Source organism: Chlorocebus sabaeus, chromosome 10 (assembly GCF_047675955.1).
Source record: "Chlorocebus sabaeus isolate Y175 chromosome 10, mChlSab1.0.hap1, whole genome shotgun sequence".
Taxonomy (NCBI): domain Eukaryota; kingdom Metazoa; phylum Chordata; class Mammalia; order Primates; family Cercopithecidae; genus Chlorocebus; species Chlorocebus sabaeus.
The window spans coordinates 20,642,569-20,786,747 of record NC_132913.1 but is presented as its reverse complement, the minus strand read 5'-3'; the positions used below and the strand labels follow the sequence as shown (position 1 = coordinate 20,786,747).

Genomic DNA, 144,179 nt, shown 5'->3' with positions numbered 1-144,179 from the left:
TTAGGAGTTCAAGACCAGCCCAACAAGCTTAGAGAAACCCTGTCTCTACTAAAAATACAAAATTAGCTGGGCATGGTGGTGCATGCTTGTAAATCCCAGCTACTCGGGAGGCTGAGGCAGAAGAATCACTTGAACCCAGGAGGTGGAGGTTCCGGTGAGTGAAGATCGCGCCATTGCACTCCAGCCTGGGCAACAAGAGCAAACCTCCATCTCAAAAAAAAAAAAAAAAAGAAAAAGAAAAAAGAAAAAGAAATACCCAAGGCTGGGTAATTTATAAAGAAAATATGTTTGATTGGATCACAGTTCTGCAGACTATACCAGCATGGCTCCAGCCTCTCCTGGTGAGGGCCTCAGGAACCTTACACTCACAGCAGAAGGCAAAGGAGGAGCCAGTGTTTCATATGGCGAGAGCAGGAAGAGGTACCACATATTTTTAAACCACCAGATCTCACAAGAACTCATTGTCACGAGGACAGCATCAAGCCATGAGGGGTTTGCCCTCATGACCCAATACTTGCCTCCACACCGCACCTCCAACATTGGGATTACATTTCAACATGAGATTTGGAGGGGACAAATATCCACACCGTATCAATAAACAATGCATTGAGTCTGTAGATCACTTTGAGTAGTATTGACACATTAACTATATTAAGTGTTCCAATCCATGAACATGGAATGTGTTTTCATTTATTTATTTATATCTTCTATAATTTCTTTCAGCAATGTTTGTAGTTTTTAGTTTATAGGTCTTTCCCTTTCACGGTTAATTCCTACATATTTTATTCTTTTTGATGCTAGTATAAATATAATTGTTTTTTAAATTTCCTTTTCAATTGGTTCATTTTTAATGTATAGAAATGAAACTTATTTTTGCATGTTTTATATTCTGCATCTTTGCTAAATTCATTTATTAGTTTTTACAGAGTTTTTAAAATGTGGAATCTCTAGGGGTTTCTGTATTAAGATCATGTTGTCTGCAAACAGATAATTTTACTTCATCCTTTCCAATTTCGGTGCCTTTTCTTTTCTTTTTTTTTTTTTTTCTTGCCTAATTGCTCTGGCTAGAACTTCCGTTAGTGCTGAATGGAAATGGTGAAAGCAGGCATGTCTTGTTCCTGATCTTGAAAGAAAGGCTTTTAGTCTGTAATCATTCAGTATGGTGTTAATTATGTTTTTTTAAAATATATTGCCTTTATTATGTTGAGGTAGTTTCCATTCCTAGTCTGTTGATTTCTTATCGTAAAAAAGTGTTGAATTTTGTCAAATTCTTTTTCTGCAGCAAATGAGATGATCATGTGGTTTTTGTCCTTTATTCTTTTAATGCAGTGTATTACAATGATCCGTTTTTATATGTTGAATCATGCTTGTATTACAGGAATAAATCCAACTTTGTCATAGTGCATAATCCTTTAATATGCTGCTGAATTCAGTGTGCTGGTATTTTGTCAAGCATTTTTGCATCCATGTTCATAAGGGATACTGGTTTGTATTTTTCTTCTCTTGTGGTGTCCTTGTCTGGCTTTGGTATTAGGACAATGTTGGCTTCATAGAATTAGTTAAAAATTGTTTCCTCGACCAGCCCGGCCAACATGGTGAAACCTTGTCTCTGCTAAAAATAAAAAACTTAGCCAGGTGTGGTAGTACATACTTAAAATCCCAACTCCTCAGGAGGTGAGGTAGGAGAATCGCTTGAAACTGGGAGGCAAAGATTGCAGTGAGCTGAGATCACACCACTGCACTCCAGCCTGGGCAACAGAGCGAGACTCTGTCTCAAAAAAATAAAAAAAGAAAAAAAAATGTTTCCTCCTCTTCAGTTTCTTAGAAGAATTTGAGAAGGATTTACACTAGCTTAACTTTAGTAGCATATAGAAACTCTACTTCTAGGCCAGGCGCGGTGGCTCACACCTGTAATCCCAGCACTTTGGGAGGCCATGGTATGTGAATCACCTGAAGTCAGGAGTTCAAGACCAACCTGGCCAACGTGGCGAAACCCCGTCTCTACTAAAAATACAAAAATGAGCTAGGTGTCATCGTGCACACCTGTAATCCCAGCTACTTGGGAGGCTGAGGCACGAGAATCGCTTGAACCTAAGAGGCAGAGGTCGCAGTGAGCCAAGATGTGCCACTGCACTCCAGCCTGGGTGACAGTGAGATTCTGTCTCAAAAATAAATAAATGAATAAATAAAATAAAGAAACTCTACTTCTATACAGCTTCGTCTCAACCCCTTTAATTTATTAATTGCTACAAGATTCTAGTTTTATGTAGTGTGTGTCCAAAAACATAGACTAATAATTGTTTTTTTAAGCATTATTCTCTTAAGGCATGTGAAAACAAAAACTGGAGTTACAAACCAAAGTTATAATAATAGTAGCTTTTATAATTTCAAGACCAACCTGGCCAACATGGCGAAACCACATTTTTAAAATGTGGAATCTCTAGGGGGTTCTGTATTAAGATCATGTTGTCTGCAAACAGATAATTTTACTTCATCCTTTCCGATTTCAGTGCCTTTTCTTTTTTTTTTTTTTTTTTTTTTTTTTTGAGACGGAGTCTTGCTCTGTAGCCCGGGCTGGACTGCAGTGGCCGGATCTCAGCTCACTGCAAGCTCCGCCTCCCGGGTTTACGCCATTCTCCTGCCTCAGCCTCCGGAGTAGCTGGGAGTACAGGTGCCGGCCACCTCGCCCGGCTAGTTTTTTGTATTTTTAGTAGAGACGGGGTTTCACCGTGTTAGCCAGGATGGTCTCGATCTCCTGACCTCGTGATCCGCCTGTCTCGGCCTCCCAAAGTGCTGGGATTACAGGCTTGAGCCACCGCGCCCGGCCCTTTTTTTTTTTTTTTTTTTTTTTTTTTTTTCCTTGCCTAATTGCTCTGGCTAGAACTTCCGTTAGTGCCGAATGGAAATGGTGAAAGCAGGCATGTCTTGTTCCTGATCTTAGAAGAAAGGCTTTATCCTTGCTGGAGATATTTCTTCACATGGTTTTGATCTACTATCTCACATCCTTTCATTTCAATCTATAGGACTCCCTTTAGCATTTCTTGCAGAGTTAGTCTAGTGGTAATAAGCTCTCTCAGCTTTTATTTATTCTGAAATATTTTAATTGCTCCCTCATTTTTGATGGACAGTTTTGCCAGATATAGGAATCTTGGTTGGCCATTTTATTTCTTGCAGCACTTTGAATATATCAGCCCACTGCCTTCTGGCCTCCAAGACTTCTGATGAGAAATATGCTGATAATTTTTTTGAGCACCCTTTAGTGTGATGAATGACTTCTGTTTTGCTGATTTTAAGATTCTCTCTGTGTTTGGTGTTTGACAAATTCTTTTATTTTTTTTTATTTTATTTAGGAGAATGTGTCTCAGTGTGGGTTTGCTTGTCTCTCTCTTCTTCTGTAACTCACAAACTGCGTATGTTTGTCTGCTTTATGGTGTCTTACAGATCTCACAGGCTCTGTTCACTTTTCTTTAATATTTTTTCTTTCTTGTTCCTCAGGCGATAATTTCTTTTTTTTAAATTATTATTATACTTTAAGTTCTAGGGTACATGTGCATAACGTGCAGGTTTGTTACATATGTATACTTGTGCCATGTTGGTGTGCTGCACCCATCAACTCGTCAGCACCCATCAACTCATCATTTACATCAGGTATAACTCCCAATGCCATCCCTCCCCCCTCCCCCATCCCCATAATAGGCCCCAGTGTGTGATGTTCCCCTTCCCGAGACCAAGCGATCTCATTGTTCAGTTCCCACCTAGGAGTGAGAACATGCGGTGTTTGGTTTTCTGTTCTTGCGATAGTTCGCTGAGAATGATGGTTTCCAGCTGCATCCATGTCCCTACAAAGGACACAAACTCATCCTTTTTTATGGCTGCATGGTATTCCATGGTGTATATGTGCCACATTTTCTTAATCCAGTCTGTCACTGATGGACATTTGGGTTGATTCCAAGTCTTTGCTATTGTGAATAGTGCCACAATAAACATATGTGTGCATGTGTCTTTATAGCAGCATGATTTATAATCCTTTGGGTATATACCCAGTAATGGGATGGCTGGGTCATATGGTATTTCTAGTTCCAGATCCTTGAGGAATTGCCATACTGTTTTCCACAATGGTTGAACGAGTTTACAATTCCACCAACAGTGTAAAAGTGTTCCTATTTCTCCACATCCTCTCCAGCACCTGTTGTTTCCTGACTTTTTAATGATTGCCGTTCTAACTGGTGTGAGATGGTATCTCATTGTGGTTTTGATTTGCATTTCTCGGATGGTGAGTGATGATGAGCATTTTTTCATGTATCTGTTGGCTGTATTAATGTCTTCTTTTGAGAAGTGTCTGTTCATATCCTTTGCCCACTTTTTGATGGGGTTGTTGCTTTTTTCTTGTAAATTTGATTGAGTTCTTTGTAGGTTCTGGATATTAGCCCATTGTCAGATAAGTAGATTGCAAAAATTTTCTCCCATTCTGTAGGTTGCCTGTTCACTCTGATGGTAGTTTCTTTTGCTGTGCAGAAGCTCTTTAGTTTAATTAGATCCCATTTGTCAATTTTGGCTTTTGTTGCCATTGCTTTTGGTGTTTTAGACATGAAGTTCTTGCCCATGTCAGGCAATAATTTCAATTGTACTTTTCTTCACATTCACTGATTTTCTCTTCTGCCTGTTCGAATATGCTTTTGAATCCCTCTAATAAAATTTTCATTTCAGTTATTGCACTTCTCAGCTCCAAAAAAAAAAAAAAAATTGTTTTTTCTGAGAGAGTCTCCCTCTATGCCCAGGCTAGAATGCAGTGGCTCAATCTCAGCTCACTGTAACCTCTACCTCCCAGGTTCAAGCAGTTCTTGGGCCTCAGCCTCCCAAATAGATGGGACTACAGGGCTGCACCACCACACCCAGATAATTTTTATATTTTTAGTAGAGACAGGGTTTCCCCGTGTTGGCCAGGTTGGTCTCAAACTCCTAACCTCAGGTGATCTGCCCACCTCAGCCTCCCAAAGTGCTGGGATTACAGGCATGAGCCACCACGCCTGGCTCAAAATTTCTTTTTTGTTCCTTTTATGTTTTCTATTTCTTTATTGATAATTCCATATTGTTCACACATCATTTTCTTGACTTTGTCCACCTCTTCCTTTAGGTCTTTGAACATCTTTAAGACAGTTGTCTTTGTCTAGGAAAAAGTTTTCTACTGTTTGGTCTTTCTCAGAGACTATGTCTGGTGAGTTAATTTTTTCCTTTGAATTAGCTATACTTTCCTGTTTCTTTTTATGCCTTGTAATTTTTGTTGAAAACTGGACATTTGAATTTTATATTTTGGCTAGTTCTGGAAATCAGATTCTCCTCTTCCCCAAGGTTTGTGGCTTATTGGGTTTTGTTATTGCTGTTGTTTTTTGTTTTTGTTTTGTTTTGTTTTTCGTTTTTTGTTTCTGAGACAGAGTCTCGCTCTGTCGCCCAGGCTGGAGTGCAGTGGCACGATCTCAGCTCACTGCAACCTCCACCTCCTGGGTTCAAGCGATTCTTCTGCCTCAGCCTCTTGAGTAGCTGGGACTACAGGTGTGCACCACCATGCCTGGCTAATTTTTTTGTATTTTTAGTAAAGACAGGGCTTCACCATATTGGCCAGACGGGTCTCAAACTCCTGACCTCATGACCTGCCCACCTTGGCCTCCCAAAGTGTTGGGATTACAGGCGTGAGCCACCGCGCCCGGCCTGTTGTTGCTGTTCTTACTGTAGTAGGGTGACTTTGTGCCAAGCATTCACCCAAGGTGTAAATTTAATCTCTTCTTGGGTATTTTCTGAGCCTAAATCTTTCCCTGGACATATGTAGTGACTTTCTGAATTCCCTATATATGCAGCTGCTTTTTGATGTTCCATTGTTCAAATGTGGCTTCCAAAAGGGAAAAGAAGGAATAACGAAGCGGGCAGGAGATAACAGGCTCTGGGTCTTTAAATATTCTGAAACCTACTTCAGATGGTGAGGTTGCAACAGTGGAATCTGCCTCTCTGTCTTCACCTCCATGATCAGAAGCAGCATTCAGAATATAGATCCCTGATATCTGGAAGACAAGGTCCTTATTCCCTTCTCTAACTTCCACAAGCTGTGTGCAAGCTGCACCAGGTACACATGCATGACTGACTCCCATGGAGCTGGGAAAAGCGGATGGTTAGCCACTACCATGCAAAGAGCTGAAATTGACCAAAATTAATTGCAATGTACTGTCCAAGCATTCCTTTGGCAGCTGCAAGCCTTTGAATAGACTCTAGAGTTCCAAAATAGTTACATCAAACAGATTCTGCCAGTGTAATTATCTAGATAGGGAGACAGAGTCCTATATTTCCCACGCTACCATCTTGCCTGATGTCATCCACATATATAGTTTTAAATTTTTTAGTAGCTTCTTTAAAAAGTGAAAAGGAACAGATAAATATTTTAACAATATATTTCACTTAAACCATTGTATTCAAAATATTATTTTAACATGTAACAATATAAAAATTGGTGATTTTTATACTAAATATTTCAAAATACATTTTGTATACCTAGAGAACATATCAAAGACGCTAAATTTTCAATGATGAAAGTGAAATGTATCACTACCAAAACAATAATGTTGTGCTTCGCAGAAAAATATTTTGTTCTGCTTTAGTTTCTAAATTAAAATTTAACAAAATTTAAAATTCAGTTCCTCAGTCTCAGTAGCCACCTGTGGCAGTGGCTGCTGTACTGGCAGCACGGCTATAAGCACCCACTTCCAAACCACAGGTAAGGTTTGATTTGGTTCTCTTGTTTGTTGTTGTTGTTATTGTTGTCGTCGTTGTTCTTGTTGTTGTGGGGGCTGTGGGCGACGGAGTCTTTCTGTGTCCCGCAGGCTGGAGTACAGTTGCGTGATCTTGGCTCACTGCAACCTCTGCCTCCTAGGTTCAAGCAATTCTCCTGCCTCAGCCTCCCTAGTAGTTGGGATTACAGGCACCCGCCACCATGCCCAGCTAATTTTTTTGTGTATTTAGTAGAGACCAGGTTTCGCCATGTTGGCCAGACTGGTCTCCAACTCCTGACCTCAAGTGATCCGCCCGCCTTGGCCTCCCAGAGTGCTGGGATCACAGGCGTGAGCCACTGTGCCCGGCCAGGTTTACTGAAGGGCATTCTGTTCCTTCCTTTTTCAAAACGCACACTGGATTAGGTGAGACGATTCCTATGCAAAGAAGGCTTCAATCTGTAGAAGGCTGGGAAGTCGCTGTTAAAACAGAAGCCTCCACAGGGAATCCCTCCATCCCTCCTAAGACTAACCCTCAACATGTGGGTGAGTGGTTCTATCTTCTAGGCCGTAAGCTTCCAGCAGGGAGAGATGGGAGTGTGCACAGCCATTTTGTGCTCGTCTTCTGTTCTGGAAGCAGCAACACTTTCATCCTCAGTCCAGCATAGAGCCTGCCACTTCTGATAACAGCAGTGCTGGCAGCAGCTTCGGCTTCATTTTACAACCCTGAGAAGTTCTGCCCTGTTTGTGGGGATTCGTGCTGTGAGCATCCATGCAGTAGAATTCCTGCTGCTTGCGGGAAGTTTTTAATAGAGCTGATTGAGCAAGACAAAGAGGACTTCTGAATTTTTTTAGGTTTTTAATTTTTCAAATTTAGTACAAGATGGTAAGCCTCAGGAAATGCAGATTAAAACCGTAATAAGAGGCCAGGCACAGTGGCTCATACCTGTAATCCCAGCATTTTAGGAGGCTGAGGCAGGCAGATTGCCTGAGCTCAAGAGTTTGAGAGCAGCCTGGCCAACATGGTGAAACCCCATCGCTACTAAAAAATACAAAAAATTAGCCAGGCGTAGTGGCACGCGTCTGTAGTCCCAGCTACTGGGGAGGCTGAGGCAGGGGTTGCAGTGAGCCGAGATCTCACCACTGCACTCCAGCTGGGCAACAGAGTGAGGTTCTGTCTCCAAAACAAAACCATAAAATGATACTATTTTACAACTGTCAAATTGGTAAAAGAAAAAAAAAACTTGTCTTTGTCAACAGCCATCCAAGAGCCTATAAGGATATGGACTAAAGCGAACCCTCATCCAGAACTAGTTGGACTGTAAATTAGTTCAGCCACTTGGGAAAACAACTGGACATTATCAAATGAAGTGAAAGGTGCAGATCCTTCACTGAATGTACACACTGGAGAAACTGCATGTGATGGAGGAGTCACTCCCCAGGTTGCTCAGAGAGCACTGTTTGTAACAGCAAAAAGTTGGTTATGAACCCAAATGTTCATAACAGAAGAATGGATACATTGGATATATTCACATAATAAAATACTATACAGCTGTGAAAATCAATGAAGTTATGTCTATCAACATGGTGATGTCACATATACAAAGTACCACACAAATCAGGATGAATACATACACTGTGATTTCACTTACAAGATCAAAAAGAAGCTAAACTGGATAGCAGGCCAGGCGCGGTGGCTCACGCCTGTAATCCCAACACTTTGGGAGGCCGAGGTGGGCAGACAGCTTGAGGCCAGGAGTTCAAGACCAGCCTGGCCAACATGGTGAAATACTATCTCTAGAAAAAATTTTAAAATTAGCTGGGCATGGTGGTGTGCACCTGTAGTCACAGGCGTTTGGAGGCTGAGTGAGGTAGGAGGATGACTTGAGCCCAGCAGGTCAAGGCTGCAGTGAGCCGTGACTCAGTCACTACACTCCAGCCTGGGCAACAGAGCGAAATCTCTGTCTCAAAAAAAACAAAAACAAAAAAACCTCAACTTGATAGTGTATTGTTTGGGAATACATTCCTATGTGGTGAAACTATAAAGAGAAGCAAGGCAGCCTGCTTGTGGTGGCTCAAACCTGTAATCCCAACACTTTGGGAGGCAGAGGTGGGAGGATTGCTTGAGGCCAGGAGTTCAAGACCAACCTGGGCAACAGAGCAAGACTCCTTGTCTACAAAAAAATGTTAAACATTAGCTGGGTATGGTGGTGCACACCTGTAGTCCCAGCTACTCAGGAAGCTGAGGTGGAAGGACCTCTTGAGGCCAAGACTTAGAGGTTATGGTGAGCCATGATCACTTCACTGCACTCCAGCCTGGGCAACAGAGTGAGACCCTGTCTGTTAAAAAAAAAAAAAAAAAAAAAAAAGAGGCTGGGTGCAGTGGCTCATGCCTATAATCCCAGCACTTTGGAGGCCAAGGCAGGCGGATCACGAGGTTGGGAGATGGAGACCATCCTGGCTAACACAGTGAAACCCTGTCGCTACTAAAAATACAAAACAAACAAAAAAAAACAGCTGGGCATGGTGGCGGGTGCCTGTAGTCCCAGCTACTCGGGAGGCTGAGGCAGGAGAATGACGTGAACCCAGGAGGTGGAGCTTGCAGTGAGCAGAGATCATGACACTGCACTCCAGCCTGGGCAACACAGCAAGACTCCATCTCAAAGAAAAAAAAAAGAGAGAAGTGAAGCACTGGTTAAGAGAAAACCCTTAGAGTGGTTACCTGTTTTCATGCTGTGAAGGTTGGTTGAAGTCACAGTGATCATTGCCATTCTGTATACCTTCCAACATACACAAATTTGGAAATCTGAACTATTTCATAACAGAAATGCCACCTAGCTTAGCTAAAAGGAATTATAGGAAATATACTTCTCTATAGACTCATGTGCATGCTCAATTAATTAGTCATATATTGTATATCGTTTAGGTGGTTAAAGAGCAATGTAAATAAAACATGGTCCCTGCCCCTCAAGAACGTGCCATCTAGCAGACTGAGAGGCTTGCCCATCTGTGGCACGAAGTATCCCGACAGTCACAGCTGGCCTCTGTGCAGGCCTGAGGTATTCATTAGATTAGCTAGCATGAAGGCTCTGCTGTATTAAGTAAGTGTAATGGGGGGTGGCTTATAAGTGGGGGTGTCTGAGGAGTGGGCCTGACCAATTAGTAAACTGGATGATTAGTTTGAAATGGCAGGATTTCAAATACATGCTTCACCCATTGTGTAGTTTTGCTGAAATCAGTCTTGAATCTTAGGAGTTCTGTGGCAAATAAAAGGCAGATATCATATCCTCGTTTTGCCACTGGAAGAATTGAGACATTTTCTGGCTTACTCTGGTCAGAAATCTTGGTGCATGGAAATAGCCCAAAGGAACCCCGGTGGGTTTATACTTCGTTCTGTGTGTCCTGGTGTTTAACAAGCTGAGCGTGCTCAACCTCGGGAAGTGTAGGTCTCCTAGGGTGGCACTGGCTTCCAGGCCTGCGGGGGGCATCATTTTGGAGCCCATGCCAGTATTTGATGGGTAAATTCTTCATCCAGCATCCTACTCCCACCTCCCCCAAACCCTCTTGATTCTGAGCAGCCATGGGCCAGGCCTTTGCACCTAACAGGTAACATTTTGATAGGTGTATTGCTGGACGGCTCAAGAGCACATGGATCTTTAAAAGGAAGCAAATCAGGGTAGCTGAGAAAAAAACACCAATTCCAGTGCTCAGTGGGAATTTATAGAATTCCTACTAAGGCATCTGCTCTATGGACTATTTTATCAGTCTGACTAACGGAGGGACCAAATACATCCTCACAGTTACTTGACATGATCTCTGCCCTTACTTGTTATTATTCTATTTTTATGGTTATTTTTATTAACAAGAAAACTATTGTTTCTAGTGAACTTAAGATGGCTAAATATCAAACCTAACAATTTAGGATGTTTTCCCAGAGTCTTCCAATCATTCCTCCGAAAAATGAGGGAGCATTTGATTCCTAACTTCCTCTTCTCCCTTCCCACGACAAGCCATAGAATTCTAAGCGCAGGCATAAATATCTTCCAGCTGATTAAATGGTGTCCTGCCAAAAGAAGATTTGTTTTGAGTGTAATTTTTTGGATGCTCTTCTAAAGGAGAATGATCTTTCTTTAGAGGCCTCCATGGAAACGCAGTATTACATTTTCCATTCTTTTAGAGAAGGGGAACAAAAGAACTATCTTCCTGCTGAAATCAAGAAATCGAGGGTCGGAGGATCCTAAGCTGTCCAGAACCCTATGACTGAGTCAGCTGATAATTCCTGGTAAGCACTTGGCGTTTTCGAAGCCGCCCAGGCCGGATAAGTCCGGAGGTCCAAAGCAGCCTTCCAGATCAAGTCCTGCAGTGGAAGCACCTCCTCCCATCCTCCCTCCAAATCAGGAAATGTGCTCAGAGCTAGGTTTGGGGATAATTGAAACAGACAGTCCTTGTTCCCTGCCCAGCACATTCCCGCCTGGTGGGAGCTGAAAGCCGCAGCAGGGAAGGGTCTGTCCCTCTGAGGGTCAGGAACATAACGGGGCTGCTGCAGCGTTCGGTCCCTTTTGCTCTTTTGGGTGCCCTGCTTCTCCTGACCCTGGAACCCAGCCCTGTGCTCCTGGAACTTATGTACCATTCTCTTCCTGTCAAATGTGAGCCTTCTGTGAAAAACAGTGCCTGGTTGAAGTTTCCCTGCGAAGCCTGCTTGTTTCAGACACTGAGATCTGCTAAGGGCCCAGATGGCAGGATCCCTGACCAGCCTCCTGTCGTTGAAAAAGGCTGTCTTTTGTTGAGAGGATGCATTAAATCCTTCTCGGTGGGGTCAGCCCCAGTCCCTGCATAAATACCTCCTGTGGATTCGGTCTTGAAGGATGGGTGGATCCCAAAAGGAGGGCACCCTTCCTGAGTTCCAGAAGACTTGCAGCTCTTTCCCGTACTATACGCAGCTGTGGCTGCATAGAGGAAATTTATCCTTTCCACTACTGCAGGCCAGCAGGCCCTGTGAGAAACGAGTGATGAACACGATCGTGTTTCTGCAGCACTTGCCTACCTGTGACTCCCAGAAACAGTAGCATCCATGTACCTGGAGAGCAGCAGCCCCAGGGGGCATCTTCCCACGGCCACACCTCCAGCCTGGCCTTCCCTAAACCCCCTTCACACAGCCGCCAGAGCGGTGGGTTTGATCACTGAGAGGCTAAATCTCTGTCATGTGACTGAATGACCTACTGACCATCTGTCATTATTTTAGGGAAATATTTGTTAAAAGGATTTTTTTATAAAGACAGGTGACTTTCCTAAATGCTCATGTAAATGAAATAAAGAGTTTTAAAAAATTACCACTCACAACCATAAATATCCTTTTTTTGTTGTGTGTGTGTACCCACACATACGTATAAAGATACACACAAGACATACACAATAAAACTGCAGTGTTATAAAGGTTCTCATACATTGGAAATTGGCTTCTGTCCTCCACTCAGGCCCTGGCTAAAGCTCTTATCCTACTGGGAGGAGAGGAGACACAGAGGGGCCGGCGAGGTCAGGTGGCAAAAGGGAAGGCCCCACTGAGGCCCGGGTTGGAGAGGCACAAGTGGGACTCCGCATTCCCTCATCCTCCCGAACTCATGCCTTCAAACCCGGCTGTAAGATCCAGAATTGTCCCCATCACTATGCAAGCTGCTGCCAGTCTGCATAAGCCAGACCAGCTGGGGGCTCCCAGATGGACGCGCAGACTCAGGCCTCAGGCTTGACAGGCTGCCTGCAGCCTTTGCGTTGACCACTCGATAATGCAATCCTGCGTCTTCTGTGATGGAAACTTTTAGTCCCACACTAGGATAGAAATATATACTATTTTTATTTTATTTATTTATTTTTGAGACAGAGTCTCACTCTGTCACCCAGGCTGGAGTGCAGTGGCACCATGTCGGCTCACTACAAGCTCTGCCTCCCAGGCTCAAGTGATTCTCCTGCCTCAGCCTCCTGAGTAGCTGGGACTACAGGCACGCGCCACCATGCCTGGCTAATTTTTGTATTTTTAGTAGAGACAGGGTTTCACCATGTTGGCCAGGCTGGTCTCAAACTCCTGACCTCAAATGATCCACCAGCCTCGGCCTCCCGAAGTGCTAGGATTACAGGCGTGAGCCACTGCGCCTGGCCTGAACTATTTTTTTAAATAGTAAAATGAACAGCAGTGTACCTCCCACCTATCTTAAAAAATGAAGTAATGCCTCTGCCTTTAAACCTGGTCCCCTGCCGCCCAAGTACATTCCCTTTCCCTCCCCGTAAACACTCAGTCTCCTGAGTTGTGTGGAAAGCAGCCCCTTGCTTTTCTTTACGGGAGTGCCACATACGTGCATGTTCCTAAACAGGTTATTGTTGAGTTACTTGTTTTTGACCTTTAGATAATGAAATTGTACTGCATATATGCCCCGTGACATGCTTCTGCCACTCGATTTTACGTTTGTGATACATACTCACCATGCCAATAAGTGTAACAATAGTAGTTCATTTCTTTTCACTATTCTCTGATAAAAAATAATTATCCTTTCCACTGTTGAAGGACATCAGTTTCCAGTCTGTGATTTCTCTAAAGTGCTGCCGTGAACATGGCTGTTCATGTCTCCTGGTGTCCATGTGTGCAAACATTTCTCACACTTGGATGTGCATCAGTCACCTGAAGGGCTTGCTGAAACCCAGGTTGCTGGGCCCTAGCCCTAGAGTTTCTGGCTCAGGAAGTCTAGCGGCTGGAGAATTTGCATTTCTAACAAGTTCCCATGATACTGACGCTGCTGGTCTAGGGACCACTGCCCTAAAGTACATCCCAGGAGCAGAGTTACTGCGCTGTAGGGTGTGTATTTGTTCAAACCTTTTAGGTAATGCAAAATTATTTTCCAAAGTTGAACCAATTTGCAGTCTTGCCAGCAATGAAAATGAGTTCCTGTTGCTCAGAATCCTTGTCAACATTTGAATATTGTCTAACTTCAGAATGTGTGCCCATCTGGTATGTGTGAAATAGTGTCTCGTGATTTTGATTTGCATTTTTCTAAATACTAATGAGGTTGAAATTTATCCTATGTGTTTTGCTCACTCCTCTTTCCTCTTCTATGACAGACTTGTTCCTATCTTTGTGTGTGTATGTGTAGTTTGCTATTAAGTTTTTAGTCTTTTCTTACTGATTCAAGGGAGGGATTGTAAAGTCTGTTCTGCACAATAATCCATATTGGTTGTCTAGGTGCAAATTTATTTTCCTAGTCTGTAGCTTGTCTTTTCTCACTCTGTATTTTCTTTTCTTTTTTTTTTTTTTGAGATGGACTCTTGCTCTGTCGCCCAGGCTGGAGTGCTGTGGCACGATCTTGGCTCACTGCAAGCTCCGCCTCCTGGGTTCACACCATTCTCCTGCCTCAGCCTCCTGCGAAGTTTGGACTACAGGTGCCAACCACCACGCCTGGCTAATTTTTTTCTATTTTTTTTTAGTAAAGACGGTGTTTCACTGTGTCAGCCAGAATGGTCTCACTCTCCTGACCTCATGATCCACCACCTTGGCCTCCCAAAGTGCTGGGATTACAGGCGTGAGCCACTGCGCCTGGCCTCATTCTGTATTTTCTTTCTTTGTTAAACAGAAGTCCTTAATATTAATGGAGTCAAATGTATCCATCTTTTCCTTTGTGGTTCATATTCTTTGTGTTTCCTTTACGGTTCATAATTCTTTTGTATTTATTTAAGAAGACCTCCCTACTTTGGAATTTTAAAGCTACTTTCCTACATAATATTCTAAATGTTTTATGTATTTGTGTTTTACAGAACAGTATTTAGTCTACCAGAAATTGATTTTTGAGTAGGGAGTGATACTGGGATCCAATTTTATTTTTCCTCTTGGGATACAAGGATAACTTCTCATCCTTGTATGAGAGGTTTATTAACTATCCCGTCTTTTCCCACTGATCTGCCTTGCTGTCTCTATCAAAACTCAAGTTTCCTTATATGGACAGGTCTGCTTCTGAACTCTCTATCTGTTCTATTGGACTACTTTAAGTCAGTGCCACGCTCTTTTTTTTTTTTTTTTTAACTTCTGTTTTTTGAGACAGGGTCTACCTCTGTCACTGAGGCTGGAGTGCAGTGCAATCTCAGCTCACTGCAACCTCAGCCTCTCAAGTAGCTGAGATGGCAGGCACATGCCACCAAGCCTGGCTAATCTTTCCTTTTTTTTTTAGACAGGTGTCACTCTGTCACCCCAGCTGGAGTGCAGTGGCACGATCACATCTCACTGAGCCTTGACCTCCTGGGCTCAGCCTCCCAAGTAGCTGGGACCATAAGCATGCATCACCACATCCAGCTAATTGTTATTTTTTGTAGAGACAGGGTTTTGCCATGTTACCTAGACTGGACTCAAACTCCAGGGCTCAAGAAATCCACCTGCTTCGGCCTCCCAAAGTGCTAGGGTTACAGACTTGAGCCACTGTACCCAGCCATTTTTACTATTTTCTTTTTATAGAGATGGGTTCTCACTATGTTGCCCAGGCTGGCCTTGAACTCCTGGGCTCAAGTGATTCTCCTACCTCAGCCTTCCAAAGTGCTGAGATTATAGGTGTGAGCCACCATGTGCAGCCTGAACTTTTGCTTTTAATTGACCATAAGAATTGTACATATTTATGGGGTACAGTGTAATGTTTTCATACAAGTATATATTGTGTACTAATCAAATCAGGGTAATGAGCATATCCATCACCTCAAACACTGTGCAGGAAGTCAGGGACCCTGAATGGAGGGACTGGCTGGAGCCACAGTAGAGGAACATAAATTGTGAAGATTTCATGGACATTTATCAGTTCCCAAATAATACTTTTATAATTTCTTATGCCTGTCTTTACTTTAATCTCTTAATCCTGTTATCTTCATAAGCTGAGGATGTACGTCACCTCAGGACCACTGTGATAATTAACTGTACAAATTGATTGTAAAATGTGTGTATGAACAATATGAAATCAGTGCACCTTGAAAAAGAACAGAATAACAGCGATTTTTAGGGAACAAGGGAAGACAACCATAAGGTCTGACTGCCTGCGGGGTTGGGCAAAAAGAGCCACATTTTTCTTTTTGCAGAGAGCCTATAAACGGATGTGCAAGTACGAGAGATATCACTACATTATTTTCCTAGCAAGGAATATTAATACCCTGGGAAAGGAATGCATTCCTGCGGGGAGGTTTATCAACAGCAGCTCTGGGAATGTCTGTCTTATGTGGTTGAGATAAGGACTGAGATATGCCCTGGTCTCCTGCAGTACCCTCAGGCTTACTAGGGTGGGGAAAAACTCCGCCCTGGTAAATTTGTAGTCAGACTGGTTCTCTGCTCTCGAACCCTGTTTTCTGTTAGTTAAGATGTTTATCAAGACAATACGTGCACTGCTGAACATCGACCTTTATCAGTAGTTCTGCTTTTGCCCTCTGCCTTGTGATCTTTGTTAGACCCTTATTAGTAGTTCTGCTTTTTGCCCTTGGAAGCATGTGATCTTTGTATCTACTCCCTGTTCTTACACCCCCTCCCCTTTTGAAACCCTTAATAAAAACTTGCTGGTCTGAGACTCAGGTGGGCATCTCGGTCCTACCGATATGTGATGTCACCCCTGGTGGCCCAGCTGTGAAATTCCTCTCTCTGTACTGTCTCTCTTTATTTCTCAGCTGGCCGACACTTATGGAAAATAGAAAGAACCTATGTTGAAATATTGGGGGCAGGTTCCCCCAATAAAACACTTGACATTTCTTTGTGGTAAGAATATTCAAAATCCTCTCTTCTAGCTATTTTGAAATAAACAATACAGTATTGTTAACTATAGTCACTCTACTGTGCAATAAAACAGCAGAACTTATTTCTTGTATTTAACTGTAACTTTGTACCCATTAACCGACTTCTCCCCATTTCCCCCTGTCCCCCACCACCTCCCCAGCCTCTGGTAACTACTATTCTACTCTCCACTTCTATGATATCAACTTCTTCAGATACCTGATATGAGAGCATGTGGTATTCGTTCTTCTGTGCCTGGCTTATTCACTTAACATTATATCCTGTCTGTTCATCTATGTTGTCCCAAATCACAGGATTTCATTCTTTTTTTAAAATCACTGAATAGTATTCCATTGTGTATGTGCACCATGTTTTTTTTTTTTTTTTTTTTGAGACAGAGTCTGCCTCTGTCACCCAGGCATGGAGTGCTGTGGTGCAATCTCAGCTCACTGCAACCTCTGTCTCCTGGGTTCAAGGGATTCTCATACCTCAGCCTCCCGAGTAGCTGGGATAACAGGCATGTGCCAACATGCTGAGTTAATTTTTGTATTTTTAGTAGACGTGAGGTTTTACTATGTTGTCCAAGATGGTCTCGAACTTTTGACCTCAAGCGATCCACCCACCTTGGCCTCCAAAAGTGCTGGGATAACAGGTATGAGCCACCACGCCAGGCCATGCATCGCATTTTTTTTTTTTTTTTTGAGACGGAGTCTCGCTCTGTCGCTCAGGCTGGAGTGCAGTGGCCGGATCTCTGCTCACTGCAAGCTCTGCCTCCCGGGTTCGCGCCATTCTCCTGCCTCAGCCTCCAGAGCAGCTGGGACTACAGGCGCCCGCCACCTCACCCGGCTTATTTTTTTGTATTTTTAGTAGAGACGGGGTTTCACCGTGTTAGCCAGGATGGTCTCGATCTCCTGACCTCGTGATCTGCATCGCATTTTTTTTAATCCATTCATCTGCTGATGGACACTTTGGTTGATTCCACATCTTAGCTGTTGTGAACACTGCTGCAATAAACATGGGAGTGCAGATATCTCTTTAATATGCTGATTTCCTTTCCTTTGGTTAGACACCCTGTAGGGGGATTGTTGGATCATAGGGTAGTACCATACTCTTTTATAGTACAGCATTACTAAGTCTAACTATCTTATAGAGCAATATCTATGACCCTATTCTTCAAGAATTGCTTGGTTGTTCATGGCCTTTTGCACTTCTATATACAATTCAGATTCAACTATTCTAATTCCACCAAAAAACAAACACCAAAAAAAAAATATTTTGGTGATTTTGTTTGGAATTATATGTCATTGTGGGGAGAATGGACATCTTTAGGGTACCTTATCTTTCTGTACAAGAACAAGGGTATGTCACCAAAATAATATAACAATGGCAATACTGACATTCTCAACTTAATGTCTTTTAATTCTTTTTCAGTAAAGATTCATGATTTTCTCTCTGGAAACCTTGCATATCTTTTGCCAAATTTATCAGTAGCTCTCTACCATGTCTGACAGAGTTCAAATTTGAAAAACTAGAATTCATATTTGAAAACCTATCTCCTAATTGAAAATGTATCCCCTAAATGTGCTCTATGGCCATTTTGTCAAGTTCTGTCCTAAGAAGTGACCCAACATAGCTTTTGTCTTTTCTCTCCATCAGAACACACAGAAGAAAGGAAAAGTTAAGTGGGTAGCAGGGGAATGGGCCACTCATAATTTCTACTTAACACAGATTTCTTTTACCTGTGAGAAAAATGATCTGCTCTAAGAACATATACAATTTGGATATTTGCAGAGGTCTTAGATGGAATCTTCAGTGACAAGGCCACATCTATCCCAGCTCACTCAAGCATTTTTGGTTGCATTGTTTCTATTACAACCCAGGTGGATCCTTGCTGGGCTCCTGCCAGCAGCTTCCACACACCTGGAGTGGGTCAGCTTTTCCTGCAGTTTTGCTTCTATGCCAGCTCCTGGGAGCAGCTGTCTACCAGGACACAGCTGGGGAGCTGATAAACACACAAAAAAAGCATGTTTGGCTCCCCAGCCAGATGGCAAGGCCTGAAACCCCTGACCGTTTTTGGAAAGGTTTGCTTTACTGATGGGATAACATTAACCCTGCTAGCACCTGTGTCAGGGAAGCCTTCTCACCACGTCCCTCGGTGGCAGGGAGAGAGCCTACACACGTATTCAGGGTAGTTTGCTCGCCTGGACTAACCCCCAGTGGGAATTTCAGCCTCTTACTTGAGTCTCTAAGAGGACAGCCATTGCTTGCATTTTTTCCCCCAAAGTAAAACAGGAGTCAAGAAAATCAATGAAGAGTATTCCTAGGCTCCGGAGTCCCCCGCTGTCAGTGGAAAGCCCTGTGCAGAGACAGTCACCTGCCACTGGGACAGGGCAGGATATGGCATGTCCCCACCCAGGCTCAGTGGCAACGGAAGCCCTTGGGTGGGACTCAGCCACAGCCACAGAGAAGGCTGGGCCTCCCACCGTCACACTCCCTTCACTCCCAGAAGAGTTGAGGATGTTTGGGAAATTCACACTCTAAAAATAATTCATTTTTTCATATAGGCAAGATAACACAGCAGAGCGACAGTGCGTTACTAAGAATGCGGTTCCCTTGTTATGTAACATGGGCAAAAATAGTGTTTGGGGCCAAAATAGGGCTGAGAAAGAGGAATGTGAACAAACAGCATGGACAAGTCATTATTTACTCAAATCGTCCTGTGGCTGGGGGGCTTTGGAAGAGCTTTGATGGTGTCCCATCACTGATTACCCAGGTCAGACTCGCCTCTGTCCACAGCCGAGGCCACCTTTCTGAAGCAAAGTTTAATGGAAGCAAAGGTGTCTGTAGAGGAGGCTGTTTAAGGCAAGGCCCTGGCCCAGCAAACAGGCAGGCGGGGAGACTCCTGGATGAGTGAGGGACGGGGACCACCTCCTGGGACACCATCCCATTTTGGGGCACGTGCTGAAGAGGAGGGGCCATCCCAGAGCACAGGTCGCGCAGCTCTCCTGTCATGGTGCTTGGGGGTGGGCTGGTGGCAGGGCCCCAACCCTGAGGGGCTGGGCCACGTCCCCACCCTCTCTGGATGCGGTCCCAAGTTGGGGGTCTTCCGGTTCAGCTGCATCCTTGGCTGCTAAGCTAAGGCCAAGAACGCTCCCTGCAGGAGGAGGCACTGTTCACTTTGGAGGGATCCATCTATGACAGCCTGTCAGACATCACAAGCTGCCAGGGGAAGAGTTCAGTCTCTGCCCATAGAGTTGGCAGAGAAGCTGTGCTTAGATGAAGTAGCTTGAGTTTGTGCTACAAGAACTAGCCAAGTCCCACTTTTGAGAACCAGAGAAATGCCAGCGGCAGAGTCCTTGGGCTTCCGGGAGCTAATATTCTCAAGCGTAGTCTCATGATGCCCGATGGCCGTATATTAGAGGCCAGAAGATTTAAACACAAGAGTGGGGCCCCTTTTGCCAGAGAGGCATCGAGGCGTCCATCCATCCATCCATCCACCCACCCCTATCCGTTACAGTGTGCCCAGAAGAAAGGAGCTGGCAGTAGGGGCCAGGGCAGTAGACAGGGCCACCTGTTGGACTAAGGCAAACTGGTGGCTGCTTCATGACCTTCGTCCCTTCCACATCCTGCCCACCAATGCCTGGCAAGGAGCAGTGCAAGAAAACCAAACCGCAACTGGCTTGGGGCAGAAGTTTTAAGGGCACCCACCCTGCTAGCAAAGGGGTACTGACCTTCCCAGACTGCCCTCGAGGCAGCCCCTTCTCTATTCTTTCCCAGTAAGAAGTATTTGCCTCTCTCTGAATGCATTTGCTCCTCTGCATAGACAGACACAACAGTCGCCTCTTAGTCCTCATCTTACTTGTCATCTCAGTGGCATTTGACACAGTTGATCAATTCCTGCCCTCTTGAAGTATGTTTTCTCTTAGCTTCTAAGACATCACGTTTGGTTTTCCTTCTGCCTCAGTAACTATTTCTTCTTCATCTTTTCTGCCGGTCCTTGTCCTCCTCTTCCTCTCTGGCTCAATCCCCAGACCTCTTCTGCTTGGGTGACCTCATACTGTCCCTGGCTTAAGTATTATCTAAGTTTCCCAATTTATTATATTATAAGCCCTAACCCCTTCCTTAAGCTCCAAACTTAACACAGCCAACCACTTGGGTATTAGTTATCTATGGCTGCCGAATTACCCCCAAATTTAGCAGTTTAAAATACACATCTTACACAGTTTCTGAGAGTTAGTCATCTGGGAGTGGCTTAGCTGGTAGTCCAGGCCCAAGGTCCCTCCTGAGGCTGCAGTTACCTGCAGGCCGGGAGGATCCACTTCCAAGTTCACTCACGTGGCTGTTGGCAGGGACCTTCCATTCCGCACCATGTGGGCCTCTCTTCAGGAACCAAAATAGAAGTTGCAATGGCTCCTATAACCTAACCTTGGGAGTGACATTCCAACACTTCCTCCATGTTCTGTTGGTCAGAAACTAACCCGGGTACAATGGGTGTGGGGTTGGGGGGCTCCACAGGGTGTGAGCTGGAGGCAGGAGGCTGGCCACCACAGCCATCTAATAAACCTCTCAAAATTAACATGCCCTCAACTCGAGTTCAGCACTCGCAGCAGCCCCACTACGTGCTCTTCCCTGTCTTCCCCATCGTAGTCAATGACAGCATCATTCACTCAGGTCCCAAACCTTCCAGTCATCCCTGACTCTCAGACCCTCGCGGAATCCACTGGTAAATTCTGCGCATTCCGCCTTCAAGATCTGTATCATCTCTGATCCCCTTTATGCTCCGTGGCTACCACACCAGTCCAGAGTGCTCTCCCCTCCCCTCTTCCCACTCGTTTCACTACTTCCACCCCAGCCTCTGCAGTGTATTCACCACACAGTGGCCAAAGGGATTTTTTTTTTTCTTTCTTTTTCTTTTTTTGAGACAGAGTCTTACTCTGTTGCCCAGGCTGGAGTGCAGTGGCATGATCTCGGCTCACTGCAACCTCCGCCTTCCGGGTTCAAGCAATTCTCCTGCCTCAGCCTCTAGAGTAGCTGGGACTACAGGTGGGCATCACCACGCCCAGCTAATTTTTAAATTTTTAGTAGAGATGGGGGGTTTCACCATGTTGGCCAGGATGGTCTCAATCTCCTGACAGGTGATCTGCCCACCTCAGCCTCCCAAAGTGCTGGGATTATAGGCACGAGCCACTGCACCCGGCCCCAAAGAGATTTTTAAATGTCACATCATGACACTCCTTGATTCAAACTCTCCAATGACTTCCCTTCTTAGTCATGAAAACAAATCTCAACTCGTACGGCTGTACGCATCTGGCCCTTGCACGTCTGCAACTCTTTCCTGCCCCTCTTCCCCTCACTCCCCTCCAGCCACACTGGCCTTCCTTCTGTGCTTCCCATGTGCTGGGTACACCCCTGCCTCAGGCTTTTCATTGTCCAGTCCCTGTCTGCAATCTTCTCCTAGTCATCTATGCTTCCTCACTTCAGTCTCTGCCCCAATGTCACCACCAAATGTCGTAAGCCCTCTCTTATCACCTCCTAGAAGGCAGACTCCCTCCCTAGACCAGCTGTTGACACTTGGTGTCCCATACTGTGAACTTCCTGAGCACCAGGTCTTCCACGTTCCAGTCACTGCTGTCTCCCTGATGCCTAGAACAGTACCTGGTGCACAGCAGGTACTGAATACACATTTGCTGGACTAATGAATGAAATATAAACATAAATGCGTAGGGTTTTAAAATACTCCAACTTGAAGAGAAATCTGAATTATTCCAGTGGTACAGGAATGCATGGGGGTGGGAGGGCCCCAGAGAGGCCATTTCACAAGCATGTGCACCTCCTAGGAGCACAGTCTCAGGCACACAGATTAAAAAACACTATAATTGCCACCTTCCTTCCAAGGAGCAGACAGTTTCGCTCAAGACCTAGGACAGCTGTGTACTTTCTTACCTCTCCTCTCCTGCCAGAGTGCGGCCTTTCTAAAACCCACCATGTCACTCCCCTGCACAAAACCCTTCAGTGACTCACTACCGCCCCAAAGGCAAAGCCCTAACTAACTTATAGGTGCGGCTTCCCCCGAACTTCTTGGTTTTGCCTTAGTTCACCTCACCATCTTCATTTCTTGCCCCTTCCCACTCTAGATACCATACTTCAGCCAAATAGAAAGGTTCGCTGCTCCCCTTATTTTCCCTTATTTCTGGGATTTTGCCCATTCCGTTCCTCTGCTTGTAATATGCTTTCCGTCCCCTCCTGTCAGTTACCTTTTGCCCCAACTCTCACCCTAGAGCGAGCTTCTTCACAGTGGCCTCCAGGCTCCTGGCAAGAAGGGAGGGCAAGCCCCAGTGTGCAAGGACTTGTTAAGTCTCTGTCTGTTGACCAAAGAAAGACACAGCCGAGACCAGATTGAAGAGGTGGAGAAATAAAGCACTTCACAATGAAAATCGTGATTTCACTGCACACAGGGCTAGAGGAACGCCTGGTTCTCTGCAAGCCATTTCCCACCCGCCCCCCTCATGCTTTCCTAAGCGCCTGCTCAGCTTCTGGTCTCAATCCCGAAATCACATCCTCTGGGGTAATTTTCCTGATCCCCAAAGCCTGGGTGAAGAACATTTCCTACAACACTTTATGATACTGCTGCATTTATTACTCCGTACTGCCAATGAATACACGAAGGTAGGATTACATTCAATTATTTGCAGGATAAGTGCAGGCGCTCCGATCCACACGGCGGAGGTGACTATACTCCACATTTTGTGGCACCGTGGCATCAGTTCCCCCTATAAGGGAGTGTGTTTTGGTTTCTGTTTTATCTTCATTGCTTGTACTGTACCTGACACAAAGTGGGGACTTAAAAATATCTGTGAAATATATAACTATAATAAAAATAAAATGGAGTACTTTAAAAAGGCACAAAGAATGTTCTTGAGACCACTGCCTTGTTAGGCTCAGCAGGCTGCAAACATTAGAGCTGAGACAGCACAAAACTATGTGAAATGAGAATGAAATGCCTCAGCAGGAGAAAATGAGAGAAACGCCACAGAAAGCAACACTTTCCTTTTATTAGATTCACAATGCCTTTGTAACGCCCAACCTCTCCTTTGTAGAATTTTTCTTTGTTAGAAAACAGACAAACTCTGTCCTTAGGAACCATCTTCTACTTGGTCCAGCGCTGGCCTCAGGCCGCCTGCATCTGCGTGGACCAGTAAGAATGAAGTCCAGCGGCATAGAGAAAAGCATCATAAAGGCTGGGAGGTCATCCCCCAGGGCCTCCCCGACTTCACATACACAGAGACGTGTGCGTGTGGCACACACATTATATATAGAGATATGTATTTTTTTTTTTTACAAAAAATAAAATAATTTGCACAGCTCTATTAATTCTTTAAAATTACACAGGCAAGGTTTATGCTTCAGTATAACCATTTTTACTTTGGATTGAAGTGAGAATTTTAGGCCTAAAAATAACTTAAGATTACCAAGCAGAGGCCATCTAGCAACACAGACACAAGACATCTTGAGCTCCATGAAACTAGAAATGTGGTGATGTCATCCTCACACAGGGGGCTACACATCCCCATCGATTATTTTAACTAAAATACAAAAGCAAAATAGTGTGTTAAAATAATCCTCTACTCAGTGCATTAGCACATATACCAAATTATACTATCTGCATGACAGTCTCTAGGTACCAAGACTGTATTTTTCCAAGTGCTATTCTCTACTTCATTAAACAGAGTACCCAGCCAGCAACCACAAAAAAGGAACGCATGCTGTACAGCAAGAGAAGGGGAGGGAGACGATTTTCAGGGTGATAACTTACATGGCAACCAAAAGGAAAATAAGTAAGACAAACCTCACAAGATAGATATAAAACTAATTTGCAGTGACATTTGATATGTAGTTTTATCAGAAGTAATACATTTAGGTTACAGTTATGTGAAAAAGAGAAACTATATGAAATTATAGGCTTTCTCCTAGAATATCCAAAATGCTTATCAACAGTTAATTAGTACGAGAAAGACAACCACCAGGTGACTGAATAGACAGAACGTCATGTAGTATTTTAAAAACACAGATTCTGGGACTAGAAGCTACCATCAAAATATCCAGAAATCTGAGTTAACAGGTCCTTTACTTTGCACACGTGCTGCTGATATATAGAACCACGAAGTGTTTGCACAGACCACAAATGCAGCCGCTGGCCTAGAGGCCTGTCACCGAAGAGAAGGCGATGAACACCACCCCGCCAGGGTGAGGACAGGGAGTGTCGGATGCGTTTGTGTTCCCCCCCATATACAAAGGCCATCTCTAGCGCGGAAATCTCTCAACAGCCCAAGCCCATTCTCACTGCCTCCTCCATGAAACAACAGAGCTCAAGCTTGGTGCTGGGAAGTCTTTCTGATGCTGGTTTGATTCCTGATCACCCAACTGGACAGGGCCCTCTCCAGGACCTCCCAGGTTCTCCCTGGTACCTTCCCTCCCGCAGGAGGAGGCAGCACTGTCACTGAAGCCACCAACGAGTAATGCTCAAAGAATCAGAAGAAGGAGGTATCTGATGAAAAGGCACCTGCAAGTCTAAAGTCCTCTTTGGTGAGAACACTGTACATCCGCTGAGGCAGAGCTTTGGAGTAGGGAGCAGGGCGCGGCACAGTGGTGCGCAAAATGAATTCCCGGCCAGCAGGGGGTGGGAAGTCTGACACGGAGTTCTGCCTTCTTTCCTCTGGGGAGCCCATTCTCTTCAATTCCTCCTCTGGTGGAGTCATGGCTGCAGCCTGGAAAAGAATCAAATGCTAAAATCAAAAGCAGGTCAAATGCCAAACTCAGATGCTTTTGAAGGACAGGTGATTTAATATGATTTAATATGAAAATGTCCCAAGTTACTCAGTAATGCAGTCAGCTATATGTTAAGATTACTCAAAAACCACATAACACAGCAAATGCAAGAAGCTGGAGACACTGCATGAGCAGCCGGGCTGGAGACAGACAGGAGGGATGATGACTGCCAGGCAATCTGCTCTGAGGAGAGAAAGCCATATTCAGACATCTGATGAAAAAGGACCTTGGAGCTGTGCTGCTTTCTACGTTTCTTCCAGCGATGACCCAAGTCTACATCTGATAGCCTTAGTCCAGTAAGGAGCTGTTTTTCTCCAGAGTGAAAAGATGATTTTCATCTTGACTCTGGATAAGAATTTTTAATCGATTCTTTTTAAGGTTCACTTGCCAAATTAAAAGTAGGGGCACTGGTCTTGCTTGCTGGGCAGCTAATGTGATGCCGAAGTGATAGAGCCCCATATGGCAACCACACAAGAGAAGTTCTCAGTATTAAAGGCATCTATTTTTTCACTGAAATCACATAAAATGCATATTCATTTACAGCCTACAATTTTAATTATTACTATACTTTTTTTAATACCATCAATTTGGAAAAAAAATTGTTTTGGCAATGAAAACATGAAATCATGTTGCGCTAAGTATCAGCAAGAAAGGTAAGCCAAATCCAGACTGTGAGAGAGGTGGTTAGTGTTAATGACCTTATGAAGTTAGAGGAATGGGAAGGAACAAGGAACTATGAGGGGCAAAGGCTATTTTGTTACCTCATCAGAAGATTCAGTCAGCTTGAGAAGGGGTGAGAAAAGAAACAGTGATGAAAGGGAAACAAGCAAGATGGTTTAAATAGGGCTAGACAAGGGAGTTCAGGATTATTTCAAAGACAGCATGCACTACATTAAGGAACACGATCCTATCAAAAGAATATTCAAGACAAAGTCACACCACACACAGCACACCTAGCTGTCAACTACAGCAAACATCTACTACTACTCATGCATCCATGGCTCAACAGGTGACATATGATGTAGTTTAATGGGAGAAATGACCAACAAAAACCTAGCTCTTTTACTGGGAATTACAATGCTTAAAAAAAAAAAAAGTGTTCATGGCTTGAAAAATAGATATTCCAGTGAATTTAGGAAGAGGTGCCTAAAAGTTATTCAATCTAGCAAGTCTGAAGCAAAATCCAGTTAGTCATTTATTTGCTGAATTCCATTTAAGTATGTACATACCAGGGACACCTGTAATCATAAGGCTCATTACTATTTATAATTTTAAGGAAAAGTTATAAATATATAAAATTACTATAAGTTATACAAATGCCAAGTGAAATTACATCACAACTTCTTTTAAAAAATGTGTTAAAATCTTGACTAATTAGTAAAATTGATACAAAATATCAGCTAATGAAAATAAGTTACATGAATAAATTCTAACAGTTTACTTCAGCCAGACATTTAAGTACTGAGTTTAAAAATGAACCAATCAGATGCTTGTTATATTGATTAGACAGTCAATCAATTCCCTAAAAACACTGACTACAAGGTCTGAAAACTTTTAAAATTTTTTCTTCAATGACATAATGTAGATGAATGTACAATTTCAGTAGCCATTAAGGGAGTTAGCTATACAATGAGGCTACTACAAGATGACATACTATGTTCCTGTATTTAGTGATTTTGAAAGGTAAGTATATTAAGTGGAAAACAAGAATAACAAAGTAATTATATAATATAACCGTTTTAAAATTTATACATATGTATCTACTAGATGTTAAATCATCAATGGGTAGTGAGATTATGTGATTAATATTTTCTTATAATTTTCTAGGCCAGGTGTGGTGGGTCACACACACCTATAATCTCAGCACTTTGGGAGGCTGAGGAAGGAGGATTGCGTGAAACCAGGAGTTCTAGATCAGCCTGAGACCCCGTCCCTACAAAAAATACAAAAATTAGCTGGGCATGGTGGTGCATGCCAGTGGTTCCAGCCTCTTGGGAGGTTGAAGAAAGAGGATTGCTTAAACCTAGAAGTTCAAGGCTGCAGTGAGCTATGATCGTGCCACCGCACTCCAGCCTGGACTACAGAGTGAGACCCTCTATTTTAAAAAATGAATAAATAAATATAAAATTTCCTATACTGTCAAAGTTTTACTTGCAGTCAGTAGAGGGGGTAAGGAGGTTATTTCTATTTTGGGGAAAATAATTTTGTTCAGTTATCTAAAATAAGTAACAGTCTCAGGACTAAAGATATAAATACTTCAGATTTTAAATCCTCTTAACACATAACTTTTTTTTTTTTTTGAGACGGAGTTTTATCGCCTAGGACAGAGTGCAGTGGCACGATCTCAGCTCACTGCAACCTCTGCCTCTTGTGATTCTCCTGCCTCAGCCTCCCAATAGCTGAGATTACAGGTGCTCGCCACCATGCCCAGCTAATTTTTGTATTTTTAGTAGAGACAGGGTTTCACCATGTTGGCCAGGCTGGTCCTGAACTCCTGACCTCAGGTGATCCACCCACCTCGGCCTCCAAAAGTGCTGGGAATACAGGTGTGAGCCACCATGCCCAGCCAACACATCACTTTTTAAAAATGATCAAAGAGGAAGGAATTTTTGCAGTACGAGGAACATTCATATGGGTGGCTAACAAGGAAATGTGCTTGTAAGCTTCTGGGTAGTGAACTGGATAGATATTATCAGATGTGGAACCAAACTCAGTTCTTGTTTTCATGCCAGAGACAAAAACAAAATAAATCAGAGCAAGTATCTATTATTCATTTGAAATTCTGAAGTTTAAGGAGCTGCCCCAAAAACAAACTGAGATTTGAGCTCTTGCTAAGAATTCCTATCGGTGTATCTGGCTATGAATTTGAATATATTAACTAGCTGTATTCCAGACCAACTCTATGGGGATTAGCCAGTTGTTATTCCCTGTGTCGACCTACAGAAATTCTTTTTCTTATTTGTTTCTGAAAATTACACTCTCACAACTGGGTCATTCTAGTGTAATCACAGTGCCATAGAAGGGGAAGTGTGTAATTAGTGCACATCATAATACCTTTATCAGAATTCCTAATATTAATGAGCACTGAACTGAGAATTATCTGTGGGATGCCAGAGCCCTTAACCAGTAACCAAGATACTATATAATTTTAAAACCTTTACTTTCACTACTAGAGTAATGGTTATGATAATTTTTCAAACTGGGCTTTCTTTCTGTGCTGAAATCTGTTTCCATAGCCCTAAAAATCTGAAGTTTTTCTTCCTCTTTTCTAGGAAACCTCAAAGGTAGATCTCCTCACCATTACAAGCACAATTATATTTACAATTCAAGCTGAGTTGTGAATCCACTTTGCCCCACATGGGGTTTAAAGATGGTAAAACTGAACTCCATTCTAATTTGAAAGTTCCTATTTTTTTCCCACAGCACAACTCTGGCCATTGCTAACTGAGTCCCTGCCAACTTCTATAACAATGGATTTTGGACTCTACTAATTTTTAAAATTTAGGTCCTAGAATATACTTATCATTTTAATTCAACATGTAGGAAATCAAATGGATTTCAAAGACTCAGAAGTCATTGTTTCTTCAGTGTTCAAACCCAATGCCCAGGCTTACACTCAGGTGACATGAGTGTGATCAGCCATGTGTGGGAACTAAGACAGCCTCTTCTCGAGTAGAGGTTTGGCGAGATCATGATGGAGTCAATAATGATTCTCACATACCCTCTGAGCATTCACAAACAGCTTGTGAATGATCCTGCCAGCATGTCCTCTTCCTGCACCGGTGACTAACACTTCAGGCTGCTCCAGCAGGCAACTCACAAACCTAGGGGAGAGAGACAGGCAACGAAAGGCTGGAAAGTGAGCCGTCCAGGCCACTGGGTATCCATCCTCCCACAGGAGTTTTGTGGACAAATCCTCAAGCTGATACTGGTTAAACCCAATAAAGCTGGAGTGAAATTTTACAGCAAGATAGATTGACATTTGCAATTATTATTGACTTAACTGACAATCTTCCTACTTTTTCGCCTGTGTTAATAAAAAATTTTTAAAGCCCATCTCTGTCAAACTGTAAGAAAAAAGTCTATTTTTTTCAGACTAGCTTAGAAAATGCTACAGTTAATAAAAGATGAAAAAAATTTTGTATGATATAAACTAAGTTACATTTATCCAATAAAAGCAATGATCCATATTTGTTTTTGTTTTTTTTTTAAGGGGTATGTGTCTGTGTGTGCATGCACACGTGCACATATGCTTAAAATACTTGTGTTGGGCAAAGTCGCAATTGTAAACTGTTCCATTAGATGCTGGAAACACTGAACTTCCAAGTATGTCACAGATAACATATGGTGGAACTAACAGAGTTGAAGGCACAAAGCCACCAAGCCTGCACCACCTGCTCTTAATTCATACTACTATTTTAGAAACAAGTCCCTTGATTAGAGCTTATTCTTCTCATTTAAAAGGAAGAAATTTTCAAGAGCAAAGTAGTCTGGGAGAAAACTTCACTCAACAAAAGACATAAAATGTAAGCATGAACTTGTTAAAAGACAGCAAATGCCTTGCCATACAATATTAATTATTTAGCATCAATAATGCCATTTCTTATGGAAAGGCTCATGAAAAATTTTAAATGACAAATTTAAGCCACTGAACAAGCTAATTTGTAAACACTTTATCACACATTAAAACAATATTGCCCTTCCAAATAACATGGGCAAAAAATGAACAGGACCTCACACTGATCTAAGCTCCACTGCTAATGGTGTTGAATCTCATAAAGAGAATGCCCCAATCATTTGCTTCATCTAAGAAAAGCCATCTGGTCACTCTTTCAAAACATAATTGCAAGGCGCATAGGATGTGTACCTTTGCTATCACAAATCTTGTTTAAAATAAACAACTAGGAACAGTAAGCAGAAATAGTTTCAGCACCTGCACCCTGTGGTCAAGGAATAGTAACAGCTGCAAACAAAGTTTTGGGGCAGGGTGAGCAACACAGTTAACAGCTCCTCCACAAGAAATTACAGACACCACATCTCCAAGAGCAAACCAAGGAATCCCTAAAAAAGGAGGCTCTAGGAGACTGTTTCTAAAAGTGGGAAGAATGGAAACACCTGGTAGAGACTCAGAAATACAGGAGAGGTCAAATGTTATGATAATTATTTCTGTCTCTAGACAATGCTTGTTTCAAATAATATATGAGTACCACAAAAGAGTCTTAATATCCTATTACAATTTTTCTTAAGAGAGTGGTGGCTTTTCCTACTGCAGACAAAACCGAATTAGCCAAATAGCAATTACCTTTCAAGATCTTCCTTTTCCTCCTCCTGTTCACATTTCTCAGTTCCAAACTTGGCTTTTAGTGACCGAGCTCTTGCAATGAGAGCTTCCACATTAGTAATCTGGTGAATGATTTCCTGGCGGTGGAAAAGGAAGAGGCATACGTTGGGAGATGGCAAAAAAGCAACGCCCTTTGAAAATGCATCTTAAAAATTATTTTTGCCAACTGAGGAGAACACTTGGCAAGATTCTGACACTACATCAAACTTACTTCCAATTTCTTGTCTTCTGGATTGGGGAAGTGCAAAACTTTACTGGAATGGGATATTATCTGCTTTATGATCTTCTTAACTGAAGAAATGTTTTCCAGACTTTCTATTTTAAAGAAGATTAAAGCCAGCATTAAATAAATTAAGCAAAATATACTTTCACTTTGGAAATGACTAATGACTAGTTAAATATGACATTTACCTTCTTCCTTTACCTTGAGTACAGCTGCATGAATCACACAAGGTAACAGGTGCCGAGCAAGGTCTGCAGGTTTCTGGATTGCCAGATAGTGCAGCACCTGAAGGAGGCGCAGGGCACACAAATGATCAGCACAGGTGTCAAAGGATGAAGCAGCCACTTACAGAAGTGCAAATCCTCAACTACTTGTCTTAATCCTTAACAAGACAGCACTCCTCCAGGCAGGCAGCCACGACCCCAAAGGTGAGGATAATGTTACTGAAAGCACCTGAGAACTTCAATCTTTAATAATGACAAATACTCTATTTTTTTTCTGCTTTCATATGTAATACATGCAAATAAGGAAAACACAAAGAAAATTAAAACTATCGACAAATTATAATACCGAGAGATAATAATCATTAACAGTGGAGCGTTTCATTTTAAGACACAGAATACACATAGTAAGGGCACTAATATTGTATATGTAAAATACTGCCTTTTAACCTGCTTTTCTCATTTAACAGTTCTAAACAGTGTTAGTGACTTTCCACACATTTTTTGGTTTTAGTTGTTTTGTTTTTTTTTTCCAATTCTTATTATAAGAATACAGAGAAGTATGTACAAAACACAGACCCTACCTTTAGGCTACTTATTCAATAGTAGTAAAGATAAAAGAAGTATAACCCTATAAATATGTGTAATTCTTTTACATCAATAAACAAAATTTTAAGAAGTATAATCTCATAATGTGAGTCTGACTGATAAATGCTCATGGACTTCAAAATTTAAAAAAATACAGGTGATGCAGAAATTTTCCTGAAATCCTAATTCCCCAAAACCACATTTTCATGTTTATCCTCGCAAACTACTTGTATATCCATTTAAACACAGAGATGTAGATGCATATGTAATTTCTTAACAAAAATTAATAACTTACATACTGTTTTATTATTTGCTTTGTTTATTTAATGACTTGTGGTAGACTTTTTTTTTTTTTTTTTTGGCTTGGAGAGTTTTGTCTGATTTGAAACTTTTTTAAATTAAGAAATATACATACTAGAGTATTAGAAATAGTTTAAAGAAAACACCAGCTTAGGAAACAGAATGTTACCAGGCTTTTCCAAGTCCTCCTGTGTACCCTCCATCCCCAGAATTAACTACAAATCATTCTTTTGCTTTTCTTTATAGTTTTTTTTCTTTCACATATGTAGCCTTAAATAATATACTGTTTACTTTTGTCTACTTTTGACCTTTATATTAATGGAATGTTTCTGTTTATACCCTTCAGTGAGTTGCTTTTTTTATTCAGTATTGTTTTTGATATTCGTATACCATTCCAATATGCCACAGTTTACTCATTTTCACTGCTGTATTAAAATGTTCCTACACTAATAGTGGATAGCTCCTCAGTTTTTGGCTATAACAAATAATGCTCCTAATACATTATCACACATATTTCCTGGTGCAAATGGCACATGTACAACAATTACTTTAGGATATATACCTAAAAATTGAAGTAGGAAATGTACAAGATAATTACCCTACAAAGTCTTTCAATAGATTTACATTCTTATCTAGAGTAATGAGTTCCCTCTGTTGTACCTCCTTGCTAACACCTGCCTTTCTGAATTTTATTTTCCTTAATTCACAGGAAAACAAATTTGCAGGAATAACACGAAATATGTTATTACCCTTTACCTGGATTCACATATGAACTGTCTCCCTCCTGTTCTGGACCCCTGGCTCTTTCTCTGCTCTCGTGTGTGTACACACTATAGACATAAACTTGTTTCAAATAATTTCAGAATAAGTCGCATACTCATGTCCCTTATCCCAAAATATGTGTATTTCCTAAAATTAAAAATATTTTATTACATAATCAAAATGCAAATGATTCTGATTATATACAATAAATTTAACACTGATAAAATAATTGTAATCTAATCTACTATCTTCATTGCAGTTTTGTCAACTGACCCCATATGTGTCTTTTTTTTTTTTTTTTTGAGACAGAGTCTTTCTCTGTTGCCCAGACTGGAATGCAGTGGTGCGATCTTGGCTCCCCGCAACCTCCGCCTCCCAGGCTCAAGTGATTCTCCTGCCTCAGCCTCCCAAGTAGCGAGGACTACAGGCATGCAGCCACTACTGTCCAGCTAATTTTTGTATTTTTAGTAAAGAAGGAGTTTCACCATATTGGCCAGGCTGGTCTCGAACTCCCGACCTCAAATTATCCACCTACCTCAACCTTCCAAAGTACTGAGATTACAGGCGTGAGCCACCGCACCCGGCCGCATAATGTGTCTTTTATGACCCTTTCTCTCAACCACTACACGTCTTGGTAACGATCATCCATTGCCTTTAGTTGTCATAGCTCTTTAATCTCAAGTAATCTGGAACAGCTTTTCACTGTTTTTTACAACATTGACATTTTGAGTATAGTTTCCTCTGCCTCCGAACTTTTTGGCTAACTAAATTCCATACTGTATTCAGATTTCCTTAGTTTCTAAAAACTGAGCTATAACTCACATAGCATAAAATTCACCACTTTAAAATGGGTAACTTCAGTGGTTTTTAGCATATTTGCAAGGTTATGTTACCATCACCATTATCTAATTCCAGGACATTTTCTTTCATCTCCCCCAAAAGAAACACAGTACCCCAAAGCAACCACTCCTGATTTCCCCCCTTCCCAATCTCCATTGCTGCCAACTACTAATCTAACTTACTGTCTCTATGGACTTGCCTATTCTAGACCTTTCGTATAAATGGAACAATGCAATATGCGGCCCATTGTTTTCTGGCTTTCACTTAGCATAATATTTTCAAGGTTCATCCATGTTGTAACACGTATCAGTGGTTCATTCCTTTTTATGGCTGAATAATACATGGACAGACCACATTTGGCTTATCCATTCATCACTGATAGACATTTGGGTTTACTGTATTTTGTGGCTGTCATGAACAATGCTGTCAGCATGTATGTACGTACACGGTTTCCTTAGTTTTTATCTAACGTCATTTTCCTGCTCCAGGATCCCCTTCAAGATACCACATTATGTTTAGCTGTCATATTTCTAGGCTCCTCTTGGCTGTGACAGTTCTCAGATGTTCCTTGTTTTTACTGACCTTGACAGTTTTGAGTTCTGGTCAAGTATTTCATAAAAATTCCCTCAATTATGGTTTATCTGATGTTTTTTGCTCATGATGAAGCTGGGTTATGTATTTCTGGGAGGAAGACCAGACAGGTAAAGTGCCACTGTCATCACATCATGTCAAGAGTACATACTGCCAGTATGGCTTAGCCTGTGGATGTCAACCTTCATCACCTGGCTGAGACAGTGTCAGTCGGGTTGCTGCCCTGTAACGCCACTCCTTTTCCCCTCTCTGTGCACTGTACTCTCTGGGAGGAATGCACTATGTGCAGCACACACTTGCGGAGTGGGAATTAGCTTCACCTCCTTGAGGGTGGAGTATCTACATACATTTAGAATTCTGCACAGGAGATTTGTCTCTTCTGTCCCATTAATTTATATATCCAATCAATTATTTTTATCAGTATGAACTCAAGGATATTTATTTTGTACTCTGAGTTACAATCCAATATTATTTTATTTTGTTGTTCAAACTCCTTCAGTCTTGGCCAGTTGGGAACTCTGATTTCAGTTGGCTCATGTGTCTTTAATATGCTCCCAAAATTGTGCAAATTTTTCTTTTTTCAAACTCTTTTAAAAATAGAATGTTCCTCATTTTGGGTTCATCTAATGTTCCCTCACAATTAGACTCAGATTTTACATGCCTAGACCAAATAGCATATAAGTGGTATTGGGTACGTCAGAGTATCACAGCCCAATGTGTACTATCTCCATTTACTCCTCATTTGTGATGTTAATTTGGAGACACTGTCCTATTTCTCCACTTTCCTTGCAATGCAGATGCATTCTATAGAGAAACACTTAAAAATCATGCAAGATGATGCTCTTCAAATTTCCACCTAGACTTAATATCTATTCATGATTCTTGCTGAACCAATCTTTACTATGAACATGGTTACAAAATGAAGACTTCCAAGTCCAACATATCCTCTACATTTACCAATCATCTTTGTTCTGTAGGAAATGACCTCCCCTTTCCTCTAGTTCTTTGTTTATCCATTAATTATCAATATGGTTCCAATAATTCCTATTTTTTCCAACGGTTTATAATCATTCCTGTCCTTAAATATTTAGAACTCAAATTGTCCCAGATTTGGCCAATGTGAGTCCCTTCAAGTTAGCTCTCTATGAAATGCCCCCATCTTTTTTAAAAGCACTTCCCTTACTGTCTAGCAATCCAGGATGTTCCAGGTTCATCTTGTACCTTTCTTGCCTCAACCTTGAAATCAGTCATTTTTCTGAGGAAAGCATGGTTACTAAAAGTAACCACAAGGAATGTGTAAAAAAAATCAAGCTATGTGTGCTCACTGCTATGAGGGTGTCAGTGCTTCTAGACTCTTTCAGAAGAAAGCCGGGGAATGTTTGCTTGTATATATGCGTACACACAAATACTTACTATGTCCATACCCACACACCTGTCCATATATTAAAAACCCGTAAGTCCACACCGATACCTCCAATTCCAATTCCTTGCCACTGGGTTCTTCATTGCCTTCCTTCATTTCATATTTGCATCTCACTTCCGCAGTAAGAAATTCTGACTTCCAACAACACCGACACATTTAGTTACTCACTTCGCCCAACCAATAATGCATTTCTGAAAGAGTTTCAGAATTGCTCTATCCATATCACTACAAAAAACAAGCTTAGATAACAGGGTTCAAGATTTTTTTTTTGTTTTTGCGATGGAGTCTCACTCTGTCACCCAGGCTGTAGTGCAGTGACGCGATCTTGCCTCACTGCAACCTCCGCCTCCCAGGTTCAAGCGATTCTCCTGCCTCAGCCTCTTGAGTAGCTGGGGTTACAGACGTGTGCTACCACCCCCAGCTAATTTTTATATTTTCAGTGGAGATGGGGTTTCACCATGTTGGGCAGGCTGGTCTCAAACTCCTGACCTCAGGTGATCCACTCGCCTCGGCCTCCCAAAGTGCTAAGATTACAGGCGTGAGCCACCGCACCTGACCTCAAGATATTTTTTTAGTCCCATCCTCCACCACAACTGAGAGTATAGAGTCAAACACATTTGATGTGTCCATAAATCACTTGGATTAGATTTTCCATCCTCCCTTCACCAATCCCTGTCGGTGTGGTTATGTTACTCATTTAAAATACAGCTGGATTAATGTGTCTCAACTTGCTTTCAGGTTTAGGTTATTTTTCCTCTTTCCATCCTTGTTGATTTATTTTTTAGAATAAGTAAAGCACAGGTTATAGCACAGTGGCTCACACCTGTAATCCCAGCACGTTGGGAAGCTGAGGCAGGAGAATTGCTTCAGGCCAGGAGTTTGAGATTAGCCGGGGCAAACACAGTGAGATCTATTCGCTATAAAAAATTAAGAAAAATAATTAGTCGGGCATCATGGTGTTCACCTGTAGTCCTAGCTACTAGGGAAACTGGGCCAGGAGAATCACTTGAGCCTAGGAGTCTGAGGGCTATCTTTTTATTGTTCAAGTGTGTTTTTGAGAAGCGTTTTATTTTCTTCATTAAGATTTCAAACATTTTCTGTTAAGCATTTTACCTTTTTTCCCCTTACAATGAAAATTATACTTAGATCTTCTAAATGGTAATTAGTGTATATGAATGCTACTGATTACTGTATGTTAACTATATATCCTGCTCCCTTGCAGGATTCTTCTGTTTTCATTAGTTTTAACATTGACTTTTTGAATTTTTCCAATTATACAGTCCTATCACTGCAAACAGAGTTCTTCTTTCAACTCCCATAACTCCGCTTTCTCTTGCTAATTACACTAGCTAATAACTGCGGAACAATTTTGATTGGCAGTAGAGATGGCAGGCATCCTTACTTTGTTCCTGACCTTAGTGACCCCCTATGGTTTCCCCAATTAAGATGCTGTGTTTAGGACTAAAGTTTCTATATGTTTTCTTATTTTAAGGAAGTAGCCATCTATTCCACTCTTTTCCCAAGAGTTTTAAGTTAAATGTATCAAAAGCTTTTTCAGCACAAATGGAGATAATGATATAATTTCCTGCTTAGACCTATTAATGAAGCAAATTATATAAACAGACTTCCAAATAATCATCTCCTCATATTTGATCAACATGTATTATGTTCTTAAAATGATATTAGAGTCTGTTTACTTCAGATTTTGCATTAAATTTCTTAAGTATTATTGATCTGCTATTTTTAAAGATATGCTATCTTTATCAGGTTTAGGTGCCAATGTTATAGTTGCTTCATAGAAGTTGGAAAATTTCCTCCAATTATCGTGTGTTGAAATAATTTATGTAGCATTGAGACTATATGGTTTCTTGATATTTAGTTGAATTTCCCTGTGAAACTATCTGGGCCTGGTTCTTTTTAATGTGGCAGTTTCTTGATAATTGTCTCTATGAAAATTTGTCTGTTTATACTTTCTGTTTTTACTGGGGTTAGTTTTGATATAAATTCTATTTTTGGTAGGAATTTCCCTAGGAAATTGTCTAATTCAACTTGGTTTTCAAATTTACATACACAGAGATGTGCAAAGCAGTATTTTTAACACATTTCCTCTGTATCAGTAGTTATTAATATGTACCCTTTTTGTCATTTATTTTATTTTATATATGTGCTTTCCCCTTTTTTCTTGATTAAATTAGCTAACGGCTTCTCTATTTTGTTGATTTTAAAAGAACTAGATTGAACTCATTCATTTCATCTGTTTTCACCACCCTCTCCTTTTCATTTGCTTCCTTTTGTTTTCTTTTGATTTGACTTTTTTTTTCTAGGGTTTTTAGTTAGGAATTTAATTCATTTATTTTCATTCTTTTGTTTTTACTGATATAGGTGTTAGGGCTATGAAAGTTCCTTTCATCAATTTCTTTTTTTTTTTTTTTTTTTTTTTTTTTTTTTTTTTTTTTTGAGACGGAGTCTTTGCTCTGTCGCCCAGGCTGGAGTGCAGTGGCACGAACTCGGCTCACTACAAGCTCCGCCTCCCGGGTTTACGCCATTCTCCTGCCTCAGCCTCCCGAGTAGCTGGGACTACAGGCGCCCGCCACCTCGCCCGGCTAGTTTTTTGTATTTTTTAGTAGAGACGGGGTTTCACCGTGTTCGCCAGGATGGTCTCGATCTCCTGACCTTGTGATCCGCCCGTCTCGCCCTCCCAAAGTGCTGGGATTACAGGCGTGAGCCACCGCGCCCGGCCCATCAATTTCTTAAGTATAGCCTATAGGTTCTCATATGTAGTGTTTTCATTCTCATTGTTTTGCAAAAATTCTGTACTTTCAATTTGTATTTTCCCCTTTCACCCATATTGTTTAATAGAAAGTTTGTATTCCATTAATTTTCTAGCCTAAGTGAGTGGTAGGCTATACCATCTGGGTCTGCATGAGTACACGCTGTGATGTTCCCATGACGACAAAACTGCCTAACGAGGAGCTTCTCAAAATGTATCCTCTTTGTTAAGCCATAGGGACTGTATTAGTTCTGTCTTAGTGTTCTGATTTTTCTCCTTAAAGGAAACTAATGAATTGAATATTCCTACTTTTCTTGTCTTTCATTTATACTACTTTCTCTTCAATTTATTTACTGCTACATCTCATTTTCATCCTCTTGGTTGTTTCCCACTTTTCTTCAATGCCTTTTATAAATTTTAAATATAAATCTATTCTCTTTTGGGCCTCCTGTAATTTAGTCTTCATTTTTTATATGGTTGTCTTTTTTTCTTTTACTTCTATCCTGAGCTAAATCAGTTGCGGTTTCATTTCTTTGTGGGTTTTTTTGGTCCATCTCTGTTCTTGATTTTAGTATTTCTTATTAAACATGGTTTTTTCATATCCTCCTTAACTGTTTGAGGATATCTGATTCAGTTTGGAATGTTATGTTACAATTTTCTTCTGTTTTGTGACTGATTTTCTGGGAAATATTTTCATTAGCTGAAATGATCTGATTTTCATTTTCTGTTTTGTAAAGTAGTTTTATATGGATATGGTCTGTTCTATTCCATTCCTAGCAATATCACAAATAGCTTCAAAGTGCCCTCTTCTGAATTTCTTTAATGGATAGAGGGGGGTGAGGGAGGCTGGTTGTCCTGTTTTCCTTTCATTTCTGCAAGATCCTTAATTTTCCCCTCTTATTTCCTTTTTTCCCATCATTCCCATCCACTGCTTCTTTGTGTATCTGATCTTCTCCAAGGCTCCATTTCTAGTCCTGTTTACATTCAAGACCCTTCCCTGTGGCAAGTGCTATGAACTAGCAAACCCTACCTGTGTTCAGTGTTTCGGCATGTAGTGTTAGGCTCTCTCTTTCTGGGGTGACTTTGTGTTTCATCTAAGTCTTCTGTATCTCTTGGCTCTTTGTCTTTTCCTGCCCCCTACTCACTATATATACATAGACTTATAGCAGTGGGAGCTCCACTGGAATTTGGTTTATTTCTATTTACTGTTAATTTGAAGGTCATTGAAATTTCTGTCTCTTAGTAATGCTGAATGCATGGATTTATTTACTTATTGATTTCATGGGATTTTTTTGGGGTGGCTGGAGGAGGTAGGAAGGTGTGCAGGGCAATTCAATATCAGGCAGGTGCCACTATATTCTCCATAAGTCCAAATGTTTTTTAATAGCTGCTGCAAAGCTGGCCACTAATGTATATACCATAATTTATTGAACCAAGTCCCCGTTGTTGGAAACTTTGGTTGTTTCTACTTTTTCACTTAAGAACTTTGTTGAACATCATTCATATACATAGGTCTTTGTATACAATTTCTCATTATTTCCTTAATAAATGTTGTGGTAATAATGGAAACTGCTAGCTTAAAGGACATACCCATTTTTAACACTTTTAACATATACTGTGAGACAGTTCAATGGTAAGCAGTCTGTTTAAAGCATGTCTGTTATTTGCCCTATTTGCAACTAGTTCTAGAATCTTAAATGTGAAAGTAGATATATAAAAGGCTCATTGAATTTCAATGCATTGCACTCAAGTGTGTCCAGAGCTCTCATGTCTATGACAGTGAGTTCCTAAATTGCAAGAACAGTAATTTGCATTTTAGTATTAGAGACTCAAATCTCAATTACCTTTTCTGCTTCCCGTGTATCATCAAAGAGTCTCCTTTGCCTTCTAGCAGGAACTGGCTTAGCTGTTTCCCAGGCTTCTACCCACATATTGCTTGGAATCTTCATCCGGGCACTCAGTTCTCCTTTCAGCACCACGTTGCCCTTTTCATCGATCACCTCCTCTTCGACATAATCCCGAGGTGAATACCACCTCACAAAATCTTCCAGGGAGCAACCTGGATTAGCTGCCTAAAATAAGACCAAAAAATTCAGCAGAATCAAACGAAAATCAACAGTTACTGATAAGCCTGTTTGCAAAATTGTATTTTCAAAAAAAAGCCTATCTAATCTTTACAATCTAATATGTAAAATGAATTTGGATGTCACCTTTAAAACAGGTCAGGTGTTAAAGTACCAAAATAATTTTATTTTTATTTTCTCAGCTTTATAGAAAAATAAAACACTTTCATTCAATGAATTTGGATATAAAAACTCAATGTAAAGAGAAAATAATTTTCTTAAACATATTATGTGCTATATAACTTAGTAAATGAAAACATTTTCATTCAATGAATTTGGATACAAAAACTCGATGTAAAGAGAAAATCATTTCCTTAAACACATTATGTGTTACACAACTTAGTTTAATATTACAATATAATGACTACTCAATACTAAGAAAAGTAAAAATTAAATAATACACCACATGATCAGAATAACAGTGATGGAAAAGCTCTGTTCTTCTTTTCCTCAATAAATCAACACTGGTTCTGCAATAAATATCAGCTAACCTCAAAACTGTTCTATTCTGCCATCAAATTCTTATACTTTATATAACAAATTACCATCAAATTAATCGGTTTTGTGCTGTTAAGCAGCTGGAATTCAAACTACTGTTTTTCACGCTTCTGGAACCAAACTGATTAAAGTTTACTCAGTGGATAGTTCTATAGGACTAATGATGATGTATGCCAAAAACTTTTCAGTGATTCTAACTTCAAGCCTGGAAAAAAAGACGAGGCTTCCCAGTGTTTGTCGTAAGGCACAGAGGTCTTTCTGCAAGTGTTCCAGTGATGTACTAGTAGAGTCCTAAGGATGGGCATGAAAACTACCATGATGAGAATGTTCTGTCTTAAATATGAAGAGTAAAACTACCAGTTTCTCCTCACTGGGCTCAAGGGCTACCAGCATGACTATCCCTACCATCTTAGGATATACCCCTGAGGGCATATCCCCTAGAAGATCCTTCACGGACTGTCAACAACACAAACATAAAAGGGTTATGATACAGTCCATGGCAAAAGCAGTGGGTCAAGATTATTTCATGATACTGGGTGACTCAGGATTCATGTACAAAGATCTAGATCTTAGTCAGTCAACATCATACCCACATGAAAACATCCTAGGAAACCAGAGACCTGGAGTAAAGAGCATAAACTTCAAAAGAAAATAATATTCACTCACACACTATAGATTATATTAAAGAAAGGCATTTCATACCAAAATTCTTCCTTCTGGTTGTCCTTACTATACCAGGCTGAACACAGCTACCAACAGAAAGCCAAGGCTCACTTGAGCTTATCTTCTCTTTATTGTTAAAGGTACGTATCACAAAGGGCATGCTCCAGAATCCACCCTCTCCTTCTGGAATTCTGAGGTATAGGTGTAGGTGCCCAGGCCCATATTAGTATGTTTCCAATACTCTGGGAACTCTCAAGAGCCCCTAATACTAACTCATCCCTATACAAAAAGTAAAGGCAACCATATCTGTTTTAGAATAACTACATATTTCCTTAAATGTATTATCTGATTTCGACATATGGGCATGTATGTAAGTTGACTATTTAAATTACTGTCTATTTTCTGGTTAAAACAATGTCAAGAAAGATTTGTAGGTACCCAGGTTAGCCCAAAATAGTCTAATGAATCACAGTTTTGCTGAAGGGCAGTGTTAGAGGAACTATATAGAACCTTACCAAGAGGGACTAGTATGTTTCCACGGGGAAAAACTTTCACAGTTCCTATTTGGAATGTCCTCCCATGCGTGCCTCTGCAAAGACACTGCAGCAGGATAGGGACAGATGACTCTGAAGGCAGCTAGAGGTCATATGGAAAATTACTGCTGTGGAGGCTGGTATTTCCTGCTGTGCATACACACCTTAAGCCAATTCCCTTCTCTACCTTTTGGTCTGACATGTGCCCCAAGAGCCAACTGGCTTCTCTTTATCCACTGTACCAACTAATTGTTTTAAAGCAACTTATCTCTTTCTTGTCACATGGCGGTGTAGAACTTGCAGACTTTCTGTATCATTTTAGTCTCCAAGGAAAACATACAGCTCTTAAGAGGTTCACTGAAGAGTTTTTCATTTAGTAAAGATGGGTAAAATAAGCAAGAAATAAAAGGCTCCCTTTACTGTCACTTAAAAAGGATGAAAGTGGCATAGGTGTTTGTGGAGTGTTTATGTTTAAAAATAATACAGAAGTGTTTCAGAGAAAAATCAAACTCACACTGGCCTAAATAGTACAGAAGCAAGACTGAGTAGGGGCAATGGATTGGGAAGGTGGAGGCCACCACAGGTTAAAGAGGGAAGTTTGGGCCTGAGGATAGTTCAGACTACCAGCAGTAGGAAAGGAAGCCCTGTAGCCCATGGGGCTACCCACTTGGGGTTTTAAAATATACATGGACTTGCCTTTGCTTTCAAAAATAAAAGTCCTTTCTTCATTCCTAGTTTTTAAGCTAATAAGCCAAATGTCACCATTCCCTGAATCCTGTATGTTCGAAATACTGACCTATATCCAACCCTAAAATATTCTTCAGATAGCAAATGCCTACTCATCTGAAATAGTGACTCTTCTGAGAAACCTATCATGACCTACTCAGCAGAGTCAGTCTTTTTGACCCTGTCTTCATAAGAGAACTCATGACAATTCCTTACATATTTCCTCCCACAACCTCAATCGACTGTAATTGAGGGTAAGCACTGTATTTCTTAACTCATCTAATCACAGTGCAAGGCACACAATAGGTACTCAAAAGTTCGTTGAGTGAACTGACCCATGTTAAATCTTAAGTTTCCTAAAAGTCTTCATTAAATTGGCTGAACACAAAGAAACCACTGCAATTCACATATAGAATGATTCTATTCTCAACCTTCAACTATTAATAACACTGGATCTTTGCTTTTTTAAAACTTCAGAAACAAGTATGACTATGTCCTCTGGGGGGATGGTGGCAGAGTGCTGAACTACTAATGAAATCCAAACACTTAACAAAAAGACATTCACCTTTATACCACTTTACAGAGTGACTTTCACAGTTTCATCCCAGAATAGCTCAAAATAGACCCCAGAGCTCTGTAAGCGTGACCCACCTTAAAAGACTCCATATCTGAGAGCAGACAGGCACTCTGCATGCGTGCTCGGAGGTGAGCCCCTTCTGCCGACGTACCTAATTTAGCTAAAACCTCAGACTGCTCTTCTAGCAGATCTTCTGTCATAGGTGCTGGTTCCTGTGAAGCACAAAAGGACAAAGCTCACAAACAGTCCTTTTTAGAAAAAGAAGTACCATAAAAATAGAATAAAGACAACAATAATTTCAGCTCTAGCAGTCACAAGATGAGTATTTTTAAAAATTCAGAGAAATGCCTAAGTTTTTTAGAACTTACATTAAAAAAAGGAACAAATTAAGAAAAATAAATATCACTTTCAGGCTTTCTCCCCATCACAGGTAAGATTACCATGTTTCCCTTTACAAGGATTCATAGTAAAAGACAAAGGAATTTGGATCCACTGAGCAACATTTTCCTGCCTGTTACTGACAAAGAAATGAAGTCCTAACGATATTATTATACATGCCGTCACTAGCTGCAACAAAATTTTAATTATAATAGAAATGGTTTGATATAGAAACAATGGGAAAGAATTGCTCTAACAGGGCCGGGCGTGGTGGCTCACGCCTGTAATCCTAGCACTTTGGGAGGCCGAGGCGGGCGGATCATGAGGTTAGGACATTGAGACCATCCTGGCTAACACAGTGAAACCCCGTCTCTACTAAAAATACAAAAACAAAATTAGTCAGGTGTGGGGGCGGGCGCCTGTAGTCCCAGCTACTCGGGAGGCTGAGTTGAGAGAATGGTGTGAACCCAGGAGGTGGAGCTTGCTGTGAGCTGAGGTGGAGCCACTGCACTCCAGCCTCGGCAACAGAGTGAGACTCCATCTCAAAAAAAAAAAAAAAAAAAAAAAAAATTGCTCTAACAATGATCATCTCTGGTTATAGAACTATGAGTTTTTATTTTCCCTTTTCTCTACAATGAATGTGCATCACTTTTAATTATCCTGCAAGTACTAAGCAAGAATCTCACACTGAGATTTAGGGTAGAATAGCAACTAGTAACTAGTATTATATACTGGTTAAGAGCTTGGGCTCCAAAAACTATATGCTATGTGTTTGAATCCCAGCTTTGTGACCTTGGGCAATCACTCAACCCTCTTGTGAGTCACTGCTGTGAAGAAGAGATCCTGGCACATGCTCAAGACATACTAGCAATTAAAGACAAAATACTTAGATTATATTATAAGCTTCCTACTTTCTTTTTGAATAAGGGTCAGTATACTTCTCAAAGTATTTCAGTCAAGTTCACAAATTATATTCAATCTCTTATGAAGGAGTATACTCAAGAGCAGAGGCCTTCATTCTTTCTATTAAGAAGGGGCTACATTTCATTGGCCTACAGCCCTGAAATCACAGAATGGGAGGGAAAGAAAGAGATATTGAGAGGACACTGACTATCTCTCCCACTTGGAAATTTGAGCCACCTGTAAGTGTAGAAGAACATGATAAAGAGGAGAATAAACAGCAAGTTGCACGTGGGCCATACATTCTCACATATACTGATTCTGAATATGCCCAAAGCTTTCTTATATACAGGACCCATGGGATCACTGAGAGGGGTCAGGGAATTTTGCAAGTGATGAAAATGAGATGCAGAGATAAAGCACCTTGCCCAGGATCACCAAGTGGCAAAACTACCAAGCAGCAAACAGAAAAGAGAATCCAGGACATCAGTTTAATGCTGACTTTAAGAATTACTAGCTTGAGGCTGGGCATGATGGCTCAAGCCTGTAATCCCAGCACTTTGGGAGGCTAAGGCAGACAGATCACTTGAGGTCAGGAGTTCAAGCCCAGTCTGGCCAACATGATGAAACTCCATCTCTACTTAAAAAAAAAAAAAAAAAAAAAAAAAGATACAAAAATTAGCCGGGCATGGTGTATGCCTGTAATCCCAGTTACTCAGGAGGCTGAGGCAGGATAATCGCTTGAACCCAGAAAGTGGAGGTTGCAGTGAGCTGAGATCACGCCACTGCATTCAGGCCTCAGTAACAGAGCAAGACTCCCATCACACACACATACACAAAAAAGAATTACTAGCTTGGTTCCAATCCACTGGCTAAGGACATTTTCTTCTAGCCCTGGCTCTAGTACATTGGGGTAAAGTCTTCAAACTTTTTCTAGCCATGTATTTTATGTTGTGACCTAAGTCTACATAAATGGAACACAGAAGTATGTTTGAATTCTTATGAAGCAACTATATAAAGTCTTACTATTTTTCAGTGAAGAGGCAACTGATTAATGGCATATTTTGAGCTAACTTCTAAAGCTTGAAATTACATTGGTTTCAACTGGGATCATTTTGAATTCCAACCATTTCATATAAGTACACTTATAATGATTACAATTCAAATAAAATTAACCTAAAATAAGAAAGTAAAATGGATGAAAATTTTGCCTAGATTTACCTAAAGGCAAAATATAAAAATTAATTTCTAAATACATAAAATGTACATTGAAAGAAGAGTAAGTCAATCCAGATTTAGACTATACATTCAAATGTGAAAATTCAAGCACCTGAAATAAGGGAGGGAGCACAGCCCTTTGAAGAAAAATAAAGCACTAAATTTAAAAAGTATTATTTTTATTTCAGGAAAGAAGAAGCCTGAGCTTCCAAAATAACTTTTTCAGACTATTTATTAACCCAGTCAAACCAAGGAAACAAATGTACAATTAGCTTATTAAAAACAGGGACTCCAACCTGGGCAATAAAGTAAGACCCTGTCTCTACAAAAAATTAAATAAGTAGCTGGGCATGGTGGTGGGCGCCTATAATTCTAGCTACTTAGGAAGCTGAGGTGGGAGGACCACTTCAGCCTGGGAAATTGAGGCTGCAGTGAGCTATGACTGAGCCACCGCACTTCAGCCTAGGCAACAGAGGGAGACCCCGAGTCAAACAAAAAAGAGGTGGGGGAGGGGACTAGAACTAATTAAAATCTGGAAGGAGAAAGGATACAAAAAAAAAATTAACCTTTGCTGAACACTTACATGCCAAGTGCTTTCAAATATGATATGTGATTTAATCCTGAACAAATTAGAATAATATAAACTATTATTGCTTTTTAAGAATTCAATATTTATTAAACAGATAAAGAAGTAGGGTTTTAAAACTGTAGATGTGTTAGAACAAGATAGAAACACTTTCATTTTTCCTTTTTTAAAGACTGTTTTCTTTTTCTTTTTCTTTTTTTTTTTTGAGACAGAGTCTCACTCTGTCGCCCAGGCTGAAGTGCAGTGGCATGATCTCAGCTTACTGTAACCTTCACCTCCTGGGTTCAAGCAATTCTTACGTCTCAGTCTCCCCAGTTGCTGGGGTACAGACATGCACCACCATGCCCAGCTAATTTTTGTATTTGTAGTACAGACAGGGTTTCATCATGTTGGCCAGGCTCGTCTTGGTCTCCAGACCTCAGGTGATCCACCTGCCTCGGCCTCCCAGAGTGCCTCCCAGATTACAGGCGTGAGTGACCTCTCCCAGCCCTAAACAACTTTTTAGAAGTATAATCAACATACAATAATTTAAAGGCACATTTGATAAATTTTCATATGTGTGTGTTTATAAACCCATGAAATAATCACACAATCAAGATACTGAATATATTCATCACCTCAGAAATGTCCTTATGCCCATTATTTTTGGAATGTCCATTAAGAGTGAATGGATAAACAAACTGTTGTATATCCATGCAAGGGAAAACTACTAAACCTAAAAATGTATGAACTATTGATACATACAGTTGTGAATCTCAAGATAATTATGCTGAAAGAATACACACAAAAAATGTTATTCCATTTGCATAAAATTCTAGAATATGGAAATTAATCTATTACTGTGTTTGAAGATGAGAAAAACAAGGCTCAGAAAGGAAACATAGCTTGTACTAGCAATACTGTTAATAAATGGTGATGAAGGATATTAATCCAGTTCTGCTAGATCCTAAAACCCAGGTCTATACAAGACCTCAATACCTACTACATTCTCCATAGGAAAGTTAGAACAAATATACACTTGGAGTCAGGGGCGATGGCTCAAGCCTGTAATCCCAGCACTTTGGGAGGCCAAGGTGGGCAGATCACTTGAGGTCAGGAGTTCAAGACCAGCCTGGCCAACATGGTGAAACCCCATCTCTATTAAAAATACAAAAATTAGTCAGGCTTAGTGGCAGGCACCTGTAATCCAGGCTACTCAGGAGGCTGAGACACAAGAATCACTTGAACCCAGCAGGCAGAAGCTGCAGTGAGCCAAGATCACAATCGCACCACTGCACTCCAGCCTGGGTGACAGAGCGAGACCCTGTCTCCATAAAAAAAAAGGAACAAATATGCACTTATATACTTGGTTTCGAGCATTAGAAGATTCTGTTCTAATACTAAAATTTAATCACGAAAAACCTAAATTCTAACTTACTTTTAAAAAGGTATAATAAAGCAAATAGCATAAGGGCTATCAAAAACAAAACAAAAACCAAACCTAATTATACCTGGCAAAGAAACAATATAAGCATGGATAATAAAGTTAACAGCATTCATGTTTCAAATTATTATTTACTTCACTATACCTGGTACTTTACTAAAATTCATAACTATTAAAGCATATTATCATATACCACAAAAAATCCAAGTTGAGGGATATAATAGAAAGCACACAACTCCCTTTACAAATATTATAATTCATCAACCCATTTCAGAATATAAAGACTAGTTATAAAAACTAAGTAATCCTTGCATCTTGAGGGGCAATAATAGCCACTTATGTAAGAAAATGTCTTCAGAAGAATAATAGCTAAAAATTAAGTGCTTATTTTGAATTAGACATTATGTTAATCACTTATCAGGTACCATGTCATTTAAATGATGTAGGAAGTACTATGAACTTATAGTTGAAAAAACTAAGGCAAAGAAAGATAAAATATGTATACCCCAAGTCATACATATGCTAAGTGGCAGAAATGGAATTTGAACTCAGGCAATCTAACGCCACTGACAGTGTTCCTAACTATCATGCTGTGAGCAAATGATATAAAAACTACATAAAACTAGAATAATTACTAGAGGTTGAGAAGCATGTGTGTGAATGTGTGTGTTCACTGTTAATAAATGGTGATGAAGACCAGCCTGGCCTTCAGAAAAATTCAGAAAAATACAATCCAAAACACTGAGAGACTATTTTTGACCATCATGTTAGCAAAAATTTATATGGTTGGTAATACCAATTATTTATAAGAAATTGAGGCTGGGCACAGTGGCTCATGCCTATAATCCCAGCACTTTGGGAAACCGAAACAGAGGATCGCTTGAGGTCAGGAGTTTAGGACCAGCCTGGGCAACACAGCAAGACTCCATCTTTACAAAAATTTTAAAAGTGAAAAACTCAGCCTGGCACGATGGTGAGCACTTAAATGTCCCAGCTACTTGGGAGGCTGATGTACGAGGATCACTGGAGCCCAGCAGGTAAGGCTGCAGTGAGCCATGATCATGCCACTGCATTTCAGCCTAGGCAACAGAATGAGATCCTGTCTCAAAAAAAAAAAAAAAAAAATCCATAAAACCATGTATTAATATGTACACACATATATGTATTATACATCAATGCATTGAAACAGGTATAAGAAATATAACCCAAACCAATAATACTTGTTAGTTACTAGTTACTTCAAGGAATGTGAGTCAAAATTAGTGGATGGTGGCTTTCACTTTTTTTTTTTTTTTTTGAGACAGGGTCTTGCTCTGTTGCCCAGGCTGGAGTACGGTGACACAATCACAGTTCACTGCAGCCTCAACCTCCTAAGCTCAACTGATGCTTCCACCCCAGCCTCCCAAGTAGCTGCGACTACAGGTGCATGCTACCCCACCGGCTAATTTTTTTTTTTTTTTTTTTTTTTTTGGTAGACACAGGGTTTCGCCATGTTGCCCAGGCTGGTCTTGAACTCCTGGGCTCAAGCAATCCGCTCCCACCTCGGTCTCCCAAAGTGTCGGGATTACAGGCACTGAGCCACTATACCCAGCCTCTTTCATTTTTACTAGATTACAATTTTCACAATAAAATGTTTTCAGGCCAAGCGCGGTGGCTCATGTCTGTAATCCTAGCACTTTGGGAGGTCGAGGCAGGCAGATGGCTTGAGTTCAGGAATTTAAGAACAGCCTGGACAACAGGGAGAAACCCCACCTCTACAAAAACCACAAAAAATTAGCCAGGCATGATGGCATGCACCTGTAGTTCCAGCTACTTGAGAAGCTGTGGTGGGAGGATCGCTTCAGCCCAGGAGGTCAAGGCAGCAGTAAGGCATGGTCATGCCACTGCACTCCCACCTGGGCGACAAAGAGAGACTCTGTGTCAAAAAAACAAAACAAAACAAAACCCATAAAAACAACTATTGCTGCTGCTGTTTTTGAGTTATTGCTGTTCTACATCCTAATGGTGTATATGGCTTCAAACTATATTTTTGAGCAGATAAAAGCTAATCATATAATTGAAGGATATTTACTTCTGTTCTCTCTACATATTTTTGGATTTTCTTTTTCTTTTTTCAAATCAATAAATTTTTATTCAAGGAATTCCATGTCGTGATTTCTTCCACTGTCCATCAAGGTCACTTTAGATCCTCTAAAGAGCTGGAGTCAAAAGATTTATCTTCAAGTTAGCCCTTTCTAATGAAACTGAGGCTTATTTTAATCCAATTGTCCTGTTAGCCCATAATTCTTTTATTTTGGCCTCTGTCATCTCCTTTTAATATGGATATACTGAAAAAGACTTCAAAATTCACCAAGAGTCTTTGGGATCTAATTTCTTCAACCAATTTACTTTAGGGTCCTTTTTACTGTAGGTGATGGATCTGCCTGGTTCTCAATTTGACACCCTAAGCGATCATACTCAAGAATAGTACAGATGTGTGGAATACGCCAATACCTTTAACTCCATACACCATGTTCTCAAGATAAAAGCCTTTAAAACAAAAAGCCATCATATGTATCAAGTCAACATGAAATTGGAATGCAAAATCAATACTGCTGAGGATTCCCCTCATATCCCATGCTGTTTAACTATCTCTTCGACAGTCCTAGAATCAATTTTTTTTTTTTTTTTAGTAAGAGACAGGGTCTTTGTTACCCAGGCTGGAGTACAGTGGTGCCATCAAAGCTCAGTGCAGCCTCTAACTTCTGGGCTCAATCCTCCTGCCTCAGCCTCCTCTTTCTGAGTAGCTGCAACTACAGACACATGACCCAATACTCAGCTAATTTCTAAATTTTTGTGGAGATGAGGTGTTTGTTACTTTCTTGCACAAGCTGGTCTTGAACTCCTAGCTTCAAGCAATACTCCCACCTCGCTGTGGGGATTGCAGGCTTGAGCCACTGTGCCTGGCCTGGGAACAACCTTTATGGCTATCAATACTCCCATCAGTTAATTGTGTCAGGTATCACAATATCCCTTCTTATATGTATCAAAACTCATACTGAACAATGAGTTCCGGGTTGCAAAAGAGGATTTATTTTTTGCACCTATTTATAAGTCTTTGTCCACAAGTTAAACAAAAACATACATAAGTGCAGTTGGATTTTCTTTTTTAAACATCTGAGCATTCACCACTCAGTTTAACAAATAATAAACCACCTTATATATGATGAGGTGATCTACTTAAAAACTTCAAAACATTTCTCAATTACAGAAATGGCAAACCTAATAACCCCAGTTTAGATTTCTTTAATCTTTAAACACAGACTTTGTTCAAGCTTTTTTTTTTTTTAAATTTATTTATTATTATTATACTTTAAGTTGTAGGGTACATGTGCATAACGTGCAGGTTTGTTACATATGTATACTTGTGCCATGTTGCTGTGCTGCACCCATCAACTCGTCATTTACATCAGGTATAACTCCCAATGCAATCCCTCCCCCCTCCCCCCTCCCCATGATAGGTCCCGGTGTGTGATGTTCCCCTTCCCGAGTCCAAGTGATCTCATTGTTCAGTTCCCACCTATGAGTGAGAACATGCGGTGTTTGGTTTTCTGTTCTTGTGATAGTTTGCTGAGAATGATGGTTTCCAGCTGCATCCATGTCCCTACAAAGGACACAAACTCATCCTTTTTTATGGCTGCATAGTATTCCATGGTGTATATGTGCCACATTTTCTTAATCCAGTCTGTCACTGATGGACATTTGGGTTGATTCCAAGTCTTTGCTATTGTGAATAGTGCCGCAATAAACATACGAGTGCATGTGTCTTTATAGCAGCATAATTTATACTCCTTTGGGTATATACCCAGTAATGGGATGGCTGGGTCATATGGTACATCTAGTTCTAGATCCTTGAGGAATCGCCATACTGTTTTCCATAATGGCTGAACTAGTTTACAATCCCACCAACAGTGTAAAAGTGTTCCTATTTCTCCACATCCTCTCCAGCACCTGTTGTTTCCTGACTTTTTAATGATCACCATTCTAACTGGTGTGAGATGGTATCTCATTGTGGTTTTGATTTGCATTTCTCTGACGGCCAGTGATGATGAGCATTTTTAAAAAATCCTTGATTAAATCAAGACCACATTTATCTATGTCATTGGGAAATCTTTACCTTTAGTTTCTTTAAACACAGTCTATATGTTTATTTTTAGACATAAACTTTTTTTTTCTTCTGAGACCAAGTCTCGCTCTGTTGCCCAGGCTGGAGTGCAGTGGCACGATCTTGGCTTACTGCAACCTCTGACTGCTGGCTTCAAATGATTCTCCTGCCTCAGCCTCCCCAGTAGCTGGAAATACAGGTGTGCACCACTGCGCCCAGCTAATTTTTGTACTTTTAGTAGAGACGGGGTTTCACCATGTTGGCCAGACTTGTCTTGAACTCCTGACCTCAGGTGATCTGCCCACTGCGGCCTCCCTAAGTGCTAGGATTACAGGCGTAAGCCACCGCACCTGGCCTAAACATAGACTTTTTAGAGAATTTTCCTTACCCAAAGCACTATCTTCTACTAGGATGAAGTTACATATACCATAAAATAAATTAAAATGGAAAGAACTAGTGCATCCTACCTGGGTTACTGGAATGTAGAGAGGTTCTCCATTATGCAGCAGTGTAAGTTTCCCATGCTGATAGAGCCGTCCTTCCGGCCTTAAATTTGCCATCTCCTTAGGTCCTCCTTTCTTGCCACTCTCTTGTCCATTTCCTTTAAGTTCTTCAGTATCACTTAGGCATTCAAAAAATTCTTCTTCGCTGTCACTCCAGGAATCCCAAGATTTTCCTACCTCTCCCTTGTCCTTATCTGTTTCTTTTAGATCATCTGGCCCCAACTGGTCTCCTGTTTTTCCAGCATCCCCTGGATATATATTAGTGACATTATCTGAAGCACTTGTCTTTTTCCCCTCATCACGTGCCTTCTTTCTTTCAATACAACAATTTAACATCTTAAGAAAAGAGAAATAACATTTATAGTTGAATTAGTTACAGAAAAATAAAAATCTACCTACTGCTTGAATATTTAATTTTCACTCTCCTCAGGACATTGTGAACTACAGTGACTACTGACTATAGATAACCTACAGCAGCACCATGAGAACATCATGTAACCCATTATTACATTTAGTATTAGAATAATCTCTGATTAAATCAAGACCACATTTATCTATGTCATTGAGAAATCTTTACCTGTAGTTTCTGATGCAGTAAACAACACCTCAGATCTGGGGGTCCACTTGCTAATCTATCAAATAAAGTAAGGAGAAAAGACAGCTTAGTTTTAGTAAAATTGCTTCAGATATGATTATTTTCTATACTACTATAATTTTTAGCTATATTGATAAGAAATCAAAACTAGATTTCCACACGTAAGTGAATTCCAGAGGGGGAGCACATAGAATTAAAAGACGAAAATTTATTTTATACTCCTAGTCCACAAATCACCGACAGCAAATATAACAGATACTTCAAAACATAACAGCAAATTAGTAATAGTTTTCAGGCCAATAAAAACTCAAAATGAGAAAAAGTCCCTGAACCCCCTTCCAGGAAGTACTAGCACACAGTATTTCACACCATACAAAATAAATCAGTTCGTGTATTCAGTACTAAATTCTTACAGTGGATTCTCACCGTAAAAACCAAGATCTCCACCTGTATTTCAATAGGACCTCAGACTGCCTCTAGTTCTAGGTTCCTCTAGACCACTAGGTTCCCAGCAATCAGCCAGAGGCACTCTCTCATATTTAACATGCTTCTGGGTCTGTAAAACGTTCCAGAGCAAACTGTCTAGAACCAAGAGAGAATCCAGCTAAGCAGAGATTGGAAAATGATATAAATGTTTTTGGATCAGTAATCATTTTATATTGCTCATAATCATGATTCTCCTATCTTAGCATGGGTAGATGAGCACTAAACTATGCGATATCAACCTATGTGCTAATGAAAATGTTCTGTTTGATTAAGTAAAATGTCAATTACAAAATACAGGTTTATTACAAAAGACTTTGAAAATACATAAAAGTATAAAGAACAAAATAAAAATATAATTTCACACTGTAAAAAACTGATAGCATTTCATGTTATTTATAATCTTTTTCCTGTACAAATATAGCAACATAATTAAAAGCACTTTGTATATGTATTAGTATATTATACTTTATTAGAAACAATATGAACATCTGTTATTAAAGATTCTTGGGGAAAAACTGAAATCAATCTGTAATTTTCTATTATAGAGATACAGTATAATTTATTTATTCTTTTATGTTTGATATTTAGGTTTTGCCTTTTTTTCTATTATATTAATAAATTTGCTGCAGTGAACACCTCTAACATAAATCATGTCTAAGCATCTTGCCACTTTCTTAGGGCAGATTTCCTAGAAGAGGGAAAAATAGGTCAAAAGTCAAATGTCTGCTAACAAACAAAATCCTATCAAAATAACTGAAAATTGAAATTATTACCCTGGAATTAGAAAGTTGTTTTCCCATCGGAAACGCATTTCAAGAACAAATTCCTGCCAGAGGTGTGCCACTCCTTTCAACCCTCCATGGTAAAAATTGATCATACAGAGACACAAAGCCAATTTGTATGTTAAACTGTCAGATGGTGCAGACTTGAACTGATTGTAGAGATTCTAAATTTAACGAAATAGAAACAAAGCAAACTTGTTACCAAAATATTTTACACATATAATTGAAGAGTTCATAGGGAGAGATTTTAATTCTAAAATTGACCTATCCCACCTAAACTAGGCATTATCAAATGTCTAATACACCACTGCATAAACTATTCTTAGGCAGTCCCACATTTTCAAGATTTCTACTAAGATTAAAAACATAAAGCTATAGTTTAATGAAGCTAAAGTTGTAGCTTTCAATTTCTTCTGTGGAATCTCTAGGAAATATTCCAAATTTCATGTGTTGTTTTAAAAATCTTTTAATTACAAAATGAGCATGTGTAAACAAACAAGTATCATAACTGTCTAAACTGAAAATGTAAAAAGCCTTTGCTTTTTTCTCTCACCTCATGAAATCTACTTCTCAACAATAACTGTAGTTTGACATATATCTACACTTGTCATTTAAATTCTTCCACTTCTTAACTTTTCAAAGACTAAACAAAGAGACCATGAAAATTTACCTAATTTTACACATTTTACTTCATTAAAGAGTTTTCCATTTACTAACTAGTTTTAAAATATAGAAAAGAATCTGTTGAAAAACATAAATTTAATGATTTCACCAAAACTCTACAGTGAGAGAAATCCTACAGCTGTGTAGAGTATATTCATGCTATTTTTTCATTGTTTCCAGAAAAATTCTTGCTACTCAAAATGTGTATCTGTGCTAGTTATCTAGGTGGAAACCATGATCTCCCATCCAAAATTCCCAAGGTGATTTTTAAAATAAAAAGATATTAAGCTATTAAACTAGAAATACATAGAACCTCTAGAAATTCAGTGCATTTAAAACATTGTAATATTGAACCCCAAATCAACTTACATAGTCTTCACTCTCTGATGGAGGACAATTATTATCTGTTGAAGTAGTTACATCTAATGGTTTCTCAGAAACAGCATCAGGGAATAAGAACTTGAAGGAAAGGAAAAAAACAATCGTGTTTTAGACCACATTTCCTATTTTGTTGACTTTTATAACTCATATAGACATTATTTAACTTTTTAATGGTTTTGCTACTCTAACAATAGAAATGTTCCAGTTGTATTGGCCAGTTTGTTCTACAATCTCAATATTTTTCTATTTTTCCTTGAAAATACACAAGGTTTCAGTGACTAGCCAATTTTAGAAATTAGAATTTTTTTCTTAAAAGTAATCACTTGATTCTGTAAGCTGAATGGTGCAAAAGCAAAATCTCATCACTGTGACTTCATGCTCATCCAAGGTCATTATATTTTTTTAGAGTTACTACTATTTAAAAAACAAAACCATAAAAGACAATTTAAAAACACCCATGTACTCATGAGGATCTGAAGAGTTATATCATCCACAGGCTTTCATATATAGACTACTAAGAGATGATATTCAAGACCCACAACTTTATTTTATGATACCCCTGGAAAGTAGGAAGCAGTCTAAACCTATAATAACCGATGTACCTTTTCCATGTGGTTTCTGTTTATATGTACGTGTAGGAGTGGTCAAAAAAATCCAGTGTACATGACAACTGAGCTACATGATTTGAGTAACATTCTTTAAGAATACAGTCTTAAAAAGGAGGCTCTCTACAGAAATTTATTTATAGTCCTTTTACCACTGTTCCTCTCAATTGTTTTGTGGTATTGCTGATTAGTAATTCCTCTCACTATGTATACTTTGCCACATATTATAGAACATGTCCAACACTTTTAAAAATTAGATGACCTACTATGTGCCAAGTGCCAGTACCAGGCACAATTACCAGCATTGTCCTATTCTCATACAACTGTTTGAGCTAAGTATCACTGCCCACATCTTACGACGTACAAGCTAAAAAGTTGGCTAAGAGTTTTGTTCGGACAAATGGTAGATAAGATTAACATTAAGTTTCCAAGTCCAGTTTTCTTTTCAACACTTTTCTTGAAGGTTTTTCCCAATGCACAAATTTCCAGGAATATGATTTTAACCACAATTACAGTAAAAATAGCTATCATTTATCAAAGCCCCATATATGCCAGGCAGTGTCACAGAAGATCCTGTAATCCTCACAGCAATCTCGCAAGGCTTTGTTAGCCATATTTTACAGATGAGGAAACTGAAGTGACTTATTCAAAGTCACGCAGTAAGTCATGCAGACATTAAACCATGGTGTGGATGCCCCCAGGCTGGGGCCATTCCATCCTGTTATACCTAGGAGCCACCTTAGCCCTCTACTTATCTCCCTCTCATTCTCACTAAAAGCTTTCTCTCAACTACTGTCAAAGCAACCTTTCAAAAATATAATTCTGGGGCCAGGTGCAGTGGCTCACGCCTGTAATCCCAGCAGTTTGGGAGGCTGAGGCGGGCGGATTATGAGGTCAGGAGATCAAGACCATCCTGGCTAACACGGTGAAACCCCATCTCGACTAAAAAAATACAAAAAATTAGCCAGGCGTGGTGGCACACAACTGTAGTTCCAGCTACTAGGGAGGCTGAGGCAGGAAAATCGCTTGAACCCAGGAGGTGGAGGTTGCAGTGAGCCGAGACGCGCAACTGCACTCCAATCTGACAGTGAGACTTCGTCTCAAAAAAAAAAGAAAAAAAAATTCTACTCATTTTGATCTTCTACTTAAACTGCAAGATAAAAGCCAGTGCTTCAGCATGGCAGGTTATCTACTACTTCTCCAGCCTCAACCCTGGTCACGCTCTGGGAAGCACCCTACAATATATCAACTGTTCAGCATGCTCTCGAACCTCTGCTATTCCTCTGCTTCTAAAGCCTTCTTTTCATCAAGATTCAGCTCGAATGTCCCTCTTCATGAAGCCTTCCCTGATTCCCACTGCCCAGACAGGGACAAATGCACCTCTGCTGTGCTCTCACAGCCCCCTTGCCAGATTTCTCACGTGCAACATGGTATTATAAGTACTATTTACTTTCCTTCTCACCACTAAACTAGTAGGAATTTTCTAAATGTGGTAACTGTTTCACTCATTTTATATTCTAAAGTCACTGTCTACCACATAGGAGCTGAATATATAATTAATAAATGATTCTGCAGATAGACCTATAAAGACAGAACATTTAATTACCAGGAGAATAGTATTGAGGACATCATTATTTAGCGGTGACTCCTCTACACCTCTGTGTTTTCGGATTTTCTTCTTTGCAGTGTGTACCATATTTGAAACTGATAATTTATGAATTGGAACTGATGCCGGCTCTGTCAATTTTGACAAAGCATGAGTTATATCAGCAGTTTCTAAAAAAAGAACAGAAATAAATATAAATTATATTGCCAACCTTAGCAGGTGAAAGTGATGAACAAATTGATGATTGTATAGAATATTTTACTCATTCTTTTTACTACTGTTACATGGTCTTGGAATTATAAAATATTAATATACACGTTCAGCTTTATGTGCAAGCATGAGTGACAATGGTGTCACACAAATTATTTCTCCCCAGGAGACTTCAAAATTTAACCTCTAAAACTCTACTTTTCAAAATATTTTACATTTTTGGTGGAAAGAACTTATTAAATGCCCTTAATGTCTTAACAAGCACTGGGTATGGCCTGGAAAGGAACTGTAGCTGTCTAGTCCATCAAAACTTGATTCTCCAACTTAATTCAAAATGAGAAAATAGATGAAAACTTGCTGAAAAATGTGCCAAGGAAAAAGAGGAAGACATCTGAAGGTAATGTTAAAAAAAAAATGTAGGTTACCTTTGCCTTCTTCCTCAAATGCGGATCGTCCAAGAATCTCATCAGTTGACTCCTTTCGACGGCAAATTTTAAAAAATTCAGTGACAAAATCACCTATGTAGGAAAAAAGTTATTATTTTTGACACTTAACTGAAAAAACAAAATCAGTTCTATAAATTAAAGTATATCTTTCCACAAAAGCTATTAACTAAGATATGGTAGAAAGTAAAACCATTCAGTTTTTCCATTGAAAAAGGCAAGAATTAATCCTATATCAAAGGTAGCCTTGTTCTTTTCTTTCTCTCCATGTCCCAGGATATTTAAAAAGCTTTTCCTTAGAATTCCTTCTAGAAGGAAAGAAAAAAATAATTGCACCTGATAGTACTTACTATACACCTCAATGAGACCCAGCATCCATCTGTCATTAAGTTACATAAGTAACAAGAACTTACTCTAGGTATGCAGTAATCTTTCCCCAACTGCTACACTACTAGAATCTAAATCCATTAATAAATAAAATTAAGAAGAAACACTAAAGATATGTTTCTAGAGGATTAGGAAATCATGTAGGATAAATATATTTCAGTTTCTGCTACATATTAATGGTATTCTTTCTGTCATTATTATTTTTGAGACAGAGTCTTACTCTGTTGCCCATGCTGGAGTGCAGTGGCACAATCATGGCTCACTGCAGCCTTGACCTCCCAGGCTCAGGTGATCCTCCCACCTCAGCCTCCTGGGTAGGCTGGGACTGCAGGTGTGCATCACCATGCCCAGCGAATTTTTGTATTTTTTGTAGAGATGAGGTTTCGCCATGTTGCCAATGCTGGACTCAAACTCCTGGGCTCAAGCAATCCGCCTGCCTCAGCCTCTCAAAGTGCCGGGATTATAGGCATGAGCCATTGCACCCACCTGTCTGTCATTATTATAAAAAGAGGTAAAGCAATTTGAATCTTCTAAAGAGCAACAATGTTTACACAAATAAATGAATGCTTAACAAATACTATCAGTACTAAGATACATCAAGTACATCTAAATTTTATAATTCACTAACTAATTCTGAATTAACCCATAACTTTTTTGGGGGCTTCCTCAGAAAGGTAGGAAAAGTCTATAATCTAGTCATACAAAATATTATAAGAAGTAAAGTAAGATCATGGAACATTAAACTAAAATGAGAATACTTTCAATTCTAAGATCCTCAGCAAATATCACAGAGTCACAAAATGAGGAATAATAATGTTACTAAGAAGCAACTTAGTACGTAAACATAATATGTAGTAATTCAATGATTAAACAACAGAAAGCATTTACTGTTCATTTACTATAACAAAGGCACTGTTAAATGTGATATATATATACACACACAGGTACATAATCTCATTTGATCCTCCCAATAACCCTATGAAGTAAGTACTAATGTTATCTCTATTTTACTTATGAGGACTCTGGGGCTTAAAAAGATTAAGAAACTTGACCAATGTGGTCAATCTAGGATTTGAACTGAGGTCTGTCCAGCTGTAAAACTCTTGACATTGACTCTATACTGTTGCCCTAAAACCCCAGACAAATTCGCCAATGGTGGACTTATACATTATACATCTTTGTTTTCGCTATTATATAGTTAGCACAAATGGCAACTACTAATCAGCACTTGACAAATAGCATATGAATGATAAAGAGCCCAAGAGAACAATGCTTTAGAGAAATGCATCATTACTGTCATAATAAATATTTGGTAACTCCATCAGTTAAATGGTAATATATCAAGTGATAGGGAGTTAAGGTAGCATAGATGAACATTAAAAAAAGGAGAAAATATTATGTGTACTAAAAATAAGGAGGAAAAAGATGACAAGGCACATTGAGGAGATGGGATCAAAAGACTTCATGAAAGAGATACACCTAAAAAAAGAGAAGGGGACGAATCCCAGATATAAGATAAAATAATATTATCTGAATAGCAATTAATATTTTTCAAAGTACTTCCATTTATGTTATTTCACTTGATCCCTCAAATAACCTTGTGAGGTGTATAAGATTATTCACATTCTTTTCCCATATCAGAAATAGGTTGCAGATGTGACATAACTCTACAGAAGGGCTCTAATGTGCACTATCAAAAACAGTGCTCTTCAGGCTGGGCATGGTGGCTCACTCCTGTAATGCCAGCATCTTGGGAGGCCAAGGCGGGTGGATCATGAGGTCAGGAGATCGAAACCATCCTGGCTAACATGGTGAAACCCCGTCTCTACTAAAAACACAAAAAATTAGCGGGCGTGGGGGTTGGCGCCTGTAATCCCAGCTACTCGGGAGGCTGAGCAGGAGAATGGCGTGAATCTGGGACATGGAGCTTGCAGTGAGCTGAGATGGCACTACAGCACTCCAGCCTGAGTGACAGAGTGAGACTCCATCTCAAAAACAAAACAAAAAAAAGAGCGTCAGAAAAATAAAGCTGAGATAATGAGAAAATAATGGAGAATTTGCTGGCACTATTCAAAAAAGGATTCACTGCTACTGGCAATGATTCTTTTCCTACATGGTGTTAACTGAGGAGGTGACAAAGTATAAAGAATGTATGCAGTGTTTCTGATTTGGAAGTTAAGCAGATCAGTGGTATTTCAGGAATGGGGCATAATATACCTTACCTAGCAAACACTGAGGATTCTCAGCTTTTCGAACTCTAACAGACCAATGCGGAGCTTGAATAGGATCCAAATCACTAAAACACAAACCAATAAACATAAGATCCTAATTATGACAATCTGCAAGATTCATGAACTTATTAAAATGCAGTCTAATGAAAACATAGAAGGACAAGCAATCCATTTAGCCTCCCTTAAACTTACTCTTATCCAGATACATAGAGCCATTTGGATAAGTTTTTAAAAAATAACATCATAAGAAATCAAAGTCCTTAGACAATAAAACACAAAAGGGAACACTAAAATAAAAAGAAAACAATAAAAAATGCACATAAAAATTACTAGCAATTTGAGAGTTATTCTACTGAAGTTTTTTAATCTCATTATGTTACTACTCTTAACATACTTACGAATAAACATCATTATCCACAATGATCCCTTCAGTCAGATGAGGCCATGTAGTAGCTAAATGGAGTTCACTAAAGTAAAACATAAAATACAACCAAAAGCTTTAATACTGACTCAGCAATTATATTTAATACTTCTAGAAAACTATTCCAAGGAAACAAAGGTATGTTACAGTGGCATTATTTATAATACAACAAACTGGAAACAACTTATTTAGCAAATGGTAGCACATCCTTACGAAGTTAATGTTTTGCAAACATTAATCTCATTATACATAATAGTCAAAAAGTATAAATAACCCACCAACTAATGAATGGATAAACAAAATGTGGTATATCCATACAATGGTATATTTACAGTCATAAGAAGCACAGAAGTACCTTAATTCCCCCTTATCCACAGCCTCACTTTCTGCAGTTTTAGTTACCCTAAATCAACTGCAGTCTCAAAATATTAAGTGAAAAATTCAAAAAAAAAAATCCATAAATTTAAAATTGCATGTTGTTCTGAGTAGCATGGTGGAATCTTGTGCCATCCCACCGCAGTAGGTGAATCATCCCTTTGTCCAGTGTATCTACACTGTCTATGCTATCTGCCCTGTTATTCACTTACTAACTGTCTTGGTGATCAGAGAGATCACAAGAACAATGTGCATGGTACAATGAGATATACTGAGAGAGATAGATCACATTCACATAACTTTTATTAAGGTATATTGTTATAGCTGTTCTATGTTATTATTAGTTATTATTGTCAATCTCTTACTGTGCCTAATTTATATTTATTTTATGTATTTATTTATTTTGTATTACTACATCACCTGGAAATCTTACTGTGCCAAATTTATAAATTAAATTTTACTACTTATATGTATGCATAGGAAAAAACAGTGTATTTAGTGTGTGGTACTGTCCATGGTTTCAGTCATCCACCGGGGATCTTGCAACATACCAGCTGTGGATAAGGGGTGACTACTGTACTGATTCATGCTACAAGATGGACAAACCTTGAAAACATGCTAATTAAAAGAAGTAAGACACAAAGAAAGCCACATGTCGTATGATTCCATGTATACGAAATGTCCAGAATAGGTAAATTCAAAGAGACAGAAAATATATCAGTGTTTTTGCCTAGAGTCAGAGGGCTGAGAAGACTAGGGGGAAATGATGGCTAAGAGGTGAAGAATTTCTTTTTAAGGTTATGAAAATGTTCTGGAATTAGATGATTATGATGGTTGCACAGCTCTGTAAATATTAAAAACCATTGAATTGTACACTTTTAAATAGCGAATTTTATGGCAGGTAAATTATATCTCAAGTTTCAAAAATGTTATAGATCAGGAGTTGGCAAACATTTTCTATAAAGAGCCAGAGAGTAAATATCTTAGGCTTTGTGAACCATGTACAGTCTCTGTTTTATTTTTTTTCTTTTATAACCTTTAAAAATGTAAACACTATCCTGACTTCACTGACCATACAAAAACAGGCTAATGGCCAGATCTGGCCCAAAGGCCACAGTTTGCTGAATTATAGATGAATATTAAATCTCAGAAAGTTTTCATGTAAAATTATAAAATAAAGAAAGCAAATGTAGGTCTTTCTTTTTTTGAGATGGAGTCTTGCTCTGTTGCCCAGGTTGGAGTGCAGTGGTGTGATCTTAGCTCATTGCAACCTCTGCCTGCCAGGTTCAAGTGATTCTTGTGCCTCAACCTCTTGAGTAGCTGGGATTACAGGTGTGCGCAACCACATCCATTTAATTTTTATATTCTTTCATAGAGACGGGGTTTCGCCACGTTGGTCAGGCTGGTCTTTAATACCTGACCTCAGGAGTCGCCCACTGCAGCCTCCCAAAGTGCTAGGATTACAGGCATGAGCCTGTGCCTGGCCCAGGTGTACATCTTTCTTTATTTCCAGTACTACATTCATTCCAGCAGGCTAGAGCATCATAAAGCACAGTAAAATCAATATCAATATAAATTTGAAGTAAAATATTCCCACAATTCAAATGACAGGTTGAAATTCTCACCTAATAGGATCTTCGCAGGCACCAAATGGTAACTTGCCAAACTCCAAACCTCCAACTTCTCCTCCTACAAGGGCATCTATGTCTATAAACAAAAGAAATATTTTTCCATCATTTGGGAAAAAATATAGAAGAGTCTATTCTAGTTAAGCCCTTTGGAATATTATAGCTTTAAAAGTGTCTACAAGAGAACATATATAGCAAGTTAGCAAGTTAGAGCAAGTTACAGCATACGTAGTCTAACAAATATTTGACTTCCCCCGAGGACGTTACAGTAAAAGGGCACACTTATTTCCTATTTATCCAATATTTCATTCAGGCCATGTATTTTAAATTTTGCCCTTCTCAAATATTCCTTAAATATTACTCAAGAGAATACTACTTCTGTAATTTTTTTGCATTTTAAAAGAATGTAATTAATATAATCCAAAAAGAGTATCCAAGTATTTAAAAATCTATTCACCAACTACATTAATCAGTTTTGCTGTCAGTAATTTCTGAATAGGAAATTAGTACATTTGTCATCATTAATAACATATTTTGGTTGATAGTAAATGGAAATATATAAAGATCAGAAAAGAACCTCCTTTCCTTTATGAATGGCACACTAGACTAGAAGAGAACTTAGAAGGTAAATCATTCCTCTTAGTTCTGTCTCTCTTGAGGAAGTAATAAGCATTTCTAAAAGTCATCAAAAGAATTTTTTTTCTCTTTGAAATAATACAAATTGTGATGTTTAATTATTCACATTACACTAGGATTTCCTAAAATTAAAGCCTACTGAGTTAAGAAAACTTCCCATATTTGCTAAAATCACATCTGATATTTATCTACATCCTAAGCAAATGATTTAAAATTAGTCATCAAATATGAATCAATTACTTGATTCAGTAAATTTTCTCAAGTCAATTCCATTTTTCCAAATAAAGAATGCTTATAATAAGAAAGATCACAATGACTAGCATTGTTACAAGGGAGTTTGTAAAAGTTCAAAATTACGAGCACATTTTTTTAAATTAGTAAATTAAAAATTATTACTAAAATATAACTGTTTTAGCTGGATTAAAAAGGGAGAAGCAACTCGTGGAATGAAAAGCGTATTGGGCTTGGAGTTTGACTAGTGTTTGTACGCAAACTTTATCACATGGTGACCATGTGACTTTAAGCCACTTACGTGAGTTCTTTAAAAAACTTACAATCTAAGAAACTTACATCTCTAAGAAAGATAATAATACATGTCTTGGGCCGGGCACAATAGCTCAAACCTCTAATTCCAGCACTTTGGGAAGCTGGGGAGGGTGGATCACCTGAGGTCAGGAGTTCGAGACCAGCCTGGCCAACATGGTGAAACCCCATATCTACTAAAAAATACAAAAATTATCCAGGCATGGTGGCGCATACCTGTACTCAGGAGGCTGAGGCTGAGGCAGGAGAATCGCTTGAACCCAGGAGGCAGAGGTTGCAGTGAGCCGAGATCATGCCACTGCACTCCAGCCTGGGTGACAGAGCAAGACTCTCTCAAAAAACAAAAGATAATAATTGTCTCATAGGTAAGTGAAAATTATACAAAATAGGATATAAAATATGAAAAGCACAGTGTCTTGTCCATATTATATTACATGTTCAGTCCCTTTCCTCTTATAAAGGAAAATGTTAAGAATTTATATGACTTTCAACCTACTGAGGGAGAAGGTTAATATTTTTAATCCCCATTTTAAAAACTTGACAATAGAAGATTAACAAAGACCTTATTGGCAATCTTATAATGCTAAGGTTCTAACTCTTGGGCTTCTTCACAGATCATGAGCAGACCACACTACCTTAAGAAAGCTTTAAAACTGCTTTGTAAGAGAGTAGCCTTGGGGGGAAAAAAAGTAAGATAAGAATGGAAACTTCTAACTAGACGTAGACTACAACTTGTCCAGTGGGTACTGTTATCTGGGAACTAAAATCACTAACACAAACATTTGTGTGTTTCTTCTGATATAAATCTAAAGCTTAGCTTTTATTTCTCTGTTGTAGTTTAGATACGGTCCTTTCATAGTGTACATTAGAGTTGCAAATTATGTTGTGATATATAAAATAAAATAGTAGTAGTACATATAACTGCCAAAAGCTAAGGATATATTACATTTAAAAAAAATTTTTTTTTGAGACAGAGTCTTACTCTGTCACCTAGGCTGGAGTACAGTGGTGCAATGTCGGCTCACTGCAACCTCCACCTCCCAGGTTCAAGGGATTCTTCTGCCTCAGCCTCCCGAGTAGCTGGGATTACAGGCTCCTGCCACTGCACCTGGCTAATTTTTGTATTTTTAGTAGAGACAAGGTTTCACCATGTTGGCCAGGCTGGTCTTGAACTCCTGACCTCAGGTGATCTGCCTGCCTTGGCTTCCCAAAGTGCTGGGATTACAGGTGTGAGTCACCATGCCTGGCCTGTATTATATTAATTTTTATATCATCTCATGCCTACCAATTATTTTCAGTCCTATAAATAGCCAACTACTTAGAACAAAAATAAACAGTAAAGAATATTAGTTTATTTTATTTCTCTTTAGGGGAGGTAGATTAAAAAATGTTTTCAAGCTAGTGAAATTCTTGTATTTTATAAGTTTGTATTATATTCCTTATTAGATGGGCTTCAATATAATCAAACATATGAAAGAAACACCCATGAATCAAAATTAGGACATATGTTAATTATGGACATATAATTAACATATGTTAATTAGGACATAATGTTAATTAGGACATATGTCCATGAAACTGAGCTTTTCTAGAACTTAGGTAATGTGTTGTTCATATTGCTGTCCTTAGCACTGCCTAGTCTATTACAGGTTAATAATTAATAATTGTTGAATGAATCTGTTTATCAAGGGTAAGCAGGCAAATTGATTTTGATTATATTTCTATAACATACAAGTTAATTATTATTTTCCCCTACATATATTTTTCTTCTCTGCTTTCCTTGTTTAGCCCCCTTTCTTGAAACAATACTCTCTTTAAAGTTTTTTGCATGTCTGTTCTCATTTTATGAGGGTGAGCTGAGAACAGCTCTGCTCTTATAATAGTCTAAAATCAGACATGTTAATCGTTTGCTACATTTATGGCATATGATGTGCCACAGCAAGGGGTGCCTCATATAAGGCTTTTAAAGACAGATTGTCAAACATAGAGTATTACTATCTCTAGAAAACCCAGTTTTTCTTTAAGAGAAAAAAAATGATAAGGGCAATGAAAGCAACAATATTACATTTAAAATGAATCACAAATATTTCTAATGTAAAACACTTGAAACTCTTGTTAAGTAACTGTAATTTCTGAATGTATCTTCTTTTCCATTTATATTCAATAAGTTAAATATAGTTCTAAATGCTCTCACCTGGAGGTTGCTGAGGCCAAAAATACTGTTGCCAATCTTGAAGTACATAGGTAAATCGAATAGCAATACTAACTGGAGGCAATGGAGTTAAAGGACATCCCTAGGAAATACATGCAAAGACAATATCATGTAAATGCTGTTACCCTTTCGTATTAATTCAACATCAAAATTTCAAACTTATGGAACGGATTAATACTACCTTTATGAAACCTGGATTTTCAGATTCTAGTGTTAAACGACAGGGTGCATATTCTAGTTATTAAAAACATGATATTCTGGCCATTTGAAAGGAAAAATAAGTCACCGAAGTCATTAGAGCCACAGATGCAAAATTTAGGAAATCCTTTTCACAGAAGAAATTTTCACAGTCCAAAAGCTCAAGAAGTGGATCAGGGATGAACAAGAGGAAAGATCCTATACTAAGCAACAGTACTGGCAATTGTGAGATTGGGTTTTAAAAAATGGAAAAGTAAACTTTCCAAAGAATCACTGTATTTTTGTCCACATATTTGTGTGTACAGAAGGATTTCCATAATTTCTGCATACTGCTTCCACAAATGTTTTCATTTGATGTAGCTAAAAAAACTTTCCAAAACAATGCCATAGCTTTAAAATAAAGCTGTTTAAACTGTTATTAGAAAAAGAGATATTGCATTCTATTAAGCAAAACGTTCTTTAAAGTATCTTTTACTGTTTTAATCATAAAACATCATTTCTTACTATTCACTTCAGACATATTAAATGTGAAAAAAAGGTGATTCATTTTTCAAATAAGTAAAAGTATTAGAAAAGTATAAGACTTGGTTTGGGGAGAGGATGTCTCTTCTTTCTTTTAAATGAAAATAAACTCAAATGAAAGCCAGCCTTGAATATTTAACCAAAATTTCAGACTAAGAGAAATGAATGCTCACTCACACAAAATAGATTAACGAATCAGTTAACAAAAGAAAACTTAGATTTATCTGTCAATTCACGAAAAATCACAAAACCTAATATTGTCATTTAAACATCCTATGACCTCAGCTTTCCTTCATAATGCTTAATCTGAACTAATATAAAATAGGACTTAAATATGCATAGGAATCACCTAGGGAATTTGCGAAATGCAGATTCAATACTCTTCTGCATATCTAACCAGTTTCCAGATGCTGCCGTTCAGGAGACTACACTTTGAGTAGCAAAGGAATACATGACATTTACATTTAGCTCAGCAGCAGCATCTATAAATGTCACTAGTAGCTTTAAGAACACAAACTCAGTCTGAAGTCACAAGAGTAGATAGCTGCTCCCAAAAAAACTGAATTCAGTTTTGGGCTCCTGTGCCCAACAGCAAGGTGAGATTTTGGCTGGTCAGTGTATCAACTTTTTAGTCATGTCCAGATATCAAATGAGCATTCACCTATAATAAGGAGCAAATGTTCTAGAAGCCATAACAAGGCCACTTTGACACATAACCTCTGATCCAGTCACACAGATAAATACAAAAACAGATTACCCGAAAGAAAGAATTAGGGCCAGGCACGGTGGCTCATGCCTGTAATCCCAGCACTTTGGGAGGCCAAGGTGGGTGGATCATTTGAAGTCAGGAGTTCAAGACCAGCCTGGCCAACATGGTGAAATCCCATCTCTACTAAAAATACAAAAACTAGCCGGGCAGTAGTGACGTGTGCCTGTAATCCCAGCTATCTGGGAGGCTGAGGCAGGAGAATCGCTTGATCCCGGGAAGCAGAGGTTGCAGTGCCTCACCACTGCAGTCCAGCCTGGATGATAGAGTGAGACCCCATCAGGAAAGGAAAGGAAAGGAGAGGGGAGGGGAGGGGAGGGGAGGGGAGGGGAGAGGAGAGGAGAGGAAAGGAAAAGAGAGGAAAAGAAAGAAAGAAAAGAAAGAAAAAGAAAGAAAGAAAAAGAAAGAAAGAAAGAAAGAAAGAAAGAAAGAAAGAAAGAAAGAAAGAAAGAAAGAAAGAAAGAAAGAAAAGAAAGAAAAGAAAGAAAGAAAGAAAGAATTGGGATGAAAAATGATGGAAATATCTTTGTGAACCCTGGAGGATAATTGGGGTTCAAGGCACATGCCTTAAGGTATGGAAGGCGGCACTGACAATCTAGGATGAAACCAAAAGGGCTCAGTCCACAATGAGGGCATTGCAAGACTCTCTGCTTAAGCCAGACATTGGGACAGGTCACTCCTGCTTGGCACAACGGCTTTATTGGAAGGTATGGGACTGGGGGCTATTGTGTGAAGGGTAAAAACCCTCACCTGCATGTGGTGAGCAAGCAACCCAAGATTCTAAGACCAGTTATCCAAACCCCAACATTACTACAGAGCAAGAGACTCCAAACACTATTTTAAGACCTAGTTCTGAAATATTCTGCAGGTAGGGAGTAATCATAAAACTACAAAATCACTAGAGAGGATGGATGGGAGTGAACATTAAAAATTTAAAATGAAACTCATTCAAGGGCCGGGCGTGGTGGCTCAAGCCTGTAATCCCAGCACTTTGGGAGGCCGAGACGGGCGGATCACGAGGTCAGGAGATCGAGACCATCCTGGCTAACACGGTGAAACCCCGTCTCTACTAAAAAATACAAAAAACTAGCCGGGCGAGGTGGCGGTCGCCTGTAGTCCCAGCTACTTGGGAGGCTGAGGCAGGAGAATGGCGTGAACCCAGGAGGCGGAGCTTGCAGTGAGCCGAGATAGTGCCACTGCACTCCAGCCTGGGCGACAAAGCAAGACTCCGCCTCAAAAAAAAAAAAAAAAAAAAAAAAAAAAGAAACTCATTCAAAATGAGCCTACAAACTAAACTTCTCAAAACATAAAAAAGTAGTTCTAAAAGAGACAAACATCCAAATCAACAGTCATAATATAATACCATAAAATGTAAAGAACATCTCAAGAACTAAGAATGTCTAAACTGAAAAGATGATGAAGTTATGAGAGTTTTCAAATATTTACAGGATTAAACTTAAGCACCCAAACCAGCTCTTAAGTTCAATTTTCTCAAATCAATTTTGAGAGATGTTTCTTATCAAAAAAATAAGTTTTAGGTTTGTCAGATGATGAGATAAACTGATTAAAAACTTTTTTTAAAGTACTGCTAATAAATAGCCAAGATCTAAGTTGGGTTCCAGAGATCAAAGTATTCCCTACCTTCAAAAAAGAGATGTGACATAAAAGATCTGAACATAATATTCATTAATGATTTCTGAAGAAGAAGGACTAAGGCCCAGCGCGGTGGCTCACGCCTGTTATCTTGGTACTTTGGGAGGCTGAGCAGGCGGACTGCTTGAGCCTAGGAGTTTAAGACCAGCCAGAGCAACATGGTGAAACCCTGTCTCTACAAAAAATATAAAGATTAGCTGTGTGTGGTGATGCACACCTACAGTCCCAACTACTCAGGAGGCGGAGGTGTGAAGATTCAGTGACCCCAGGAGGTTGAGGCTACAGTGAGCCGTAATCATGCCCTACACTGCAGCCTGGGTGATAGAGTGAGACCCTGTCTCAAAAAAAAAGAAAAGAGGAAGAGAAAGAAGAGGAAGAGGAGGAGGAAGAGGAGGAGGAAGAAGAAGAAGAAGAAATGAGGCATTGATATTTCCATGTGACCAGAAATTTGATCTAAAAATTTTAAATATAATTGAAGACTTATAGTAAGAGCAAAGGAAAAATAATGGAGAAGATACTAATACATACTTGCCTTTTACAAAAATTTCCCAAACTATATGTAGAATTAAACAGTACCCACAGCACTTCAGAGCCCAGAAGGTTTTTGAAAAGAATATTACATATATACATGGAATTCTCTAAAATCGAAGCATCTGTAATTTTTCTAATGGAGATAATCACAAGCCACTGCTAACAGTTGTCACTTTGAGGAGACAGGTGGAGAGGTAAAAGAAGCTTTTACTTTAATTTCCTAACCTGGTAAATGCATTACTTTTTTTTTTTTTAACATCAAAGGGATTTATGTAGTTGGTAATAATCCTACCAGCACACTATTTAGGTCCTCAACACTAAAAACATATTTTTATGATTAAATTCTAATCCTAAATATCTTTCTAACAAATGTTACCTATTTAAAAAGAAATTTCAGCAATTTTTTCTTATAATTCTTTTTCTTTTGAAAATTCTCAAACCTTCAGAAAGGTTGGAAAACTAGTACAATGAACACCCATGTGACTTTCACAGAGTTCATAATCATTAACACTTTGCCACACATACACATATATATATTAAGCATTTGACATTTTTTTGGCTGAACCTTCTGAAAAAGGTAGGCATCATAACAATTCACCCTTAAATACGTTAGCATGTAATTCCTAAGAACAAGGACATTATTCTATACAACTATAATACAATTATCACACTCAATAAATTTAACGTTGATATTATTTTCAATATACAGTCCATATTAAAATCATCCCAATTGTCCCAATAATGTCCTTACTGACTATTTTGTTTTGATAAAGGACCCAATCAAGAATCATGCGTTGCATTTAGCTGTCAGGTCCCATTATCTCCTTAAATCTAAATTGCTTCCAGCCTTTATTTTGCCTATCATCATACTGACCAGTTACTGCTGCAAAACAGGGCTCACTTTGGAAATATGTGATTGCTTCCTCATGGTTTGATTTATAGTATGTTAAACATTTTGGCAGGAATGCCACATATGTAATTATATATCATAATTAATATATTTACTTATAATCCATATACTTCATTATAATATACATATAATCAATATCCTAATCAATATACTTATATATTTAAGTGCTAAAGCTGCCACTATCTCACATAAGTGGCCAAATGTGATTAATAGCCATCACACGACACATGATATCAGTTTATTAATCAACTGTGAGATAGTGTCATGTTTAGCACTTAACATACTCCAAATTTAAATCAGCATCCTAATAACCTAAGAGTAATATTTCTCTAAGTAGAGGATCCCCTCCACTACTTGGTTATCTAGCTTTCTCTATTTTCTAGAGGTATTCACAAACAGCTCCTCAACTTAAGCCCTAATCAGCCCCATTCCCCCAAGCCCCCTAGAGCAGCACAGGCAAGTCCTCCATAGCTATAGACAGTGTTGTTATAGAATATAAGAATATATTTAGCATGTCCCATTTAGCCCTGCTTCTCTCAGGCCTAGGATATAAGCCACATTAACCATGAAAATTAAATCAAAGAAAGATTTGGGGGAAAAAATGCAATTCAGAACCCGAAGGGTTTAGACCTTAAGGAGTTCATAGTCAAATGCTTCAAATGCTCAAACAAGCAGCTACCTGAGCCCCATGAAGCTTGGGAGACTGGCAATATTGCCAACAGAGGACAAGGAGTAAAAGATACACGGTCAATAAATGCTAACAGACCGAACAAACAAACAAGTCAGTTGTTGCTTTAGCATTAGTACACTAAAAATATAACTAGATATTTTGTTTATTTGAAATTACAAAGTAATTTATGTAGTCACTTAAAGCTTTCTTCCAAGCAATTACATTATCAATGTTATAGAGAAATGTTTCTATATGCTGAAAAAAATGATCAAATCTCTACTTTTATCTGGATCTCGGATAAGACTGATAATATCAATCCCAACTCACGATCTTTGATTTGAAGATATCCAGCAGACCTGATAAGTGAGTGTACTGATTTGGCACTTTTCTAAGATGAACCATTTCGAAGTCAGTTCGTACACCAGGACCTTGACATTCTCCTACATACATTCTTCGCCATTTGTGGTGAATTTGCACGAAGAGTGGCACCTGACTGCAGGACATGATTAAATAGGAATAGAATACAAGCTCATTAAACATTAAACCTGAACCTCAAATTTTTTCCAAATTATTTTAATCTGAAGAATTTAAAAGCACTAAACTGGAAACACAACAAAAACACAGGTTTGTGTTTATAACAAAGACATTCTGAGTTCCTTCTTCTCCCTATACTACTAAACTACAGAAACTATCATCTAGAAGTACTCTGATTAGTCTGAAAAATTGTTTTAGAACAGCCAACTAAAGAAAACATCAGAATGAAAACTGTCTTGCATAAAAGTGATTATTTCATATTAGTCTTTCCAAATTAATAATAAAACCTAATTATTTCCAAATTAATAATAAAACCTAAACAATATAAATTAAGCCAATATTGTGGTGAAATATTTTTCACATCATTTAAAGACAAAGTAGGGCTCCTAAGCACAAGAAGGTTGTGATGTGCCTTACAGAGAAAATACATGTTAATACACGCATTTTCCCAGAAGCGTCGTTCATGCACAAGTTACATTGCTTTTGGCTACAAGTTCAATGTTAATGACTCAACATTGTATATTAAATAAGCTATCTTTAAACAGAAACACACATAAGAGAAGGTTATGTATTAACTGGTTGACAAAAAATGTGGCCAGAGGCTCAAAGGAACCGTATTTCTCCTTGGAGAAATAGGTGAGGAATTGATAACTTAGTGTTGGTGGCAACTTTAAAACACACAACTACCTTAAATAACAAGAAAGGACTGCACAGATACATCCCCAAGTTAATAATCCTACAGTAGTAACTATTCTAGCAAAATTATTCACTTAGGATACACCACGGAGTACATCCACTAAAATAAATTAATTATTCCCCAGTAGATTTAGAGTATCATAGTCTATTCAATATGCAAATGAAATACAATTCAAAACAGCAGAATAGCGATTAAACAAATTTCATCTTCTTCAATACTTCCATTTAAGAATAGGGTCTAAAGGTACTGAAAATTAACTTTTAAAATAGTTATTCCAAATACACACTGAACTATTTCAGGAAGATTACCTTTAGAAATGGCCTCCATTTAGGTTTTACTAGTTTTGTCCTTATATGCCAAATTCCAGTATAAAAATATGCAGGTATATTGTTAAAAGAAAAATTTTCAACTAATTAAACTTAATGGAGTTTATTTAAGGCTGGGCACAGTAGCTTATGCCTAAAATCCTAGCACTCTGGAAGGCTGAGGTGGGCGGATCATCTGAGGTCAGGAGTTTGAGACCAGCCTGGTCAACACAGAGAAACCTCATCTCTACTGAAAATTTAAAAAATAAAAATAAAATCAGCCAAGGGTGGTGCACACCTGTACTTCCAGATACTCAGGAGGCTGAGGCAGAAGAGTCACTTGAACTCAAGATGTGGAGGCTGCAGTGAGCCCAGACTCTGCCACTGCACTCCAGCCTGGGCGACAGAGCAAGACTGTGTCTCAAAATAAATAAATAAATAAATAAAACATTTATTTGAGCAAAGAATGAGTTGAGAATCACACAGTCTTCAGAACCAGTGGAGGTTCAGACAGATCAGCTCTGTAAGGTGGGCAGGCAGCATTTATAGACAGAAAATGGAAGTAAGGTACAGAAACAGCTTGATTGGTTACAGTTCCAAGTTTGCTTTATTTGTGCATGCTCTGATCAGCTGGCCTGTGATTGACTGAACCTAAGCTGCTGTGATTGGCTGGGACTCAGTGAATTGTTCCAAAAGTATACTCCCAAACTAAGCTTTCAGTTTGTACATGAAATAAGTTAGGTAGCAGTTCTTTATACAGGGAGCAGGTACAGAGGTAACCTCAAGACAAATTTAGTTTAACAATATATATGCACTAAGTTCCTAATTACAACAAAAAAGCTAACATTTAATAACTGTTTGCCTTCATAAATTACTGTTAAAAACAGTTTTTTTGTCTAGGTTTTAAAAAATGTCCACTCACCAGCCAGTGTTTCCCAAGGCAATAGAAACAGAACTCAGAAGAAGGTTGCACTTAGATTCGCTGAGAACAGCATCACTGTGTGCAGCAGGAGCAATCACCACAAACTCACGCAGCCCATACCTTAAAAAAAAAGAATTAACTGCATTAAACAGGGGAAACCTCAGAACAAAAATCCATTACTTGAAAAACACAAAAAAATTTCCCTACAGAAAATTTAACAGGTCAGGTTCAAACTACAGGTGTTTCTTTTAATGGCAACCGAACCTACAAGAACTCAATTTTAAGAAGCACTTCTATCATCCACCTACTAGTTCCCCTCTATTCTTTACAAATTAGAAACAATTAGAAACAATCTGCTGAAATCTAAATTTGATTCGACTAAAATAGGCTCAGATATATTTGCATGCCCATCTGTGTGTGTGTGTGTGTGTGTGTGTGTGTGTGAGTGAAAGAGAGACTTTTTCCGCTTTGCCTACTTTATGTTGTATACTCATGTGTTTACTAACAAGCTGATCACACGGGTGTATTCATAAGACCACTGTAATATTGATGTCACTGTTGCTGCTTGAGAAAAAAGGTCAACAGCTGATTCCTTAAACAACTGTCACAGAATGGCTGGGCCGAGAACGCTGCCCAGAGCCCTGCAGCTGCTGGGAGAGGTGTCTGGTGGGAGAGGTGTGGGTGGGAGAGGTGTCTGATGCCTCGGTCTGCTGCTTCACATCTCTCACTCGAGAGTTTCTTCTGGTTTCATACTGTTTAACCCCTCTGTGCTTCAGCAGCCGTGACCTTGCCTTCATTGCTTCATCCAGTGCAGATCTGAGTTATTGAAGACACCAAAGTGTTTCTCTTTCAGCTTGAAAACCAGGCAGGTTTACATATGGGTTTCAGTGTATTTGCCTTTGAACCCTTAACTAAACTTTAGCCTTTTGGCTGGTGTTGAATACCTTTAGCTGGGGTGACCTGGGACGGTGCTGCGGTTTACCGTCTCCAGCTTTGGCCTTTCCAGAAACCCTTGTGGAGGGCAGTGTCGGCTGCAGGTTTTATCATCATATTGCAGTTTGAGGTCACCACTATTTGGGGGACAAGCTTGCGTCCTGCTGAGGGGCAGGGTTTTCAGCAGAGGGTCAGTGGTGGCGCTGAGCCATTGTGGAGGTGGCCCCAGGGGTCGTATGGCCATGCGCATGGCCATGCTCTAACATACTCCGTGTGGCCTGCTCAGAGTTGGATGCCACCTTTGGGCAAGGTTTACAGTCTATTTTCTAAAGTTTTAAGTATTTTAAGAGGTATTGAGACTAATGAATATAATAGTTCAGTAATTTAAATGTTTATTTTTAATGAAAGCATTTTTATTAAAAAGAAGCTAATTGACATGGAAATGTCAGTGAAATTTCTTACCTGCAAAGAAAGTGAATATTTTGTATTTAAGTAAACTATAATGAGCACATTTTAAGAATAAAGAAATCTGATATTTGAAAGGAAAAAAAAGAAACAATTTGCTGAAATCACAAGGACCATTAAACAACAGTTTTGCCTTCAAAGTTAAGTTTACGAGATAAAAGAAGAAAGCAAGTATTGAAACTTTGCTTTAATGAACTGATACCACTACGTCTGCAAATGAAGGTCTGACAGATTCCCTAAACTGCAGGAAAATTATCAGCAATGATGTATATATATGTCCTTTCTAAATGTGAGAACACAGTTTACTAAGTATCCTAATTAAGGAATTCTTGTGTTCTTTTACTCAATAACACATTAAAAAGGGGTAAAAAATTATCATAAAACAGCTTAATCTTGCTATGACATCTACATTAATTAAAACTTCTCATTCAGTTGCCATATCCTTTAAAGTCACAAATTTGCTGCCAAACTTTTATGAAAATATACAGCCAAATTGATTATCTTGTCTACTGAAAATCCCTCTTATTCACTCTTTAATGTATTTATATTTAATATTTTTTGAATCAAGAAAATAACTTATGAGAGATATTACTCATTTGCCTAATTTATTACCTCTGGTATATAAAGAGTTATTAATGCTTATTTTTATAAACATCCTACTCAAGAAATCCCCCAAACAGGAGTAATGATTTAAAAAATTAAGTCTAATTCATAATGTTTATTATTTACATGACAAAAACTTACTTCATTTCCTCACCCTACCTCCACCCTCCTAGCCCTGAAATCAAAATTAGTTATGTAGAGACAGCATAAAATAATGAAAATAATCTAGAGCTTTAAATTTTAAGCTCTAAAGATCTTTGAAAAATAGTTTTCTTTTTTTCAAATCTCCCTGGAAGAAAGAAAACAAAACAAAACAAGCGAACATCCCCTTGTTCCATCTTCTGTACTTGTATAAAATCCCTGTCAACAGTCTCTTGGTTATTCTTCCACAAATGTTCCATTCACCACATAACCACCCTACCCTCAAAGATGATTATACTATTTGTATACACTTTGTAAAGCTTCTTTTCAAAGGACAGTACCCTACTGATCAGGACTTTATTTCCAGTTTTATGCTGCTGCAACAATACTGCAACTGTCTTTCTACATGTATATCTCTATAACAAATTTCTAGTGGTTGCTGGATAAAATAACATTTGCATTTTTACACTGATAGCTGTTCCAACCTTCTTACTATAAACACACACAATGCCACTGTATACAAGCCATGAACAACAAGCCAAACTGAATTGCAATTTATCTGCAATCTACCTTCTATCCCCTAAGCCTTTCTTTCCTCTTTCTATTGATAAAATATCTCCCTCTCATCTACTCTACTACCATTAGTAAATACCCAAATCCTGACAAGTTATTTAAAGATTTACCTTACCAGGTGTGGTGGCTCACACCTGTAATGCCAGTATCTTGGCAGGCCAAGGCAGGAGGATCACTTGAGCTTAGGAGTTCAAGACCAGCCTAGGCAACATAGCAAGACCCACTCTCTATAAAAAATTGTAAAAATTAGTTGGGCATGGTGGAGAGCACCTGTAGTCCCAGCAGCTTGGGAGGCTGATGTGGGATAACAGATTGAGGCGAGAAGGTCAAGGCTGTAGTGAGCCATAATGACACCACTGCACTCCAGTGTGGGAAGCAGAGTGAGATCTCATCTCAAAAAAAAAAAAAAAAAAAAGATTTACCTCAAATATCACTCCATCACTCTTGATAAATGTACTCTCTTCTTTATGATCTTCAAAATGTCAATATAAGGCATTACTTTTTCCCCAACAGGTCTACTTGAATCCTGAGACTATGTCTTCATCGAAAGTAAACAAACATTAAGTGGGAGGTTTAAAAAGAAAAAAAAAAGCAAAAATCAACAACAACAAAAAAAACAACCAACCCGATTTTAAAATGGGCAAAGGACTTGGATGGATGTCACTCAAAAGAAAATATACAAAGGCTGGGAGTGGTGGCCCACAGCTGTAATCCCAGCACTTTGGGAGGCTGAGGCAGGTGGATCATGAAGTCAGGAGATCGAGACCATCCTGGCTAACATGGTGAAACCCCATCTCTACTAAAAAAAATACAAAAAAATTAGGCAGGTGTGGTGGTGGGTGCCTGTAGTCCTAGCTACTTGGGAGGCTGAGGCAGGAAAATGGTGTGAACCCAGGAGGCAGAGCTTGCGGTGAGCCGAGATCACACCACTGCACTCCAGCCTGGGCGACAGAGCAAGACCCCATCTCAAAAAAAAAAAAAAAAGAAAGAAAAAGAAAAAGAAAAGAAAACATGAAAATGGCAAATAAGCACATGAAAAAATCCTCAATATCACTAAACTTAGAGGAACACAAATCAGATCTATTATGACATACCACCTCATAACCATTAGGATTGCTATTACCAAAGAAACCAACAATAAGTGTTAGCAAGGATGCAGAGAAATTAAAATCCTTGGGCATTGCTGGTAGAAATATAAAACAGCTAAGCAGTATAGATTATTTTTTAAAATGAACACTAGCCATTTGATCCAGAGAAATGAAAACAGAGATTGAAATAGATATTTGTGCACCCATGTCCATAGCAGAGTTATTCACAGTAGCCAAAAGGGAGAAACAATCTAAATGTCCATCAACAGATGAATGGATCGATGTGGTACATACATACAATGGAATATTATTTAGCCTTAAAAAGAATAAAATCTGGCCGGGCGTGGTGGCTCACAGCTGTAATCCCAGCACTTTGGGAGGCCGAGGTGGGCGGATCACGAGGTCAGGAGATCAAGACCATCCTGGCTAACACGGTGAAACCCCGTCTATACTAAAAAATACAAAAAATTAGCCGGGCGCGGTGGCGGGCGCCTGTAGTCCCAGCTACTCGGGAGGCTGAGGCAGGAGAATGGCATGAACCCGGGAGGCGGAGCTTGCAGTGAGCCCAGATCGCGCCACTGCACTCCAGCCTGGGCGACAGAGAGAGACTCCGTCTCAAAAAAAAAAAAAAGAAAAGAAAAAAAGAATAAAATCTGATACGTATTGCAACACAGCTGAACTTAGAAGACATTATGCTAGGTGAAATAAAAGCCAGTGAAAAAAGGGCAAATGTTACATGATTCCACTTACATGAGGTACTAAAAGAATCAAAGTCATAGAGAGAAAGTAGAATGCTGGTTCCAGTGGCTAAGAGGGAGAGGAGAGAAGTCACTGTTTAATGGTTACAGAGTTTCAGTATGGGATGATAAAGTTCTGGAGGATAGTGGTTGCACAAAAATGTGAATGTACTCAATACCACTGAACTGTACAGTTAGAAATGGTTAAAATGGCAAATTTTGTTATGGATGTTTCACCACAATAAAAAAGTTAAATATAAAAGAATGAGAAAAAACTAATACATTTTATAGAATAAGAAATATAAATAGTTAATAAGTCTATTAAGAGATGTTCAATCTCACGATTAAAAAATAAAAATTAAAGAAGATATCACTGTGGCAAAAAATATAAAATACTGATAGACTCCAGTGTTGGCAAGAGTGCTGGGATATGCCACAGGTGGTGATATAAACTTTAAAAGCATTTTTAGGCTGAGATGGGAAGATCGCTTGAGGTCAGAAGTTCAAGACCAGCCTGGGAAACATAGTGAGACCCCATCTCTACAAAAAATTTAAAAATTAGCTTTGCATAGTGGTGTGCACCTGTACTCCTAGCTACTCAGGTGGCTGAGACAGGAGGATCACTTGAGCCCAGGAAGTCGACACTGCAGGGAGTCATGATCACACCACTGCACTCCAGCCTGGTGACAGAGCAAGGCCCTGTCTCTTAATAAAAAATTCAAAAAAAAAACATTTTTGGAGAGCAAAAGGGCAGAATATATCAATATTTAAAATGGACAAAACTCAAACGAAGTACACATATCTTTATATCTATGCTACAAAACCATTCATACAAATGCAAAAAGGTGTACATACAGTGATATTCACTATAATATTTTAATTCAATTGTAAAAATCTAGAAACAACCTAAATAGAGGAATGGCAAAATAATTACGCTTACCACCACCAATACCACCACACACACACATAATAAAAAGATATTCTATATTCACGATAGGAAGATAATATTATCAAGATATCAGTTCTTTCCAAGTTCATCTACAGATTTAATGCAATCTCAATCAAAATCTCAGCAAGTTGTCATGAGGATATCCACAAACTGATTCTAAAGTTTATAAGCAGAAGCAAAAAAAGACTCAAAGTAGCCAATAAAATATTGAAGAAGAAAGTTGGAGAACTAACACTATCAAACTTCAAGCAATACTATAAAGCTGTAGAAATCAATACAGTGTGGTAACGGCAAAAGAACAGACAAATGGAGATCAATGGAACAGAATAGAGAGGCTAGAAATAGACCCACATAAATATAGTCAACTAATCTCTGAAAAGGAACAGAGGCAATACAGTGGAGATAGTCTTTTCAACAAATGGTGCTAGAACAACTGGGCATCCACATGCAAAAAAATTAATCTAGACGGGCTTTACATTCTCCACAAAAACTAACTTAAAATGGATTACAGATCTGAATATAACGAAAAGTTATAAAACTCCTAGAACACAGAATAAAATCTAGATAACTTTGGGTTTGTTGATGACCTTTCAGATGCAACACCAAAGGCACAATCCAGGAAAGAACAACCTGATACGCAAGACTTCATTAAAATTAAAAATTTCTGCTCTGCAAAAGACACTGTCAAGAGAATGAAAGAGACAACCATAGTCTGGGAGAAAATATCTGCAAAAGATTTCAGATAGAGGACTGTTACCTGGAATCTACAGAGAACTCTTAAAACTCAAAAATAAGAACATAATTCGAGTTAAAAAAAAAAAAAAAAAAAAAAAGCCCAAAGGCTTCAACCAGACACCTCAACCAAGAAGATATAAAGATAGCAAACAACCATATGAAAAGATGTTCCATATCACATGTAATCAGGGAAGTGAAATTAAAACAACAGTCAGAGACCACTACATACCTACTAGGGTGAGTTTCATTAATAAATCTTTATAGTTCCTACAATTTCTAGCCCAGTAACTTAAATTTATTAGATTAAATGTATCAACACAAATTAAAATGTCACAATTGCACTTCTTAATAAAAGAACTGTTTCATCTGAATAACAGATTGCATATGTCTACTAAATACTATATTTAAATATAAATGTGTCTTAGCATCCCATCCTCCAAATGAGAAAGGTAGGACAATCAACCATTCACTTTTGGTTTCAGATGCATTTTTCTTTTCTGCACCAATAAAGACCAAAAGTAACAACAACAAAAAGTTAACCAATATTTGATATATTTGTTGTTACTCTCACAGAGGCAAATCATAAAACTATACCACTTACTTTGAATGTTCCCATTCTACACCTCTCACATATATTACTTTAGAAAGAAATAGATTAAGGACCTTTAAAAAAAAAATGGTATAAAAAAGTTAAATACCTATCACTTACAAAAATACCTGGGAAATTGGAGGTCTTCAAACAACAATTCATTTTTTGAATTTATTTTTAGTAACTTTTTTAGATATTACAATACACATCTTTAATTTATAATGTATTCAGGTTATTCCAGTAAAATCTAGCAATTTTATACAGTATAGCTCCATTCCCTCCCCGTCTTCCTTTGTGCAATATTGTCATATATATTACATATTACATGTATGTTATAAACCCAACAATACAGTGCTGTCACTATTGCTTAAGCAATCTTACGCTTTTTAAAAAAATTATGAGAATATATTTACTGTATTTACTAGAGTATTTCCAAAGCTCTTCATTCCTTCCTATGGATTCAAGTTACCCTCTATTTCTTTTAGTATTACTTGTAAGGCAAGGATGAATTCTGTCAATCTTTGTTTACATGACAATGTCATTATTTCACCTTTATTTCTGAAATATAGTTTCACTGGATATAGAATTCTTGGTCAACAGTGGTTTCTTTTTCCCCCCTTTCAGAACTTTGTGTCACTGCATTGTCCTCTGGCCTCCATTGTTTCTGATGAGAAGTCAGTCAAGAGTATTGTTCTCTTGTAAATGACAAGTCATTTTTCTCTTGCTGCCTACAAGATTTTCTTTCCATCTAAGGGATTCAGCAGGTTGCCCATACTATGTCTAGGGGTGGTTCTCTTTTGTGTTTACCCTACTTAAAATTCACTAAGACTTCTGGTTCTGAGTGTTTTTAATCAAATTTGGAAAATTCTCAGCCATTATTTCTTCAAATTTGTTTTTCTACCACTTTCTTTCTCTTCACCTGGGAGTCCCATTACATGCATGCTTTGGAACACTTGACACTGACCTACAGATCTCAGAGGTTCTGTTCTTTTTTCTTCTCCAAACTTCTTTCTCTGCTCTTTGGACTGGACAATTTCTGTTAATCTTTCAAATCTCCCAACTCTTTCTTCTATCATCTCAGATCTGCTTTTGAGCTCATGTGAAGAAAGTTCATTTCAATTATACTTTTCAACTCTGGAGTTTCCATTCGTTTTTTTTTTTTTTTGGTTTTTTGTTTGTTTGTTTGTTTTGTTTTTTGAGATGGAGTTTCACTCTGCTGCCCAGGATGGAGTGCCATGGCAGTATCTCAACTTACTGCAGCCTCCCCGTCCTGGGTTCAAGTGATTCTCCTACCTCAGCCTCCTGAGTAGCTGGGACTATGGGCTACCCATACCACCACACCCAGCTAATTTTATTTATTTATTTAATTTTTGTATTTTTAGTAGAGACGGGGTTTCACCATGTTGCCCAGGCTAGTCTTGAACTCTTGACCTCAAGTGATCTGCCCACCTTAGCCTCCCAAAGTGGTGGGATTATAGGCATGAGCTACCACACCTGGCCACCATTTGGTTCTTTATTATAGTTTCTATTTATTGAGATTCCTATGTAACTCATTGTTAGTATTTAATTCTTTGAAAACCCTTTCCTTCAATTCTCTCTACATACTTGTAATAAATGTTTTGATATTATTGCTAAATCTAATATCAAGACCCACTAAGAGCCCATTTTTACTATTTTTTCCCCTTGCATGGGTCACACTTTCCTGTTTCATTGTACATCTAGTAATTTGTGGTTGAAAACTGAAAAAAAATCACAAAAATGAGTATTTCTTTCTTTTCTTTTTTTTTTTGAGATGGAGTCTCACACTGTTGCCCGTGCTGGTGTGCAGTGGCACGATCTTGGCTCACTGTAACCTCTGTCTCCCGGGTTCAAGCAATTCTCCTGCCTCAACCTCCCAAGTAGCTGGGACTACAGGCGCGCACCACCACGTCCAGCTAATTTTTGTATTTTTAGTAGAGACAGGGTTTCACTATGTTGGCCAGGTTGGTCTTGAACTCCAGACCTCGTGACCCACCCGCCTCAGCCTCCCAAAGTCCTGGGATTACAGGCATGAGCCACCGTACCCAGCCGAAAATGGGTATTTCTTAAAAGCCATAATAATTATTCAACTACACAGTTCTTCACAAGATTATTTGTGGATTTTTCCTTTGTGGTGACCAACAAAGCATGACTAAAGCTAAAGGCCCAAAGACAATGCCCGACACAAAGGCAGAGCCATGGGGACAAAAATGTGTCCTCCCTTAAACCTAGCTGTGCTTTCAGTATATTGTTCAACTCTCAATAGAGCCTCTCCAGGCATCTACAGCTTTCACGCTGTTACTTTCTGTATTAGTTCAAATTGCTGTTGTAATAAATTATTACAAGTTTGGTGACTTAAAACAACAAAGATTGATCATGCTATGGGTCTGCAGGTCAGAAGTCTGAAACAGGTCTCACGAGGCTAAATTCAAGGTGGCAGCGAGGCTGTATCCCTTCGGGAGGCTCTAGCAGAGAACCCATTCCAGTTTCTAGAGGCTTACCCTCATTACTTGGCTCATGGCCCTCTTCTTTCATCTTAAAAACCTACATCACTGGGACCAGTTCTTCTCATACGGCTATGACACTAACTCTCCTCTGTCTCCCTCTTCCACTTTTAAGAACTCCTGTGATTATACTGGGTCCACCCAGATAATCCAGGATAAACCTCCCTACCTTAAAGTCTATTGTTAAGCAATGTTAATTCCATCTGCTCCCTTAATTCCTTTTGCCACATAATTTATATTCACAGGTTCTAAGATTTAGGTCATGGACCATCTCTAGGGGCTAGCAGGGTTCATTATCTTGCCTACCACACCTTCCTATTAAAATCTCTGCTCATGAATTTCCATTTGGACATAAATGTTTGCTATGGTTAAAGTCTGTGTCATTTCCAGGGCTATTTATATTATCATGAAGCATAATAATCAAGAGAAAAAATCTGTAATGATGGTTTCAGGAAACACCCACTAGAAGATATTTAAAGGAAAAAAAAGAAAAGTATTTAAAGGATAGGTATATTAGAAGGCTGAAACACATCCAGTAAAACACATCATTAAGATCAATTACATTGCCAAGAACATAAAATTTATCATGCCCATATATCTTTTAAAGTCCACCTTTATAAAACACCCTTAACAAAGTTAAACAGGCTTGGAGCTAATCTGGGAGGTGCTTGATACGAAAACTGAAGCCAGAAGATCTCAAAATAGATATAGATTAATAGACAAACTTGAACTACCAAAATTGAGCATTGGACATAAATACCAAAAATCTATTTTCTAGAATTGATTTGAAAATATAAATTAATCATACATTATTTTTAAATCACTCTGGCAGGGTCAATCTATACTGATTGTATATTTATGGTATAAATAAGTACAGATGCATATATTGCAAAATCATTTTCAAATTTTCACTGTCATTGCTTTAATTCTGGTTTAACTTTTTAAAATTCAAATTTAAATAAATGTATAGGTGAAAACTTCTGTGTCTGTTATTCTTCAGTATCTCTGAAGCATTACAAGTAATTTGTATCCTTGAAATTTTTGAGAAATGTATTTATTAGCAATTACAATAAAAATTATATGAATAAAACAGAAAGAGAATATTATGAAATCCTCTTAAGATGTCCGGTTCATATTAGTCTTAAAATACCCATATACCAAAGTCCTTCTCATCGTTTCCCATTCCCAACCCTCTACTGCTATACCCAACCTTACCAAACTACCTACAAGTTTCAAAAGTTCATTTAAACATCATCACCTCTACTAATTCTGCCTCAAGTATCTTTTTACCTAACTTATTAGTTAACCTTATTCACCTGGCTTATTCTCACGTGTCTTTCAGGATTCAGGTGTACCTTGTCTAGAAACATTGTCCTGACTTAATCTGTCTGAATTACAGGTACCTCTTATGAGTTTCCATCAAACCTTGTGTTCTGCCCTCTATGAGAGCATTTATCACAAAATGTTATTGTTGTCTAGTCCCTTATCTGTCTTTCTACTAATCCCAAAGATGACTAAGGCAGGAACCATGTTCTATCCTTGATATTCCTGTATCTGGATCACAGTAAATGTTTAAAAATAATGTTTTCTGAATAAAAGAAAATGCACACACATTTAATATGCTTAATTTTTAAACAGTTCTCAAAAGCTTTGTTGTTGGCTTCCTAAACTTTAAGAAAGTTCAAGTAAGACAAAACTGAATGTGACTTCCAACCATATGGCAAACTAACATGACACAGGCCCCCCTTGCCCCAAAACACACAAAAACATACCTGATCAAATATGACAATGTTGTAAAAATACACAGCTGAATTTGAAAAAATAAAAAGGAGATTCCTGGGTAACAGAAACAAAGAGTATACTGAAAGGCAAAAGCGAGCACAGAAGGTGACTGAAAAATACCAGGGGATGATAAGCTTTGGCTATAGGCCCTAACAGTTGGGCACTGGGTGCTGGGATTTTACAGGGTAAGACTTTTACTGTTAAAAGTCTGTTAGTTTGACCTATAAAACTGTTTGCAAAACTGACTATGCTGTGCTAGACTGGAGAGAACAAGAATGATGGAAGAAAAGTCTGTTTATGTCTGACAATACCATATATTTTAGCCTAGCAGTCATAGTATGAATTATATAACTCTGAGATGATGAGGTACACCCAGACCAGGGAAAGTGGTCTCTGGCATGCATCCAAATTAGGCTATGTCCAAGAATGCCCCAGTCTCATAATAATAAATATAAATAAGTCTAGGCCCAGAAACTAGGCTTCCAGAAGCACAATATCACTCAGATATTATCCATAGCTGTGCCTCTGCTTATGAGGCCCTGGGACTTGGAAGCTGCATATCTTTCTGATGAGATCACCAATCTCTCTGCTATATAACCTAAACACAAAAGCTTCCTTATATATCCTTTAGATTTGGATTCACTGCATCAATCCAAATCACTACGGAGGTTGTAATGTTTTGAATGACCTCTCAGGGATATGGGTATACATGAGACAAGGTACTGGAACTGAGACTTCTGCTTAAATCCTGGACCCTAGAAGGAACTGCCACCTGAATAAAGTGAGAATGCCAGGCCCAGAAAGTTTCAAAGGCAAATTCTATCAGTTAAAAAAAAAAGTCAATTTTACACACTCTCTCAAAGAAAATAAAAGAGAACAAAATACTTTCTGACTTCACATTATGAGGCCAACATTACTGATGCCAAAACCAAAGCAGGAGAAAAGAAAACTAAAGACTAACATCCCTCATGAACATAAACACTGAAGTCCTCAACAAACTATTGGCATATCAAATACAGCAATATGCATACATATACATACACACACACACACAGAGACAGAGAGAGAGAGAGAAATACAAATTACACCACAAAGAAGTGGAGTTTATCTTGAGAATGCAAAGCTGGTTATATATCCAAAAATCAATCAATGCAATCAACATATTAAAAATCTAAAGAAAATAAATCATATCAATTTAAACAGAAAACAACAATCATATCAATTTAAACAGAAAAAGGATTTGACAAAATTCAACATCCATTCATAATAAAAACTCTCAGCAAAGCAGGAACAAAAGTGAACTTTCTCAATCTGATAAAGAGCATCTACAAAAAAATATACAGCTAACATCACACTTAATAGTAAAAGACTAAATGCTGTCCCTCTGAGATGAGGAGCTCTTATTCAATATTTTACTGGAAGCCCTGGCCAGTTTTAAAAAGAAAAAAAAAACATGAACAGATGGCTTGATGGTATACATTTTTTAAAAAATACATATTTTAAAAAAAGAACTGAGATTAGAAAGGAAATAATACTATTCATATTCAGAGACAGTGATTATATACACAGAAAATCCCAAAGAAATGACAACTCCTAGAACTAGTAATTGTGTTTAGCAAGGTTACAGGATACAAGGTCAACCCCTCAAAATCAGCCATATCCCTACATACTAGAAACGAACAATTGGAAATGAAAAAAAATTTTTTTAAATATCATTACAATAGCTCCTTTATTAAAAAGCAACAAGTAGAAACATAATATATAACATTTACAGGATCTTCGTGCTGAAAACTGTAAGACACTGCTGAAAGAAATCAGGTAACATCTAAATATCAAAATGGATATATTGGGATTAGGGGTTTTTCGAAAGAATACTACAGGCCACTGCCACCCCTTTTGCCAGCTAGGTAATGGATCTGCTACCACCATCCCCAGCATCCATAAACAGCTGCTTTCACCCTCAGATTTTGAATAATTCCAAAATAAAATAATTTTTTTAATAGGAGAAAGATTTGTGACCTAGAGCAAAAAGTCCTCAGACATGGCCAAAAACACAATCCATACAATTAAAAATTGATAAAACTGAACTTCATTCAATTTTAAAATTTTTGTTCTAGAAAAGACATCATAAGAGAAATTAAAAGATAAGTTACAGCCTTATCTGTTACAGATAAGCTTTTCATTTCTCTTAGCGATGTCTTTTCTAGAAAATTTTTGGAAATCACACATTATAAAAAAGATATATATCCAAAGTACACAATGAACTCTCAAAACTTAACAATCCCCCAACTCCAAAAAAGAAAACAAATAACCCAATTAAAATATGTGCAAAAGACTTAGACACTGTAATATAGAGAAGATATAAATGGACAAACACACAAAAGATGTTCAAAATTAAAATTAGGATGAGATACCACTATGCACCTACTACGAATGGCTAAAAACAAATACTGATAATACCCAGTGCTGGTAAGGATGTAGAAACTGGAATTTTCATACATTATTGATGGGAATGCAAAATGGTACAGCTACTCTAGAAATGTTTGCAGTTTCCTATAAACATACAGTTACCACATGACTTAGCATTCCTACTCTAGGTATCTACCCAAGTGAACTGAAAATTTGTTTTCACACAAAAATCTGTATACAAATATTTATAGTATAGCTCTATATAAAAATGCCAAAACTTAAAACAATCCTAATAACCCTCAACAAATGAATGAGTAAACAGTGTGGTATATCCTTATAATAAAATACTACTCAGCAATAAAAAGGAACAAACTGGCCGGGCGCGGTGGCTCAAGTCTGTAATCCCAGCACTTTGGGAGGCCGAGACGGGCGGATCACGAGGTCAGGAGATCAAGACCATCCTGGCTAACCCGGTGAAACCCCGTCTCTACTAAAAAATACAAAAATCTAGCCGGGCGAGGTGGCGGGCGCCTGTAGTCCCAGCTACTCGGGAGTCTCGAGGCAGGAGAATGGCGTGAACCCGGGAGGCGGAGCTTGCAGTGAGCTGAGATCCGGCCACTGCACTCCAGCCTGGGCGACAGAGCGAGACTCCGCCTCAAAAAAAAAAAAAAAAAAAAAAAAAAAAAGGAACAAACTATTGATAAGTAGAATCACCTCAAAGAATTTCAAAGGCACCATGCTGAGTCTTAAAAGCCAGTCACCCATGGTTACGTACAGTAGAATTCTATTTATATGACACTCTCAAAAGGACAAAACTATAGTGACCAAGAAAGATCAGGGATTCCAAGGATTATAAGGATGTGGGGAGTATGGTCAGGTACAGTGGCTCACGCCTATAATCCCAGCACTTTGGAAGGCTGAGGTGGGAGGATCACTTGAGGCCAGGAGTTTAAGAGCAGCCCAGGCAACATAGCAAGACACTGTCTCTACAAAAAAATAAAAAACCAACTTAGCCGGGCATGGGGGTGTGCGCCTGTAGTCCTAGCTACTCAAAAGGCTGAGGCAGAAGGATCACTTGAGCCCAGGAATTCAAGGCTACAGTACCCATGACTGCACCAATGCATTCCAGCCTGGGTGACAAAGCGAGACCTGCCTCTTAAAAAAAAAAAAAAAGTGGGAAGGATGTGTCTATGCTTACTAAGAGACAAAAGGGACAATAGGGCTTTTTTTGGCAGCAGAGGTAAGGCGGTGTTATAGAACTGTTGTATCTCCTGATGTTGGTACTAGTGAAAAACTATATGAAGTGCTGAAGTTCAGAGAACTGCTCACCTCCACAAAAAGTCCAATTTTACTATGTTAATTTTTAAAATATTTTTAAAAGTAAATGGAAAGGTTACAAAAACCACCCTACTAACAAGTTATTTATATTAATATATAGAAAAGTTTCATTACTTCATTTAATATTTTGACTACGGACTATGTAACAGTTTGAGGAAATACATATCAAAAAGCTGAAATCATGTTAATAGCATTTAGATTTTGATAAACATACTAGGTGCCATCATCTTATTTGATCCTCATAACTGCCTTGAAAGTGCATATTATTTATTATTCTTAGTTTACCAGTGTAGAAACAAACTACAAGAAATTAAGTAACTTGCCCAGAGTTGCAGAGATACTAAGTACCTGAGTTAGGAATTAAACCTAATTCAGTATGTAGCCAAACAGTAAGTGTTCAATTAATGTTGAATGAATGAATGAATGCATACAAAGCTCGTGCTCTGATACTATGGTGCCTTCTGATAAATTTAATCATATTAAATGTATATATTCATATTTTAAAAGGCCAGAATAGAATGTGGAAGGATTAAATTAAATTTAATATAATTATTACATCTTTTTTAGTTAATTGCTTAAGTGAACAAAAGGTCATACTAAAAGAGGAATATTTATGAAATACTATCCTGTTTACCTGCATTTGCAAATAATTTTCTTTTTTTAAAGTGCTACACAGCCTATTTGCTATATGAAATGAAGAAAAACATAAACACAGATTAATATCATTTTCCCCTCCCTTAGAATTCTTTAATGTGAAAAAAATCAAAAGACCAACTGATACCAATGGAATAATTTCAAACCAGTACATAAACTTTAACTAGGTCTCCTTTCTTAAACATATACTCTTTACTAGGGCCATTTTGGTGGTAGCATGTTTTAAGACCACTCCATCCAAAATAAATAAAAGTTCACAGACACTTGGAATAATTGAAAAAGACAGAAAAGACCTTTTAAATGTGATGCAAATAGTCCCCCTTATCTGTGGGAGGTCAGTTCCAAGACCCCTAGTGGATGCTTGAAACTGCAGATGGTATCGAAGCCTGTTTGTGCTGTTTTTTCCCTATGTATCTGTACCGATAGAACAGTTATGACAATATTTTGTAACAAAAGTTATATAAATGTGGTCTGTCTCTCTCTCAAGATATCTTATTGTACTATACTCATCCTTCTTGTGATCTGTCAATCTGATAACCAAGGTGACTACTAAGGGCCTAAGGGGCAGGTAGTGTATACATTGTAGATACACTGGACAAAGGCATGATTCACCTCCAGGACAGAACGGCCCAAGACTTCACCATACTACTCAGAACAGCATGCAATTTAAAACTTGTTGTTTTTGTCTGAAATGTTCCATTTAATATTTTCAGACTACACGTGACCACAGGTAACTGAAACCACAGAAAGCAAAACTGCAGATAAGAGGGGGAAGATGGCCGGGCGCGGTGGCTCAAGCCTCTAATCCCAGCACTGTGGGAGGCCGAGACGGGCGGATCACGAGGTCAGGAGATCGAGACCATCCTGGCTAACCCGGTGAAACCCCGTCTCTACTAAAAAAATACAAAAAACTAGCCGGGCGAGGTGGCGGGCGCCTGTAGTCCCAGCTACTTAGGAGGCTGAGCCAGGAGAATGGCGTGAACCCGGGAGGCGGAGCTTGCAGTGAGCCGAGATCCGGCCACTGCACTCTAGCCTGGGCGACAGAGCGAGACTCCGTCTCAAAAAAAAAAAAAAAAAAAAAAAAAAAAAAAAAAAAGGAGGGGGAAGACTACCTCTTACATTAATGTGTCACATTTATAGTTTAGACACAGTGAGTTTTGATTTTATCATATAACAGATCAATATCCAATATATTGAGTTTATTTCAATATTCAATAATATGTATTAAAATTTCTATGATATTTAAATGTTCTTGTCATGCTTGTCATGAGACTACAGTTAAGCACTACCCTGGATTATGAAATATATTGTGCAGAAAACATGAATCAGCAGGGCTGTGACTGCGTATCCTTAAAAAAGCCTGCCTGCCGCCGGGCACAGTGGCTCACGCCTGTAATCCCAGTACTTTGGGAGGCCAACACGGGTGGATCACGAGGTCAGGAGATTGAGACCATCCTGGCTAACACGGTGAAACCCCGTCTCTACTAAAAATACAAAAAAATAGCTGGGCGTGGTGGTAGGCACGTGTAGTCCCAGCTACTTGGGAGGCTGAGGGAGGAGAATGGCGTGAACCCAGCAGTCAGAGGTTGCAGTGAGCCGAGATCACACCACTGTACTCCAGCCTGGGTGACACAGCAAGACTGCATCTCAAAAAAAAAAAAAGCCTGCTTGCAGAAAGGAAATCCGTATACTGAAGGGAAATCTCTACTCCCATGTTTACTGCAGCAGTATTCACAATAACCAAGATATGGAATCAACCTAAGTACCCATCAATAGATGAATGAATAAAGAAAATGTGGTACATATACACAATGGAATATTATTTAGCCATAAAAAAGAATGAAATCCTGTCATTTACAACAACATAGAAGGAACTGAAAGACATTTAAGTGAAATAAGCCAGGCACAGAAAGACAAGTATGGCACACGTTTTCACTAATATGTGGGAGCTTAAAAAAAAAAAAAAAATGAACTCACAGAGATAAGAGAATAGAATGATGTTAGTGTCTTATGGATAGTCATTTAAGTGTGTAAACATGGGTTAGAAGTGGGAAACTGGGTAGAAGTTTTACAAGAAGATTTAAGATGACCAGGGAGCTTAAAAAGGCTAGCTATGAGAGGTGATACAGAGTTGACATATCTCTAAGTAGAATTACCAGATGCTTAGAAGGGTAGTGGGGAGTGGGGCATAAAGAGGGGATGGTTAATGGGACAAAAATACAGTTGGATAGAAGGAAGACCTAGAGTTCGGTAGCAAAATAGGGCGCCTATAGTTAACAACAATTTGTTGTATATTTCAAGATAAATAAAAGAATGGAATTGGAACATTTAATTGGGGAATCCATCATCTCAAGCATTTATCATTTCTTTTGAAGATGAATATGTACAACTATTACATATGTAAAACTATTATATATCCATAATAATTAAAAACAAAAAACAAAAAGAAAAAACAAACCAAAAAAATTAAAAAAAAAGAAAAGCCTGCTTGCAAGGTTAGCTCTTGGCCGACAGCTGGGAATTGGGATTTGGGGAGGGTTCTCACCATTTCCAGAACTGATTAAGCTGCTCACTAAGCCTAAATTGTTTATGCAGACAATGTAATTTATGCTGAACACCTGCTTTCCTTCTATGAGCCTGAAATTTTGGTATATACCAGTGAAAGGGTGCTTATATGACCAGCCCCCTAATTAAAAACCTGGGGTGCTGAGCCTCTAACACTGTCTCTGATAGATAATGTTTCACATACATCGTCACAACTTGTTGCTGAGGGCACTGAGTACATCTTGCCTGACTCCATTAGGAAAGAACTCTTAAAAGCTTGTACTTCCTCTGGACTTTGCCTCATGTGCCTCTTCCCTTTGCAGATTTTGCCCTGCATCCTGTCTCTGCAATAAATCAGCTGCAATTAAATGCTGAGTCTTCTGAGTCTCCTTACCAAATCGGTGAACTTGGGGACAGTGTTGAGGTCCCCCGCAACACGCATACTAAAAGATATCTGAGTAAAATATATACCTACCATCTTACCAGGCAATGTGCTCTTGGAGGAAAGTCATTATTCATACACAGCAAATCTTGCATAGATTGTGGAATAACATCTACAAAAACATTTGATAATGAAAAAGTTAGTACGTTCATGATCAGGCAGAGTTTTATAATATGCTTTGAGGAAACACATGTCTTAACTAGCTTAAACGATGCCTTAACTAGCTTAAAATTCATTCACCTTTCGCTGGGCCCAGTGGTTCACTCCTGTAATCCCAGCACTTTGGAAGGCCAAGGCAGGATCACCTGAGGTCAGGAGTTCAAGACCAGCCTGGCCAACATAACAAAACCCTGTCTCTACTAAAAATACAAAAAATAACTGGTTGTGGTGGTTGGTGCCTGTAATCTCAGCAACCTGGGAGGCTGAGGCAGGAGAACTGCTTGAACCCGGGAGGCGGAGGTTGCAGTGAGCCAAGATCGCGCCATTGCACTCCAGCCTGGACAACAAGAGCGAAACTCCGTCTCAAAAAAAAAAAAAAGAAAAAAATCATTCGCCTTCATTGTACCACAGTCTCCTTCATCTGTTCATCTCAGACCTCTAAGCCTCCTTACTACAGCAGTTTTTCCTTGATGTATGGTCTTCCCTTAAATTAACAGCACTTAAATTTTCGCTACTGAATAGTTTCTTCATTAATTGGCAGAATGTTGAACCTGAAAATTGCTGGCCATTATGAGACCTCCCACCAACTGCACACACTTCCCTCTTCATCTTAAAGTTCTCATATTCACATTCTGGCTTAATTATTTTATTTTGCTGTATAATTCCTTCCATATATGTATATATGGTTAGTGTTATCTGCCCTGGTTTATGAATCTGAATGCACATATTATCTAATTGTTTTGTTTCTAAGAAGAATATACGTAATAGAAAAGGTGACATAATTCTATTCCTACACAAGAAAAAGCACAGATTGTTTTCAGGTCTGAGCTTACAAATGACAATCTATTACGATCAGAAAAAATTTAACACATTCTACGTATTTATTTGCTTAGTGAATGAAGAAGGGCATTTGACTGGCAGCTCCAAAGTTCATGTTTATTCAGTATCTTGCTCACTCACTGTTACGCACTAGTTTGTCTAAGTACAGAAGATTTTGGATGATTTGACCTATTAACAATCATAGACACCATTTATTGAGTACCTGGCATGGGTCAGGTACTGAGATAGTTGCTTAGGTACAATTTCTCATTAAATCTGCACTTAGTAGATTTAATACTACCTTCAGGTAGTATTACTTCATTTTACAATTGAAATAACTCAAGCTTAGAAGGGTCAACTAACTAGCAAGTAGAAAAAATAAAATTTTAATCCACTTGTTTTGACTCCAAAATCTGGAGTCAATCCAAAATACTACCCTTTAATCAACAGATTTTCCTTTATTGTAATCCTTCAAAGCCAAAGTTACTTGCTTAATTCTCCTTCTCTAATTTCCCAATTAAAAGTGATCTTTTCTCCTCTGAATTCCAACAGAACTTTATCTGTACTTCAGGATGCACTTATCACTTTTTACCTATTACTGTTACTTACTTATGTATCTTATCTTCCCTACTGGAATGTAAGTTTCATTTAAGTTTGGGTTCTACAGGGCTTGGAAAAGTACCTGGTACATGTTAGGTACTCAATAAATATGAGTTGATTTAATTAATTAAAAAATGAATGACACTGTAATTCATCCTCTACCTCAGATGTGGTGAAACAACTTTGCCTATGTAAAACAGTTCCAGAGGAACTGACACTACAGAAGAAAACTAAATTCGTCATTCAAAATTACAGCCAATCTTAAAAATCAGAAGTTAATTATTATTATACAGAAATAACTTACCCTCTAATAACTCATCCTTTCCTTCTTTATCAGTGGACTCTTGTACAAGATAATGATGAGTGACTGAGAACTTGAAGTCAGCAAAGAAAATTTCATCTGATTTCTCTTCCCATGTGCCAGAAGTAAATATACCCTACATGTAACAATAAAATGGAAAAATATTTACCTTAATCAACAGCTATCATTATATTTACTAACGACAGGGATATTTTCCCCTTTTTCTGCCCTATAAATATCCTCCATACAAAGAAAAAAGAAAAACATAAAAGTGAATACAACCAAGAGAAAATTATTTTATAAATGATTTATCACAGTGTTCCTTTAAAAAGAAATTTCTCCTAGAATATTAACTATCAAGTGACTTACAAAGATTAATATTTTTTTCCAGGATGTCTCTATATAAAATCATGAATACATCACTGTATATTAATAATACAGCATATAGCATTATTTGACACCAGAAACTGTTTCATAAAGAAGCAGTCTGCACGATCAATTTAAAGGCATACACCTGTAGCATTTATTTAACAGATTCCTGCTTCTTTATCAAGCTTTGGCATTCAAGTCTTTCCATTTGAACAGCAACATCTTCAATGGAAAATATATATTAACTAAGAGTTCCAAAGAGTTCCTTAGTTATACATAACCCTAACCATAAAAAAGGATTTTTCCCACAGGGCTTCTAATCTCCCACAGTTACTTTTTCCAATGGAGAGGTAAACAGTCATTACAGCATAGCACCACTACGAGGCAGGAAATACCAACCAAGCAACTAGCTAAGCACAGATAGCCCCAAACTAGACTGAAAATGTATAAGCAACAAATCTGTGAGTTACTATTTTTAAAATGTTTTCATGGCCATCCCTAGTGTAAACACCTGAATGTTTTATATATATTCCTGGAAAGATATTTATAATTCTAAATTAAATGAAATCCTATTTTAAGTGTCCTAAGTATATATTATTACATAAGTACATCAAATATCAATCTTTTCATTAGGATTTGAATTGTCATGTATGATACACATCCAAAATCATAATTTTTTTTTTATTATGCTTTAAGTTCTAGGATACACGTGCAGAACATGCAGGTTTGTTACATAGGTATACACGTGCCATAGCGGTTTGCTGCACCCATCAACCCGTCATCTACATTAGGTATTTCTCCTAAAGCTATCCCTCCCCTGGCCCTTTCCTCCCCCAACAGGTCCCAGTGTGTGATGTTCCCCTCCCTGTGTCACGTATTCTCATTGTTCAACTCCCACTTATGAGTGAGAACATGCAGTGTTTGGTTTTCTGTTCCTGTGTTAGTTTGCTGAGAATGATGGTTTCCAGCTTCATCCATGTCCCTGCAGAGGACATGAACTCATCCTTTTTTATGGCTGCATAGTATTCCATGGTATATATGTACCACATTTTCTTAATCCAGTCTATCATTGATGGACATTTGGGTTGGTTCCAAGTCTTTGCTATTGTGAACAGTGCTGCAATAAACATACGTGTGCCTGTGTCTTTATAGTAGAATTATTTATAATCCTTTGGGTATAGACCCAGTAATGGGATTGCTGGGTCAAGGAAATAAGAGAGGACACAAACAAATGGAAAAACATTCCATGCTCATGGATGAGAAGAATCAATACTATGAAAATGGCCACACTGCCCAAAGTAATTTATAGATTCAATGCTATCCCCATCAAGCTACCATTGGCTTTCTTCACAGAATTAGAAAAAACTAAATGTCATATGGAACCAAAAAAGCGCTCATATAGCCAAGACAATCCTAAGCAAAAAGAACAAAGCTGGAGGTGTTGGGAGACCCCCTGAAACTACTGCTATGGAATAAAAGATGAAATGCTCCTGATTATTGTAAATACAAAATTGCACGCAGGATTGTGTAAAGACAATGCCAGGTTGGACTGCCAGAATGAGCCAACAGCACGTGATGTTCTTCCCCTGCAGAGAGCCTACGAATAGACGTGCAGTCAGGGACATTTCACATCACCAAGATTCCTATCCTAGAAAAGCAGATGTTCATAGCTCTGGGAATAGAATGCGACCCTTGTGGAGAGTCTATAAACGGACACTTGAGGAGCGCCTGTCCATATGGATAAGACAGGGCTATAAACACCCTCACCTTGCCATGGATCTTCTAGGCCTCTTTAGGGTTAAGGCATACTCCCTTCTGAGAATTTCTGGTCTAACCGGTTATCTAGCTTCATGTCCTGTTTCTATGGATTGTTTGTAACCAGTTTTTGCTGCAACTATTACTGCTGAATAATATCTTGCTAATCACGGGTTATGGAAAGACTGTGTTTCTGTTTGAAGGATCTGTTAGAAATTACTGATGCACACACTATATTGTAAATTCTTATCTCTGTATATTGTACTTCTGCATACAGATGTTATGTTAAAGAATTACTTCATCCCCATGTGACCATCTCACCTCATAATCAAATGACCCTAAATCCCTCACTAACCTACCCTCCCCTCACTAAACTTAATAATAAATGCTGGTACATCCAGTGCATTGTTGGCACCGCGGGACCAGAAGGCAGTGACCCCCCTGGACCCAGCTTTCACTATCTTGTGTGTGTCTATTATTTCTTGACCTGCCGATGTGCCTGGGAACAAAGAAAGAGCCCTGTTCCATTGCGGGATGCAGGCCAGATCCCACAATATGGAGGCATCACACTACCTGACTTCAAACTATACTACAAAGCTACAGTAATCAAAACAGCATGGTACTGGTACCAAAACAGAAATATAGACCAAGGGAACAGAACAGAGGCCTCAGAAATAACAAGACACATTTACAACCATCTGATCTTTGACAAACCTGACAAAAACAAGCAATGGGGAAAGGATTTCCTTTTAATAAATGGTATTGGGAAAACTGGCTATCCATATGCAGAAAACTGAAAGTGGACCCCTTCCTTATACCTTATACAAAAATTAATTCAAGATGGATTAAAGACTTAAACGTAAGACCTAAAGCCATAGAAACCCTAGAAGAAAACCTAGGCAATACCATTTAGGACATAGGCATGGGCAAAGACTTCATGATTAAAACACCAAAAGCAATGGTAACAAATGGGATCTAATTACTAAAGAGCTTCTGCACAGCAAAAGAAACTATCATCAGAGTGAACAGGCAACCTACAGAATGGGAGAAAATTTTTGCAATCTATCCATCTGACAAAGGGCTAATGGATCCAGAATCTACAAATAAACAAATTTACAAGAAAAAAACAATCCCATCAAAAAGTGGGCGGAGAATTTATTTTTTTCTTTTTTTTGAGACCAAGGCTCACTCTGTCACCCAGGCTGGAGTGCAGTGGTGTGATCTCGGTTCACTGCAACCTCCGCCTCCTAGGTTTAAGCGATTCTCCTGCATCAGTCTCCCGTGTTGCTGGGATTGCAAGTATGCATCACCATGCCTGGCTAATTTTTGTATTTTTAGTAGAGACCGGGTTTCACTATGTTGGCCAGGATGGTCTTGAACTCCTGACCTCAAGTTATCTGCCCACCTCAGCCTCCCAAAGTGGTGGGATTACAGGCATGAGCCACCACATCTGGCCAAAAATCATAATTTTTATGTGTGGGGTGGGTTTCTTTACCATGAGGTTGACCTGTGTTAAATCAAGGCATCAATGGCCTGTACCAAAGGCTCAAGAGCCAGTAAGTAATATGATAATGTACATAAGAGTTTGTTATGCTAGAAGAAATGTCCAATATAAAGCAGTGATAGCTAAAACGAGGTAAAAGAAAGTCCAGAAAAGGAGAGAGAAATTCCTTTTTCAAGTCTGCAATAAATCTAAAATACTCTTTTTAAATGATACAGTGATACCGTCTGACCCTAATTCTGGATTCTGGTACTATTGTCAACCTTACTGACATCTATCTAGAGGAAGATTTGATTGTATTCAGTAAGCGACAAGGCAACCAAATTCTGTCTCCAAAACAGACTCAACTGATAAACAACACTCTAACATCCCATATTCAATTCCATCAGGATATAGTCATTTGATACCAAATTCCAGTATGGTGAATTTTTAAATCATCATGTTCAGCAAAAAAGTTAGATATGAAGAGTGATACTGTATGAGTCTAGCTATAAAAAGCTTAAGAACAGGAAAAACTAAAATATACAGTGAAAGAAGTCAAAACTGTGATTACCTCTGGGATTGAAAAACAAGCCATCTTTCTGGGATAATGAAAATGTTCTATATTTTTATATGAATGGTGGTAACATGGGTATACACATTTGTTAAAACAATTACATACATGAGCTCTGTAAACTTTGCTGTGTATAAATCCTAACCCAACAAATTTAAATAATCAATAAAATATCCCTTAAAAATGAGATAAAGAAATGGAAAAATAACTTATGAGGAAAATGTGAGTGTTGGTGAGAGGAAGATGCTCTTTTTCCAAAAGAAAAGACAGTAATGGCAATTATGTAACAACAGCATGCTACTAATCATCATAATTTGGCACCAACAATCCTTTCCACTTATCTTTCTACCTACTCAATAAACATTAGGTAACTAAGATAGAGTCTAAGTCATAACTTTGGAGGGCCAAAGACTTCAGTAAGATAAAGATCACTGCCTTAGTTAACCCCTTCATAATATGTTTCCTGGACTATTTTAATAGCCTTCCATCCTTCTACGTCGTTATCTTCCTAAAATACAAATATGCTATTTTTCCTCTTCCACTTAAATTATTCAACAACTTTCCATAATCTATAATAGTGACCTCTATCAGTAAAAATCTGATTATACACCTCCATATATTTATTTCCAATTATGTATTATAGTATTACACATAATGTATAAAAACAAAAAAACTGACATTAAAAGGATATAAAAATGTAACATAATTAGAAGTTATAATACACAAATATTTCAACACGAGCACATTGGTGGAAATACAAAGCTTACAGATCTGACCCTATTCCTTTCCAGTTTTACCCCCACATCAACCTTCCATCTTCCTCGTATTACAACTATGCCTAACAACTTGTTTTTCCCCAGAGGTATGCTTTCTTCATAAACCTGTGCATAGGCTACTCCTATTGCTCTTCTCTGCTTCATTCTTTTAGTATACTTTTAGCTCATTCTTCAAAACTCAACCTAAATATTAATTCCTATTGAAAATCTGCCTTTGATTATCTTCAAGCAGTTAGTGATTATTTCTTAGCATCTTGTTCAAATACAAGAACAATACCTTATTCTAATTGCTTATTTATATGTCTATTTCTCCACTAGATTGTGAAAAGCAAAGACTACTGTTCTACTCCTATTTGCAGCCCAGTACTTAACAGTACCTACATGCTTAATATGTATTTAGGGAATTACCTTTGTTCAGTATTAATAATAACCCCTACAACTTCCAAAGCTACTAGAAAATATTTCCTAACCAGTATGTTATCCAGTAATGTACTGGATATCCATATATTTGAGTAATATATACACTGTGATCTAACAAGTTGAAATAGCACACAACCCCATCATGTCTTGAACTGCTGCAACAACTAGATATCCACATGCAAAAGAACAAAGTTGGATCCTTGTCTTACTCTAGACTTCAAAATTAACTAAAAATGGATTGCAGATCTAAATGTAAGAGCTAAAACTATAGATACCATCAAGAAAATAAAAGGATGACTCACAATGATACATGCTGCAACATAGAGAATGGGAGAAGATGTCTGCAAATTATGTACCCCATAGGGACTTGTATCCAGAATATATAAAGAACTCTTACAATTGGATAAGGAGAAGACAACCCAATTTTATGACTGTTTTTATTTTCTGAGGAGTTTCACTCTTGTTGCCCAGGTTGGAGTGCAATGGAGTGATCTTGGCTCACTGCAATCTCTGCCTCCCGGGTTCAAGTGATTCTCCTGCCTCAGCCTCCCAGGTAGCTGAGATTACAGGCATGCACCACGACATTTGGCTGTTTTATTTTTAATAGAGACAGGGTTTCACCATGTTGGTCAGGCTAGCCTCAAACTCCTGACCTCAGATGATCCACTGCCTTGGCCTCCCAAAGTGCTGGGATTACAGGAATGAGCCACCGCACCTGGCCGACAACCAAAATTTAAAATGGGCAAAGGACCTGAAAAGACATTTCTCTAAAAAAGTATACAAACAGCCAATAAAAACATCAAAAGATGTTCAACATCATCAGCCATTAGGGAAATGCAAATCAAAACCACAATGAGATACTACTTCATATCTACTAGGATGGCTATAATTAAAACAAAAACAAGAACAAAAACAAAAAATAGTGTTGGACACAGTGGCTGACGCCTATAACGCCAGCACTTTGAGAGGCTGAGGCAGGAGGACTGCTTGAGGCCAAGAGTTTAAGACCAGCCTGAGAAACAATGAGACCCCATCCATAACCGAAAAAAAATTTTTTTTGAGTGTGTTGGTACATGCCTATAGTCCTACCTACTTGGAAGGCTGAGGCAGGAGGATCACTTGAGACCCAGGAGTTTGAGATTACAGTGAACTATGATTGTGGCACTGCAATCCAGCCTGGGCAATAGAGCAAGACCTTGCCTCTAAAAAATAAAAATAAAAATTTTTCTCAGGAGTCCTATACATGGCTGGTAGAAATGTAAAATGAAAGAGCCACTCTGGAAAACAGTCTGGCAGGTCCTCAAAAGGTTAAAAATAAACATAAGATCCAGAAACTCTACTCCTAGATATACAGCCAAAAGAAATAAAAACATACGTCCACCCAAAAACTTAATGCTATAAATGCTCACAGCATTACTCACAGTAACCAAAAGGTGGAAACAACTCAAATTCCCATCAATAGGCAAAGATAAATGTGGTATATCCCTAAAATGGAATATTATTCAGCAATGAAAAGCAATCAGCCCTCCATATCTGCAGATTCCACATCCCTAGATTCAACCAACTATGGGCTGAAAATATTCAGAAAAAACCCATCAATACAACAATTTAAAATAATATATATGTATTTTTTAAAATACAGTATAACTACTACTTATACAGCATTTACATTGTACTAGGTATTATACATAATCTAGAGAGGATTTAACGTGTGGGATAATGTGTGTAGGCCATCTGCTAATATGCCATTTTATATAAGGGACTTGAGCATCCAGGAATTTTGGTATCCACAACAGGGATAGGGGAATGGTGTCTTGGAACCAGTCCCCCCAAGGATACCAAGGGATGACTACACTGATAAATGGTACAATACAACAAACCTGGAAAACATTATGTTAGGTGAAAGAAGCCAGTTACAAAAGTGTACATATTGGCCAGGCATGGTGGCTCACGCCTGTAATTCCGACACTTTGGGAGGCCGAGGTGGGTGGATGACCTGAGGTCAGGTGATCATGACAATTTGAGATTAATAAATAGTTTCTAACCATTGAACAAAAACAACCCAGTCATCTAGATACATTCCACTCCATACAGGTGGCCTGGCTGGCCTTCAGCCTGGATCAAGATCATCCCACTAAAAGCACAAAAGCACAGAAAGGAATGATATCAAGGCTCAGTCCAGAAGCCCTTTTATATGCAACTTGTGACTTTCATTCCACAAGGGAAATTCAGAAACAAAGGGGAACTTGAGATAGTCCTTCTTCAGTTACCAAGAACCACAATTCATCCAGACAACATTCAACTACCTAAGAACTGTCATAGGAAGAGATCCTGAGCAAAGGGGACACAGCCAACTGTTAAGTGAAAAACCAGACCAAATATAAGAAATCCTCAGGGAAAAGAATCAGCCAGGTATTGATTCACGTAGGCATGAGGTACATTGGTTAACACAAATAAGCCTTCTTTAAAGGAAACAAGTACCCTTTAGCATCATCTCAGGCACTCAGATCTAATAGGCACTTGGGCCTACCTTAGCAGTCAAAATTTATACTCCTTTCTGAGCCAGCCTGGCTTCATTTTAAGCCTGTGTATTTTATTTCCTGATCTGACCTTCTCCTCTGTATATATGATCTTCTCATCTGCTCATAAATATGTATCACATTTATGTATATCCACCAAGGATTTTAATTACTCCAATTGCATATACTTGAAGTTCATTATAAGTATTTTTTTTTAAGTAAAAGCAGACTGTACAAATTAATTTCCTGCTCTTCAGGATAGGATACACACATCCCTAAGTACCTACTAAGCCAGATAATTCATGTATGTGTGTGCCTGTGCATACATAAAATCTTTTAACACTGAAATTAAACTTACATGAGGTTAAGGATTAACCTCATTCTATGGATGAGAAAAAGTTAAGAGACTGAAAAACCTGTCCCAGGTTACCAAACTATTAAGTGGTAAACTGATTTGTCGTATCATTTACCAGTAGCGTAAGTGGACATGATTAAGGACATAACTAAGGACATGATTGGATAAATGCCAGATGAGTAAGCCATCAGTAGATTTGTGAAGAAAATTGGATCCCTGTTAGCCTTTAGGTAAGGTAAAACTGATAAGAAAGAACAGATGAGGATTTGGGGCAGGAAATTGAACTGAGAATTTAGGAAACAACCCAGCTCAGCTAAAGTTCCCTATCGGGGAGTAGAGAAAAAAGGTGGAGAAATTAGGGACCTGACCATGGAAGCCTATGAATATCAGTCCTAGTTCAGACTACCCTGTAGGCAATGGAAAGCCACTGAAGGCTTCTGTGAAGGATCATAATATAATGACAGCATTAGTTCAGGAGAAGTCATCTGAACACACTGGAAGGAGAAAAACAAATGAGAAAGAGAAGGTAAGGAAGGGGAAAGCATGGAGAAGTAATAAAGACAATCAGAAAGTAGTATAGAGGCCAGGTGTGGTGACTTAAGCCTGTAATTGCAGCACTTTGGGAGGCCAAGATGGGAGGATCACTGGAGCCCAGGAGTTCAAGACCATCCTGGACAACACGGTAAAACCACATTTCTGGCTGGGCACGGTGGCTCACGCCTATAATCCCAGCACTGTGGGAGGCTGAGGCGGGCGGATCACAAGATCAAGAAATCGATACCATTCTGGCCAACATGGTGAAACCCCATCTCTACTAAAAAATTTTTAAAAAATTAGCCAGGCGTGGTGGCGCATGCCTGTAATCCCAGCTACTCAGGAGGCTGAGGCAGGAGAATTGCTTGAACCTGGGAGGTAGAGGTTGCAGTGAGCCAAGATCGTGCCACTGCACTCCAGCCTGGGTGACAGAGCGAGACTCCATCTTAAAAAAAAAAAAAAAAGAAACCACATTTCTACAAAAAATAAAAAAATTAGTGAGGTGTGCTGGCACATGCCTGTGGTCCCAGCTACTCTAGAGGCTGAGGCAGAGGATCACTTGATCCCAGGAGGTCAAGGCTGCACTCTAGCCTGGGCAACACAGCAACACTGTGTCTCAAGAAAAGAAGAGGGAGAGGGAGAGGAAGGAGGGGAGGGGAGAAGGGAAGGGAAGAGATAGGGAAGGGAAGAGAAAGGGAAGAGAAAGGGAGGGAACGGAAGTATTAATATAGCCCAGGGACTGCAGAGTAAAATAATGGGAGGATATTTGTCCTACCAGAATGTATAATAAATTTATAGTAATTAAAAAATAAAATATTTATATAGCAATAAACATTATTCAGAATCCAGAAACCGATCCAAATACATATGGGAACTCAGTACATAATAAAGGGAACATATTCAATGGGACAGTTTGGAAAAGTTGGCTATCCAATAGCAAAACAAAAAAAGTCTCATTTCACTCACAAAAAGTAATTCTAAGTAGAATATCTAAATGTTAAAAGAAAAAATCTTTCTTTAGAAGATAAGTACTAAAAAATAGAGAAGTATAAATTTATCAGAGTAAGGTCAAGAGACCCTTTCTACATACAGGATGAAATCTAGAAGTCATAAAGAACCTAACTACTTAAAAATATAAACTCTTACCTTACATTACACATAAAAATCAAAATGGATCAAAGGTCTAAACATAAGAGCTAACAACTATAAATCTCTTAGAAGTAAACAGGGGAAATCCTTCATAACACTTGAATTTGCAATTATTTATTGAACAGGACACTAAATGCACAGGCAACAAAAGAAAAAATAAAATGAATTTCATCAAAATTAAAAACTTTTGTGCATCAAAGTACACTATCAACAGAGTGAAAAGGCAACGCACGAATGGGAGAAAATATTTGCAAGTCATATATCACATAAGGGATTAATATCTAGAATACATAAAGAACTCTTACAACTTGACAACAAAAGAAATAATCCAATTGTAAAAATAGGCAAAGGACTTCAATAAACATTTCTCCCAAGAACATAGACAAATAGGCAATAAGAACAGGAAAAGATGCTCAATATCCCTAATTATTGGGGAAATGCAAATCAAAACCATAACCACTTCATACTCACTAGAATGATTATCATTTTTTTGGGGGGAAAAAAAAAAAAAAAAGCACCAGGAAATAACAGTGTAGAAATTGAGCCCTTGAGCATTGCTGGTGAGAATGTAAACTGCTACAGCCACTGTGGAAAACGACGTGATGGTTCCTCAAAAAATTAAACAAGGAATTACTATAGGACCCAACAATTCCACTTCTGACTGTATACCCAAAAGACACCAGCAGTTTCTTGGTTTTTTTTTTTTTTTTTTTTGTAGAGATAGGGTCTCGCCATCTCTATAGGTTATGTTGCCCAGGCTGGTCTCAAACTCCTGGCCTCAAGCAATCTTCCTGTCTGGGCCTCCCAAAATGCTGGGATTACAGGCATGAGCCACCATGCCCAGGCTACACAAAGGAACTGAAAGCAAGTAGAACAGATACTTGTATAACACATGTTCACAGTAGCATTATTCACAATAGTCTCAAGGTAGAAGCAACAGATGACAGATGAATGAATGGATTTTGTTGTTGTTGTTGTCGTTGTTGTTGTTGAGATGGAGTGTTGCTCTGTCGCCCAGGCTGGAGTGGTGCAGTGGCTCAGTCTCATATCACTGTAACCTCCACCTCCCAGGTTCAAGTGATTCTCCTGTCTCAGCCTCTTGAGTAGCTGGGACCACAGGCGTGCGCCACCATGCCTGGCTAATTTTTTTATTTTTAGTAGAGATGTGGTTTCACCATGTTGGCCAGCTGATTTCAAACTCCTGACCTCAGGTGATCCACCCGCCTTGGCCTCCCAAAGTGCTGTGATTATAGGCATGGGCCACCGTGCCTGGCCAATGAATGGATTTTAAAATATGGTATATACATATAATGGAATATTATTCAGCCTTCAAAAGGAATGAAATTCTGACACATGCTACAACATGAATGAACCTTGAAGATATTACTTCATGTTTCATGTTAAGTGAAACATGTCAGACACAAAAGGACAAATATCGTATGATGCCTCTTATGTGAGGCTATTGTTTAATGGGTAGAGTTTGTTTGGGATGATAAAAATGTTCTAAATATGGATGATGGTAATAACTGCACAACAATGTGAATATATTTAATGCCACTGAACTAAACATCTAAAAATGGTAAATTTTATATATTTTGCCATAGTAAAAATATATATAAACTCTTGTGAAGCATAAGACATTCAAATTAAAAGCAAAATGACAGACGAGGGAAAATATCTGCAACCCAGAGAGTCAGCATTCATAAAAATATAAAAGCCCTTGCACAATCCAATGAGACAGCAGAAAATTGGTTAGTGTATCTAACATGCCATCAAAAACGAAATTCTAATATCTAATAAACACTAACGAATGCTCAATCTCACGAGTGCTCAGGAAAATATAAATAAAAATGAGATAGTTTTAGTCTGTTATATTAGCAAAAATATAATGAAAATAAACAGTGTGGACAGAATGAAGATATGGGTGCTTTCATATACCATATGTGGAAAAAGTACAAATGCAGTCAACTATTTTGGCAGAAAACACGGCTGTATTTATCAAAAATAAGAATCATGTTCTCTTTGACCGAGTAATTCCACTTTCAGAAATCTGTTACAGAAGGCTGGGCGCGGTGGCTCACGCCTGTAATCCCAGCACTTTAGGAGGCTGAGGCGGGTAGATCAGGAGGTCAGGAGATCAAGACCTCCTGGCTAACATGGTGAAACCCGGTCTCTATTTAAAATACAAAAAATTAGCTGGGCGTGGTGGCACATGCCTGTAGTACCAGCTACTCGGGAGGCTGAGGCAGGAGAATCGCTTGAACCCAGGAGGCAGAGGTTGCAGTGAGCCGAGATTGTGCCACTGCACTCCAGCCTGGCAACAGAATGAGACCCCGTCTCAAAAAAAAAAAAAAAAAAAAAAAAAAATTCTGTTACAAAAATATTCATACAAATATGCAAGAGTAGTATTCACAAGGAGAAGGAGATTGGTGGGCTCAAATGAAAATGTCTACAGAGACTGACACTCCGTGACCACACAATGAAATAAAAAAAGTTTTTGATCCTATGAATCCCACGAATTTTAGTTCCTCACTCTCAAATGAGTAGCTAGAGATCATCAGATATTTAAGGAAAACCCCCATATGAAGGAAACAGTGACCCCCCAACAAAAAAAAGACAAATATGCAAGAGTATGTAGAAAAATGCTTACCACCACAGTACCTTAACTGCAAAAACTGGAAAGTAAATATTCTTCAATAGGAATATGTATAAACCCATCATGATAATCATACAACAGACTACAATGCAAGCATTAAAGTAACAAGAGATGTTTATGTCCTATCTTGCAAACACACCAAGATACAGTTTAAAAAAAGAAGATAACTGTAATAAAAAGTGATTGATCTTTTTTTCAAGGTATAATGTATGTACATGGAACTGTTAAAAGTTGTTCTGAAAAGTAGATGGAGAAGTGAGGAGGAGGGGACTATCACTTTTTTATACATATGCATCATTTGGTGTGGTTACATTATTTTTATAATTAAAGGTCTCTAAATTTTTTTTTTTTTTTTTTTTGAGACGGAGTCTCGCTCTGTCGCCCAGGCTGGAGTGCAGTGGCGCAATCTCGGCTCACTGCAAGCTCCGCCTCCCGGGTTCACGCCATTCTCCTACCTCAGCCTCCCGAGTAGCTGGGACTACAGGCGCCCGCCACTGCGCCCGGCTAATTTTTTTTCTATTTTTTAGTAGAGACGGGGTTTCACCATGGTCTCGATCTCCTGACCTTGTGATCCGCCCGCCTCGGCCTCCCAAAGTGCTGGGATTACAGGCGTGAGCCACCGCTACTGAAAAAGTAGAAAAGAACAAGGGAAACAATGGGGACTGGTTCCATAGGACAGTCTTCTAGGCCCCTAAACAGATGCCTTGCCCTAAAATATTTCCCCATATAATTTTAAAGTGTTTACTTAACTTTTCTTACATTTTTCTGAAATTCCAGAAGCATTTTTTTTAAACGTTAAAAACTTGAGGACTAAATGATGCAAAGTGTGGAGTCCTGATTAGTAAGCAACAAGGAAGGGTTCCCAGGCGGGGGAGAAAAATTGTTCCAAGAGACAACTAATCACAAACAACCTGCTGGCACAACATTCTGTTCCCAAATACCTCGCCCGTACATGGCTCCTTTGTCATGACCCCACAAAACTTCCCTCCACGGCCGGGCGCGGTGGCTCACACCTGTAATCCCAGCACTTTGGGGCGCTGACGCGGGCGGATCACTAGGTCAGGAGATCGAGACCATCCTGGCAAACATGGTGAAACCCCGTCTCTACTAAAAATACAAATATTAGCCGGGCGTGGTGGCAGGCACCTGTACTCCCAGCTACTTGGGAGGCTGAGGCAGGAGAATGGCATGAACCTGGGGGGGCGGAGCTTGCAGTGAGTGGACATCACGCCACTGCACTCCAGCCTGGGCGACAAAGCAAGACTCTGTCTCAAAAAAACAAAACAAAAACAAAAACAAAAACAAAACAAAAACTTCCCTCCAGCTCCTGCCCCTTAGTAGACAGCCCCTTCTCTGCTGTGCTGCCAGTATCATATCTTCATACTTTCTCTAATACATACTTCCTCTAAATATATCTACGTACTTTCTCTAAATCTGCCTGTCTTTACCTACAACTGTCTTGGTAAATCCTTTACTGTCCAAGACAATGGCCCCAGCCAGTGGCACCTGCAACATTTTGGTGGCCCTTCTAGGGAGTGCTTGGGGACTGCTTGGGGAGTTCTCTCTTACTGTCTGCATTTCCTCTCCTCCAACTCCAGTCTCCTGATGGACAGTGCCCAAGCCTGGAGACAACGGAAGGTTCCTGGCCAGGGTCAGTAAAAAGATGTCTGACTCGCTACCCAATCGGGTAAGAATTCAAAGTTTGCTTTCCTTTTTAGTCTTCTGGCAGACAAAGTCTAGTATTCCTCCGGCAATGAACGACAGCTGGCCAGGGCCACTCCCTGGTGTAGCCTGAAGGCTAGGGCCTGAACAGATTTGGCTGCCTTACCCAGAAAGGATAGGAGAGAGCCTATCCTTTCTGGTCAAAAGTCCCCAAACCCTAAGTTTGGCATAACTGGCGGCAGAAGCTCGACCAGGGCTAACCTATACACATTTGGCGGAACTCAGATATCCTCTTTCTCACTCTCCCACATAAGGCAGCCAATCCTCCTGCTCTAGACATCTTAAGCCAGGTAATCCCAAACAGCACCAGGACAGTGAGTCTTCCCTCAACCCTTTCCCCTCCTACCTGGATTGAGCACCCAGCGCAATTTGTACCTAGACTAACCTGGGGTCTCTCACCTAGTGTTCATCCAGTGTAAGGCCCTAGTGCCAGGAGATCCTTGCCAGTAGGTGGAATGCCCCTTTGGAAAGTGCATCAAGAAGTCCCTCAGCAATGTGAGTGGATCCCTTATCCCTTGGTGGGATGCCCTGGGAGAAACTGCAGTTTGCATCCCCAGCAGACATTTTTTACAGTCCCATCATGGGACAAAGCCCCTCAGTTCCCTCACACTCGCCCCTGGGCTGTATTTTAAAGCACTGGGATAAATTTAACCCTAAGACTCTCAAAAAGAAATGTCTAATTTTCTTTTAGCATGACTGCTATGCAAGAAATTCTCAAATTAACCTTCTCAGTCTTTTATAACTGAGAGTAGAATGAGGAGGACAGGGATAAAGAGAAAGAAAAACACAGGAACACGAGTCAGGCTCAACTGCTGGCTGCTTTATAAGCCCCCAGCCTCCTCCAGGTTGCCCTAAGGACACTCCTCCAGGTAACTGCCACCAGTGCAGAAGGCCAGGCCACTAGAAGGCAAACTGCCCCAATGAGATACATGGCAAAGAGCCTGTACAGTTTGTCCCTCTGTCACATGCTCAGTCATTAAAAACAGGACTGCCTGAGGGCCAAAGGGCCCCCAGGACAATCCCAAACACTTATGGCCTTGAGCTGAGGGGTCTCTCTGCTCTACCTGGCTTCCAAATCAGACATTGGCATCAACAAAACAAAGCCAAGGGTAACTCTGTAGGATGCAAATGAAATTATAAATTTCCCTTTTGGGTTCAAGAGCTGCCTACTCTGTACTAATCTCCTTTCCTGAGCAACATTCCTCCAAATTCTGTTGGGTAATGGGGGCAAATGCACTCCCTGTCTCCATCCAAAAGAAAAAAATCACACCCCTTTATATTACTTAACGGACCAATTACCATTCTCCCACCAGTCTTAGGTAATGTCTAAATATTCCACACCCCTTTGGGGCAAAAATATACTTTCCAAGATGGGTGTCTGCTTAATATTTACCCAATCTCTGAATTAATCTTTCCCTCTAATAGCCCTATTTCTCCCGGGAAAGCTACCTAAATCTTTAACCAATAACTTCAACCTAGATAGTCCTACCTCAGGGCTTAAAAATAGCCCACACTTACTCAGATAGACCCTAGCAGGAAATCTAACTGGGCAATCTCTTGAAAGGGGATAACTTCTACAGTATATAGACAACTTCCCTATCTGCTCCCCTTCACAGGCTCACACAGCAACATGTAACATAACTCACTAACAGAAGAAAAATAATTTCTGCCTAATTAAAGGTTACAATGGTAAAGAGGTATTGTTGGTAAGGAAGGTTATAAAAAAGTATTTTATATGAGAAAGAATCTTGTATGGTAATTTCTTGTCTTAAAGTAAAATAACTGGTTGTTTAAAAATAAGGGATGTTCAGGACAAGTCAAAAAAAGTCCAAGCGTATAATAGATGGTCTACGTAAGTCACGAGAAAATTGTGACAGGAAATTTATAAAAAGAATATTGTATGTAATTAAAGCATAATAGTCTCTCTAAAATTCGTTCCCTATGTTGTGTCTAATTAAATTCAAACACTTTTTCATCAAGTTTGACTTCCAGGTTACCCAAATGGGCTTCCAATAAGGACAAAAAGACACATTGCAAAAGGTTTTTTGCCTTTTTGATACCTGGCTTAAAAAACAAAACTTTCTCTTCTAGAATTCTACAGTTTCACCTACAAATGACACTGCAAACGGGATATCAGTCTCTCCCCAATGATGCCTGCTACCTTTACGAATCTTCCCTGGATTCAGTTGAATGCTAGTTATGTCTTAACGTGCTCCCCTTCTCTGATAAGCCCTGCCTCCAACAAGATCCAATATCTGGCTGAGCACCGTGGCTCATGCCTATAATCCCAGCACTTTGGGAGGCTGAGGTAGGAGGATCACTTGAGGTCAGGAGTTTGAGACTAGCCTGGTCAACATGGTGAAACCCCATCTCTACTAATACAAAAAAGTAGCCAGGCATGGTGATGTGCACCTGTGGTCACAGCTACTTGGGAGGCTGAGGCATGAGAACTGCTTGAACCCTAGAAGTGGAGGTTGCAATGGGCCAAGATCATGCTACCAGATTCCAGCCTGGGCGATAAAGCGAGACTCATCTAAAAAAAAAAAGAAAGAAGGAAAGAAAGAAAAAAAGATCCAATACAATATCCTAAGTCCCACAATCCAGGACAATGACCCACAGAGTCTCCTGACAGACCAACAGTCATCGGCAGGGCCAGTGCCATACCCACGGTTAGTAGGACGCAGTTGGGAGATGAGACCTCCACCCCCAATGTCAAAGACTTGTCATTGTTGTTCTGCTGGGGGGGAATGTGGAATCCTGATAGGTAAGCAACAATAAGGAAGGCGAGCACGTAGCCCCAGAAACATAACCTCATCCTGCACTTAGCCCCCTCCAGCCCCTTCCTCTTTATAGACAGCCCCTTCTCTGCTGTGCTGCACCTTGCACCCTTGCAACGTATCTTTGTATCTTCATACTTTCTCTAATAAACCTTCCTTTTTTTAAAAAAACCTACAACTGTTTTGGTAAATTATTTTACTACCTGCAACACCAGCCCCAGCCACTTGCACCCACAACAGAAAGGAATTCAAAGATAGGAGCCTAAAAGAAGTTTCTCTGAATATTTTAGTAAAATACGAAACCAAACTAATCCATTCAAATATTCAAATATTTTATTCATCCATTCAAATATTTTAAATAAATTAATAAAACTGCTTCCCACTGATTAGGATTAGCATGGTACTTTGGACATGGGATGAAGATGGGGGTAGAGACTGGAAGCAAAGGAAAAAAGTGGGTAATTTTGGAGCATTTAAGGGCCAATAAAATGAGGCTCTGGACCTCAAGGCCAGGATACTAGGATTATGAAAACGGGTAAGAAGGTAGAAGGGTATCAAGGACAAATTTCACCAACTTAAAAACTACCAGATCTGTATGTGAGTAAACTGTGACTTCCACACAAACCTGTAGTCTCTATCATACAAACTGTCCCAAAAGTACATGTTCAAGTAAGCCTGTGTATATATATTGTCAAAATGAAACATATTAATTTTTAAAATAAATATATATAACAAAATATTTTTAAACATTAGCTTTTATTTAACCTTTTTGGGGTCATGGGCTCCTCTGAGTATCTGACAAAAGTTGTGGACCATCTCCCAAGAAAATTCACATTCAAAATTAAGAATGCATACAATTCAAAGAGACCCAAGACTCTGGATTAAGAATTCCCTTTATAGGCCAGGCACAATGGCTCACGCTTGTAATCCCAACACTTTGGGCAGATCACAAGGTCAAGAGTTTGAGACCAGCCTAACCAACATGGAGAAAGCCTGTCTCTAGTAAAAATACAAAATTAGCCAGGCGTGGTGGCAGGCGCCTGTAATCCCAGATACTCGGGAGGCTGAAGCAGGAGAATTGCTTGAACCCAGGAGGCGGAGGTTGCAGTGAGCCGAGATCACACCACTACACTCCAGCCTGGAGACAGAGCTAGACTCTGTCTCAAAAAAAAAAAAAAAAAAAAAAATTCCCTTTATAGGCCAGGAGTTTCAGACCAGTCTGGATAACATTTCAGGACCTCATTTCTACTTTAAAAACTAAAGACAGAAAGAACACCCATTATATACCATGGTAAAGTCCTATCCACAATGAGCTATATGGCTTTTAAACTGGTTGAACTCTAACTGCCTGAACAGTTCCAAGTCATTAGCTACACATGTTGACCTAAAAGAAGCAGCTGAGGCAAAATTAACAGAGGGAATTTGTTTGGGCCAAAGTTGAGGACTGCAGTCCAGGACATATTTCCAAGCTGCCTTGGGGAGTACTCTGTCTGCCTCTGTTACAAACAGGTTTTTAAAGGAAACAAGGAGTGGGCTGATACAAAGTTGTTTGACAGGAATTCTCATTGGTTTACAGAGATAATATTGATTAGTGATTGCCTATACACTGTTAAACTACAGGGTATGAATTATAATATCCATCATATGGCATTGTATGGCTACTTGGCATCAATTAACAACCCACGTAGCAAGTGGCTTCAAGGTAATTATTCAGCTCAGGAGAGGTGAGACTGCTGTCACATTTTAAATGACTCTCTGTGATGGATAATTTAAAGAAGCTCCCATTCCTCAGACAAAAAGTTTTTTTTTCCTTTCCTGGAGGGAGGCACAGAAAGAATGACAGCTGAGATAAAATGACTGTGGAGTAATGGAAAAAGGGTTTAACAATCTGGAGGTGAGGGAGGGCAGGGGGAGAACGTTGTTTTAATAAACAGGAAGTGAGGGGGATAATTCGTACTGCACAGTAGGCTCTCCACAAATAAATGAATGAAAAAATGAATAAAACAAAAGAACAAAAAGTAGTTGAGAGGATGAACAGTCTTTTATGACATGGCCCCAGAAGTAGAAAGAAAAAATTAATATTTAATTTGCTACCCTGTAAACATATCTTAAACATATCTGTTCTATAGAAAAATGCAACTGAAATTCTCAACAACCATTTTTACAAAGTTTTAGAAAATGACTCATCCATAAAACTTGCCAATTTATATAAAATTAGATGGAAAAATCAAATTTACTAAATCAAAAACCTAAAGGCAAAAATTACTAAAGAAAAAAAGTACAGAAAATGGTTAATTATAAAACTAAATGCAGAAAAATTCAACCACAGTTATTTTAAAACATACCAGACCATCCAGAAGACTTTCCATCTTCTGTATAATGCTTTTAAAAATGCCACCACCACCATATTTTAACAAAATTCCCAGGTAAGTAAATGTGGTGTGTTCACACTGCATATCTTATACAAAGTGAACACGCCAAGTTCAAGGGGTTACTTGTGTATTCTGGGGAGTCAATCAACAAACATGTACTAAGCATATACCAGGCAATGTGTCATGTATGTAATAAATGAACTATCAAATTAACTGTTATTACTAATGATACCAAATTACACCCTCTGTATGCCAGACCATAAAAAAGGTTAAGAGTCACCACAATAGAGATGTAACTGCCAAAATCCCCCATAAATGATTATGGCTTTGTTAATTTTTTGTGAAAAATCTTTTTTTGTTGCATTTGTTATAACGAAATGTGATCCCTACCCAGTCAAGTGGTAAAATTTAAGTTAGGGTGTCATGTAACGAAAATGAGTATTAATTTATGAAAAGCTCTCACAGCAGACTGATGTTTTGTTGTTTAGAATCACAGTGAAATTTCATTACATCACTGTCTAAAATAAGTATGGACTTTTTTTTTTTTTTTTTTTTGAGATGGAGTCTCACTCTATCACCCAGGCAGGAGTACAGTGGCGCAATCTCAGCTCACTGCAACCTCCGCCTCCCCGGTTCAAACGACTCTCCTGCCTCAGTCTCCCAAGTAGCTGGGATTACAGGTGTCTGCCACCATACCCAGCTAATTTTTGTATTTTTAGCAGAGACAGGGTTTCATCACGTTGGCCAGGCTGGTCTTGAACTCCTGACCTCAGGTGATCTGCCCGCCTCAGCCTCTCAAAGTGATGGGATTACAGCCGTGAGCCATAGCGCCCAGCCTCGTTTTTCTTTTTAAGAGAGATTTTTATAGTCTACTTCCTTCAGTGGCATATATCTTAAACCAAATTTAAGTTCAAAGTAAAATTCATAATGTTTATTGAAAATTTCACTTATCACACTGACAGAATAATTTATCACACATTTAGTTATTGTGCTATAACTAAATGGTAAATCATTAAAAACATACAAAAGAATTAGGAAATAATAGAACTAAAAATGTGTACAGAAATAGTTTATTCTTATCTATCTCAGAATTAAACTTGAGCTTTCTCGGCCAGAATCTATTACATAAAGCTTTCTCCCAGCTAGGTGCTATGCTTTTACCTGCCAGGTGCTCTAAGAAACAATGAATCATTTTATTGCAATAGACTGTTAAATAATTCTATGTTTATATTCTACTCTACTTAAGCAAATATCATTTTACTGACTCTAGTAAATACTTGTAAGAGTCCAGGCTCAGTGGATCACACCTGTAATCCTAGCATTTTGGGAGGCTGAGGCAGGAGAATCACTTGAGTCCAGGAATTCAAGAGTAGCCTGGGCAATATGGTGAGACCTTGTTTCTACAGAAAAAAAAAATTCAACCAATTACTGGGCATGGTGGCATGTACCTGTAGTCCCAGCTACTCAGGAGCCTGAGGTAGAAGGATAACCTGAGTCCAGGAGGCTGAGGCTCCATCCAGTGAGCCAAGATTGTGCCACCACACTCTAGCCTGGGTAACAGCAAGACCCTCTCTCAAAAATAATAACAGCAATTAAGACAGAAAGACAAAAATAAACAATGACTAACAGTAACTGAGACAGCACAATGCCACAAAGCAAATGAGCAACAGAATTCGGATTCCAACACAAGCTGTACAACTTTAGAGTGCATATTCTTCATCACCTATGTATGATATTCTGCCTCTTAAAGATATCTCCTGCTATTTTTATATTACAATAATAAAAATGTTGACAACAATAAAAGCAAAAAACTCCCGAAACTTCCAATTCGAATGAATCGGAGATATAACAAAACACCAATTTTTTTTCTTCTACATAATATCCAAAGAAGCTATAGACACTATGGTTACGATTTAAAGGGAAAATAAAAATGAACAGGGAAAAAAACAAACTACAAACCTTATCTTACATGTCCCATTCCAACAAGGTTGTGAGCAGCTCAATGTTGCTTTTGTTTTTATTTACTTCATTTCAGAAACACTGCATTCTCATCAGTGACTGATCCTCAACCTTCTATAGTTTCAAAAAACTTCGGCTTTAAGAAAACATACACTCCCCCCCATAGTAATACTCCATAAAACACCGAAATGTTTGGAGATAATGCAAATAAAGGAATCTAAACTGTTTATATAAAGTTTATATAAGTCCCAAATTTGACTTACTGTCATAACTTAGTTTGGGAAGTTTCTAATTGAGAAAATGTATAATTCAAATTCATCTTAAATTTGCCATATGAACTTTAAAGTACTGAAATGCCATTCCAATCTACTGAGTGGGTATGAAAAATGTGAACTCATTTCAACACTACTGTAGTCATTATTCTTCTATTAATACTCTAAAGTTAATTCTTCTTCCATGAATTTTTCAGGGACATACGAGTCAGTCACTGACTAAACAGTTCTATTACTGGATTATGACATACCTAAACTTAACATTTCATTAAAAGTATTTAAAATTTTTGCTAAATAGAATCATAAAATTACAAAGCTAAAAGGAACTTAAAAGGTCATTTCTTTATTTCCCTTGCCTTCAAGAAGGATCATACTCATACTACCAAGATTTTTATCTATTTTATAAAGCCCCAGACAACAGAATCCCAAAATCTGCCTTAGAAACCTATTTTAATACTCATTCGAAGTAATTTTACTCACACTTAAATTGCTGAAACCAAAAAGGACACAGTAAAGTAGAACCAACATGGGTTTTGAAGGCAACACCTAACTTTAATCCCGTTTATACCAAAACTACTGGCAAAATGACACTGGGCAAATTACAGTACCACTCAAAGCCTTATTTCTTGTCCATAAAATGGGGTTATAACTAACTGTTGAAATCTGTTTAAGGATTAAATTAACAGACACAGTCCCAACTATAGTGCATGATACCAATACCATACCTGGTGCTCAATAATTGCCATTTCCTTCCCTTTTAAAATCATTTCCCAGCACTTTGGGTTCTGGTAATGGTGAAGCAACTTGGTCAGATACACTTTCCTATAAAATCTGGACAAAAACACCATTTTTCAATGCTCTGGAGAGAGACCAAATGCAGAAAGAAGCTGAGAAGAGTTTACCCATGAAAAAAAGAAAGTGTATCTGACAACAGGCACTTGTTTATACCTTTTTGTCTAACAGCAATTCTCAAACTTTCTGGACTCAGGACCCCCTTACACTCTTAAAAATTACTGGCCAGGTGCAGTGGCTCACGCCTGTAATCCCAGCACGTTGGGAGGCTGAGGCAGGCAGATCACAAGGTCAAAAGATTGAGACCATTCTGGCCAACATGGTGAAACCTCGTCTCTACTAAAAATACAAAAAAAAAATTAGCTGGGCGTGGTAGCGCGCACCTATAGTCCCAGTTACTCAGGATACCAAGGCAAGAGAATCACTTGAACCAGGGAGGCAAAGGTTGCAGTGAGCCGAGATTGCGCCACTGCACTCCAGCCTAGTGACAGAGTGAGACTCCCTCTCAAAAAAAAAAGAAAAAAAAATTTCTGAAGATCCCGCATTAGAAATTTTAAGAGATCCTTTCACAGTTCGAAAGCATGACGTTTAAGTTTTCATGCACACGAGATGTGCCTCCCTCAAACATTGTCACAACATCGGTACATTACCATCTGGCATGAAAATACAAAAAAACTGAAAGGAAAAAAATTGCAATTTATTAATTCATTACAAACAACAAACTTTTTATATCTTAACATAAAAGTTGTAACGACATTTTCTGGAACAAACAAAAATATTAATGAGAAGAGTAGCCCTGTTCTACCTTTTTGCAAATCTGTTTAATGTATAGTTTTTAAAAAGTTAACTGTATTCTCATATCTGCTTCTGCAATGAATCACTGCAATCCATTGTTCTAGTTGAAGTACATGAAGAAAATTTGGCCTCAAGTACACACGTACCTAACTGGAAAAGGCAGGGACCCTGATCACCCCTTGCAAAGCTCTCAGAGACAGACAACGGTCCTCAGATCACACACTGAGAATTGCTGATCTACAGGGGCTCTAATCTGTGTACAACTTGGGAAGCAGAAAGATATAGCTTTACCGAATTTAGGTGACACCAGACAATGTTTGAGGTTGACAGGGCAGTTCTAACATTGAGGTGTAAATTCTGGAAAGGAAGAAGCCAACAGGGGCTAAGTCCCCAAAATTTACGTATAAACTGTCCCAAACCTTGGCTATCTGCTGAACTATGCATGTGCAGAGGAGATTCAAGGGTACAATGACAAAGAAAGAGCTAGAAAGAAAAGATTTCAGCTGCTGCTATCACTGAAAAGAGAATGCAGTTTTAATCCAGCCAAGCAAAACACTCACTAGAACCGAAAAAAAAACTCTTCAGAGGAACACAACATAAATGTTAGAAAGTTTATGAATGAAAATTTATGCTTACATTATAAATAAAATGTAGACTACATTTCGTCTCTACACTTCATAATATAAGCATGAAACTTTAAAATTACTGGATAAACATACCAAAATAAAAACACCTCAGAAAAAAAAAACACAAAAAAACAAAAAAACAGCAAAATGTGACCTATACTCAAAAAAAAACACAAAAAACCAAAAACAAAAACAAAAAACACAGTCAACAGAAACCAACCCCAAAAAGACCTAGTCATGCAACTTGCATTAGACTAGCTATAATAAATACACTCAAGGACTAAAGAAACTATTTTCAAAACAAACTTAGAGATGAGGAATCTCAGAGAATTGAAAATTACTCATAAGAATCAAATGAAAATTCTAGACCTAAAAAGTACAACTGAATTGAAAAATACAGCAGGTAGGCTTAACAGCAAGTCGGAATCAACAGAAGAAAGAATAAATGAACTCGAAATCAAGAGAAACTATCCAACCTAAAGAACAGAGAGAAAAAAGACTGACAGCAGAACCTCAGAGACCGACCTGGGGGTCAGGATCAACAAGTCAAATGTTAAGTATAGCTTAAGTCACAGAAAAAGAGTAGAGAATGGGGCAAAAAAAAATTGAAGATATAATGACCTAACACGCCCCCAATGTGGTGAAAAACAAAAATTTATCCAATATCAATATAAACCCTATGCAGCAAAAATACAAAGAAAACATATCTGTGCACAGTCAGATGGCTTAAATAAAATTTTTTTAAAGAAAAGAATCTCAAAAGCAGCCAGAGAAAAACAACAAAGTCAAACAAAAATATGAATATATCTACCTTCTCCTTAGAAACTACAGAGAACAGATGACAATGGAACTACATCTTTATAGAACTGGAAAAAATAACCATCAAGCCAGCATTCTTAAGCAAAACTATCCTTCAAAAATATGGCAAAATCTTTCAGGAAAACAAAAACAAAATTTGTAGCCAGCCAAAAGTACGGCAGTTCCCCAGAAAGTTAAAAATAGAATCATCAAATAATTCAGCAATTCCACTTCTGGGTATAAACCTAAAAGCACTGAAAGCAGGAACCTGACAGATATTTGTACATTCATGTTCATAGCAGCATTCTTTATAATGGCTAAAAGGTAGAAGCAACCCAAGCAACAAGGAGTTCTTGTTTAATGGGTAGTTTCAGTTTGTGCTGATGAAATAAGTTCTGGATGTGGATGGTGGCAATGATTGCACAATAATGTGAAAGTACTAAATGCCACTAAATTTTACACTTAAAAATTGTTAAAATGGTAAATCTTATATTTTACAACAAAAAAATTGTTTTAATCAACATAATTTACCATATTCAAAAATAAAAAAGAAAAACCATATGATTATCTCAATAGATGCTAAATAAGATTTTACTAACTTGAATACTCATTTACAACAAAAACAAAATACTTTCAGCAAATTAAGAAAATAATTTACTCAGTCTTCTGGACATCTATTAAAAAACCTACAGTTAACCTACGTTTTGAAGCACTGAACATTTCCCCCACACATTTAACGAGGGCAAGGATGTCTACTTGCAGCAGTTCTACTCAACATGTTACTGAAGGTTTGGGATAGTACAATAACAGTAATAAAGGTATAAAAATTGGAAAGTAAAACTGTACCTATTTGTGTGCAACATAACTATTAATGTAGAAAAATGCAGAAGAATTAAATGATATGATTAATAGATGTGTTTAGCCAGGCGTTATGACACAAAGTTAACATACAAAATTTTACTGTGTATCTAAGTACTAGCAACGAACAACTGGAAAACAAAACTAAAAAACGATTCCATTTATTTTTGCATCATACAACATAAAATGCTTAGTAATAAAGTTAACAAAGGATATACAAGACCTCTACCAAAACTGCAAAATGTTGCTGAGAAAAATTAAAGATGACCTAAATAAATGGAGAGATGTGCCACGTTCATGATTGGACGTTTCAAGACTGTTAAAATGTCTCCAAAGTGATCTACAAATTCAATTACAGTCTGAAATACACAACCCCAATTACAGTCTCAGTATAATCATACTCCTTTTTATAATAATAAGCAAGCCTATTCTAAAATTCATAATTGAAACACAAAAGATCTAAAATCTTGGGAAAACAACAAAGATGGAGAATTTACATTAACATCAGGATTTACTAAAAAGCCATTCAATGGTTCTCAGCTGGGGCCAATTTTGTCCCTCAGCGGGCATTTGGCAATATCTGGATACGATTTTGGTTGTCACAACTGGAAAACCATTACTGGCATCTAGCAGGTAGAAATCAAAGATACTATTAAATATCTGACAATGCATAAGACAGCCTCACAACAATGTGGCCCAAAATGTCAATAGTGCCAAGGTTGGGAAATCCGAAACTACAGTAATCAAGACAATACAGGCCGGGCACAGTGCCTCATGCCTACAATCCCAGCACTCTGGGAAGCCGAGGCGGGTGGATCACCTGAGATCAAGAGTTCAAGACCAGCCTGGCCAACATGGTAAACCCTGTCTCTACTAAAAGAGCAGCCAGGCGCGGTGGCAGGTGCCTGTAATCTCAGCTACTGGGGAGGCTGAGGCGGGAGAACAGCTTTAACCTGAGAGGCGGAGGCTGCAGTGAGCCAAGATTGAGCACTCCAGCCTGGGTGACAGAGTGAGACTCTGTCTCAAAAAAAAAAAAAAAAAAAAAAAAAAAAACAGACAATATGGTATTGACATAAGGATAGTCAAACAGATTAATGAAACAGAATGCAGACTCCAGAAGTAGACTTCTTAGGTCAACTATTCAATAAAGGTGACAAAGCAACTCAATGGAAAAAGTGTTTTCCAAAGTAGGTTCTAAAACAACAGGATATCCATACGCAAAAAAAAAAAAAAGAAAGAAGAAACTTGATCTCTACTTCCCTCCATAAAGTATAGCTCAAAATAAATCACAGACCTAAACAAAAGTTAAATGATAAATTGATAAAGTTGATAGAAAATTGCATTAAAAAGATCTTCACAACCTAGCAAAACTACTGAGAAAAGACTTAAAACCAGAATATATAATACAAAAAAAAAAAAACAATCACTAAAAGAACTCCTACAACTCAATAAAAACAAAATCCAATCTTTAAAATGGATAAAGAACTTGAAAAAGACATTTCACAAAGGATATAAACAAATGGCTAAGTGCATGAAAATTCAAAGTGGTCAGTATTAATATCATCATAGAAATACAAACTAAAACCAAAATGAGAAATATAAATTAAAAGCACAAACTACATACCCATTAAGATGACTAAAATATACAAGACTGCAAACAACTGATTGTTGGTGAAAATGTAGAGCAACACAACCTCCCATGTATTGATGGTGGGCAGGTAAACAGTACAAAAAGCTCTAGCTGTTTCTTATAAAGTTACACCTATCCTACTACCCAGTGATTCCAATCCTAGGCATGTACTCAAGAGAAATAAAAACGTAAGTCCACAAAAGGCCTCATACAATAAGGTTCTGCTTTATTCCTAATAGTATGTAAGTGGACAAGCGAAAGAAACCATGTATATTCATAAAACAGACCACTTACTACACAGTGATAAAGAGAAATGAAATTCTGATATGTACAACAACCTAGATGAATCTAAAAACATTATGGTGAGTAAAGGATGTCAGGGACATTTATGGTCACCTAAATGTAAAATTCTAGAGCAGGTGACAGTAATGTATGTTTATTTAAAAAAAAAAAAAAAAAAAAGGGCTGGGCCCAGTGGTTCACACCTGTAATCCCAGCACTTTGGGAGGCCAGGGCAAGCGGATTGCTTTAGGCCAGGAATTGGAAATCAGCCTGGTCAACATGGCGAAAATACAAAATACCAGAAACACAAAAATAGCCAGGCAAGGTGGCACATGCCTGTAGTCTCAGTTTCTTGGGAGGCTAAGGCATGTGAATTGCTTGAACCCAGGAGGCAGAGGTTGCAATGAGCCGAGATCACATCAAGCACTCCAGCCTGGGCGACACAGCAAGACTCTGTCTCAAATAATAATAATAATAATAATAGCAGCAGATGACTGGAGGGCATGGGAACTAACCAGAAAGGGTCACTAAGGATCTTCCTGGGGTAACAGAGCTGTTCTCTATCTTGATAGGAGTGTAAGTTATACCCATGTGAACATTTGTCAAAATAAAGCAATTAAGTTTTATGCATTACAATGCATATAAATCTTACCCAAAAAAACTATCTAAAAAATCTAGTGGAGGCAGGGGATTAAACAGAGGTACCACTCAAACAAGAAATGGCAAAGTGTTAATTGTTGGCACTAAGTGATGGGTACATGGGCGTTCATTATACTATTCTGTTCACCTTATGTATGTTTGAAATTTTCCATAATTAAAGGTTTCAATAAAATAATTTCCCTTAATTCCCCCTCAGTGGAGGAAGAAAATTAATAATCACTGTCCTTCATATAAATTTAAATCTTCTAAGGAAGTCTCTAAACTTTCTTTTCTACACCAAACAATCCCTGTCCTCTACACTTTCTTCCTATTCATCATAGTTACAGCTCACTTTGAAATCTGCCCATATTTTCTATATCTTATTTATGTACTACTATCTAGTAGGGAGAAACAGACTGGAACTAACACTTCATTAGCCTCTACTACATGCCTAGCAGTATGCTACCTACTTTAAATAATTACCCACTTAAATCCCAAAACTGAATTTAGCATCTAAAACTTTAACCCTTAGAGTGACTTTAGGTAACACTAATTGACTGTACATTTCAAAACAGCTAAAAGAAAGTAATTTGTATGTTCCTAGCATAAAGATAAATATTTAAGGGTTCCCAATTACACTGATTTGATTATATGTATCAAATTATCACATGTACCCCAAAATATGTACATCTATCATATATCAATTTAAAAATTAATAATAATATAAAATTTTAATGTTTCTTTACTGATCACCCTCACTAGAATTTATGTTCAACGGCAACACTGATCTTATCTTGTTCACAATTTCTTCACATCAGGCACATAGCAGATACTCAGTAAATACACGTAAATCAAAGAATGAAAGAATATCAGAGCTCCTAAGTACCTGATCTAGCTCTCTTTTTGGTAGTGTAAATCATTTCCTATTCTAGCTATATCCAGCTTATTTTGCCTTTAATCTTATTGGCATCTATATCAATTGTTATGTATGTGTTTCAAGTGGAATAGAATGACCCATGTTTGAAAGTGTCACATTTTCTTTATTCACACACGTAATGTAGTAAATCAATTTATATATTGCCTAGAGTCTTTAAATGATGTATTCCTTATATGTAATCTTACTTTTTCTGTTCATATTGATACAAATAAGGAGATTTTTTTTCCTTAAGAGACCAGGTCTCATTATGTTGCCTGGCTTCCTAATGCATTTTGACAGTGTCTTTTTTGATAGTATCACCATCACAAAGCTGAAAAACCCTAGCAAATATTGAGAACTCAAAGTTCCTAACACAGGGTAAATTATAATTAAATTACCATTGAATTAATAATTACTGAGTTAATAAGTTATCACTGAGTTAGTAGTATTGAGTTGTAATAAAACCAACCATAAATTTTATTTCAAAAGAATTTATCTAACTAAGCATCTACATAAACTTAAAATCAAATTGTTAGATCCCTTCACAGTGAATCTAGGTTTGTTCTCAGAGTACATTCTTCATTAAACATTTGGGATGTGGCTTATGAATAAAACTACCAATACTTTAGACTAGAATTTGATTTCTATCTCAATTTCAAAGAGTAATTTTTTCATTCTTAAATAAAATCCTTAAAACATCTGTAAGTTAAAAAGTTTAAAACGGCAGCGTGATGTTACTAGTGATATTCTAAAATACAAAAACTGAGTGAAATAGTTATTAACTACAGTAAGTCAGTGGTTAAGTACTAGAATTTTCCTCATTCGTTAAGCAAAATATGCTACCAAAGAAGCTGGTCACTGCAATGTTTCTCTGACAAACTAAAAAACTTTTAAAAATAAGTTTTAAATTCCAAGGGAGACGGCAAAAGAGAAGCAAATTTCACTCACAAAGAATCACTCACAAGAATACTTTATATATGTATATATAACTTTATTATTTAAACATTTCACAAATGTCTTACATATATCATTTGCCACAGATTTAAATCCAAATTCTTCCAAATGCCATTTGATGTTTATAGATTATATATAACTTTAAAAAACATTTAATTCAAATGTGCCAAATGCAGCAAAGGGCTGGAAAATAGAGGTTTCAAAGTAAATAGTCATTTAGAGACACCAGCAAATAGATCTGACCTTTTCAAGTGGCTTTCCCAAAGAGTTTCCAATCAGTTTCCAGTCATTCAAGACTTCTTCAACTTTGGAAATAAACCTAGGAAGTGGGGAGAAAGCTTCTAAATACAACAGCACACCTTTTTTCCTATTATTATATAATTTCTTTAAAAAGGTATTTTTTATATTTTAACAATTTTAATGAGAGGACTCAGTACACCTAGTATTGCTAACTTCATTTATGGATATGGGGTAAGACAAATAATCTTTCATTCAAGAATTCTTAGGTTTTGATTCATTTATATCTACTGCTTACCCAACAAAAGCATTCTGCCTTCCACAAAATGTAAATTAAGAATTAACGAATTTCTATTAAAACGAATAAAACAAATTTGGGGCACAAATAAAAACTGACAGACTAAAATGATACTATTAAAGATAATTATGGGCTGGGTGCAGAGGCTCATGCCTGTAATCCCAGCCCTTTGGAAGGCCGAGGTGGGCAGGTCACCTGAGGTTGGGAGTTTAAGACCAGCCCATCACAAATACAAAAAAAATTAGCCCGGTGTGGTGACACACATCTGTAATCCCAGCTATGCAGGAGGCTGAGGCACGAAAATCACATAGAAGCAGACATTGCAGTAAGCAGAGATCGTGCCACTGCACTCCAGCCTGGGCGACAGAGCGAGATTCCATCTCAAAAATAAATAAATAAATAAAATTATGAAACCAATAATCTCTCTCCTACCCAAAATAACTGACCTACTTAAATAAACTTTTCCTTTAAATATATTAGGAATTCCCTGATTTACCCCCTCTCCCAACAAAAAAAGAAAGTATTGTTTGGGAACTTGGTTCATGAAACTAAAACAAGTTTTAATGGACAGCTGACAAGAAATTACAAGTAAATATGTCAACTTTAAGGATAACTGACAGATCTTAAAACTATTCACTAATCTTTAAACCCAATGATCAAGAAGGCCTATTAAAAAGAGAACTGAATTTTGACTAGCAACATGTTCAACATCAGTAAATGAAAACTGTCAAGTCTCAGTCAAAGACACATTTCAGAAGACTTGTTATTACTCTAAGTTGACTTCTTATGTAAGCTAAGTATGATGCAATCTAACAGCAACATTGCTCCCTAAACACCTAGGAAGTACTACTAGAGTACTAGAGTTAATTTTAGTCAAACTGTATGAAAAGGCAACAGATTTTTTTCTTCAGTGACATTATGAACTAATATTTATGTTTTAAGGTAAAATAATAAATTATGATTCATCTGAGGCTTCTTAATAAATCCTCTTTAAAATTAAATGCAGTATCAATTCATACACTAATTCATGGCGGGGGGTCAGTCATGACAATTACTAGGTTTGAAAATGAGTGCTCTAGAAACAAGTTTACATGTTTACCAAAAAGAAAAAATTTAAATATATCCATAGGCAAGCAAAAATTTGCATGAAATGTATACTATATTTATGAAAGTAAAAAAACTGGAAGTTACCTCAATGCCCAACTGCAGCAAACCCTTGTAAACTAATGGTATGTTCATCCACTCCGAGGACTAATATGCACCCATTAAAAATCATGTCAGTCAAAAGAAAATACACAAAGGCCAGGCACAGTGACTCACGCCTGTAATCCCAGCACTGTGGGAGGCCGACGCAGGTGGATCACAAGGTCAGGAGTTCAAGACCAGTTTGTCCAAGATGGTGAAACCCCATCTCTACTAAAAATACAACAAAAATTAGCTGGGCACAGTGGCACGATCCCAGCTACTCAGAAGGCTGATGCAGGAGAACTGGTTGAACCCAGGTGGCACAGCTTGCACTGAGCCAAAATTGTGCCACTGCGCCCCAGCCTGGGCAATAGAGTGAGACTCTGTCTCAAAAAAAAAGAAAAAAAAAAAAAAAAGAAAAGAAATATTAATATTTGATCCAAATAACACAGGTTAAAAGGAAATATGTCCAAAAATTAACAGTAGTTATTTCCTGTGGTAAGTTTACAGGTGATTTTTATATTTTATTCTACTATAAGGCATTATTGTTACAGTTATAGAAGAAATTTTTTTTTTTTTTTTTTGAGACAGTGTCTCAACTCTGTCACCTAGGCTGGAATGCAGTGGTGTAATCATGGCTCACTGCAGTCTTGTCCTCCAGGACTCAAGCAATCCTTCTATCTCAGCCTCCTGGCTAGCTGGGACTACAGGTGCACATCACCACACCCAGCTAGTTTTTGTTATTTTTAGTAGAGACAAGGTTTCACCATGCTGCCCCAGCTCCTCTTGAACTCCTCAGCTCAAGTGATCCACCTGCCTCAGCCTCCCTAAGTGCTGGGATCAGGCATGAGCCACTATGCGCAGCCAGGAATGTCTTAAAATACTTATTATTTGAATAATGAATTCTATCAGTACTAGCTAAGAGACTTGGACTTTATCCTACAAGTATTGAGATTTGACTAGAAAAACTAAGTAATTTTTCCCTTAAAAGCTCTCAGGAAATGAAGGGTCATTTCCTGATTCCTTATTCTATATTAGGTCCCTTTGTTATAGGTTCTTATAAGACCAGGTTTCCTTCCCTTTCTAGCTCTTACATAAACTCGTAATTACACACTTGTATTACTTGATTTGTGTCTGTAATGCACTAGACTGTACATTTAGTAAGAGCAGAAACCGTACCTGTTTTACTAACCACCACATCCCTAAGTCCCTAATATGCACTGTGCTTGACACATGGGGATTCAATAAATATTATGTCAATGAACAAACGATAAAAAGAGTTATGGGCTTCTATACAGTTCTCTCAATAAATGATCTACATAGTTCATAACATATTGTATTGATAAGATCTTTCATTTAAAATTAAACTCAAGGTTTGAGACTTCAAAGTCTTAACATTTTCTCATGCATTGTAAAATGCACACTACAAACAGTATAAAAGCCAAAAACAGAATTTTCTACTTTGCAATAGTTCTTATAACTACATTAATAATTATTTCCATATGCAGAGCTAAAGGACTTAATATTCCACTTCAGGATATTTTTAATTAGGGGAAAGTGATCATTTTTCCATTCAAAACTCTGATGTTTGCCTACCCCCACCCTCCAAGATTTGAATTACATTTTTCTAACTACCTTCAAGACATCAAATTATTTCAAAATCAACAGGTTCAAAACAGGTTCAAATCTTCTCACTTTGACACTTCCTTATCTTCATTCTTTTAGGCAAAAAACTGCAGTTCACATTTGATTTTTCCCACTCTTAACGTATCATCAAGCTTATTACCTAAATCTTCTCTGAAATATGTTACAATCCTCCCTTCTAGGCTCCCTTTGTATTCCAGTCCACAAATCACCATCCTAAATACGAATCAAGTTAAGTCTCCTGCCATTATTCTACACCATGTCCTAAAACCACTCTCATCATATCACCTGGCCACTCTAAAATCCAGGGTCTCTCACTATTGCCTTAACCAGTGGTTCTTTCTAAGTGCAGTCTCCTGACCAGCAGCATCTGAATTTCCTGAGACCATGTTACAGAAGCAAAATTTTTAGTCCCACCTCAGACCTACAGAATCAGAAGCTCTGAGAATGGTGTCCAGCAATCTATGACTCTGATGTAAATTACAGTATGAGAATCACTGGTCATAGGAATACTGAATCTGGATTCCTGCATTTAGTTTGGGAAGATGTCCATAACCCAATCCCATCTTCCTCATTAACCTTATTTATTTCCCTTCAATAGACACTCTAGTAAAGATACAGGTCCCTTCAAAGGTTCATTCTCACCTCTGTCTCTGCCCATGTCAGTCCATTCTCATGTTTAACCAACCACTTCCCACTTTCAAGGCCCAGCTCATTTCCTATGTTTTCTATGAAAATATCTCCAACTATTGTAGCCCACAATATCACCCCTATTTAAATAATCATTATTTTAATTATTATTTTTATAGGTAGTATAAATTGGCTTACATTTTAACTATTTGCTGTTTGTTGTTTTTAAAAAATATATGGGTCAAGTTTCTGCTTTTCCCTTTGCATATAGCTCTGGACACCCAGTACCTGCTCAGTGAAGTCTTGCCAGTGTGGTTATGTCTTACTGATAATTTTATGAAGGGTACCACAGGTCTATTATTCCAACAAGGACCACCTAATGACACGACATCCACAAATTTCCTCTCCCAACCAGAAAGATTATAAAATGTTGTAACAGCGTAAACACTGACTTCGACACCCAGAAAACTGAAGGCTTTCTGTGACACTCAACAGAAACCTTCTCGATCTAAGCTATCACTCCTCCATAAACTTGGCTTTCAACTAATTTCAGTGATAGAACAGTTTCACCCAGACAGCTGTTCATCTGAGTTTGATAAGCACAGGAAGCCTGGGCACAGTACCCACTGAAATGTAACAACTTAAATCAAAGCATTCCAAAGCCATGTGCAGACTTTTTAAAAAGGTTATTCTAAAAGACAGGATGGGCCAGGCGCGGAGGCTCACGCCTGTAATCACAACATTTTGGGCGGCCGAGGCTTGAGTCCAGGAGTTCAAGACCAGCCTGGGCAACACAACGAGATCTTTAAAAAATTAGTTTGGCGTGATGGCGCGTGCCTGTGGCCCCAGCTCCTCCTGAGGCTAAAGCGGGAGCGTCACTTGAGCCTAGGAGTTCGAGGCCGCAGTGAGCTATGACCTCGCCATTGCACTCCAGCCTGGGCGACAGACTGAGACTCTGTCTCCAAAAATAAATAAAAATAAAAAATGAAAGACAGCATGGAGATGGTGGGAGTGTGACAGACGGACAACCACCAATACTCTGAAGAAAGACTTCCTCCTGAAAAGGGTATACCAACGTATACGCGATGGGGTGGGGGACGCACCTGCCAAGTTTACTGCTTACGATAATGAGTTAAACGGTAATGAAAACCGGAACGGGTGCTGCAGCCTCGGAAATTGTTCTTGCGAGTGGGTAACAACCAGAAAACCAAAGTCTAAGGAAAGCGGTCTGACAGTAGAGAAAACAAAACTTTGGGAGAGCCTGAGCCTCAAGGATTGGCTGACGGGGGCGGGCCGCGTCTTGCCAGACGCGAGACGCGGAAGAGGCTTGCGGTTGACCAGAGAAGAGAGGAGGAGGGGACCCGGGACCCATGGCATTACCGTTCCCGCAGAAGTGGCGTCACTTGTGGTGTGTCTGGGGTCAGGGAAGCGGCTAGGGGACTCCAGGGCCCATTGGAGCTGGCAACCAAAAATGCGATTCACTCACCTTTCCCATTCCGAGGCAGTGGTGAAGTCCGTGATCTCAAATACCTCGGATTCGGGCTGCGGGAAGGGGAAGAAAAGAAAAAGAAATTAAGCCCCAAGGAGACGACATGGAGGAACGAATTTAGATAGTGACTAGGATTAAGTAGGGAGCAAACAAATCACCTCACTGTCAGCAGCCATCTTGAGGAGCGCCGGGCCGGGCGCTAAGCCTGCCGGGAAGAAGAGCCAAAGAGCTGGGGAAGCTGGATGGTGAGCTGCCGTGGGCGGGGTCTGGGCGGGGCTCCAGGCGGCCCCGCCCCCTGACTCCCCGCCCCCTGTTCCTGAGTCGCCCTGGTAAGTAGGAGTGCTGCTTCTTCGTCTGGGTCTGGAAGACTTTAGTCCGCCCTCAGCTGGTTAATAAAACTCCGCTCTAGCTGGTTTAATAAAACTTGAAAATTTCCTGTAATGAATACAGAAAGGGAACAGAAGCAAGGTGGTAGGACAAGACCTTAAACTCATGTGGATAAGATTGGATTAAAAGACCTAAAGCCTGTTGGGTTTGTTTTCATTCAACCCCTATTTGTAGTCAGTACCAGTTGGCTTACATTGTAACGATTGGGTTTGTTTTCATTCAACCTCTATTTATTGATTGCAACGCACTAAGCTAGGTGCTGTAATACTCACCACTTCTACCCTGCGCCCCCTGACCCTGTAAGAACTTGCCCAGTTGATTGTCCTGAAATAAAATCATACTTGTTACCTGGTTTCTGGGAAGAGCAACATGGTGTTGAACAAACGCTTCATTTTTTAAGTTGTTGAAGAACAGAAGGGGTGTCAGCTAGCAGTTAAGAATTCTCTTACTGAAATATTTACAAATGAAATGCTGCCACATCTGGGGTTTGCCTCAAAGTAATGGGAAGGAGAAAAGAGTAAGGCTAGGAATGAAATAAAAGTTATGAGTGGATAATTGTTTAAACCAGTGATATACTATTTCTTCTACTTCTGTTTAGGTTTGAATGTTTACATAATTAAAAGTTTTTAAAAATTTAATCTCATTTAATGAGTTTTGCAACGCACAGAGGGAATTTGGAGGTGGGGAACTAGGAGATGCAGCCTCAGTGATAAAAATTACTATTGGCTGGGCGTGGTGGCTCACACCTGTCATCCCAGAACTTAGAGAGGCCAAGGCAGATGGATCAGTAGGTCAAGAGATGAAGACTATCCTGGCCAACATGGGGAAACCCCATCTCTACTAAAAATACAAAAATTAGCTGGGCATGGTGGCACATGCCTGTAGTCCCAGCTACTCAGGAGGCTGAGGCAGGAGAATCACTTGAACCTGGGAGGCGGAGGTTGCAGTGAGCTGGGATCGCACCCTTGCACTCCAGCCTGGTGACAGAGCAAGACTCCGTCTCAAAAAATATATATTATTATTATTATTTATTTATTTATTTATTTATTTATTTTTTTGAGATGGTGTCTCACTCTGTTGCCCAGGCCGAAGTGCAGGGCACAGTCTCTGCTCACTACAACCTACGCCTCCCAGGCTCAAGTGATCCTCCCTCCTCAGCGTGCCGAGTAGCTGAGACCACAGGCTCAAGCCACCATGCCTGGCTAGTATTTTGTATTTTTGGTAGAGACAGGGTTTCACCATGCTACCCAGGCTGGTCTTGAACTCCTGAGCTCAAGTGCTCACCCGCCTCAGCCTCCCAAAGTGCTGGGATTATAGGTGTGAGTCACCGCACCCAGCCAAAAATTATTAATCTTAAAATAAGAATGAAAGATATCATTCTTTTTTAGTGATGTAGATAGACCAGATGAGGAAACTAAACATTAGAAGAATTTTGACAACAGGTTGTTACTGCTAGTGCCAAGCCTTGAACTCCTGTCTCTTGATGATCCTTGTGGTTTCTATCCACTACACTAGTGAGGAAGTATGGGTTACTACTGCAGCAATCTTTCCCAAAACATCTCAACTTGCACCTTCACTCACTTACAGGCATTCATTAAACACCCACTACAAGCCAATCACTATGTTAGGCTCCAGGGATATGAAAATGTATTGTGGGTACAGAGTTTGACTTCAAAGAACTCAGGGTCTTGTAGAAGAACTGGAACTTTGCTGCATGAGCAGAGAGAAGAGGTGCCACATATGTCAACATGGCTATTAGCAATGTGGAGGCCAGTGGTAATCTTGACAAGAAGAATCTTGGAGGCAAGCTGAAGGATAAGATAGACGCAAGCGAGTTAGGGGTGGGGAAGGCTTCTAAGCAGAGGAAATAACTTATCCAGAGGCTCAAAGGTAGAAAAGTCTGATTCATCTAACGAACTGAAGGAGTGTCTTGCACCTAGAACACAGTGTTTGTGATAGAGTTGAAGAGATTGGCATGAGCCATATCACATAGGGCCTTCTACACCAGGGTTGGACTTTATTTTAAGTACACTGGAAATCACTGAAGTGTTTTAAGCAAGAGAGCAATGTAATCCAGTTCACATTTTGCAAATGTCTGGATGCTACATGAAGAATACATGGGAGGGGGCAAAAGAAGAAGAAAGAATAGCTGGAGACTATTAAAACATCCAGTGAGAGAGGGTGGAGAATCTTTGACTAGAGTAGTCAACAGGCAAAGTGAACTAATTTGATATGTATTTTGGAGGTTGGTCAGACAGGACTTGTTACTGTATTGAATTCAGGGATAAGGGAAAGGTAAGAATCAAGGATAATTTTCAGATATCTGGCCTAAGCAACTGTGTGAGGATGGTGCCATTTCCTGAGATGGGGAAAAGTGGAAGGAGCGAGAAAACAAGAGTTGAGTTTGGCAGATGTTAAGTTTGACAAGCTTGTAAGATAGTTTAGGGGAGATGTCAAGGAGAAAATTGAGTGTAGGAATAGGACTCAGAGGCAGGACCTGGGGTTGAGATGGTATTTTAAATCACAAGTCTAGGTGAGGTGATTCCAGAAAAGAATATAGAAAGAGAAGAAGTGGCACCTCATATAAAGTCCTGAAGAAATTCTATATTTAGAGAATAGATAGAGGAAAAATATCTAGCAAAGGGAGAGAGAGAATAGAAGTGGCTAGAGAAATAGAAGGCAAACAAAGAAAGAGTGATGGTGTAGAACCCAAGGGAGAAAACCATTTCAAAAGGTAAATATGGACCGCTGCTGAAAAAGCAAGTAAGAGAGGAACGTAGTCTAGGATGATTGGTTGTTTTTTTTGTTTGTTTGTTTGTTTTGTTTTGTTTTTGTTTTTGTTTGTGTGTGTGGGGGGGGGTTTTGTTTGTTTGCCTTTAAAGCAGAGTATAGCAGACCTGTTGGTATGGTGGTGGAAATAATCTAGGAGAGAGAGAGAGATTGATGGCCAAGAGGAAATGGGAGAGCTGAAGGAAACAATTCCTAATAAGGTGAAAAGAAAGGAAATCCACAGAGCTGGTGGTCACATAGCTCCAAGGGACACTACTCACATTGTGTTCTGAAGTCTTGCTTCAGGAAGTGCCACCCGCAGAGAACTCCTTGTGAGTCACACCCCTTGGATTTGTGCATCCGGGCAGTGGAGGAATTCAGAGCCCACGCAGCAAGAGGGAATGAAGCATATGTGATGAGGCTGGTCTTTTTTGAGAAGAGAAAGAAGGAAAGGAAAAGATGGATATAGACATAGGGAGATTTGTGCATATAAAAGGAAAACAGTTTCTTGTTCACTTATGTGTTAATATTCTCCTCAAGTGAAGAAAGTCCTTGGGTTTTAAGATCAGATAGATCTGGGTTCAGTCATTTATTAACTATATAAGTTTGGGGAAATTACTTAACTCCTCTGAACCTGTTTCTCCAATAGTAAAATGGGACTTGTAATACCTATTTCTACATAGGATTTTGGCCAAGATTAAGTTCTATGTTCATGTGTAAAATGGTCAGCACAATGTCCTGGCATGTAACAGATGATCGATTATCATACTCACATTTATAATGAATGTACCAGGAAAACCACGAAGTGCTACTCATGTGTAAGGAGTTATTATTGTTTTTCCTTCCAGCTTAGCCATGAAGAAGTGTCAATACATAAAAAAGTCAGAAACTAAAAAAAATCACAAAAGCTTCATTGCATGAAGTTAAATTTTAGAAGCTGCATGACACAGCCTATCAGGTTGCTAGGTAAAGTATTCTTCCAAGATATTTTTGGCTCCTTGCCTTCTCCCAGGAGAAATTTTTAAAATAAGTTATTTGTTAAACCAAAGTGCGAAGCCAGGATGCTAACGATGTAAAATACCCAGGGGAGACATACTTTTATTAGATTTCACTGGTTCACAAGGCAGAAAAGATTCTGTTTCTTCAGTATTAAGAGCTATTTTGCTACACATCCAAAGGCAAGGGCTTTTCCATTCAAGTGCATTTCCTTTCTGGCATAATTCAGTTATATTTTGAGGTGTTATCAATAATGGCCACAGGGAGATAGTCTGATGCATAGGCAATTTAAGAGATTAGAAGCCTGGAAAAATCACCCTCAGCTTAGTCCTCGGAGGAATGTAGGGGCATAACAGTTTAATTAGATCTTAGTTATAGAGCAAACATTGTTTGTGAAAGGAGCAACAACTATGAGACTGACTATAGCATCCTCATCTATCTGGATGGCCTTTATGCAGGGAGAATCAAGAATTCTCTGTGATGCTGCTGTGAGAACCAGTGCAATAGAAGGTGCAGCTGGAAGAGGAAGACTTGTATGAGAACAAGAAACCCTTCGGAGAAAAATTCTCTAAGTCAAAATTATCGGACAGCATTTTTTCATTCATTTGGTCATATCTATCTAGTGTCTGCTGTCTTGGCACTATGGTCAATCCTCTGGAGGGATTCAAAGAAGCTCTGCCTGTTGGGTTCTCACAGTCTGAGAATCTAGGGATAAGACATAAATAACTATATATGGTTTATAAAGGGATGCCTGATGGCTATCCAACTTCTTAAAGCTCTTTGTAAAATCAACGTCAGAAAAAAATTCAAGGACTTTTCAGAACACACACATAATATCTTATGTGTGTTTTTTTTTAAAAGAAGTAGTCCACTATTGATTGAACCAGAAAGCAGTATAGTCACCTAGGCAAGGCATCTCCAAACAATTTAATTTTTTTGGAGATTTTAGGTCAGACGGGTAATATGCTGACATTGTAACAAGGTTCAAGGGTGGCGCATCTCACACATGCGCGTGAACACCCAGTCATCATGTTCGTGAACTACAAAAGGATCACGAATCTCCATAGAATTTCAAGAGAAATGATGCAATCTTCATTCACTCACCTGTCATTTTTTCACTCAGAAAAGATTTGTTAAAGGCAGCTGCTATGTGCCTGGCACTGTTCCAAAAACTAGGAAACAAAAATATAAAAACAAGGTGCCTGCCCTCAGGAAGTTTCAAATATTGAGTAACTGAATTCTTCTAAACGGTAATAATAAGTCAAGAGCAGCTAATTTCAGTCCTTAAGTTTGTAATTTGTTGTCTGGCAGGTTTGAATAAGACATAACTGCTAACAGGTTGATTTAGTTTGCTCAAGTTTATGTGTTTCTAGTTTTAAAAATATTTTAATGGATCTTCAACAGAGAATGTGAGAAACAAAATAATTAATTGAAGAATCATGAGAATTACATAAAGTTTAGAGAATAAGCATATTCTGCTAAGCATATACATGTGAGCATATATCTATATACAACTAATTACTATATTTCACACAGACATATTCTTATTTAAACTCTAATCTTTCCTAATTCAGGATGGGGAACTATTCTAGCTGCAGATGATTAACAAATGAGGCCAAATGCAGTGGCTCATGCCTATAATCCCAGCACTTTGAGAGGCCGAGGCAGGCAGATCACCTAAGGTCAGGAGTTTGAGACCAGCCTGGCCAACACGGTGAAACCCCGTCTTTAATACAAATACCAAAAAAATTAGCCAGGCGTGGTGGTGCGCGCCTGTAATCCCAGCTGCTCAGTAAGCTGAGGTATGAGAATTGCTTGAACCTGGGAGGCAGAGGTTGCAGTGAAACGAAATCATGCCATTGCACTCCAGCCTGGGCAACAGTCTCAAAAAAAAAAAAAAAAAAAAAAGCAAAGTTTTAGACCTAATCCTGACTCTCTTCATCTGTTTCCTATTGCTTATAACAAAATGTCTGGAAACTGGGTATTTTATGAAGAAAGAAATTTCTTATAGTTATATGGAAGCTGAGAAGCCCAAGGTCAAGGAGGCATCACATGAGGAGAGGGCTGAGTGTGCTAGCTTAGATCTCTTCTTCTTCCTCAAAGCCACCAGTTCCACTCCCACAATAACCCATTAATCCATTAACCTATTAATTGATTAATCTGTAAGTGGATTAATCCATTCATGAAGCCAGAGAACTCATGATCCAATCACCTCTTAAAGGCCCCACCTCTTACATTGCCACATCGGAGATTAAGTTTTAACATGAGTTTTGGAAGGAACATTCAAACCGTAGCACTGCCTTTCTTTTGTGTCACATTGCTCTGAGTCCCAGTAACTACTTTCACAGCAATAACATCACCAAATGCTTGCTGGTCTGCTCCTCAGATTTTTTTAAACATCCACTTCAGTCTAATTACTAACGTTTAAAGATTTCCATCTCAGCCGGGCGCAGTGGCTCACGCCTGTAATCCCAGCACTTTGGGAGGCCGAGGCAGGCGGATCACGAGGTCAGTAGATTGAGACCATCCTAACACGATGAACCCTGTCTCTACTACAAAAATACAAAAAACTTAGCTGGGCATGGTGGTGGGCGCCTGTAGTCCCAGCTACTTGGGAGGCTGAGGCAGGAGAATGGCATGAACCTGGGAGATGGAGGTTGCAGTGAGCCGAGATAGCACCACTGCACTCCAGTCTGGGCGACAGAGCAAGACTCTGTCTCAGAAAAAAAAAAGATTTCCATCTCTACCACTTCTGCTATGTTGCTGCAGTTGATCTTGCATCTTCCGTTTGTGTCTGTTGTTTGGAGATACTTACCACTATTTATCACCAAAGATACAGCCTGGGAATCTGTATTTTAATTTAAATTGTCTAAGTATGAGACAAGTAATAGAAATGTCATAGGAATGTCTTCTCATTGTAAAAAGTTCAAATGAGATGCATAAAATGAATGCCTTCCTTGACTGTCTTTCCAATGCACATGCTCCGAAGATATAATGATTGATACTAGTTAAGTATGAATCTTTTCAGATGCTTTCCTATGCTGTTACATACACATTTGCATATAGAGAAATAGTTTTTACCTTTTCTTTTATCAGTATTTTGCACAAATAAGGATGTCTGTCACTTGATATGTACACTCCTCTAAGTACTTTACTCCTATTAATTCATTTAATTCTCATAATAACCCTATAAGATATACACTATTGTCATACAACCCTATTTTATAGATGAGGAAACTGAGGCAGAAAGAACATAGACGACTTGCCCAAATCACTCACCTAGTAGGTGGTAGGGCTGATCCCTGAGGATGTTCTCTGAATTCCTTCATCATACCAGTATCATATGATATGCATTATTTACCAATTCACTTTTTTTACTTAAGTATATGACTTGGAGCCCATTTAAGACGCGATATAAGCTCTTTCCTCCTTTCTTATGCTGTTGCACAGCATTCCAAACTCCAATGCATGGATATACCACCTTTTGTTTAACTGTCTTCTAAGTTTTGACACACAGACCATTTACTATTGACTGATAACTTACTGTCAATGACAGTCTTAGATGGGTGAGAAGTTTATGGGGGTTCATTTTACTATACTGTTTACTTAGTACATTTGAAATTTTCATAATAAACATTTAAAAATATGGTCAAGTAGGAATTATTGTAGGGTAAATACTGAGAAATGGAAATGCTGGGTTGAAGAGTATGTGCATTTTGCAATGTAATAGGAGAAGATTGCAATGTCTAAAATGGACTTCATTAATGTACATACTTACTAATAATATATAAGAGTACATATTTCCCTACAGCATTTAAAACTATTAATCTTTTATACATTTGGCAATATGAGCAAAAATGGTTTGATTTGCATTTCTCTGGTTCCTTGTCAAATTAAACAATTTTAGGCCAAGTGCAGTGGCTCACATCTGTAATCCCAGCACCTTGGGAGGCCGAGGTGGGTGGATCACTTGACCTTAGGAATTCAAGACCAGCCTGAGCAACTTGGTGAAATCCTGTCTCTACAAAGAATACAAAAATTAGCCGGGCATGGTGGCTTGTGCCTATAGTCCCAGCTACACAGGAGGCTGAGGTGGGAAGATGGCTTGAGCCCAGGAGGCAGAGGTTGCAGTGAACCAAGACTGTGCCACTGCACTCTGGCCTAGATGACAGAGTGAGACCCTATCTCAAAAACAAAAAATAAAAATAAAAAATAAATAAAACTATTTTATATGTGATTTTTAGCCACATGTATTCCTCTCCTCTAAAGAATGATTTCAAATATTTTGCTTCTTTTTCTGTGGAATTGCAAGAATCTGTGTTTTTATAAAATCTCTCCAGATGAAGCTAATAGTCAACCATATTTGGGAGCTAGGGCTTTAAGGGATGGTCATCTTTGGCTCTATGCCATAAAGTTGGGAACCTCCCTGCTCACATTGCCTTTCTGAGTCATAAAACACCTTAGTTAATGAAATTGGCAGCCATCCATTCAGAGTTACAGGAAATCCTGTTCCTTCACATTTCTCCAAGCGTCTGTGACTCTTGGCCCAGACTGGAGTGCAGTGGCGCAATCTGCTCACTGCAACCTCTGCCTCCCAGGTTCAAGCAATTCTCCTGCCTCAGTCTCCCAAGTAGCTAGGATTACAGGCGTGTGCCACCACACCCAGCTAATTTTTGTATTTTTAGTAGAGATGGGGTTTCACCATGTTGGCCAGGCTGGTCTGGAGCCCCTGACCTCAAGTGATCCACCGGCCTCGGCCTCCCAAAGTGCAGGGATTACAGGTGTGAGCCACCGCGCTTGGCCCCTCAGTGGTCTTTTACCTCTCTTCTCAGCCCACTGAGATGCCCTAGTTATCTTGCACCCTTTCTTCCATCTTCTATTTCTTCCTGATACCATCTTTTAAGTGGGGAAAAAAAAAAGAGATTTTGGGCAAAGTGTTCCGAGGAAATTTGTATTCCTTAAAAGCAACAGACTTCTTCATGGTCTTCCTGAAAAGTCTTTCACCTTTTCCAAGTGTGTTGCAAGGGACAAATAGGTCATGCTTAACGTGCAGAAGATGTAGCTCACATTCGAACCAGCGCTGTCTCAGCAAAAAAGCTCTTTTTTAGAACCTTAAATACCTTTAATCATTTTTAACTCAATTCATTGGGGTCACCCAAGCATTCCAAAATTATTCATAGTGTTCTTCTCTTACAGCTAGCATTGGATTCAAAATGATAATTGTCATCCTTTTCAAGGTCCTCCTTTCCAGCATCTCATCTGACACTAGTTTCCTGAAATTATTTCTCCTCCTTTCCACCTAGCCAGAATGTCATAAACACATAGCTCTGCTGAGAACCTGAGCTTCTGCTAGCGTGAGCAAAATGCCACTGTGTGAAATTCTCTAAGAAACTTTTTTTTTTTTTTTGAGATGGAGTCTCGCTCTGTTGCCCAGGCTGGAGTGCAGTGGCGCAATCTTGCCTCACTGCAACCTCCGCCTCCTGGGTTCACACCATTCTCCTGCCTCAGCATCCCGAGTAGCTGGGATTACAGGTGTCCACCACCATGCCTGGCTAATTTTTTAAAATATTTCTGGTAGAGACAGGATTTTACCAAATCAGTCAGGCTGCTCTTGAACTCCTGACCTCAGGTGATCCGCCTGCCTCGGCTTCCCAAAGCACTAGGATTACAGGCATAAGTCACCGTGCCTGGCCTCTCTGAGAAACTTCTATGTGTAAAACACATAACCACAACAGAGGAAACAAAGGTAATTAAAACACATTTCTAATCCTCCACAAACTGGAATCTAATGGAGAGATAAAACAACTCCAAACAAGACTGGCTTTGTTATGTGTTGTAATAGAAGTACGAAAAGGCATGGGAATAGAATGGCTTGGGGCTTGGGAGGGAATATAGCTGAAGGAGGAGTATAGCTGAAGGAAGGCAGGCGTTTGAACGTGTTGACCACCAGAGGGAAGACTTGACTACTGTCATGATTCTTGTTTCTTTCTTAATTTTTCTTGTGTAAATAAATTGTTGGCTGGGTGTGGTGGCTCACGCCTGTAATCCCAACACTTTAGGAGGCAGAGGTGGGCGGATCACATGAGGCCAGGAGTTTGAGACCAGCCTGGCCAACATGGTAAAACCCTGTCTCTACTAATAATACAAAAATTAGGACATTTGCCTTAACTCCTTCCTGCCCAATATTTACATATTCAGTAAAAAGTAAATCGGCCCCATACGTATTCGTCTTCCATAACACTACCGGATCTTTATAGGAAAGAGAAAAAAAAAAAAAAAAAACCGAGAAGCCTGTAGTTGTCTATATTTAACTATGATCAGAGTGAGGGGAAATGAAAGTGTTAGAACTAGACTCCTTCAGGGTCTAGTTTGTGCTTAGCCCTCCTACTTCAATGCTAACACCTTCCCACCCTCCTTCTGTCTGTAACACTACCAGATCTTCATAGAAAAAAAAAAAACAAAACAATAAGCCTGTAGTTGTCTGTACTTAACTGTGATCAGAGCGGGGAAATGGAAGCGTTGCAATTCTGGTTCTAGAGCATCTTTAATCATAATCTATAAAAATGCTAACGCAAATTGGTTTCTTTGGACCAAACAAATAACAGATGTCCACAGGCAAGCAGTCACTTCCCAATGCCTTTTATTTCACTCTGCCTTAGTTAAAAGAAAAAAAAAAAAGTGCTCATAAGAATGTCCTTCAACCAGAGCACTTTTAAAGTCATTTATATTTTTTGCCTTTGAAGCTTCCACTCATTGGCAGATAGGCAAACCAAGCACCAACTGCTTTGACATTCACCTCTGACTTCCATTTTTGTGCCCTACAATCTTTTCTCTATAAAGCTATTGATGTGATCTTTTAAAAAACCGAGTCAGACCCTATCATTTCCTTGAGTAAAATATTCTAATGGCTTCATATTGCATTTGGAATAAAATCAAATGTCTTACTATTATCTATGAATCCCTTCAGAGTCTATTTTGTGCTTAGCCTTGCTACTTCAATTCTAACATCATCCCCACCCTCCTTCTTTCTGTAACTTGAGCATTTTATATATATACATGCCTCAGGACCTTTGCACAAGCTGTTCCCACTACCTAGAAGTTTCTGCCCCCAACTCTTCAAAGGGCTGGCTGCTGCTTTTCAATCAAGTAACAGATGAAATGTCGCCTCTTCAGGAGATCTTCCATGAATGCACAATCTAATAAAATTCCCCTCTTGTCCACAAATGTCAGTCTCTATTACTTTAATTTTCTTCATAGCATTTATAGCCAGTTATTATTACCTTTACTGTTTATTTGCTTATCTTACCTACTTTGTTTTTCTGATATTTCTCCAGTGCTTATAGTAATGCTTTGCACAAAAAGAGGAAACTCAAGATATAGTACTGAGGACAGGTTCAGCAGCTCACACCTGTAATCCAAGCACTTTGGGAGGCCGAGGCGAGTGGATCACTTGAGGCCAGGAGTTTGAGACCAAGATGGGGAAACTCCATCACTACTAAAAAATACAAAAATTAGCTGGGCATGGTGGTGCACACCTGTAATCTCAACTACTCAGGAGGCTGAGGCATGAGAATCACTTGAACTCAGGAGGCAGTGAGCTGACATCGCACCACTGCACTCCAGTCTGGGCAACTGAGCGAGACTCTGTCTCAAAAAGAAAAGAAAAAGATATAATGTTGAATGAATGAATGAATGAATGAATGGGTAGGTCTCCTTCCTTCCTTCAGGCACACTTTCAGGTAATTTCACCCAGTCCCATGGCCTTATGTCATCCATATGTAGATGACTCTCACATTTTTCTCTTTCACCCAAATAGCACCCTTGAACTTCCATATCCAGTTGCTTACGTGATATCAATTCTTGGAAGACTAACAAGCATCCCAAACTTAAGTAGGTCCAAAACATAACTCTTGGTTCTTTTGCCCTAAACTTTCCTCTAGCACTATCTGTATCTCAGTAAATACATCCTGTCGAAAGACAAAATTACAACAAATTTAATTTAAAGATATCAAATGGGCTTATTTTCAATTCTATCATAAGGCAACACTTTATTCTATAAAGTAGAATAAGTGTTTCAATGAGCTAAATGGAAAAAGTTGCTTTTATAGACATAGAAGGACCAAAGAAAGCAGAAACCAAGAACCAAAAGCAAATTTTCGTCATTTCAAAGTTACTTCCCTTGTAAGGCAGGAACAGAACAGAGAAACAGAAAAATAACTCAGTGGTTAACATCAAGTTACTTCAAGTTATCTTTTGTGTAAGGATTAAAGACTGGTGAAACTTCATTATTATGCCAATTGAAACTGGTCTATTTGGGAAATTAGGCTATTTTCTCTCCTAATTTCTCATAAGGACTGATAACAACTCAGTTTTGGTTTGGTGTGTCATAGAACCTCACCATGAGTGACTCCATTTTGATTTAGTCTGGTCTGTTGGGGTCTGGTGCAGGAGCTTAATCTAAAACTGTAGCCTTCTATAATTTTTATTTAACAACCTCCTCCATTTATACTTTTGCTGAAGTCTGAACATTAAGCCTTCCTTGATTCCTTTCTATCCTTCACCTCCCAATTCCAATCCTCTTAACATAACCTATTAATTTTACTTCCAAAATAGATTTCAAATAGTCCACTTTAGAACTGGAACAGAAACCATCACTTGCAAAGCCAACTCTTTCCTGACTCAAAACAAATAAATTGTACCAAATCATGATGTGCAAAACAAACCGTCTAAGCTTGATTCAGAGTCACATCTACCAAAACAAGTCCACAGTCATGGTAATTTTACACAGATTCACATGTTCTAAAGATAAGCCCACTGACTGTTGAAGCAATGCACCTACTTTACAGATTCCCTGCCAAACTGGCCTGTGACTAATTCCAGTACTTAAAACTCTAAGTATCCTTTCCTAATGCCCCCTTTTTGAGACACCTCTCCCCTTTGCTCAGCAACTTTAATATATCCATCTCCTTTTCTTATAATGAACAGTTTACCTGGTGGTTTTGTATAGGGATTTCAACAATTTCTGTCTCTCCTCATGGCTACCATTCTAGTTGGCCTCTATCATCTCCCATCTGGATTTCCAGCAAAGTCTTCTAAACAATCTTTCTGCCTCTCTTGTTGAAATTGTCTTTGCAAAAATTATAACTGTGAATAGAAACTATCCCAGCAAAGAAAAGCCAGGACCCGATGGCTTCACTGCTGAATTTCACCAAATACTTAAAGAGGAAATAATACCAATTCTATTCAAAGTATTCCAAAAAAATAGAGGAGGAGGGAATATTTCCAAATTCATTCTAGTAGGGCAGCATTTTACCCTTATACAAAAATCAGACAAAGACACATCAAAAAAAGAAAACTATAGGCCAATATCTCTGACAAACAGATAGAAAAACCCTCAACAAAATAGTGACAAATCAAGTTCAAGAACACATTAAAAAGATCATTCATCATAACCAAGTGAGATTTATCCCAGGGATGCAAGAATGGTTCAACATATGCAAATAAATCAGTGTGATACATCATATCAACAGAATGAAGGACAAAAACCATATGATCATTTCAATTGACACTGAAAAGCATTTGATAAATT

General features: G+C 38.8%; 1 protein-coding gene, 1 long non-coding RNA gene and 3 other non-coding genes across 6 annotated transcripts; 2 read left to right on the top strand and 3 right to left on the bottom strand.

Moving 5' to 3' along the window:
* The first annotated feature begins 4,022 nt into the window (after positions 1-4,022).
* Positions 4,023-8,317, top strand: LOC119620555 (uncharacterized). Its single transcript, XR_005237028.2, has 2 exons — positions 4,023-5,215; positions 8,013-8,317. It is a non-coding gene; the product is annotated as an uncharacterized lncRNA (long non-coding RNA).
* Positions 8,318-23,556: 15,239 nt separating this feature from the next.
* On the bottom strand, positions 23,557-130,670 carry RAB3GAP1 (RAB3 GTPase activating protein catalytic subunit 1). Of its 2 annotated transcripts, XM_007964817.3 has the most exons (24): positions 130,597-130,670; positions 130,436-130,491; positions 125,199-125,274; positions 94,980-95,112; positions 93,131-93,209; positions 74,594-74,713; positions 72,463-72,628; positions 66,868-66,967; positions 63,492-63,573; positions 61,469-61,537; positions 61,062-61,135; positions 58,435-58,527; positions 57,800-57,969; positions 55,577-55,666; positions 54,536-54,708; positions 53,259-53,313; positions 52,646-53,017; positions 43,604-43,741; positions 40,254-40,481; positions 31,103-31,199; positions 30,903-31,006; positions 30,653-30,768; positions 29,072-29,174; positions 23,557-25,289 (listed from the first exon to the last, which is right to left on the bottom strand). In XM_007964817.3, exons 1-24 carry the CDS (start codon positions 130,612-130,614, stop codon positions 25,053-25,055), a joined length of 2,949 nt encoding a protein of 982 aa, XP_007963008.1. In that variant the 5' UTR covers positions 130,615-130,670; the 3' UTR covers positions 23,557-25,052. The 2 variants fall into 2 exon arrangements, with proteins under 2 accessions (XP_007963008.1, XP_072875743.1); XM_073019642.1 differs by lacking the exon at positions 125,199-125,274 and having other exon boundaries at positions 130,597-130,650.
* On the bottom strand, positions 51,040-51,167 carry LOC119620600 (small nucleolar RNA SNORA40). Its single transcript, XR_005237090.1, has one exon. It is a non-coding gene; the product is annotated as a small nucleolar RNA SNORA40 (small nucleolar RNA).
* On the top strand, positions 118,018-118,116 carry LOC119620608 (small nucleolar RNA U13). The gene has a single exon (XR_005237096.1). It is a non-coding gene; the product is annotated as a small nucleolar RNA U13 (small nucleolar RNA).
* A 4,868-nt stretch (positions 130,671-135,538) lies between the features above and the next one.
* LOC119620602 (small nucleolar RNA U13) lies at positions 135,539-135,642 on the bottom strand. Its single transcript, XR_005237092.1, has one exon. It is a non-coding gene; the product is annotated as a small nucleolar RNA U13 (small nucleolar RNA).
* Positions 135,643-144,179: the final 8,537 nt, after the last annotated feature.

Bases quoted from the DNA above. Each gene is read 5' to 3' on its own strand.
- RAB3GAP1 (XM_007964817.3), bottom strand. The intron at 125,275-130,435 runs GTGAGTGAATCG...CCCACTTCCTAG, and splicing joins ACTGCCTCGGAATGGGAAAG to GTTTATTTCCAAAGTTGAAG. The intron at 93,210-94,979 runs GTAAGTTATTTC...ATGTTTTTGTAG, and splicing joins AAAGGATGAGTTATTAGAGG to ATGTTATTCCACAATCTATG.